At 41.2% G+C, this 122,459-nt stretch overlaps 2 protein-coding genes and 2 pseudogenes across 7 annotated transcripts; 2 read left to right on the plus strand and 2 right to left on the minus strand.

The window, feature by feature from the left end:
• Positions 1–13,740: 13,740 nt before the first annotated feature.
• On the minus strand, positions 13,741–33,106 carry LOC309804849 (uncharacterized protein). 3 transcript variants are annotated; one of them, XR_014294180.1, is made up of 6 exons: positions 33,031–33,094; positions 32,330–32,418; positions 19,052–19,178; positions 18,778–18,838; positions 14,550–16,515; positions 13,741–14,322 (listed from the first exon to the last, which is right to left on the minus strand). XR_014294180.1 is itself a non-coding variant. In XM_082622504.1 (4 exons), exons 1-4 carry the CDS (start codon positions 33,031–33,033, stop codon positions 15,114–15,116), a joined length of 1,593 nt encoding a protein of 530 aa, XP_082478630.1. In that variant the 5' UTR covers positions 33,034–33,106; the 3' UTR covers positions 14,517–15,113. The 3 variants fall into 3 exon arrangements, 1 of the variants encoding a protein (XP_082478630.1); XR_014294179.1 differs by lacking the exon at positions 32,330–32,418 and having other exon boundaries at positions 33,031–33,106; XM_082622504.1 differs by lacking the exons at positions 13,741–14,322; positions 32,330–32,418 and having other exon boundaries at positions 14,517–16,515; positions 33,031–33,106.
• LOC309805308 (ETS domain-containing protein Elk-4-like) lies at positions 33,059–44,812 on the plus strand (annotated as a pseudogene). Its single transcript has 4 exons — positions 33,059–33,131; positions 33,231–33,383; positions 37,614–37,668; positions 43,535–44,812. The product of its transcript is annotated as an ETS domain-containing protein Elk-4-like (transcript).
• A 668-nt stretch (positions 44,813–45,480) lies between these two features.
• On the plus strand, positions 45,481–57,534 carry LOC309804847 (uncharacterized protein). 2 transcript variants are annotated; one of them, XM_082622500.1, is made up of 4 exons: positions 45,481–45,895; positions 53,257–53,383; positions 53,589–53,649; positions 54,334–57,534. In XM_082622500.1, the coding sequence occupies exons 1-4, from the start codon at positions 45,893–45,895 to the stop codon at positions 55,808–55,810; spliced, it is 1,668 nt and encodes a 555-aa protein (XP_082478626.1). In that variant the 5' UTR covers positions 45,481–45,892; the 3' UTR covers positions 55,811–57,534. The 2 variants fall into 2 exon arrangements, with proteins under 2 accessions (XP_082478626.1, XP_082478627.1); XM_082622501.1 differs by lacking the exon at positions 45,481–45,895 and having other exon boundaries at positions 53,291–53,502.
• Positions 57,535–69,450: 11,916 nt separating this feature from the next.
• On the minus strand, positions 69,451–79,331 carry LOC309805309 (ETS domain-containing protein Elk-4-like; annotated as a pseudogene). Its single transcript has 4 exons — positions 79,320–79,331; positions 77,001–77,305; positions 69,934–71,014; positions 69,451–69,748 (listed from the first exon to the last, which is right to left on the minus strand). The product of its transcript is annotated as an ETS domain-containing protein Elk-4-like (transcript).
• Positions 79,332–122,459: the final 43,128 nt, after the last annotated feature.

Consider the following 122,459-nt stretch of genomic DNA (forward strand, 5'->3'; position numbering starts at 1 on the left):
GAAATGCAAAGGTAACGTGGTTTACATTTTGAAATATACTTTGCTCTCTTGTTCATTTAAAATAAATCCTGGGAATTCCCTGGTGGTCCAGTGGTTAGGACTCTGTGCTTTCACTGTCAAGGGCCCGGGTTCAATCCCTGGTCAGGGAACTAAGATCCCTCAAGCCAAGCAGCTCCGCAAGCAAGCAAGCAATAAATAAATAAAGAGAGAGAGAGAGAGAGAGAGAGAGAGAGAGAGAGATAATGATAAATAAAATCCTAAATAAATAAATAAATAAATAAATAAAATAAATCCTGTACCTGTTTTCCTATCAATGGTGGTGTGCTACCAGCACATGTGAGCAAGAACACTGGAGAGCTGCTGCTACTATCCCTAACCAGGCCACTCCTAGTCTGCAACGGCACCCAATGGGCAGCAGGATTAGTTAATCTCCAGGCAATCATGATAGAGGATGCCCTGGGCAACAGTTGACCTCAACTGCACATTTTTACAGACTTTTAGGCCATTATCATGGTACCAAGAACAATGTTAACCAAAATTTTCGAAGTGGAGATTTGATTGAAATTAAAAACTGTTTATTTGGGGTTTGTTAGGACTGCAGCCCGGGAGACACGGTTTCAAGAAGCATTTGAATTGTGTTCTGCTAGACTACAGAATAGGGGTGGTTTATAAAGGCAAAAAGCTGCAAAGCTATGGTCAGTTACATAAATTGTTTGTCAAGAATTCTAATTGGAGCTGACAGAAAGTGAGGGTGCTTGTTATGCAAGGATTGGTTTGGGATGTGAAATGGTTGCATAGTTACCAGGGGAGACCTTGAGACAATAAGGTTGTAGCTGGCAGCGGTTGTTCTGAATATGGCTGGTGGTCCCTGGGTCTGGTTCAGTTCAAAGAAAGTTCAGTGGTAAAGAGATGTCTGAGATTAAATCCTCAATGGCCATCTGACTCCGTTTTAGTATGCCTGAATTGTGATTACTCCATTATAATTTCAATTTGTCATCAACAACAACTCCCTTATCCAAGGGCATCTCTTCAGGATAAAGCACTCTGGGATGATCTTGCCTCATAATCACGCAAACACAAAGGTCACGTATCTCTGCACTTACTAAAAATCAAACTTCAGTGCTTCATTGCAATCCTCAGGCTGGTAAATTAGTTCAAATTTCTGAAACACATACTGACACCTCAGTTGCACTCAGGAACCCAGAGAACAACCTGGGTGAGGGAGGCAGACTTTGCAGTGTCAAGAGGGTGAGGTGCCCTGTGTTCCCACGGGAGGATGTGAGTGACTTATTTGATTGATTTTGTGGACCGACATGGAAATGGTACTATACTACAGACTGATAAGACTGTAATACAGTCATCCCTACGTAACCAGGGGGGATTGGTTCCAGGTGACACGGACTATACCACAATCCACCGTTGCTCAAGTCCCATAGTAGGCCCTCTATATCCCCAGGTTCTGCATCCACAGATTCATCCAATGTCCAATGGAAATTTCAGTCTGAGTTTGGCTGAATGCTCCAATGCTAAACACGGGACTAGAGAGGACCGACTGTATATATGTTGAAAAAATCCGCATGTAAGTGGACCCTCGCAGTTCAAACTCATGTTTTGCGAGGGTCAACTGTACTATTCTGTAAAAGTACAATACTATACCCTATAAAGTAATTATGTATATGCTAATTATATATAATATATTCTATTTACATATAGTATAAGCTAATTACGTATAATGCTATACTACATACTATCTATGCTATGTACAGGTAATATACTACATACACTTTACTTTTTTTAGCTTTAAAAATTTTTTTTTAATTTTTATTTATTTAATTTTGGCTGCATTGGGTCTTCATTGCTGCGCACGGGCTTTCTCTAGTTGTGGAGAGCGGGGGTTACTCTTTGTTGCGGTGCGTGGGCTTCTCATTGCAGTGGCTTCTCTTGCTGCGGAGCACGAGCTCTAGGCACGCGGGCTTCAGTAGTTGTGGCTCGCGGGCTCTAGAGCACAGGTTCAATAGTTGTGGTGCATGGGCTTAGTTGCTCTGCGGCATGTGGGATTTTCCCAGACCAGGGCTTGAACCCGTGTCCCCTGCATTGACAGGTGGATTCTTAACCACTGCGCCACCAGGGAAGCTCCAACATACACTTTATGTATATAGTATATTCTCTCTATATATATGTGCAGACACACTCTATGCAATATTGGTCAATTTGATACTATATACTATGTAATAGAGTACATGAAACCTATTTTTATATACAAGTAAAAAAGCCTCAACAAAACACCAGCAAACTGAATTCAGCAATACACAAAATGACCTATACACCATGACCAAGTGGAATTTAACTCAGGACAACATGTTGGTTTTACATCTGAAAATGATTCAGCATAATGAACCATTAGTAGAATAAACATCAAAGTCTAAAAGATCATATCAATAGATACAAAAAATCTATTGACAAAGTGCAACACCCCTTGACAAGGAAAACTCTCAATAAACTGCAACTAGAAGGGAATTTCCTCAACCTGAAATAAGCTATCAGAAAAAAGCTCAGAGGTAACAATATACTTGATGGAGTCTGAAGGCTTTCTAAGATCAGAAACAAGACAAAGATACCTGCTCTAACCAGTTCTATTTAATATTGTAAAGGAGGTGCTACCAGGGAAATTAGGCAGGAAAATGAAATAAAAGCATTCCAGGATATATACATATAACTCCTCAGGCAGAAACACAAAATCACACAGATATTGTCATGGCACATATAGAAGGACACATGCAGATACAGACACACAAACCTCAGAGTCAATGGCTCAGACACACAGATGCTCCCATAGACACATGGATCCCAAGCCCTCTGCACTCCTCCCCAGTTTTCTTTCTCGGTTTAGGACTAATCACAATCAGATATGTTATCATTTTACTTAGATATCTTCTTTCTTCTCTATTAGAATGTCAGCTTTTAAGCACACAGGGATATTTCTTTGGCTTTGTTCACCACAGCACCTACTAGTAGGGCACTCACGCTTCTATAATCACTTCCAGAAAAGCACCGGTCACAATGTGACCGTTCCTCACTTTGCTTTCCCATCGGAAGCTCAGTGAGGGCGACAAAGGTTTGTGTGTTCTCACTCGGCCTCCATGTCCTCTGGGAGGTCTCCTCCGTACGGTATCCATCAGCCCCCAGGTCTCACCTGCGCACTGAGGTCGCTCCGGTCCGCCTCACAGGCCGTCCCCACCGAGCCCTTGATCGCTGTCCCCTACTTGAACTTCCACTGATGGGAGAGAGGCGGCCTCCAGACCTCGGACCCCAGGTTTCCCAGCCACAGAGGGAGCACTTTCTGGGACCCTGGAAAGCACTGAAAGCTGTTGCAAGAGCAGGTGGGGACATGGCTCCACCCATTTCTGCCTCTTGAGAAATCCGGAGCTTGTCCTCCGATTAAGGAGGAGGCACCACCTCCTGCGCCTGCGCACTTCAGGGATCCCGGGCGTTACGCGCATCTTATTTGGAGACGGTGTCGCGTTGCATTCTAGAGTTTTGGGAAGCAAAGGGGCCCCAGCGGCGGAGGGTCTGGTTGAGATCACCATTTCCCACAGGCCACGGGGCAGGAGATCTGCAGAGATTTTCCTGCACCAGGGAAGAGTTGTCACCAGCCTCGGTAGGGGAACGCCAAACTCTGGAAGCGGATGCCGAGGTGAGGGACCGCCCCCCCCCGCGGTGGTCGGCACATGTGCCACCAAAATCATAGCGTGCATGGTTTTAGAACAAAGGGAGGATTATTTGGTAACAGTGGGGTCTGTCAGAGGGCCTCTATAGCTAGGACAAGGCAGGGTGTCTCTTTTCGACATTATTGGTGGTTTTGAAAGTATTGTGAAACTGTGCTTGTTGGTACACAGCTGATCTTTATGAGACAGTGGGTAATACTGTGTCTGAGGGGCCTGAGCCTTGCACTCATGACATGGGTTCTGGGTTCCATCACTGCTTCACCTCACAGTCACGTGAGGTCACAACAGAAAATTTCCAGAGTGGGATAGTGTTTGATTTAAACATGTTTCCTAACAGGCGGTCACAGAGTACACTAGAGATGGGAAATTTATAAGCTGGAAATGGTCTCAGCACCTTCTCTGGGAACACATGATGTTGATGTGCAAGGATTAGATTAGGACGCACGCAGCTGTATTCCATTTGGTAGGTCTGTGACATGCACCTTTGTGTCAGACCACAGCATTGCCAAGATATGACCCAAAAAACTTGGAGTCAACACAGAAGTGGACTCCAAGAGCCCTATCACTTTCTCACCAGTTATGTGAATGGCAACGAGAGCAGGTGTAGCCCTAGAAGGTGTTTCTTTCCTGAGTCAGACTTGGTACCAAGAAAGTCCTGTTGTGACCTTCCTCCATTCTAGTCCTTCCATTTCTTCTTATGAAGGATCCCAGAAGGTGGAAAGAAGTGTTACATGTGTAAAAATCAAGGTTTGGGAAAGTTTAACATTCTCCTAGCATGTGAAAGCATCTTTGTTGCTTTCTATTACTTTTTAGTATATACACATACTCTTTGGAGTGTAGTTGTGAAATTCTACAAATGTATAGTTATACTACCAACAAGATAGAGTACACTTCATCATCTCAAAGGAACACTAGTGGTGCCTGGATGTAGTGAACCCTCCCTACCCTTAATCACTGATCTGTTTTAGCTTCTTATACCTTTGCCTCTTCCACAATGTCATATATATGGAACACCATGTTGTCTTATGTTCCCTGCTGGAAACTCTGATTCTGCATTTGTAGAAGTATGTAGTTATACAAACTTATAGTGTCCTTCTGAGTTTGCAATTTTTGACATTGCCCAGAAGAGTGGCACACATTATGCCTTCAAAACTGAGAGATTCCACTGTTATCAGCTATGGGAATTGAGGTAAGACCCAGTGCTTAACTTTCTTCATTTGTATGTGGCAGGAATGATGGGGACAGGAGATCAAATGAGATACTAATAATTGTAAAGTCACATGTCAACACTGCTAAGAAAGCATAAATTAGTACTGAAAAAAAAGGGAGGAGCAAGTTTGGACTTATTTTGCTGTTGAATGAAACCAAAACTGTCACCTTTTACCCCATCTTCCCTAACATCTGCTGAAAGTGTAAACGTGGAAATGATCCCTGAAAACAGAAAAAATGAGCTTTGAGGGCTTTGTGCATAAACCTCCCAGCTGCTCCTCTTGTAAGAAGGCATAGGGACTGCCCTGATGGAGCAGTGGTTAAGAATCCGCCTGCCAATGCAGGGGACATGGGTTCGAGCTCTGGTCCAGGAAGATCCTACATGCCGCGGAGCAACTAAGCCCGTGTGTCACAACTACCGAGCCTGCGCTCTAGAGCCTGTGAGCCGCAGCTACTTAAGCCCGTGCGCCTAGAGCCTGTGCTCCGCAACAAGAGAAGCCATTGCAGTGAGAAGCCCATGCACCACAACAAAGAGTAGCCCCTGCTCGCCACAACTAGAGAAAGCCTACGCACAGCAACGAAGACCCAACACAGCCATAAATAAATAAATAAATAAATAAATTTATAGAATAAAGTTTAAAGAAAAAAAAAAAGAAGGCATAGAATATTTCCTGCTCTGAGGAAATATACCTCCTTTGCCACCACATTCAGATATTACTCAAAATGATACCCTCTGCCTGCAGCTCACCTCAATTATTCCTTGGATAATTGCCCTGTAAACATCCATAATTATTTTTGGTGTTTCAACTAGGAAATCATATTGGACTTGCATAGATATCACTCTACTCATAAGAAAGTGCATGATGAGCTACAGTTGTGCAGATGACCTTTACTCAAACCCAAAGGAATACCTTTAAAAGATTTATTCACTTGATGTTAGTCTGTGTTCAATTAATACATTTTATTTAATCAACAAAACTTGAAACACGGTATGATAGTATATCTAAGAGATAAATATCAGAAAGAAATAAAAATATTCCAATATAATACTGCATGTATTAAAAATTGTTTCCCTTTTTTCATTTCCAGATCGTGTGCAGTAATAGTCATGAGGTGTGTTCTTTTATTTCAGGTGAGTTCAAATCGATTTCCAGGGCTTAGACTTGCACTCCTGAAGTGTTCAAGTATGATTATCTTCAAAACAATTTTTTTGCCATGGAAATAATAATTAACAACTTTTTTCTTTTTATGGAATGTTAATATTCAACAGATACTTGTGGGTTTTCTTGTTGAGCTAGCAAAATTCCTATAATTTTCTTTTCTCTTTTCCACATAAACACTGGGTTTGAGTGAATTTGCTGGATTATTCACTTGGTTTGTGTATTTAAAATAGCAGTGGTGGTCCTAGCAACTCCAGTGGAAGTAGAGGCCCTGAGGCCAGTGACTCTAAGCTAAGGCCCCCTTGAGCCTGAGAAGGGAACTGCTTGAAGGCCTAGCTGGTTCTTCCCAGGGAGCCTCTCGCTGCAGGTGTCCTACCTGCTCACACCCACCCTGGAAGGAGCCTTTAGGCTGAGAGGAGCTACAGAGCCCTGGAAACTGGGGATGCACATGCACTTGTGGGGATGGGGGCTAGGGGGCGAGAGAGGAGTGGACAGGGACGTGATGCCCTTTCTGAGGTTTTAGCTGTAGTTCCTGTGGGCCTTCTTGTAGAAAAAGGTTGGAGTTTTGCATCCAACTGCACTCAGAGTGTAACTTGTATACATTAAGAAAGTCACGGGGGCTTCCCTGGTGGCGCAGTGGTTAAGAGTCCACCTGCCAATGCAGGGGACACGGGTTCCAGCCCTGGTCCAGGAAGATCCCACATGCCACAGAGCAACTAAGCCCGTGCAACAAAACTATTGAGCCTGCTTCCTAGAGCCCACGAGCCACAACTACTGAGCCTGTATGCCACAAGTACTGAAGCCCACGCACCTAGAGCCCATGCTCCACAACAAGAGAAGCCACTGCAATGAGAAGCCCGTGCACTGCAAGGAAGAGTAGCCCCCCTCTCACCGCAACTGGAGAAAGCCCACGCACAGCAACGAAGACCCAATGCAGCCAAAAAAAAAAAAAAGAAAGAAAAGAGGAGAGAGGCAAAGGCAGCCACTAGGTTGCAGGCTGAGCCCACATTCCTAATACCAGAAGGCTCACCAGGACCCTTAAAGACTTCTGCTGCTGCACACCCATGGCATCCTTGTGGCACAGCCAAGGGATTAATTCAAACCTGACTTAAGCCTGGGTTCCTTAAACCCTATAATGCAACCAATTGTCATGGGGAAGACTCCTAACCTTGATGGCACTGTTTTGAGGCTCTTGAGAGGAAAAAAAATTATAAATACCAGGGTAGAGGGACACCCCTTCCCCGAAGTATATCCCGTGAAGAAGGACACAAAACAGAGTAGATCAGGAGGAGGGAAATAATAGATACAATACTAAAACAAAGGTCCACAATTTGATGCAATTGGAAATCCAAAATATACTAAAATAATTTACACAACAAAACAGATTAAAGTACACTGCTTAGCTTTTGGGCCTCTACAACATAGGTTCAGAATTAATTTTGCTCTCTGATATAAAGTACTAATTCAGATACCTTCAAGCAGTTAATAAATACTAAGTCTCAAAGTACAGATCTACCTGAGATCCCACTAAATTTAAGCAAGATACCTCTGATAATCTTAGGAGCACTAATGAATATAGAGGACAAATAGGACAATGTTTCTCCTTAACCATCAGAACCATGGTTGTGCCTAAATTCTCCATGGTCACAACCCCCATTGTCCTAAAATATCCCATAACAAGCTGGGAAGCTCTGAACCAATGATTCATAGATTAAAATTAAAGTTTTTGCCACTTAAAAATTGCCTTGGATTTCCCTGCTGCTCCAGTAGTTAAGACTCTGCGCTTCCAGTGCATGGGTTGGATCCCTGGGTGGGGAAGTCCTGCATGCCGCGTGGCACGGCCACCCCCCCCAAAAAGAAGAAAAACTGGACCTCACAGACCTTACTCCCCAAATAAGTTAGTTAATATGGCCCAACATGAATTACACAGGGCCCTGATGGATACAAAACCTCGTTAGTGAAGGGTTAATTATTCTCCATCCTCCTTCTAACAGCCCAGTTTATCCCATTAAACCAGGAAAGAATGACACCTTACAGTGAATTAAGGCAACCTCAAGGCTGTGGTCGTACCTAACAGAACCCTGTTCCTAGTCCCCAACATTATAGAAATTACTGACTCCATCTAATAAGCAATTGATAAATATTCTGATATCACAGATTTGGCTAACTCTGTTGTGTTCAGTGCCTAGTTCAACAGCCTCTCAGCTGCACTTGGCCTTCACCGCTGAAGGGATGTGATACACCTTTACTGGGTTATCCTCACGGATCATTTAACAGCTTTGCCCTCCCACACAATCACTGCAGGCAAGATCTGAACAGCATGCTGGTTTCTCCAAGAACACAGGCAGAACATTATATTAATGACATCTCCTCTAAGGACATTAAGGACATACAAATATTGAAAAGAGAAGCTCACAAAAAGTAGATGGGACAAGGCCATGCATATAATGTGAGTCCCTGATAACTCTGTTCAATTTCTGGAAATTATATGATAAGCTGAGGCCAGCTCCCTCCCTGACACCATGAAGAAATGGCTATTCCCCATAGCACCTACAACATCTACATGGTTCTTTTGATGTTCTGGAGGCAACATATTGCGTGTTTACAAATTTTACTTGAGCCCATTTTTGTTGTTATTTGCAAATTTGCCACCTTGTATGGGTACCCTGCCACAAAAGGCTAAAGACTCTCTTCAATTACAAGTGGCACTCCAGTTAGTGCCCTTAGAGAATCCTTCACTAGAGGCAGTATGTGGATGATTGGCCTCTTTGCTCTCCTTTTCAAGCCTCCTCACAGGAAGACAGCAGCCACCTCCTAAAGCTTTTAGCCTTAAAGGAACATAAGGTCGCCAAAGAAAAATTGGAGTTTGCCTGAACCCAGGTTCAATGTTTAGGGCATCTGATATCAGAACATGGGTGACACATAGATCCAGATAGACTTCATAGTTTCCTACGTTTCATGGTTCCCAAAGTAAGCACCAATGGTGAGGTTTTCTCAGGCTAGTGGGTCACTGCCAAAACTGGATTCCAAATTTCTCTCTTATGGTTAAATCTCTGTATGTTTTACTCAACAGTAACAAGCCTGGCCCAATTTTATGGAAAGAACTGGACAACAAAGTCTTCAAGGCCTTAAAGAAGGGTTTGATGGGGACTTCCCTGGCGGTCCAGTGGTGAAGACTCTGCATTTCCAATGCAGGGGGCAGAGGTTCAATCCCTGGTTGGGAAACTAAGATCCCACATGCCACGTGGCGCAGCTAAAAAGAACAAAAAAGAAAAGAATTGCAAAGAAAAGAAGTGTTTAATGAACCCACCTACCCTTGGCATTCCAATTATCAGATTCCCTTCATCCTTTTGGTATATGAAAAGGAATGGAATGCCCTTGGGGAACTCACCCAAAAACATGTACCACCATCCACCCATAGCATAGGGTTTTATAGCCAGCCAACTGGACCCTGTGGCATGGAGACACACCCCTGCCTCAGCTTAGAGCCATTATGGCCACTGGCCTTTGGTTATGGCCATGCATAAAATCACTGTGGGATCCCTTTAGCCATTTTTGTACCTCATGCATTAGAAGCTCTCCTAAATTTTCATCACACTCAACATTTCTCAGGCAGCCGCCTCACCTCCTATGAAGTCCCTTGTTAACTGCCTCTCACATAACTCTTTTACACTGTAATAACTTTTTTTTTTTTGGCTGTGCTGCACGGCTTGTGGGATCTTAGTTCCCTGACCAGGGATTGAACCCATGCCCCCCAGCAGTGGAAGCGTGGAGTCCTAACCACCGCCAGGGAATTCCCCAAAGGCATTTTAAATTTGACTCTCTGAAGCTAGGGAAAATCACCTTGCTGATATTTCTGCAAGGAATGCTGCCCTTAAAGGGATCTAGAGCAGCCAAATGTCTGTCATAGACCAAAGGGATATTTGCCCAAATAATTTAGAAAAACTGGCTAGAGAGGCCCAACAATTGGCCTCAGAAAAGGAAAAAGAAGATTGGAAATTCAACAACTTTTGGTTTGATAAAAAGAGAAAGCTCTTGTTTGGACCAAATACCAACCCATTCCTATCACAGATTCTAAAATTCCCACTCCTTACCACTATCCATGCATTAAACCATTGGTCAACTGACAAAATGATATCCTTCATCACTCAATATTGGTGGGGAAACATTAACAAGTCCACAAAAAGTGCCTACCTTACTTGTCCCACTTGTCCAAAGCATAGCCCAGTGAAGCCTGTCTGTTTTGCTCCTAAAGATTTAAAACTGCGTAATGGGTATTTCCCTGGTAGCGCAGTGGTTAAGAATTCGCCTGCCAATGCAGGGGACACGGGTTCAAGCCCTGGTCTGGGAAGATCCCAGCCCGTGCGCCACAACTACTGAGCCTGTGCTCTAGAGCCCACGAATCACAAGTACTGAGCCCGAGTGCCACAACTACTGAAGCCCACGTGCCTATGAGCCCGTGCTCTGCAACAAGAGAAGCCACTGCAATGAGAAGCCCGCGCACTGCAATGAAGAGTAGCCCCGGCTCGCCACAACTAGAGAAAGCCCACGTGCAGCAATGAAGACCCAATGCAGCCAAAAATAAATAAATAAATCAATTTATAAAAAAATAAAACTGCCTAATGAACCATTTGAGGCCAGCAAATACATTTCATGCAACTTCCTGTCTAATGGATATAAATACGTTTAAGACATGGTCTGTTATGTTTTCATACTGGACTGAAGCCTTCCCTTACAGACATGCTACTGCCTCTACTGTGGCTAAAATCCTTTTGGAAAAGATTATCCCTACCAGGGGAACTCCTCAAATTTCACAGTGATTGAAGAACTCACTTTACTGGTTAGGTGCTTTGACAAGTCTCTGCTGTTTGACGGGCAACACTATCACTGTGCTTACCACCCTCAATTGTCTGGTTTAGTCAAACACACTAATGGTATTAAGACTCAACTGGCAGAATTTGTTGAGGCCCTATAAATACCTTGACCAAACGCACTGCCGTTAGTTCTTCTAAATCTCAGACCCACCCCTTTTGGAACTCATAAACTCTCACCCTTTGAGACAGTCACAGGACACCCAACGCACTTGACCTACTGCTTCTTTTGACCCACAACTGATAAAAGGGGTGATGCTCCAACATTGCAAAGGCCTAATTGTTTCTATGAAAAGTAATCATGTTTTGGTAGAAGAGTCTTTTCACAGTGTACCCTTGGGAAACAAAGACCTTTAAGTATCACATCTTGCAACCTGGAGATTTCATTTATTCAAAAATACACCTCCAGAAGAACTCTCTTCAACCTCACTGGAAACACCCCTATCAAGTACTGCTGCCCAACCCTTGTGCCATCAAATTCCAAGGAATGGACTCTTGGATTCACGTGACACACCTATGACACACCTAAAGAAAGCATCAACCCTGACTGGAGCTGCACATCATCTGGTGACCTGAAAGTAAAGATTTCCCAGAATTGAAGCAGACAAGATTTGGTAAGACAGCTTTCCCAAGATATCAGGACCAGGTCTGCTGGAAGTCTGTTGCCAAACCCTTGATGATGACCTAACGCTTCAGATGATAGCCAGTGCTTATTATCTTAATAACATATGGACTAGATAAAAAGTGCCTGAAGGTTCTCTCTCTTACCCCTTCTTGTTACTCAAATGTGACCTTAGTAGGTTTATTTGGGCACTTCCCCTTTGACATGAGATACTAAACCCAGGAAACCCTGACATTGAGGGAAAAAAGCTGCTGAAACTATACAGAAAACCTGACTCTTGATCAGCAATGCTTTCAGAGAAAGATCTTCATCAAAAGGGGAAAATGTAAAAAATGAATACACAGAAACCTCAAATAGAGTGGGCAGACCAGAAGGGCGAGCTCTCACATCCTGCAATGACAGTAGAGCCCAACAGGAAAGAAGAAAGATACCTCTTCTTTCCTGGCAAGGACTCAGCCAATGAAAAGTCACTGACACTCTGTTTACTACAGCCCTTCCAACTTCCTTTTCTGGTCTATAAAAGCGTTCACCTTCCCTTGCTGTGTGGGAACTTGCAATGTGACTTGCCATGTTGCAGACCATGAGTTGCAGTTCTCCGCTGATCCTGAATAAACTCACCTTTGCTAGAGAAGTATCTTGTAGTCTATTTGTTTCAGGTTAAGAAGGTAAAAGGTTGATTTGCGATCTCTTGTTAACATAGGCATTAATTGCAAATAGAAACATTTCTATGTACTATTTTAGATGCAAACTATAACCTTTGACTCCTTAGGCATGATATAATGTTCCTCATTATCTCTAATTATATTTTTTTGTTTTAAAGTCTATTTGGGGGGCTTCCCTGGTGGTGCAGTGGTTAAGAATCCGCCTGCCAATGCAGGGGACACGGGTTCAAGCCTTGGTCTGAGAAGATCCCACATGCCGTGGAGCAACTAAGCCTGTGCACCACAACTACTGAGCCTGTGCTCTAGAGCCCGCGAGCCACAACTACTGAACCCGTGTGCCACAACTACTGAAGCCTGCGCACCTAGAGCCCGTGCTCCACAACAAGAGAAGCCACCACAACGAGAAGCCTGTGCACCTCAACCAAGAGTAGCCCCGCTTGTTGCAACTAGGGAAAGCCTGTGCGCAGCAACCAAGACCCAACACAGCCAAAAGTAAATAAATTAAATAAATAAATAAAAAATAAAGTCTATTTTGCTAGATATTTTTATAATCTCTCCAGTTGTGGAATCATACTCCCCTAGACCCCACTGATTCCTCCCATGGTGGCTCCACCTTCTTAACTGAACCCTTTCTCCTTGACATCAGTGTCTAATTTGTACCCATGAGATTTTAATTTGTGGAGATGACTGGCAACACTGCTGGTGGGTGGGCTGAGTCCCGACATGAAAATGTACACACTTTAAATTAAATACAATAAAACATGACTGAAGACATATTAGGGATTACACTCAGCTATGAATAACAGGAAACACACAGAACCTGCCTGATGTGAGGAAGGTGCTGATGCTACACAGAAGGACTGCATCAGAGCAGTCACTGCACAGTGCAGTAGAGGAACAAACTCTCATGTAGTTCTTTTGGACTGTACCACTGTAACTCTCATAGTGGAATGGGGCGCACATAGTCAGGAGCAGTATAAACAGAACAAGGTGTTTACAAATTAGACCTTATACAAATAAGATCTAGAGAACAGGGCGCTCAGTGCTTCAGAGAATATTCTTAACCATGACAGTCTAAATTTCTTACAAGGTGGACACATGAGAGCTTGCAGGAAAATCCAAACTGTATTGGATCTTTAATGTTGAATTTGGGGACAACTGTAGAAGCCTACAGCTCAGATCAAGTGGAAGTCAAGCAGTCTACAGTGGTTTTGAGTATATACTTGACTGATAGGGAAAATAATGTGGAAAACAGGCTGGAAGCAAGTGTCTACAAAGGCCCTATGCTTCTGTCTCCTTCCATACAGGTGACTTCAAAACCTGACTAAATCATACTTCATTTCTGCATTCCAAGTTTCATGTAAGTTAGGCTTTGGTGACTTCTCACATGGGATCATAAGGCAACACATTCTAGAAAATATAGTTCACAGGACTCACATTAATATAACAGGATCAAGAAGGGACATTGCCAAATCTAAATTTTATTGTCCTTTCACACGTCTCTCTTCTTAATGTAAATTCCACAGTCCAAATACCAGCCAAAAGAAATGACAGAGTGTAAAGGACAAAAGATGAAGATAATTCACAAGAGACTGCACTATGATAAACTTTGCATACTTACAAGTATATAGCAATTATATATTCCATGGAAAATAGAATAAGGATCTTTAGGTAATAAAAAGATAGTTTTCTGCTAAATAAGGTGGAATGAATATATATATATATATATATAAAATGAATAAGGCATATCCAGTACTTGCCACAGGAAGCCAGTAGGAAAAAAAAAACCAAACTGGCATTTTTCAATGTCCTTTTCCTTACACGTAACTTACAAAATTGGGTAAAAATTAAACCTACTTGCATACTAGAAATAAACTTCAATTCATGGTTCCAATAGACTTCAAAATAGACACACAAAAATTTACTAAATGACTAAAAGAAAAAACTACCTATTAATTTTTTAGGAACTCTTGCTTAATGAGTACCTACAAAATTATCTCACTTTAATGTGTGCTTTGAAAACTAATTAGAAATCCATACTATAGAGAATCACTTTAAGAATCAGTCAAGGGCCTCCCTGGTGGCGCAGTGGTTGAGAGTCCGCCTGCCGATGCAGGGGATACGGGTTCGTGCCCCGGTCTGGGAGGATCCCATATGCCGCGGAGCAGCTGGGCCCGTGAGCCATGGCCGCTAAGCCTGTGCGTCCGGAGCCTGTGCTCCGCAACGGGAGAGGCCACAACAGTGAGAGGCCCGCGTACAGAAAAAAAAAAAAAAAAAAAAAAAAAGAATCAGTCAATTACAAAGAAAATTTATAACATTTCTTTCATGTTGTGAATTTTCAGACAGCATACCCATAGTACTTACATGGAGATAATTTCTTTCCAGTGCAGTTTTCATATGACTTTGAAAATATTTGTTAAAATGGAAAAGTCTCCCTTATTTTTCAGTTACAAGGTTTCTATCACATGTACATTTTCACATGGTTTTGTAAGGATGTGGGGCAGGTGAAGGTTTTCTTACATAGTTTACATTCAATACAATTCTCTCCAGTGCAAGTTCTTTCGTGGCTTTCCAAGGAAATGGGACTGAGGGCTTTCCCACATTCCTTACATATATACTGTTTCTCTCTAGTGTGCACTCTCATGTGTCCTTGGAAACATGTGATATATGAGGGCTTTCCCACATTCCTTACATTCAGTTTGTCTAGTACGAGTTCTTTCATGTATCTGAATATAACAGAGAGTGCTGAAAGCTTTGCCATACTGTTTGCAAAAATAGGGTTTCTCTCCAGTGTGAGCTCCTTTATGTAACTGGAATGAACTGGGACAAATAAAGGCTTTCACACATTCCTTACATTCATAGTGCTATTCTCCATTATGAGTTTTTTCATGGTTTTGAAAAGAACTGGGACAACTGAAGGCTTTACTACAAGTTTTACATTGATAGGGTTTCTCTCCAGTGTGAGTGTTTTTATGTGCTTGTAAAGAACTAGGACAACCAAAGCCTTTCCCACAATCCTTACATTTGCAAGGTCCATCACCAGTATGCGTTATCATGTGTCTTTGAACATTTGAGGGATAAATAAAGGCCTTTCCACATTCCTTACATTCATAGGGTTTCTCTCCAGTATGAGTTCTTTCGTGTTTTCGAATGGAATTGAGATAAGTGAAGGCTTTACCACATTGCTTACATTCATAGGGCCTCTCCCCAGTATGACCTTTTTCATGTATTTGACGACAACATAGAAAACTGAAGGCCTTACCACATTCCTTACACTTATATGGCTTTTCTCCACTGTGAGTCCTTTCATGACAATGAAAGTAATTGGGACAATCAAAGACTTTCCCACAGTCTTTACATTTATAAGGTCCATCTCCAGTATGCTTCATCATGTGTCTTTGAAATTTGGCAAGAGAACTGAAGGCTTTCCCACATTCCTTACATACATAGGGTTTCTGTCCAGAATGAGTCCTCTCATGTTTTCGACAGGAATTTGGACAACTGAAAGCTTTACCACAATTTTTACATTTATAGGGCTTTTCTCCACTGTGTCTCCTTTCATGACTTCGAAAGGATCTGGAATAACTGAAGGCTTTACCACATTGCTTACATTCATAGGGTTTCTCTCCAGTATGAGTTCTCTCATGCTTTCGAAAGGAACTTGAACAACTAAAGGTTTTACCACATTTTTTACATTCATAGGGCTTTTCTCCCGTATGTGTCCTTTCATGTCTTCGAATGTAACTGGCACAACTGAAGGCTTTACCACACTGCTTGCATTCATATGGTTTCAATCCACTATGAGTTCTCTCATGTTTTATAAAGTAACTAGGACAATTGAAAGCTTTACCACATTGCTTACATTTATAAGGTTTCTCTCCAGTGTGCGTTATTTCATGAATTCGACAGTATCTGAGAGAACTGAGGGCTTTACCACAGTGCTTACATCTATAGGGTTTCTCTCCAGTATGAGTTCGTTCATGTTTTTGAAAGTTGTGGTGATATCTGAAGGCTTTTCCACATCTTTTACACTCATAGGGCTTCTCTCCAGTGTGAATCCTTTCATGCCTTCGAATAGACTGGCGAAGCTTGAAGGACTTCCCACATTTCTTACAATCATAGGGTTTCTCCCCAGTGTGAATCTTCTCATGGGTATGTCTGGATTGACGATGCTTGAAGGCTTTCCCACATTCCTTGCATTTATATGGCTTCTCCTCATATTCCTGATACTCACGTGGTTTGGGTGTAGTGCGAGATGTCATATGCCTATTAAAGGATGAATGACGCATGAAGACTCGTCCACATACACTGAATTCACATAGTTTTATTCCAGTTTTCTTTTTCTGATTATGATTTGAAATTTGGCTAAATGTTTCCCCATACTGACTACCTTCTTTATTTTTACAGAGTCTCTCTACCATATGACTGCTGTAAAAAATAAGAAGCATATTATTAATGAATTGTTTATTAATTATATTTAGTAATAGTTATGACAATGAAAATTTTACCATTTTAAAGGAAAGTGCACATTTTCTGCACATTCTGATTGAAAGTGAATTTACTAAAGCTCTGCAAGATAATCAAAGCAATTATCAAAACAGTAATATTCATAAATGGTGATTCTGAATACTGATTCCAAGTGTACTATTTTTCAAACACTCAACATTTAAGACACATTTGAGAAAAAAGGTTTGATGCAAAAATTCTAAGATTCATTAATTTTAAGGCTGGGCTGATTTGTTTTACTTCTTTGTTTTACAAGGTCATGGCATAAACAATCTTGAGAAAGAAGAAAGAAGCTAGAGGAATCAGGCTCCCTGACTTCAGACTATACTACAAAGCCACAGTAATCAAAACAGTATGGTACTAGCACAAAAGCAGACCATAGATCAATGGAAAAGGATAGAAAGCCCAGAAATAAACTCATGCACTTATGGTCAATTAATCTATGACAAAAAAAGGCAAGAATATACAATAGAGAAAAGACATTCTCTTTAACAAGTGGTGTTGGTAAAACTGGACAGCCACATGTAAAAGAATGAAACTAGAACATTCTCTAACACCATATACAAAAATAAACTCAAAATGGATTAAAGACCTAAATGTAAGACTGGATACTGTAAAACTCCTAGAGGAAAACATAGGCAGAACACTCTTTGACATAAATCGCAGCAATATTTTTTTTGGATCTGTCTCCTAGAGTAATGGAAACAAAAGCAAAAATAAACAAATGGAACCTAATGAAATTTAAAAGCTTTTGCACAGCAAAGGAAACCATAAACAAAATGAAAAGACAGCCTACTGAATAGGAGAGAGTATCTGCAAACGATGCAACTGACAAGGGATTAATTTCCAAAATATACAAATAGCTCATACAGCTCAATATTAAAACACCAAAGGACCCAATCAAAAAATGGGCAGAAGACTGAAATAGACATTTCTCCAAAGAAGACACACAGATGGCCAACAGGCACATGAAAAGATGCTCCACACCACTAATTATCAGAGAAATGCAAATCAAAACTACAAGGTATCACCTCACACTGGCCAGAATGGCCATCATTAAAAAGTCTAAAAACTATAAATGCTGGAGGGGGTGTGGAGAAAAGGGAACCCTCCTACACTGTTGGTAGGAATGTTAATTGGTGCAGCCACTCTGGAGAACAGTATGGAGGAGGTTCCATAAAAAAGTAAAAATAGAATTACCATATGATCCAGCAATCCCACTCCTGGGCATATATCTGGAAAAGACAAAAACTCTAATTCGAAAAGAAACATGCACCCAGTATTCACAGCAGCACTATTTACAACACCCAAGACATGGAAGTAACCTAAATGTCCACCACGGATGAATGGATAAAGAAGATGTGGTATCACTTACATGTGGAATCCAAAAAAATGATACAAATGAACTTATTTATAAAACAGAAATAGACTCACAGACATAGAAAACAAACTTATGGTTACCAAAGGGAAAAGAGTGGGGAGGGATAAATTGGAAATTTGGGATTAACAGATACACACTACTCTATATAAAACAGATAAACAACAAAGACTTGTTGTATAGCACAGGGAACTATATTCAATATCTTGGAATACCCTATAATGGAAAAGAATTGGAAAGAGAATATATATATATATATGTATAACTGAATCACTTTGCTATACACCTGAAACTAACACAACATTGTAAATCAACTGTACTTGAAAAAAAAAAAATGTCATGGGGCTTCCCTGGTGGCGCAGTGGTTGAGAGTCCGCCTGCCAATGCAGGGGACACAGGTTCGTGCCCTGGTCCGGGAAGATCCCACATGCCGCGGAGCGGCTGGGCCCGTGAGCCATGGCCGCTGAGCCTGCGCGTCCGGAGCCTGTGCTCCACAACGGGAGAGGCCACAACAGTGAGAGGCCCGCGTACCGCAAAAACAAACAAAAAAAAAGGAAATGTGAGCTCCTATCAACAAAAAAAAATGTCATGGCATACTAACATTCTGTCACAGGACATTGTTTTCTCATATGAGTATACCTCACCTTAGATTTGTCCCATGATTTTCATACTGATCTTCAGTATCAGGGTCTTCCCATTTTTCTCCTAAAATGCAGACCAACAACAACAAAAAATCATTGTAAGTTATAAAATATCAGAGAAAAGTTGTTACATGACAGGTCCATGATGAACTATGCCCAGGCCTGGTTTATTTACTAATGTAGTCCCTTTCCACATTTCACCTCTTGAAAGTGTTGATGAGCAAGCAACACTGGTTCTCTAATTGACTAAGTAAGAATAGAATGTCATCATCCCTACCTATTGAGGTCAAGTTCTTAAAGGTTTCCTGCATCACATCTCTGTAGAGTTTCTTCTGGGATAGATCCAGCAGAGCCCACTCCTCTGTGGTGAACTTCACACTCACATCCTCAAAGGTCACTGAATCCTAAAACATCCCAAAGACGTATGTGAGAGAATGGACAGAATGAAGAGCACCAGCAATCTATACTCAATTCATAGGAGGTTCACATACGACTCTGTGGTCTCCAAACATTTGTTCTATAACTTTGTCATTAGAACTCTCACTCTATGGTGACACTCCCTCATGAATTCAAGAGCATCATGAACACAAGGAATTTACTGCTATATTTGTATTGTGATCACTTCAAGTCTTTATTCCTCTCTGTCAAGACATAGAGCACCTTGGAGAAATAAGAGAAACTTGCTATACAGATGAAAGAAATAATCCATTTTAAGCACATCAGTTCATTCTGATAAAAACTTTCTCATTCCCTCTTTAGTACCCACCATATCGTGCAGCACTATACAAGCACAGGTTCACATCTGCATGAGGTTTTAACAAATAACAACACGGTGAAGAACTGGAAGATTTTCTTTCTATTCTCATCATCAGACATGAGGCCAAAAGTCCTGTGGAAATCCAACCTGTAACAAGATCCAGCTAGTCATATTGTCCTGAAGTACTCCAGGCTAATAGTAGTCAGATCCAGGTGGGTGAATGAAAATATTCTTGTGGAGGAGTATAAATTAAAATTTATATAATATTTATCACATACTCAGTTTTGCTTTCCTTTCTCTATCTCATTTCATGGGGCTAGGAAGTTATTCAGAGTCAGAGCCGAGGCATGAGGAGGAAAACAGGACAACTCACACCTCCACAAAATCCCTATATTCATGTGCCTCGGGATGGCTTCTGAACAATTTTTAGAACACCATACTGAGATGATAAGATCACAGAAGACCTCTTTTCGGCAGAATCATACAACTATAATCTGGGCCTTGATGACCTTGAGGAACAGGTTAAGACAAAGTTTGCAAGGGCTTCATTAAAATCTTCAATGGTTTCATGGTGAATTTGCACAAATTATAAAAATACATAAAGAGTTCAACAGTGCTTTCTCAAAAAAACAAAAAAAACAAAAAACGCTTTTCTCTTATATCAGCAAGTGATACCTGACCAGCCACTCTAGAGGCTGTCCTCCCACCTTCTCTCATTTCTGAGCTCCCAGGTGGGGCACAGCAGCATGACAGTCCATCCTAGGTATAGGAATTCCCCAGTGGCATAATTTCCTAAATGCTGGTCCCTGAAAGAGACCAATTACCCATTGATGTCCATGTGAAGGGAACAGAAAAAAGGCTCCCATCCATCAATTCTGATGCTAGAAATAGCTTGTTTGGTAGAGCAACATCAACGAAGGAACACCTCTCTTGTTGTGGGTCCAGGGAGTAAGAGGAGCCGCCTAGGGCAGCCCTAATTACTCTTTCTTCACTGGAACAACAGCACTTGCTCATAACAAAGTCCAACCACCTAGTGTGCAAAAGACAGTGAACATTAGCAGGCCCAAGACTGCTTAGCCTTAGAAATGCTTGCTCACAAATTTCATCTTTCACTAGTATCTGGGATCTGTGATTTTGGGAGTAAGCCGACCAACCTTACAGATAAAAGTGCCTCAGTGAGCCTAAAGTGTATATGGTAAACTCCTATTTTCCTTTGGAGAGTGGTAATTTTGTGTCATGTTCAGCAGAAGGTGCCTACCTGATCAGCACCCACCTCCCTAAACAACTATGGGCACTGAGTCTCTAATCTGTTACTTGGAGAACTGAGCCCATCCTACGTGGTAACACCAAGAGACAACACTTGAGAGCTTGCTTCTGGTTTCCTCCACACCAAATTTAATTCAATACTAAACAAGACTAATACAAAATATTTAATGATCCTCATGTAAAAAATTTTTTTAAATTACTGGGTAATGTCAAAGTAGACTGAAATAAGTAAAATGATGGCATTTGTTCTTAGAAAGAATTCAGCATCGCCCAGATGTCATGTCTCCCAAATGATACATTTATTAAATTTCACAAATACCTAAAACAGTTTTTAGGACTCGATAAAAACTACTCCTCCAAACCTAATACAAAGAAGGAAGGTCCAAAAATGGACAAAGTCTTCTATGGAAAAACATGGCAGTCTACCTAACACACCTCTATGGTAATTCAGACGATACAAGTATTAGCAGAAAGAAAAACAAACAGAACAAAGGAAAGGAAAAGTGTCTTCCATAGACCAGCATTTAATATGGAAAGTTGTTCAAGGACAGAACAGGAGAGTAGTGGCAAATATCATGAACATGTGACTACATAAGGGACAAACTATTATCCAGTTGGAAAAATGCAGCGTATTTCCCTCCATTCCATAGACAATAGCCTCCTCATTGTGGATTTAAATGTGAAAGATAAAACTAGGCCACTTTTAGAAGTCACAGGTAAATGTTTTATTGATAGAAGAATAGAAAGAGTATCTCATATAAGCAAAAGAATGATCTATACAGCCAGAGACAAACTTAAATATATTAAAATTAAGGTAGTTAAAAGATACATAAAAAGGAAAATATCTGCAATGCACACAGATATAAAAATAGAAAAGGGCTACTTTGTAGAGTTAAAATGAACAGAGACAATTTTAAAATGGAAAAAGAAGCAAAACATATTTAACAGATATGTAAAGGATAATATATGAAAAAATGTCCATCACCTTGGCTACTGGGTAATAGGACACTAATATGTCCAGTAAATCCCATTTCACAGTGATTAGAACAAAACTTAGTCAATTTAATAATCCCAAGTGTTGGGACTTCCCTGGTGGTGCAGTGGTTAAGAATCTGCCTGCCAGTGAAGGGGAACAGGTTCAATCCCTGGTCTGGGAAGATCCCACATGCCACGGAGCAACTAAGCCTGTGCGCCACAACTACTGAGCCTGCATGCCACAACTACTGAGGCCTGCATGCCCTAGAGCCCTGCTCCACAACAAGAGAAGCCACTGCAATGAGAAGCCTGCGCACTGCAATGAAGAGTAGCCCCCACTTGCCACAACTAGAGAAAGCCCGCGCGCAGCAACAAAGACCCAAAGCAGCCAAAAAAAAAAAAGAAGAAGAAAAAGAAAAAGAAAATCCCAAGTGTTGAAGACCATTGGGGAAAAAAATCATTAAATTATGCACAAATGGAGGAACAGCCAAGTGATATACTCCATTGCTATTTCCTGTGAATATGAACTTGATCACTATTTACAGCCCAGCAATTTTCAACAATGTCCACAGAATTTATTGCATAGTTGCACTTGGAGAGATATACAAGGGGACATACACTAATATCAACAGATCTGAAGGTTTTATCAATAAAACAGTAAAGCAAAGAGTACTGCAAAAAGTGCAGCATGTTACCTATTCTATAACTGTTATGGTCTCCTGCACAGACAGATGAAGCCTCGCCCGAGATTTAGTTCAGATGTCTGCACTGATGATAACATATACACACCTAAAGAGCATGAAAGGGGTTTCTTACTTCTATAATGGAAGTGTTTGGGAAAAGGAAAGGAAGCCTCTGAAGATGGTGAAAAATGCCTTGAGACATCAAGGAAAGAAGGAAAGGAGCCTGGCCTGGGTTTTTTATTGAGCTTAGGGGATGGGCTAGGGTGAGAATTCAAGTACACGAGCAAGGCCTTCTGTGGATTCAGTCACTTGCCAGAACCAAAGGAAGGGACACTGAGGCTTTCCTATCACCATGTACAGATGTGGGCACAAGTAGATGAAAGAAAGAGGAAGTAAGGTTTAAAGTTGTTAGCACTCAAACATCAAAAAAAGGAGTCAGAGACTTCTTATCTATGGTCTGGTATCTAAGGAGCTTGGAAGTCAGCTTCTGGTGCCTTCTAGTCCTCAGAAGAAAAAAGCCAAGAAACTTAAAAACAACAACTCTTCCACCAGAGAACTGAGGTCACAGGGTAAACTGCTGTCTCCAAATTAGAAATAGAAACAAAAAAGTACACCCAGACACCTGAAACTAAAACAATATTGTAAATCAACTGTACTCCAATAAAAATTTTTAAATAAAATTGGAACGATACAGAGAAGGTCAGCAGGATGACATGCAAATTAATGAAGTGTTCCATATTTTTATAAAAATACTGAATCACTATGCTGTACACCTGAAACTAATATAATACTGTAAATCAACTGTAAAAATAAACAAATAAAAAAATATATATATACCCAGAATAGTCTCTTCTTTTTAACAAGGCCTGTCCTGAAAACAATCTATTTCACAAGCATGCAACTAACTGGGATTTTGCTACAGCCTAACTGACCTGTAGGTGTAGGGAAATAGCCAACGTGAGTCTCTTTTAGCATTTTCTGCTCTCAAAGGTGGGGGCACCTCTGAGGATAACAGTGTCTTTTTCCCCTCCTAACAACAAATATGTGGTGTCCCAATGCCACTTCTCCAACTCTCCCTCACCAAATAGATGTCCAACAGTTCAATTCAATTCTAACACTAACTCACACATGTTACACTCTATAGATTTAAGCGCTCAGTACTAGACAACGTCTCTACTTCAGATGCCAGACACAAATGGCGTGCCTTGGTTACCAACATTTCTACTCAGCTGTCTACAACTCATAGATTTCCTTGACACACCATCGGGTTTCGTAATTTACTTAAAACAAAAGACACTGTATCACCCTTATTACTCAAGTCATTCCAAGGACTTCAAAAGGTTTTTGCTATGAACGCGGGACAAAGACCAAACATCTTTCTCATTGTATCACAGAAAGTCAAACCCAGAGATACAGGATCACTAAAAGATTGAGATCAAATCAGTGTTCTAGAGAATGCTTCCCCTCTGCCCACATCTACTTCTACATCAACTGGCCTCTTGTTTAATATAAATGGACTATACAGAAAGACCTAGATGCTTTCCGGTAACATCAAGAAGAAGGTAAGGATGTCCCCTCTCACCATTCCTTTATCAATCTTATACTGGAATTTTTAGCTAATGCAATCAGACAGGAAAAGTAAATAAAAAGGATAAAAAATGAGAAGAAATAAAACTGCCTTGGCTGGCATATGACAAGACTGTCTTTGGAGAAAACCTCAAAGAATTCCAAGAGCAAAAAAAAAAAGACCTTGAACTACTAAGAGAATAGAGGAAGGTTGAAGATTAAAATGTTAACATGCACAAGTCAAGTGCTTTCCTATAGATCCACACATAATAGTGAACTCAACTTCGACGAAGGACCAAAGGCAATTAAATACAAAAAATTTAGTCTTTTCAACAAATAATGCTGGAAAAATTGGATATCCACATACAGAATGAAGAAATGAATCTAGACAGAGATTTAAAACCTTTCATAAAAATTAACCCAAAATGGATCACAGTACTTAGTGTAAAATGTAAAACTACAACACTCCAAAAAGATAACATATGAGAAAATCTAGGTGACCTTGGTTTTGGTGATTAATTTTTAGATACAAAAGCAAATGCAAGATCCAAAAGATAAAAATAACTTTGACTCCATTAAAACGAAAAACTCCTGCTCAGTGAAACACAGTGCTAAGAGAATGAAAACACAAGCCACAGACTGGCAGAAAATCCTTGGAAATCATCTGTATGATAAAGCACTGGTATCCAAAACATCCAAAGGACTCTTAAAACTGAACAAAAAGAAGACAACCTAATTAAAAATGAGCAAAAGATCTGAACACACATTTTATTGACGATATACAGATGGTAAATAAGCACGTGAAAAAATTCTTATTACCAGGAAACTGAAAATAAAAGAATGAGATATCACCCGACACTTCCTACAATGCCTAAAATTACAAAACTTCAGAACACCAAATAATGGCAAAGATGAAGAGCTGGTGGTAATGGAAAGTGAAAATCTGGTGGATTTTTGATGTGGATCTTGAGAAGCCATTAGTGGAAAACTAAACCTCTCAGAAAATAGAAATTAAACAGCTGGTGGTGCTTTTGAGGATAAGCTTGATTGGAAGATCAAAGAATGTGGAAATATTTAAAGGAGCAAAAAGTCTGAAATTATTTAAAATATATTGGAAAAAAACACTCTTCTGTTTTCAACACCAAAGGCTGTCCTTTGATGAGATCAATTTAATAAAAGTGATAAGTATCTAGTCAACATAACTGAGAAAAGAGGGAAGACAGAAATTACTCATATCAGAAATGAAAGAAGGGGGAAATGAACATGAAAAAGGACCTGACACCATCCAATATCCATTTATGATGACAAACTAATAATAGAGGGGAACTCTCTCTTTTTGAGAAAGAACATTTACATGACACCTGTAGCTAACATCATATTTAGTGGTGGGAAACTAGATGCTTTACTGGTAAGACAGGAATGGAACAGAGCAAGGAGATTCCTCTCACCACTCCTATTCAACACTGTACTACAAACACACACACACACACACACACACACAGAAAAAAATAAAAACAAAACACATTGTACTAGAAGCCCTAGTCAATGCAGTAAGAAAAGGAAATAAAAGATATACAGATTGGGAAGCAAGAAATAAAACTGTCTTTGTTCTATATGACATGATTGTCTACGTAAAATAGCTGAAAGAATCTACAACAGAGATTACTCTTGGAATTAATAAGAGCAGAGCAAGGTTGAAGGATACCAAAGGAATAAGGTATCAAGCCATGAAAACACATGGAGGAACCCAAAAGGGACTTCCCTGGTGGTCCAGTGGTTAAGACTCCGTGCTCCCAATGCAGGGGACATGGGTTCGATCCCTGGTCGGGGAAGTATGATTCCCCATGCCGTGCGGCCGAATTAAAAAAAAAAAAAAGTATACTGCTAAGTGAAAGAAGCTAATCTCACAAAGCTACACACTGTATGATTCCAAGTATGTGACAATCTGGAAAAGACAAAACTATGAGCCAAGAAAAAAATCTCTGATTGTGAAGGATTTGAGGGTTCAAGGGAAGAATGAATGAATAGGTTGGGCATATAGGATTTTTAGGGAAATGAAACTATGCTATAGGATACAGAAATGAAATGAAGGATATATGTCATTAAACATTTGCCAGGATTTATAGATCTTTTAACACAAGGAGTCAATGCTACTGTAAACTGTATACTTTAACGTATCAACATTCACTGAACAATTTTAACAAATGTTCCACACACAAGATTTAAAAATAGTGTAAACTGTGTGGATGCAGACTGGTTATGTGGGAACTCTCTCTACTCTCTATTTTTCTTTTTCTGTAAGCCTAAAATTGCTCTAAAAGAAAACTGAAGTGAATTAGAAAAAAAAAAAAGTTGAAGACAGACTCATTGCAATTCACCCCTGATGACTGATGACCAAAACGGGACACCTTTCATACAACTCTTTTGAACTTATTTCAATAAGCCAGTATGGTGCTCCATGAGCCTGAGACCTGTTAACGGAAGTGAAACTTCAACTGAATATCATGTTGGAGAGCAGCACTGTATTTTCTGAGAAGTGCCACGGTTACTACCAGTCATGTCTGGGACTCCAACATGGATAAGAGTGTCCTGGTGAGTCCCTATATTGTGGACCTAGTATATGTACAGATGAGAATAACCCTGAATTCTATTTTGGGTATCTCTAAATCAAGAGATCCCAACATTTCTTTTAATACAAAGGGGCAATTCTTAGACATCGTCCAAAAGGCTGTGAATACATGTAGATGGGGCCAATGTTTGGCCAGTATCAAGATGACTCTCTGATGTTTGGTTAGCCGTGTGGTTTGGTCATTTATCAGGGATATCACAAGAGATGAAGAGCAGCAACTCTCCACTGAGCTCATCATGCACGAATGCATATTGTCATCCTTAACGTCTATGCACACCCCAGAGCTATGCATTCAGTTAATCCCAAGAAACTCCCAAGGGAAGTCTCCATGTGGGGGAGTAGTGACCTCTTCCAAGACCACAGCATCCTTTAATGTACTGAAGAGAGAACAGGCCACCCTCCTGCAGGAGGCATAAACCAGGACAGGTTTTGCTCCATCATTGCACACGGTGGTGCTGCTAGGCATCCCAACCCGATGGGGTGCTAGTTCTAGGGTCAAAAGCACAATGGGCAGCTCAGCAGAGGGTCACAAGCTCAGTGCTTATGAGACCCTTTCTTTTCTTTTTTTTTTTTCTTTTTGGCTGCCTTGGGTCCTCGTTGCTATGCGCAGGCTTTCTCTGGTTGCGGCAAGCGGGGACTACTCTTCGTTGTGGTGCGTGGGCTTCTCATTGCGCTGGCTTCTCTTGTTGGGAGCACGGGCTCTAGGCGCACGGGCTTCAGTAGTTGTGGTGCCCAGGCTCTAGAGCACAGGCTCAGTAATTGTGGCACACAGGCTTAGTTACTCTGCGGCATGTGGGATCTTCCCAGGCCAGGGCTCGAACCCGTATCCCTTGCATTGGCAGGCGGATTCTTAACCACTGCACCACCAGGGAAGCCCTGAGACCCTTTATTTTCAAGAGAGCTCAGTGTGTGACAGTCACTGCAGCTCTAATGGCAAAAGTGTGAGGCACAGGGCAGTTTCTTCCATCAGAAGCCTATGGACAATTTAAGGCCATTGTGGGAACTCCAGGAGGTATGAAAGGTCACTAAAAACTCTACAGTGAAGGAGGCTAAGAGGACTCTAACACGAGTTAGTGTTATGTATGGCTGTTGTACGGCAATTTAAACACAGTCGTGGTAGGGGTGACCTCAAGGTGGGCAAATTTCCAAGGAATAGCAAATATGGGCTCAAGTAAAATTAGTAAACAAGGAAAACGTTGCCTCCCCACACCAAAAGGACCCAGCAGATCTTGTGTGGAAGCAGCCATCTGATTATCAAAGAATTTTCAGGAACTTGACCAAGGCATGAGGGTCTTATCTTATGCGTGGGTCAATGGCCCATCCACTTCGTATGAGCTCCCATTCCAATACTAGTTCTGAATGAGTGTGAAACAAATATCCTCAGAGGAGGACGTCGTTAGTGTGATGTCATACCTGTGTTCCTGGAGCAAAGTGCATGCAGTGCAGATCCTACCTGCAGAGACTGTGAAATGGCAAGGCTGCTGAGGTTCCCTGAGGATAACCAGGTGAAGATGTATCATGTCTCTTCCTCCATGACATATAATTTAAGTAACCCAAGCTTAAATCAGTTAAAGCTAATTCCTTTGCTGTGTCACAGTGAGGTTATGGTGTCGCCCCTAATACTCAGAGGGTCAGGATCTTTGTTGCAGTAGAGGGAGAAGCAGCTGCAGCAGAGGTGCTGCTGATGAGCCCTCTGGTATTTGGAGAGTATATACTCAGTCCACCAACTACTGGCTCCCTTCCCTCTCTTCTCTTTCTTTCTCTTTGAAATAACTGCTCTTTAAGAAGTAACCCCTAGGCTCACCTCATTCACAGGGTATAATCGTATTCATAACACCCTAATGTAACAGGGGCTATTTGCTCTCTTGCCTTGTTACAAAAGTCCTTTTACACACGCACGCGTGTGTGTGTATATATATATATATTTTTTCCCCCCTCTTTGCCGACCCACTCAGCTTCCAGTATCTTAGCTTCCCGACCAGGGACTGAACCTGGGTCACAGCGGTGAAAGCACCGAGTCCTAACCACTGGACCACCAGAGAATTCCCAGGCCTTCTATATTTTATTAACTGACCTGATTAAGCTGTACTAACTTCACAGAATGCACTAAAGTATTTTACTTTGTCCTCCTAACCTTCATCCCCCACAGCATGATAATCATTAACCAAACCCTATTTCCTAAAAATAACAGCGCTTTTGACTAGTTGTTTTCCAGGGCTAGATGGTATCTACAGATAAGGGTGACTTAGGAGCTGGGACCTCCTGCCTCCTGGGAAAATGCCACAAGAAGATGAAAAACCGCCGTCTCACTTCTCCTCCTAGCATAAAAAAAACCTAAATTCTTTTCTGAATTAAGATGGTTCTTTAGGAAGTTAGTCCACCTTCTCGGTTTGCTGACTTTCAGAATAAAGTCGCTACTCTTGCCCCAACACCTCACCTCTCATTTTATTGGTCTGTCATGCAGCTGTAAGCAGGTAAGTTAGGGGAACCTCAGTGAAAGAGAACCCTGGCTTTCTTGACATAAGAGAAGCCATTTCTGGCCTAAGCCATTTTGTGATCTAAGCCTGGCCACAATGCTTGCCCTTGAACAGGTCTCAGTAATCAATGAACTTAAGGAACAAAGGAATGAAAGAACAGATAAAAAGTAGTCAAACAATAGTGCAGTGATACAGCAGAGTCCTAGTTCCTCCTCAAGGGATATAGATATATATACAAAATAATATATCTTTGACTTCTGCAGGAACTAAGGCCCCCACCCAGGTGGAGGATGGAATGATGATGTTGAGCCTCCTGACTTCATAAACCAAAGCTTGAACTCTGTCGACCTTTGCCCCAATTTTATGCTGAATTCTCCTCTGCTAAATCCCCTTCATGAACATGCATGTACCCTTAGCTTAAAACTTCCCCAATTTGTTGTTCAGGGTGACAATGCTTTGGGAAAGATCCCCAGTGTTCTCCTTACTTGCTGCAAGTAATAATAAATCCTTCCTTCTCCCGATCTTTGGCTTGGTTGTGTCTATTGGCTCAACACCCACCAAGAGGTGAACCCAGTTTTTGGGTAACACAGTGAGCAGTATGAGCTTGAACTTGGTAACACTAAGACCCCTCCTAAAGTTGGGGAGACACCAGCCTCAGACACATCTTCACTCCAAACACATAGATGGGTTACACTCAAGACATCCAACCAGAAACACTATAAGGAGGGCCCCATTCCCATACTCCTGCTTCCAAAGGACAAAGAATTATAGAAACTGCCAATTCAGAATCCTCTGTATATAGAACCCAGGGTTGCTGGGATCAACAGTGCCCCACAGGGCAGCACAGCGCACAGGAGGATACCCCAACAAACAGCAGCTCATGGAGCAGGAGCTTCCAGGCTTTCTTATCAGCCTGTCCAGGTAAGAAGCGCTAGGGGAAAAGGGAGGGGTGAGGCTTAAGTTTTCAGTAGTCAAACATCAAATATGTGGATCCCCACCACCCCACCCAAGAACAAACAGAAGAAAAATGTGCATTCACAATGACTTGGTTTTATATAAAGAAACACTAGCAGGATGATGGAAGTAATCAAAACTGGTTCTTTGCACAGAAGTGGAGTGGGATATGTGGGCAGGGAGTTGTCTTAAGTTAGTTTCCTACCTTAGGGATTTTTTTAACCTTCCCATAAATTATTTATTGAAAAGAAGGAGAAAAAATTTTATATGCCATATTTTGCTATGCTTAATAATTATTTTATATTAACTTTTACATTTAAAAATTAATTTAATTTTAACTTTTCTACATAGGAAACCACACCAAGACTTAATCCTTTAAACAGTAAGGTGTACAAGACTGCAGAATGTAAATAATTTACATATCCCTTTCTAATGAAAGGGACTAGGGCCTTACAGTTTGTCCTTCCACTATATTTCACACTGGTGATGTTTTCAGGAATGAATGGCATACTCTAATACACTAGGACTTGCAAAGTAAGAGCTGAAGTAAACTAAGAATTTCAAATATTTACAGAGGCTTTGAGGACTTTCCTCGTATCGGTGAAAATAGAAATTCAATTGTTTTTTTTCCTCACATCCATTAAAACAGGAATTCATTTACCTTAGGAATAGTATAATAGCCTTTTAAATGTCAAATTTCTCTAGGGACAGGCACATACATTGACCTAAAAATGGAAAAAGCACCTGAGAACTTAAATATGCCCATCTCACATCTTGAGGTTCTCTTGCCTAAATGTAATAAAAATCCTATTTGGTTCCACAATTTTCTTGCCTTACATCATACCTCTCGATCAACTTACATTTTAAAATCCCAAGTGCTGGTGCAAACTAGAGTTAAAGGGCTGCAATATTTAGGATAAAAGAATCCAAATACTGAAATAAAAACAGATAAGCAGGCTGCTTCCCTCAAATTCAGAAGAAAACCCCATTTTCAGAAAGTTGAACATATTCCAGACTTGGTGTCTAAACACTCCAGGTTGAGATGGAACCCCTAGAGTGGGTCAGTCCCTGGTGAAGGAGGGTAGGGACAGGTGAGCAGCCACACGAATGATCTCTGGGAGCTCTACACGTCCTCCCCTCTCCTGTAAGCATGGAAGTACTCCCTCCCCCAGGCTTCTCTTGTCACAAGTCAGGAAACTCTCAGCCTGATTCAGTTTAAGGCTCTGACCCAAAGGAACTCCCCAATTCATAAACCTTCTGTCCATGAGACAGAACACCTGATCTTCACAGACTCTCAGTGTGTGCAAATTACACTAATTGCATGTACACCGTGGATGCAAAACTCAAACACTCTGTCTAAAAGTGTCTAGGCCTACGGAACTACAACTACAACCTAAAAAAGGCATCATCCCCACCCCCACGTGCAGGTGCACCGCCAGCTTTCCAAAGCCCTGCATCTTCTCTCACTATAAAGTTTCCTTCTGTGGTGGATGCAAACACGGAGGACACCTGCAAGGGTAAGGCTTCCCAGGAAGAACCAACTAGGTTTCGCAGTACTTCCCTTTCCAACCTCAAGGGGGCCTTAGTGAAGCTCACTGACCACAGGCCTCTACCCTCCCTGGACTTGCTTTGGATCCCTGAGATTTTAAATGACACAAAGCCAGTTTTTGAACAATACAGCAGAATAACTTAAATCCAATGTTCATGTGGGAAGGAAGAAAGAAAATGGTAAGGCACTTTAGTAGTTCAAGCAGAAAACCCCAAATATCTACTCCATCCAGAATAAAAGATGTCAGTTAATTATTATTTCCATGGCAAGAAATTCATTTGTAAATAATTAACTATACTTGAACACTTTTGGTCTAAGCCCTGCAATTTCATTTGAAAATATCCAAAAGTAAACACAGACCTCAGAAACTTACTACACACGTTCAGGGAAAGAAAGAGTGGAACCAAAATTCTTAACAAATGTAATGTAATACAAGAATATTTTATCTTCTCTCAGTCACCTCTTTCTTGCTTGTTTGGAACTATTTTATACTGTCCTTATAGCTCTATTGATTAAATACGTTTTTCCTTTATTGAAAAATGCAGACCAAGTCAGTAAATCTCTTTAAAGTTACAAACCCAGGGAGAGGCAGTGCTGACAGTTTCCACAAAAATAAACTCCACCCAAAGGACTTCCCATAGGATGTATGTGTCCTGTAAGGATTCTGGGGGAGAGGCACAAGGTTTTCATACAATGTACATGATTCCGTGTGGTTATTCGTCTTTCTTCTCATGTAAAACATCCACAGATTAAAAAAATAAATAAATCTTTAAGGGCCATCCATGGCTCTGTGGGAAAAGAATAAACCGTTAAAATATTGGGTCGCTCTGAAATGCACCACAGAGGACAAATAGTTGATAGTGATGCTGTGAATCGGAAAAGTGAAGCTGGCTTTGGGAATGAGAGGAGATTTTATTGCCTGAGCTAGGCTGGGGAAACAGCTGTGAATTTGAAACACTGCTCTAAAAACCACAACACTCGTAAAACTCAGAAGAAAACGAGTCCCGCTGACGTGAAACGAGAGACTGTGGACTCCATAGAGCACAGCTCCTCCCACGCACGATCCCCGGAGACCCAGTCACGACTGTTCCCTGATGACCCCCCCTGTGGTCACCGCACAGTCTCGGGGAGACGACAGACTGAGGGCGCAGAGCTGCCCAGAGAGGCTCTGGGGTCAGGGCCCAAGTCGCCGCGCACAGTGACGGGACAGGACGCCCGGGGTTTCAGCTGCCGGCCCCGCCCCCATGCTGCCAGACCGAGGGGACTGAGGTCCGAGCGGAGACACACGCAGCTCGGGTCCGCATACCCCACAGTTGACCGCGGTCAGACCCGGGTCCTGCCAGGGCCGGTTCCGATCAGACCCTCCACCGCGTCTCCACATCGCTGGGCAGCGCACTTACCATTTCTAGGTTTCCCTGAGTCCCTCCTATGACTCGCACGACCGCAGCAAAGCACAGCGTGAGGGACACTGCGGCAAAGCCACAGAGACGATTAGCGGCGAGTAGGGATGTTTGCGCCAATGCAGTGCGTGTCCCCACCCACTTTCCCCAACGGGGTTCTTGATTGGACAGTTTGAGAGGCCTCGCCCCCCACGCTTGAGTGACAGCAGGGCAGGAAGATGCAGGTCTGCGGAACCAGACTCTGCGGGTGGGCGGCGACCTGATCCGGCAAAGGATGTTTGCATTTAAACGGAACTTCTTTCCGGCTTGCGGCGGCCTGTGTTGTTTTCGCCCAGTTCTTTATGAACGCGGAGGTACAGGGAAATGCTGACTGAATTCCCAAATGAATAAAGTAAGTACAGCACTGGAAGATGGCCCATATCAGGCGACACTGAAACAATAGGGTCTTACGTCTATATGGGTCAGGGTCTTGGCTTAAGTCTGTCAGACCATTCTAAATTGTGACCCTTGTTTAGAAACAAAGACACTTAAGGTGACCCCGCCATCTGTAATAAAGAGTCTGCTCCATTTTAATATTTGTCCTTTGACAGGATTGAACCTTCCATCCATCCCTTTCTCTTCCCCACTCATATAAAATTATGAAACAACTTGCCAATTTCTTACAAAGATTATAGCTGGCATTATAATAGGTATTACATTGAATGTTCAGATCATTTTGTGAAGTAGTGCCAGTTCAGCAATGTTAACTCTTCTGAACCATGAAATTGGGATGTTTTCTATTTATACTCGTCTTAATTTCTTTTCACCATGTTTTGTAGTTTGAAAAGTACTCACTTTATACTTTAGGTTTAGCTTGTTCTTTTTCTAGTTTTTGAGGTGTAAATTTAGGTTGTTAATTTGATATCTTTCTTTCTTAATATAGGTGTTTATAAATTTCCCTTTTACTATACCTTATGCTGTATACAAGTCTCCTTGTATTTATCTCCCCTGCTGTGTTTGGGTATCCCTAGAAACTCAATGGTAAATAGTCTGTGTCTTAAAACTCTGTTTTAATCCACTCTTTCTATACTGAGCCCTGTTGATACGGTAGGAAGGTACTGGTGTGGAAAAATGTTCTCTTATGATTAAACCTGTAATGTTTTGGCAGGACAGAATCCCTGGACAATGAACCTCAGAACAGGTTCTTAGTATTCATTCCTTCCCTTTTGACACAGAGAAAACCTGAAGGGTCAGGGAGCTGTCTGACTGCTCTGCCCCATTTCAGATAAGGTTTTGGCAAGTTAACTTTCTTTGAGAGCCTGAGTTACAGGGAACAGAATGCTTTGTGTGCTTATCAAAATGGTTTTCCTGACTCCTGCATGAAGCATGAGGCAGTGTTTTTCCATCATTCATGAGGAGAACCTGGTTGGGCTCCTGTAGGAAAAATTCATAAATTTGGGGGGTTCCCTAAGACTGGACTCCCTAAATGTTTTAAATCTCAAGCTAGTCCAATCTGTGTCTCCAGCAAATTCAAGTTACCAGTTTAAATGTTTCTAGAGGTTACTGGCTCCAATTGCTTCACCTCCAGGTAACTGACAGTTCTATTTATCTGTCTCTGATTTGGGGAGCATTGATTGCCATGTACTCAAATCTTCATGAATCTACCAACAGGTGTTGCCTTTCAGGTTGTTTAGTTTTTCTTTCTTGTTGTGAAGATAACAATGATCTCTCAGAGCTCTTTACATATACGAGCAGAAACTATCCATTCAGTTATGCTGCTCTGTATTTTTCCTTTATAAGACTGTTTATCATTTCACTTATTCATTCCTCTGCTAGCGACCATGTAGGTGGTTTCAAAGTTTTTCTTCTGTGATCATATTTGGATCTCTGTATTTGAATTTCTTTCCTCATGTTCTAAAATATCTCACCCTGAATACATGTTTGTCATCCTAAAGACATTTTCCATGCGTTATCTTCTGTTTTATCATTGCCCTTTTGGGGGCAGGATTAACACCTTACCCAAAATGGGATCAGATGTCAACACTGATGTTCTCAAGTGCATCAAAAGAAAGATGTTGGACTTCCCTGGTGGCGTAGTGGTTAAGAATCCGCCTGCCAATGCAGGGGACACGGGTTCAAGCCCTGGTCCAGGAAGATCCCACATGCCACGGAGTAACTAAGCCCATGTGCTACAACAACTGAGACTGCGCTCTAGAGCCCACGAGCCACAACTACTGAGCCTGCATGCCACAGCTACTGAAGCCCGCACACCTAGAGCCCATGCTCCGCAACAAGAGAAGCCACTGCAAGGAGAAGCCCGCTCACCTCAAAGAAGAGTAGCCCCCATTTGCTGCAACTAGAGAAAGCCTGTGCGCCGCAATGAAGACCCAATGCAGCCAAAAATAAATAAATAAATTAATTAATTAAAAAAATAGAAAGATGCTTATTACTCAGAGGTACTTTCTAAGGAGAGTTGGGCAAGGGTAAGCTAGTTCAGGTGCCTTGTGTAAAGAATGGCTTGGCTATTTAATGTGTGTAGAAGTGGAGGCTACAGGTTTTCAAGTTTTGACCCTCCCACCTGCTGACACAAAAAGAAAAGGAGGGCCTCCCTGGTGGCGCAGTGGTTGAGAGTCCGCCTGCCGATGCAGGGGATACGGGTTCGTGCCCCGGTCTGGGAGGATCCCATATGCCGCGGAGCGGCTGGGCCCGTGAGCCATGGCCGCTGGGCCTGCGCGTCCGGAGCCTGTGCTCCGCAACGGGGGAGGCCACAACAGTGAGAGGCCCGCATACCGCAAAAAAAAAAAAAAAAAAAAAAAAAAAAAGAAAAGGAGCAGATGTCACCCTTCCTAACTTAGTTATGCACTGTAGGCCAGACAGGTGAGCAGATACCCAAAGCCTTAAGAGTCAAATATCAAAAATGAGGTCAGTTCTTTCACTCCTTAAGTTTACAGACTGAATGCTGCCACATCTCGTTGAAATGAATTTGAATATTAATTGAAAAGCCATGTGACACAAGCACCATAATTAAGATGATGAAGCTTCAAAACAACATTGGAATCCTGTTATCCCCGGGTATTTTGAGGGATCCCGGAAAGTGTGTCAGTATGGTTCTGGAATTCTGTTCAAATATGTCAATAATGTTGTTGTTGTTTATTTTAATTTGCTGTCTCATTTGTGTTACTGGTGGCACCTTGCCAGTGTATTCCACCCACATGCAGCAAGCAGCCCTCCTGGGGAACAGAACTCTCCCTCCCTGGCTCATAAATAGTGCAAAGCCAAGTGGTCATCAGCTACCATGTCCACTAGAGAGTTGTCCTTCATGGAAAACACCTGAGGCATTAGCTGACTACTACATGTATTTTGAAAGTTTTTGACATTTCTTGATTGGCATTAATGATATGTTTGTTGAATGACATCATGTGTGCCCAGGTCAGTGCCAGGGGCTCCAACGACGATGAGTCTGTGATTGTAAACTGTAGGAAAAGAGGACATTTGTGTTGGATGGGCCAGAGGGGTTTGAAGGAGGGTGCCCAAAATGAAATACTGACATGTAGGTTACCCAGTCTATGGATGATGTTAGGAGGAAGAACCGGGAGTGGGATATACATGTGGTGGCCAGGATGTACTATGACAATAAACCAAAGACCTGCAGGAGTGACCAGTCTGACAGAAATGTCTAGTATAGAGAGGCTCTACCCGTAAGATAACAGTAAGCCTGATGATCAGAACAAAGTAACTGGCCCCAAAGACTGTGGATTAAATCTGAATAATGCCCTGAACAGCAGGAAGACCTATGTATAGAAGAAAGCAAGCTTTAAGTAAGTCATCAGGACATCCTATGAGGGTTGTAGATTGGGGTCCTAAGACTGCCACTGAATGCCTTTTTCAAGAGCCTGGTTGTTCAGAATTGAGTGGATATCAGTAATTTTTACAGTATGTTGGTGAGTGATTGCATTTTGGTTTCAAAAGGGTTATGTGTGATAGGATAAGTAATTTTTGTATGTGAGTATCTACCAAGGTCAGCATAGCAAGTAGCCAGTAGAGGGGGTGAAGGGCCCTACAAAGTCTGTTTGCCATCAGCTGTAGGGACCCCTTCCTTGGTCGGGAAGCTATGTCTGTTGAGCTTATTACCAGTGGTGTTTGTTCACATCAGTCACTAAGGCAGCCATGGCAGAGAAGGGGTGTCCCATGAATATTGCCTAACATTGAGGTTAAAGGCCTCTAAGTGGTTATGGATTGCGGGGGCTCACAGGGCTAAGGTTAATACCATCAGATCCCAGGTGAGAGTGTGCCCAGAAGTCAATTTATCACTCTGAACACTGAGCCTCTGCAGACTGAGGTTTAATATATGCGCAGAGTAAGGACTCGCATTGATTTGGACTTGGATATTGTGAGGCAAGTTACTCTCAGAGTTCTTAATGGCAAAGGGGGCAACCTTGGATAAGGAGCTATGGTTGGTACACCTAGATCATTGGCAGTGGCCAAAGGATCTGTAACAATGTGCAGATGAGTTCCATTCTTGGCCAGGTAATTCTCTATTGCTAGCACGATTGCCTGAAGTTTGACTAATCCATCTGATGCTTGGCTAATCCATCTCATCCCAGATGGCCTGTCTGATTTAGTGACGGAACACAGCATCTCTGCAGTGGACCCCATCAGGTGTGGCAGCACACTGTATATAAAGTATGTGGACTCCCTGGTCTCTCTTGGGATCCCAAGTGACTCCTCAAGTGGCCATGTGTCCAGAAAGAAGTGACCTACTCCAGAACAAAAGGCATCAACTCGGGGGCGGGGGGGGGGACACAGTTCCTTCAGCAAGTGGGATGTGACAGAGGGGCCAATTTTTGCTTTATGCTGCAAGTACCAATGCCTTTTTAATGAGGAAGACTCTGGTTAGCAAAACTGAGGGGTCCTACATTCATGACCCAAGGCAAAATGGGAAATTGGCTGTGGAGGCTCAACTCTGGCCATGGGAGGGCCTCCATTTACAGAACAACTCTGTCAGCTGCCAGGAGAGCTGCTCTAATTGTGTGCAGTAACAGCTGAGGAGACTAGTTTCTGGTACAAGAATGCCTTGGATAACTTGTCCACCATGGGTGGTTTAGAGACACCTGGATGCATAAACAGAGGCTGCTAAAGCCTTTATGGTAAACGGGTGTGGGGAGGGAGACGATAATGGAGTAACTGTTACTCAGACAAATTCCAGAGCGTATGATTCCCCATTCAAACTCGGTAAAAATTGAAGTGCTGTGTGAACAAGCAAGCAAACATATTTTACAAATATGAGACAGCCAGGATTACTGTGGCCAATGGAATGTGCCCATAACATAGGTTCTGCCAACTGCTTCTACTGCCCTCTCAACTCACAGTCACTGGTGTTGCCTCAGGAAATTTTCCAGAGTGGGATATGCATGGATTTCTAAAGATGTTTCCATGTAAACAGGCACAGAGTAGGCTTGAGAGCTGGAAATAATCTATGCATGATGATGGAAGGAAATGATGCTGATTTACACAAATGAGGATGTCCTTCCTGACAGAAGGCCAATAGGTCAAGGTGAAACAATGGGTCGAGGCAACCTCTTCACAATGCAGCAGAGAGGGAATTCCCTGGCGGCCCAGTGGTTAGGACTCTGAGCTCTCACTGCCAAGGGCCCGGGTCCATCCCTGGTTGGGGAACTAAGATCTTGCAAGCCTCGCAGCACAACCAAAAAATAAATAAAATAGACTTAAAAAAAAATACCCCAAGCAAACTCCCATGTTCTTGTTTTTGGCTGCACCATTCTGAATGTCATGGTGAATCAGGAAAACATACTCACCAGCACTATTAAGAACATAAGGTGTTTCTATACAAATTAGACATTATAAAGGTATAATCTACACAAGATGGTAATCAGATAGTACTCCCAACCATGAAACATGAATTACTTTCCAAGTGGACACAGGAGGCCTTATAGAAAAATTCAAACTGACAGATTTTGATCTGGAACTTGTGGTGACATCAGGGGAAAACTGCATTTATAAGAAATTGGAAACCAAACATTTGGTGGTGTTGAGGCTACTATTAACTACAAGGGCACAGAATCTGGAAAATATGCTGGAAGATGGTGTCCTCAAACCTCCTATGTGTCTGTCTCTCTCCCAGTGTGGTAGCTCCCAAATCTGAAAATTGTCTTCTTTGCATCTGCTTTTAAATCACGCACAAGTGAGCTGTTGGTGAATTCTAACATAGAACCACAAAGGGGATGGATTCTGGAAAACCTAGGCCCTAACATTACTCACAGGCAAGATATCTCCAACTCTAGATTTTTTGTCCTATCACAAGTCTCTCTTCTTAATTCACATTCTGTTCACCAAATACCAAGCAGAAGGAAAGAAAAAGCAAACAGGAAAAACATAATTTACATAAAATTGTACTCCTTGACAACCTTGCCATACATTAAAATTTATTCCAAATGTTTAACAGAATGGAGAACTGAATAAGGCTCCTGTACCCACCACCCCCAGAAAAAGATCTTTCTCAGTCAAAAAGGTACTATATATAGTAGATTAGGGATATCCAGAAACTGTCACCCAAGACCAGTAGGAAAATCCTAGCAAACACCAAACTGCTATTTTCAGTGGCTCTTTAACAGAGAATGAATAGCACATTATAAAAATTTAAGCCTAACTGCATATTAGAAATACACTTTTATTTACCCATGGATCCAAAAAGCTTCAAAATGGAAACAGAAAATGTCATGATCTGATTAAAGAAAAAAATCACTAGCTTTAAACATTATGTACCATTGTTGAAACACAACTTACAGTATTAACTCACATTAATATTCATTTCTCAAATTAGTAGAAACCCACCATCCAAGGATACACCTGAAGAAAGATCCTTAGTAAAAACATATTTATAAACTTTTAAAACAACTCTTGGGACTTCCCTGGTGGTGCAGTGTATAAGACTCAGCACTCCCAATGCAGGCAGCCTGGGTTCGAGCCCCGGTCAGGGAACTAGATCCCACATGCATGCTTCAACTAAGGAGCTGGCAAGCTGCAACTAAGAAGCCCTGGAGCTGCAACTAAGGAGCCCACGTGCTGCAACTAAGAACCTGGCAAGCCACACTAGGGACCAACTAAGGAGCCCATGAGCTGCAACTAAGGAGCCTGCCTGCCGCAACTAAGACCCGGTGCAACCAAATAGATAAATAAATAAAACAAAACAAAATAAAATAAAAACAACTTTCATACTGAAGGTTTTCTGAAACATTAGGCATGGATTACATTCCATCAAGTTATTTCATGTTACTTACATTTATACTTCTTCATGGGAGTTTTCACATCTAAAGATGTGGGCCAATTGAAGTGTTTCCCAAGCTGTTTACAAACAAGAGGTTTTACCTAGTGAATCTTTTCACACCTTTGCTTTCCCACCTTCTTCACATTTATATGGTTTCTCTCCACTGTGCCATCTCATGTGCTTTCAAATTCTTGACAGAGAAATGAAAGCTTTCCCACATTCCTGACATTGGTAGGGTTTCTGTCCAATGTGAATTCTTTCATGTTTTTGAAGAGAACTGGTAAGACACAATGCTTTCCCATGTTCCTAACATTCATAGCGTTTTTGTCCAGGGTGATTTCTTTTTTTTTTTAATTTTTACTGGAGTATAGTTGATTTACAATGTTGTATTAGTTTCTGCTGTACAGCAAAGTGAATCAGTTATACATACACACACATATATATATATATATATATATATATATATATATATATCCACTCTTTTTTAGATTCTTTTCCCATATAGGTCATTACAGAGTATTGAGTAGAGTCCAGTGTGATTTCTTTCATGATTTTGTAAAACTTTTCGAGAACCAAAACTTAAAACACATTTTTTTTTTTCGTTACACGGGCCTCTTACTGTTGTGGCCTCTCCCGTTGTGGAGCACAGGCTCCGGACGCGCAGGCTCAGCGGCCATGGCTCACGGGCCCAGCCGCTCCGCGGCATGTGGGATCCTCCTGGACTGGGGCAAGAACCCGTGTCCCCTGCATCGGCAGGCGGACTCTCAACCACTGCGCCACCAGGGAAGCCCTATTTGACTTTTTATAATGATCTTATGAGGTCTTTACGTATTTTCAATACAAGTTCCTTTTCAGATATATGAATTGCAAAATTTTCTTCCATTCTGTGGGTTGTTTTCACTCTCTTGCCCTAGAAATTTTACTTTGAATTGTAGTAATATACACATACTGAATATTCATTTTGTACTTCTTTGCTAAATTTATTCCCAATGATTTCATTCTCTTTTCATTTTATTAGAAAGGCATGTATTAGTTTCATTAGAAGATTGTTGGGAGGGGAAGGGATAAACTGGGAGATTGGGATTGACATATACACCCTACTATATATAAAACAGATAACTAATAAGGACCTACTATATACCACAGGGAACTCGACTCAATACTCTGTAATGACCTATATGGGAAAAGAATCAAAAAAAGAGTAGATATATGTGTATGTATAACTGATTCACTTTGCTATACACCTGATACTAACACAACATTGTAAATCAACTATACTCCAATAAAAATTTTTTTAAAAAGAACATTCATTGACAGTGTATAGAAATACAATTAATATTTATATTTTTATCTTGAATATTATCACCTTTCTGAACTCAATAATGAGTTCTCATACATTTTGTCTTGTTTTGTTTTTTTTTAACTAGATTCATTACATTTATCTGAATAGAAGATAGCCAATCTGGAAGTAGAAATAATTTTACATCTTCCTAACCAATCTTTAGGCATTTTATTGTCTTTTCTTGTATAACGGTTTTGGCTAAAATCTCCAGTACATTCTCAAGTAGAAGTGGCAAGACCAGATATCCTTGTTGTGTTCCTTATCTTCAGGTGAAAGCACCCAATCTTTCATCATTAAAAATATTAGCTTTGGGCTTCCCTGGTGGTGCAGTGGTTGAGGGTCCGCCTGCCGATGCAGGGGACACGGGTTCGTGCCCCAGTCTGGGAAGATCCCACATGCTGCGGATCGGCTGGGCCCGTGAGCCATGGCCTCTGAGCCTGCGCGTCCGGAGCCTGTGCTCCGCAACGGGAGAGGCCACAACAGTGAGAGGCCCGCGTACCGCAAAAAAAAAAAAAAAAAAATAGCTTTAGGGACTTGCCTGGTGGCGCACTGGTTAAGAATCTTCCTGCCAATGCAGGGGCCATGGGTTCGAGCCCTGGTCTGGGAAGATCCCACATGCTGCAGAGCAACTAAGCCCATGTGCCACAACTACTGAGCCTGTGCTCTAGAGCCCGCCCACCAGAACTACTGAAGCCCGCGTGCCTAGCAACAAGAGAAGCCACAGCAACAAGAAGCCCGCAACCAAGAGTAGTCCCCGCTGGCTTCAACTAGAGAAAGCCCGCGCACATCAACGAAGACCCAACACAGCCAAAAATAAATAAATTAAATAAACAATTTTTTTTAAAAAGAAAACATGCTCATTAGCACTATTGACAGAATAAGGTGTTTCCTAGGCAATTAAGACTTATGTGAATATAAAGTAGAAGAGAATCAGAGAATATTCCCAAGTAGTAAAGTCTGAATAGTTTCCTGTTGGACACAAAAGGCCTTACAGAAAAATCTAAATCCCAATGGATTGTTCATATGGATCTTATAAAGACATCAGTGGAAAGCTACACCTCTGTGAAAATGGCAGTTAAATAAATCATTGGTGGGTTTGAGAATACTCTTAATTATCTGAAAAATGAATCTGAATCTGAAAAATGAGCTGGAAGATGGTGTCCTTGACTCCAATATATCTGTCTCTATCTGTATGATGGCTCAAAAATCTGACTAATGCCTTCTTCACATCAGCTTTCCAAATCTCATGCAAGAGAGGCTATTGGTGAATTCTACCATGGAACCATAAAGCGGATGAATTCTGGAATACCTAGTTCCTGATTTAACCTTCAGGGAGGATATCTCCAACTCTACGTTTTATGGTCCTATCACATCCCTCTTCTTATATCAAAGTCTGCCTCAGTAAATGAAGATGTCACTATTGATCACTTATATTTCCACCACATAATACACCTTAAACACTGTTTCAGGATCTGCTTTCTTGTGTAAGTAAATAGAGGGTAGCAATATAGAAAGTCCTGCTTTCCTTGATTATCAGTAAAGATTCACCATAAAGATAAAATATGGATATGGTTCATCTTCAGTTTTGTAACCATTACAAATTATACATATATATATGATGTGGGCTTGAGTATTGACATTGTTAACTGAGATTGAGACTTCCAACTGATTTGGCCTACAAATATTTGTGATGCTGTTTTTTTGTGTGTTTAATGTTATGTAAGAGGATTTTCTTAAATAAATTAAAGTCTTATATCTGGCTCCACCGCGGGGGTGTCAGTGGCTGCCTCACTGTCCTTGAGTTCTCAATGTTAGGAGGTGGCCGGTGGAGAGAAGCATCATGTTTGAGGCAGAGACCCTAAGGCAGCCCCGCAAGTGGCCTCGTTCATTGCTCTTAGCAATGCCATCACCCTGTGGCAGTTCCTCCTTCAGCTCCTAAAGGAGCCTCAGAATGGTCACATGATCTGCTGGACCTGTAGTGACGGGGAGTTCAAGCATTTGCAGGCAGAAGAGGTGGCTCGTCTCTGAGGGATTCAAAAGAACAAGCCTAATATGAATTATGACAAACACAGCTGATCCCTCAGATACTATTATATGAAGAATATCATTGAAAACGTGAGGGGTCAGAAGTTTGTGTACAAGTTTGTCTCGCATCCAGAGATTTTGAACACGGTTCCTATGCCAGTGGGCAGGCTTGAGGGAGACTGAAGCTTTACGCATCAGTGAAGTCAGCAGCGAGAGATCCAAAGATGAGGAAAATGGAGGGAAAAAGAAGCCACCGCAGCCTGGTGCCAAGATCCCTAGCTGCAGTGACTACAGACACTTTGGCTTATATTCTTCATTTACCCTCAGTCTTTGAACTCCTCCAATAGGAAGCTTTTCAGATCTCTAAGGTTGAGAATCCAGCTAAGAAATTTGCAGAGAAAAAAATCCCCTCTGTTATCAAAATTTGTAACACCTTCCAAAAAGCCACCAGCAGAAACTCTTGCTGCCGCCAATTCAACTGACCCAAGTATTTCTCCATCTTCCAAGGAAACTATCCAAGCGTTGGAGAGTTTATATTCCCCCAAATTGCCTTCCCTAGAAACACCAACTTCTGCATCCAGTGCAACTGCCACTTTTACCACTACACCTCCTGCTTCATCCATTTGCCCTTTTTAGGAACCTCCTAGAACACCTTCACTACCGCTGAGTTCCAACCCAGACATGGACCCAGACATGGATGCAGACATGGAATTAGTGGCTTCTCAGCCAGTGGAACTTCCAGAGAACTTGTCACTGGAGGCTAAAGACCAGGATTCAGCTTTGCCAGAAAAGGATAAAATAATTCATCAAGGTCCAAGAAACCCAAAGGGTTAGAGCTGGCACCAACCCTCATGATCACAAGTAGTGATCCAAGCCCACCGATAATAAGAGCCCATCTCTCCCTAGAGCTTCTCTTAGGCCAGCACTATTTTCACAGACACCCATCTTACTGTCTTGGAGTCCCTTGCTCTCCAGTATCTACTTTTGGAGTATTCTCAGCCCTGTTGCTCCCCTAAGTCCAGCCAGACTTCAAGGTGTTAAAACACTTTTCAAGTTTCCTTCTGTGCTGAACAGTCATGGGCTGTTCACTGTCTAGCCTGGATGGACCTTCCACCCCTGGCCCATTTTCCCCAGATCTACAGAAAAAATAACCTATGCACTTGTGGAATGAGAGAACCAAGGAATAAAGAAACAGACAGACATCGAACAAGAATACTTTTAAGGTGCGCAATTGGTACTCCCACAATGATAATAGTCTATTGTGATTTCTGCCATTCCCCATTAAAATGCTTATTTAGGAGTCCCTCAGAAAAATAGATTCACTCTCTTCCTAAATTTCAATTATGCTATACAGTATAAGTGTATCAGATCATCATGTTGTCATCTTTAAATGCAGTTTTATTAGTCAGTTATCCCTCTGTAGAGCTAGGGATGGCGGGCAGGAAGAGTTTCCAGGTACACTCCAATGTTAAGTACAACTTACTGTTTTTCTTCTATCAGTGAAAATGGGAATACAATTGCCTTATATATATTATAGCTGTTGACATTTCAACGTTTTATAGGCACACAGGGAACACTAATCTAAAATAAATTTCCTTCTAGTGTAAAATGTACAGCTGAGAAGTTAATGCACACACCTCACAGCCTGTGGTTTGACTGAGATTTGTCCTGGCACCCAGCTAGGGCTGAGTGATTCAGACCTCCTACCAAAGCCAAGTGCTCTGGGATTCTTTAGCTTAAGTACCGAATGAGTGGGGATGGGGAGGGATGGGTGGAAGGCTCAGCGCTGTCAAGGCGCAAAGATGAAACTGGAGCCAGCCTCGTCATTACAAACGGTGAGTTCACATCTAAGTGTCTGCCTTTCTTAACAAGAAGCACAGTTCCATGCCAGGCAATCCCAGGCCAGGGAAAAGTTCTGTTACAAACCTTAAGTGCCAGGCGGGGACAGATTCAATCCCAGCGGCGCTAAGTGATTCTGCTGAGTCAGGCTTCCTCTCGCAGGTTGTCACTCAGGCACGAGAGGGCGGGGTATTGGAAATCTGTCCAAGCGGGAGGGCGCTGAGGCAGGTGGGTGGGGCGATGCTCTGCACCGGCGTGGACGTCCTCTCTTTCTCCTAAAGCCTAAAGCCGCTGGCTGTGTGGGGTCACTACCCCTGGAGATCCGTCCGTGTCACGTATCTGCACGGGTCTTTGGAGTCGTTAGGAAGGACTCAGATTCAGGAAACCTCGAAATGGTGAGTGTGGTGCCCCAGGCTGCGGCCGCCGCGGAGGGACTGGTCGAAACCGGCCGAAGCCGGCCATCTTTTTGACACGGCCTCCTAGCGCTCCACGCCCGAGTCTACGGATACGCGGGGTCTGCGGCGCCGCTCGTACCTCTGTCCCCTCAGGCTCGCAGCGTGAGGATTGGCCCGGCAGCCGGGACCCCTGGCGTCCTCTTCCGTCACTTCGTGCGGGAACTTCCGCCCCGGCGCCTCTCCGCGCGGCTCTGCGCCCGCAGCCCCTCTTCTCTCCCGGATTGTGCGGTGAACTCGGGCGCCGTCTTCAGGTGACAATCGTGACTCGTTCTCCAGGATTCGGTCCTGGGATTACCTGTTCCCTGACAGGTCCCAGCCCCTCCTTGCTGCCCAGGGGGCACCCGTTTTCCTCTGAGTCCTCCGAATGTTTGGGAAGCAAAGTCTCAAGTCAAAGACCCCGGCCCAGCAGAGTAGCTCTTTGTAGGGCTTGTAGTAAATCATTACATTTCCATGTTATTCCCCGTCTTCCCAACGTCAGTTTCCCCTCTCCGATTCACATCGTCTGTCAACTGTTCATCTTCCGTGGTCCATTTCATACAAACCCAATGTTTTAATTGTTTTTACTATTTGCGCAGAGTCGTGGATTGCATTGGGGAGGGGGGCGGTCTGTGTATATTTTACAGGAGCGGAAAGCCAAGAATAACTACTTGCAAGTAGGTGTATGAAATTCTTTCTCCTCCCCATATTTTTTCTGGGAAGAGACATCCTATGGGAAGTCCTTTTGTTGAGGTTTTTAATGAAACTTTTCTGGACGATCTGTGCTGTGACTACTGCCCGTCCCTGGGTTAGTCCCCTTCAAAAGATTTATTCACTTATTTAAGTTTTTCTTTTCAATAATGTAAAATGTATTTAATTAATAGAGCTTGAAAGACCATGGAAAATATTTCCAAAGAGGTAAGAGAGTTGAATTTCAGAGGGAAAAATTTTTTCAGTATTACATTCCAGTTGTTAAGAATTTTTGTTTCCCTTTTTTAATTCCCTGAGTAAGGTGAGTTCTTTTGGACTCTCCTTTACTGTTGGTTGATTTCAAATGAAATGCCAGGATTTAGACTTGGAGACAAAAAGTATTCAAATGTGATTACTTACGTACTAATTAAACTTGCCTTGAAAATAATAAATGACTGAAATATTTTTCCTGAAAGGAAAAGATACTTGGGGTTTTCTGGGTGAATTAATAAAAGTGGCTGAGAATTTTCTTCTCTCATTTCCACATACACACTGCGTTTGAATGATTTTGCTGAATTGTCCAGACAGGGTTTGTGTATTTAAATGATCACTGGTGCTTACCGAATTTAAAGACTTGTTCTACTATCACCACACTAATTTTAAGACATTTCCATCACTCCCAAAATGAACCTCATGTCCATTAGCAGTAACTCTCCCTTCTCATCCCGAGGCCTAGGAAATCACTAATCAATTTTCTGATTTTATATATTTGCCTTGCTGGGTATCTCACATAAAATATCAGTGGTGGTCGAGAGCACCTGTAGTGGGGGGCAGAGCCTGAAGTCAGTATCTTCAAACTAAGGCCCCCCTTTGAGCCTGCACAGGGAAGTGGATCTTCCTGGACATCCTCCCCCTGCCCAATCCTACCTGCTCACACCCACCAATGGTAGTCCTTATACTGTGAGAAGCTGCAGAGCCCTGAAATCTGGGGGTGCAAGTTCACAAGGGTGTAGGGAAGTTGCCCTTTCAGGGTGGTACTTGTGATTTCCTTTAGCCTAGGCATTTTACATGTTATATTTGAGTGGTCCCTCCATGATAATAGGTGCACTCAGAGTGTAATTTGTGCCCATTGAGAAGTCTGTGAGGATGAGGTGTTCTGTCCTGTGGACAAAGGGTTTATGAATATGGGAGTCCATTTGGATCAGAACCTTAACCTGAATCAGGCTTGGAGTTTCCTGACTTGTGATAATGGAAGCCTGGGGTAGGAAGAGCTTCCCTGCTTACAGGACTGGGGAGGGTTTGTGGAGCTCCCAGAGTTTATTCCTATGGCTGCCCAGGTGTCCCTGCCCTCATTGAGGGACTGACCATTTACAGAAGTTTTATCTCAACCGGGCGTATCTAGACTCTCAAGTCTGTAAAGATGTTCAACTTTATGAATATGGGCTTCCGAATTGTACGGACACAGTCTGCTTATATGTTTTGATTCCAATATTTGTGTTTCTTGGATTCCTTTATCCATTCAAGATTACAGCCCTTTGATTCTAGTTTCCATTAACACTGGGCTTTTAAAATCTATGTTGATTAACAAATACCATCTAAGGCAAGAAAATTGTGAAGTCAAGTAGAATTTTTGTTTCATTTAGACAAGAGAACCTCAAGACGTGAAATGGGTGCATTTAAGTTCTCAGGTGCTTTTCCATTTTTAGGTCAGTATTTGTAAGTGCCTGTCCCAGAGAACTTTAACAATTAAAAGTCCTCTAGTATTCCTAAAGCAAATGAATTTCTATTTTAATGGATGTGGGGGAAAAGGAGAAACAAATTCTATTTCAATTGATATGAGGAAAACACCTCAAAGTTTATGTCAATCTTTCAAATTCCTAGTCCATTTAAGACTTAATTGCAAACCTAAAATACAGTGTAATATGCCACTTATTTCTGAAAATATCTCCAACGTTTACTATAATGGAGAGAAAACCTATAATATCCTGTGTGCCTTTAGTTAGAAAGGGAGTTTTCATTTTTTTGTGGTTTACACTTTTATATCCATTACTGTTTAAAGGATCAAATCTTGCAGTGGTTTTCTATATAGAATGGTTAAAATTAAATTCCTAAGGGAAGAAATTAAGAAGACTCCCTGCCCACATTTTGCCCCATTCCTCTGCTCTTAACGCCAGCCACCCTCAGATAACCAGTTTTGATTAAGCCTTCATCATCTTTTTAGTGTTTCTTTATATAAAACAATCCAGTGCAAATGCCTATTTTTCTTAAAGTTTTTTTTCTAGTAATGATTATTTGGGACCCACATATTTGTTGTTTCACTACTGAAAGTTAAGCCTCACCCCCTACCTTTCCCCTAGTGCCTCTTACTTCAACAGGCTGATAAGAAAGTGTGGAGGCTCCTGCTCTGTGAGCTGCTGTTTGCTGGGGAGATTTTCCTGTGCCCTGTGCTGCCCTGTGTTGCACTGCTAACCCCACCAAGCCTGGGCTGTATACAGGGAGGATACTGAGTTGAAAGTTTCTGTCAGTTTTTTGTACTTTGGGAGCAGGAATATGAGAATGGGGCCCTCCTTCCAGTGGTCCTGGGTTGATGTCTGAGCTGGGACCTATCTGTGTTTAGAGTGAAGGTGTGACTGAGGCTGGGTTTGCCCAGACATTAATGTTGAGGGGAGGACTGGGGGAGTAGGAGGATGATTATACCCTGTGAATGAGGTGAGCCCAAAAGACAGTCACTACTTTCAAAAGAGCAGTTATTTCAGCGAAAGTGAAAGAGAAGAGACAGGGAAAGGCAGCCTGTAAGTGGTGAGATTCCAGAAGGCTCACCAAAACTTTTAAGTAACTCTGAGGCTGTTGCCCCTGCATCTGTTGCAACAAAGATCCTTACCCTCTCTGTTACGGTTGACAACACTCACCGTCTCAGCTTGGCACAGCAAAAGGATTTGTTCAAACCCAACTTGAACTCGGGTTTCTTAAGCTCTATAAGGCAATCAGTGTCATGAGGAGGCCTCTAGCCCTGCGAGCAGTGATGGGAGGCTCTCTGAGGAGGGCCTTAAGTTGGCCATAGGCTTCTGATGCAAGGCACTGTCCTAGGTCTCACATTAATATGCCATTAAAGCTGCAATTATCCCCCCATACTGGGATCTCTTTAAAACAGAGGACTCCATTTAGGTGCCTATTATGGCTTTGGTACTGGAAACAGCACCCCAGGAGCTCAGCTCGGCCACTGACACCTACATGTGATATGATGGAGCCAAACCTTGGCCGTTGGGCTTATGCTCCCTTGGAGAGATGACATTTCTTTCTTCAGTCCTTTGAAAGATGCTCTGGTGCTGTTGGAGCCACCCTTTCCAACACCTTGGTTCCCTGGGTAGCTGCTTGGGATTCACTGAATGCACAGCTCTGGGGAGTGAATAGACTAAAGATGACAGTACACCCTGGAACATGATGGAGCTCAGTGGAGAGTTGCTGCCCTTCATCCCTTAGTTGAGACAGCCTTGATGAAGAAACAAAACCAACTGTCGCCACACCTAACCAAACATCAGGCAGTCATCAGGATGAGTTGTAATGAGTCAGTGCTCTTTTTTTAATTTATTTTTATTTATTTATTTATTTATTTATTTTTTGCGGTATGCGGGCCTCTCACTGTTGTGGCCTCTCCCGTTGCGGAGCACAGGCTCCGGACGTGCAGGCTCAGCGGCCATGGCTCACAGGCCTAGCCGCTCCGCGGCATGTGGGATCTTCCCGGACCGGGGCACGAACCCATGTCCCCTGCATCGGCAGGCGGACTGTCAACCACTGCGCCACCAGGGAAGCCCAGTGCTCGTTTTTTTAAATAGACTTCAGCTTTTTTTAGGTGTACTAGGAAGCTGATCAGAAATTACAGAGAGTTCCCAAATAATGCCTCGGCATCCACACAGTAGTCATTATTCTTTAAATCTTGTATGACTGGTCCATTTGTTACAATTGCTGAACCAATACTGATGCATTAAAGTGGGCAGGTGACATTAGCATTGACTTTTTGTGTTGCATAATGTATGGATTTCGCAAATGTATAATAACATTATTAATCATTTCTGCACATATAGAGTAATTTTACTTTCCTAAACTTCCTCTGTGCTCCACAGGTTGATTCATCTCTTCCTCTAATCCCGAAATCCTCCAGAACCAAAGATCATTTTCCTGTCTCATGCTTTTGTCTTTTCCAGAATGTCATATACTTGGAATCATGTAGTATATAGCTTTGTCAGATTGTGTTCTTTCACTTAGCAATACACTTTTGCTTCCTCCATGTGTTTTCATAGCTCTACCTCATTTGTTTTTATCAGTGAACAGTATTTCATCGTCTGGCTATACCGATCATTATGTATTTGACTCTTGAAGGATATCTTGCTTACCTCTAACTTATGCCAGTTATGAATAAAGCCCCTACAGGTATTTGTGTATGGGTTTTGTGTGAACATAAGAGCTCTAAGAGTTGAAGTCATTTGGACAGATAGCAAGGAGTGTGATTGCTGGATCTTACTCAGTATGTAGTGTTTTGAAAGAAAGCTCCTGTCTTCCACTGTAGGGCTACCAAATTCCATTTCCCCCAGCAATGAATGAGGATTTTCTTCACCTTTTCACCAATATTTGTTGTTCTGAATGTTTTGCATTTTAGCCATTAAATAAGTGTGTAGTGATATCTCATTGTTTCATTTGCAATTTCCCATTGACATTTGACGTTGAGCACGTTTTCATATTTCCTGTTTCCCTTCTGTATGTCTTCTTTGGGAAGCTGTTTGTTAGATATTCAGCCAATTTTTCATTGGTGGTTTGTCTTCTTACTTTGACAATAATACTTTAGATATTTTGAATACCAGTCATTTATCATGTATGTGTTTTGTAAGGATTTTCTCCTATTCTGTGATTTTCACTCTCTTTACACTCTTTCTTGAAAGAGGCATTTTTCATTTTAATGAAGTGAAATTATACTTTTTTTTCCTTTTATAAATCTTGTGGTTGTTGTTATATTTGATAATTTGTTACCAAACCCAAGGTGACCTAGATTTCATTCTGTGATATTTTCCAAGAGTTTATTACTTTTGCATTTTACATGTTTCTCTCTAGCTTCTTACAATGTATTCTCTTCATTTTTTCCCTAATTTGAATATGATATACTTTGATCTCCATTTCTGTGTTTTCATGTTTTCTGTTCACTGAGCTTCATGAACCTACAGGTATTGTCTATCATTAATTTTAGAAAACCCTTAGTTGTTACTTACATGTTCTATTTCTTTCTTTCTTTTCCTTTAGTTAATTTCATTATATGTATCTTAAGTCTTGTGTTAAAGAAGGTCATGCCAGGCTTCATAAATATTGTGTTGTATCTTTTAGTTCTTTTTGGTCTTTTTGTTAGACTCTGGTGAAACAGACTCTTGGGTATAGGCGTTAAGAACTGAATACTTGGGTCATATTTTAAAAACATCTTTCTTTTCTTTTTTCCAGTTTTAGGACATTGGTTTGCCCTTTGAAGTCAGTGCTCTTATGGCTCTGGGAGGACTTGTTTATTTCAAGCTTTTTCATTCTCTTCTTGTGAGATTAAGAATCACAGCTTCTAAATTCATAAATCCCAGAACTAGATTTTCACCTGGCAGTAGCCAGTGTGGCTGCATGCCCAACACTTGTAGCTGAAACTGCAGAATGGAGACTTTATGTTGTGTTGGAGAAAACCACTGATGAAACCTATACATATTTTCTAATCATGGGAATATTCACCATCACACTATTATGGACCTCAGTGAACCCCCTTGCAAACGGTAGCTCTTAAACTGTTCCTTAAGGACAGTAAGGCCCAGGGTATACTGTTAGGGTGTGATGAGAAGAGTTTTTCTGGCATGTAATTACACTGTGTGTTCTAAAATTTGGCTGGAAGCAGCCCTGAGGCACATGAGTATAGGGATTTTGTGGTCTAATATAATATTGCTTCTTCCTCGTGAGTGAGCTCTAAGTTTCAAATTTTCTAGCTGCATCAAATTATGTATAGAGAGAAAGGAAAAATAGAGTCTTTGATAATTGTTAGAAGGCAAGTAGAAGGCAATGGTTCCCCAGAAGAATATATTCAGGCATCTGCATCTGATTTCTTTAAAGGCCTGGAGGACTTTGGGAGAATGTGGCCAGCTGGGATTTGTTAAAAGTTCGATTTCTCCAGGCACCTGGACTCTGATGTTAGATGATGAGACTAGGAAAAAGCTTCCAGCTCTTGACAGTGTTTCTATTCATTGAAACCTCATGAGTTTTGATCCTCTGCCTTATGAAGTGCTGTAAATGGAGCATCATAGGAAGAAGATGAAATAATTTTTTTCACAAGAAATTGATGTTCTTAAAATGATATTTGTTTTATTTGTACAGTATTTCTGTCATTTCCCTGCATTCTCTGGGCTCTGCCATTGTGATATAAGTGATAATGTGTAAATAATTTTCATTTCTTCATGATGCTGCTAAATTATTGAGGAAGTGTGGAGAGTAAGTTTCTCATGATCAAGTCATAGAATAACTTTGTAAATAAAAGAATCATACGTAAACTTCCTATAAATGAAGTGTGGATGTCTAGTTCTGTCAGTCTCATGCATCTCGGTGTACACATTTTTTCGGTATTTTAGGACTCAGTGACCATAGAGGATGTGGCTGTGGACTTCACGCTGGAGGAGTGGGCTTTATTGGGTCCTTCACAGAGGAAACTCTACAGAGATGTGATGCAGGAAACCTTAAGGAATCTGGCTGCAGTCGGTAAGAATGAAGAAATTCCCTAACTTTGTCAATTAGAGAAGAAGTATTTCTTACCTGTCAATATTGTTTCAAGATGTGGAACGTGGAAAGGGAAGACATTGGTAAAGAAACTAGAAATGGTCAGAGCTCATCCTGGACCTAGAATCTAATAATTTTTCTATAATTTATAGTACTTTGGGATCATTTTTCTGGGTCTGCATTTCAGGAGCAAAATGGGAATATCATGACATTGAAGATCAGTACAAAAACCAGGGGAGAAAATTAAGGTGAGTCACACTTAAAATACAAAGCATTGTCTCGTGAGAATTGCAGTAATATTATGAAAAATTTAAAAGAAGCAACATAATAAATAACCCCGCCTTCAAATTGAGTTATTCTTTTTATTTTTATTTTTTTAATTTTTGGCTGTGTTGGGTCTTCATTGCTATGTGCAGGCTTTCTCTAGTTGCAGCAAACAAGGGCTGCTCTTGGTTGCACTGCGCAGGCTTCTCACTGTGGTGGCTTCTCCTGTTGCAGAGCACGGGCTCTAGGCTCATGGTCTTCAGTAGTTGTGGTACATGGGCTTAGTTGCTCCATGGCATGTGGGATCTTCCCAGGCCAGCGCTTGAACCTGTGTCCCCTGCATTGGGAGGCAGATTCTTAACCACTGCGCCACCAGGGAAGCCCCAAATTGAGTTATTCTTAGAAAATGTTTCCCAAAAATATTTCCTTAAATGGGATATAAATATTTAGTGTTTGTAAAATAGTTCACTTGCAGTCATTAGTAATAAAACCTATACTTGAATATTACTTTTTAATAGAAAGTGTGAAGTCCCATTGAGAACATTCAGTATATTCAATTTCTAACAGTTCACACATGATAGAAAACCAGTTCCTATAATTCATAATAAATATAGTAAATGTAAAATGATTAATAAAGAAGTCATTAATAACATTCTCATTTATTACAGAACTTTTATGGTAGAGAGATTCTGTAAAAGTAAAGACATTAGTTTATGTGGAGAAAATTTCAGCCTTATTCCAACTCTCAATCTGAACAAGAAAACTCCTGGATTAAAACCATTGAAATGCAGTGCACGTGGAACAGTCTTCATGGATCATCCATCCCTTACTAGACACATGAGATGTCACATTGAACACAAAACACGAGAGTATCAAAAATATGGTGTCAAGCCATATAAATGTAAAGAATGTGGGAAAGCATTCATTTATCCTGGTTCTCTTCGAACGCATGAAAGGAGTCACACTGGAGAGAAACCCTATGAATGTAAACAATGTGGAAAAGCATTTCCATATCAGAAGTCCTTCCGAACACATAAAAGAATTCACAGTGGAGAGAAACCCTATGAATGCAAGCAATGTGGTAAAAGATTCAGTGCTCAAAAACGTTTCCAAATACATGAAAGTAATCACACTGGGAAAAAACCCTATGAATGTAAGGAATGTGGGAAAGCCTTCACGTGGGAAACAAGCTTTCGACAACACATGGTAACACACACTGGAGATGGATTTTATAAATGTAAGAAATGTGAGAAAGCATTCATTTATCCCAGTTGTCTTCGAATGCATGAAAGGAGTCACAACGGAGAGAAACCCTATCAATGTAAACAATGTGGAAAAGCCTTTAAAAGTCCTGAAACTATTCAAATACATGAAAGAATTCACAGAGGAGAGAAACCCTATGAATGTAAGCAGTGTGGTAAAGCCTTTAATTATTTCAGTTCCTTCCAAATACACAAAAGAAATCACACAGGAGAGACACTGTATGTATGTAAAACATGTTCTAAAGTACTGAGTACTGCCAGTTCTCTTCGAAATCATGAAAGAATCCACACTGGAGAAAAGCCCTATAAGTGTAAAGAATGTGGGAAAGCCTTCACATGGCAAAAAACCTTTCGAAAACATATGATAACACACACTAGAGATGGACCTTATAAATGCAAAAAATGTGAGAGAGTATTCATTAATCCCAGTTCTCTTAAAATACATGAAAGGATTCACACTGGAGAGAAACCATACCAATGTAAACAATGTGGCAAAGCCTTTAGTTACTACTGTTCCTTACGAGTACACAGAAGAACTCACACTGGAGAGAAACCCTATGTATGTAAACAATGTGGAAAAGCCTTTAGTTGTCATGAAAGCCTTCAAACACATGAAAGAATTCACACAGGAGAGAAACCGTATCAATGTAAACACTGTGAGAAAGCCTACAGATACCACAGTTCTCTTCGAACTCATGAAAGGAGTCACACTGGAGAGAAACCTTATCAATGTAAACAATGTGGTAAATGTTTTAGTTCTCAAAAAGGTTTCAAGGTTCATGAAAGAACCCATACTGGAGAAAAACCCTATGAATGTAAAATATGTGGGAAAACCTTCCGTTCCACTTATGTTCAAGTGCATGAAAGAATTCACACTGGATAGAAAACCTATCAAGGTGGGGAATGTGGGAAAGCCTTCATTTATCTCTCAATCATTTGAAGACACATGAGACTGCACACTGCATAGAAAACATATAAAGTGTGGAGAATGGGAAAGGCTTCTCTGATCTCAGTAGTTTAAAAGGATGAAAGGATTCCCTAGATAAAACCGCATTTGTAAACAGCCTGGGCAGCAACTTCAGTTGGCCAACATCATGTATGAGAATTCCCATGAAGAAGAAGTATAAATGTAAATAACATGAGATAACTTAATGGAAAGTACTCCATGCCTAATGTTCCAGAAAATCTTCAATGTGAAAGAGTTGTTTTAAAAGTTTAATAAATATGTTGTGTTTAGTAAGGATCTTTCTTCAAGTGTATCCTTGACGGTGGATTTCTCCTAATTTTAGAAATGAATATTAATGTGAGGTAATTGTGTACATTGTCTTTGAACAATAGTACATAAGATTTAAAGGTAGTGATTTTTCCTTTATTCAGGTAATGATTATTTTTCTTTCCATTTTAACCCTGTTGGATCCATGGGTGAACTTAAGTGTATTTCTTTTTTCTTTTTTTTGGGGGGGGGGCTGTGCCATGCATCATGTGGGATCTTAGTCCCCTTACCAGTAATCAAACCTGCACCCCCTGCAGTGGGAGCACAGAGTCTTAACCACTGGATTGCCAGGGAAGTCCCCAAGTACATTTCTAATATGCAGTTCGTCTTAAATTTTTATAATGTTCTATTCATTCTCAGTTAATGAGCCATTGCAAAATGGCAGTTTGGTATTTGTTGGGATATGCCTAGTAGCTTTGTGTGGCAGTTCCTGGATATTCATAATCTATTATATATAGTACCCTTTTCACTGAGAAAGATACTTTTTGGTGGTGGTGAGTATAGGAGCCTTTTTCCATTTTCCATTCTACTAAACACTTGGAAGAAATTTTATGTATGGGAAGGATGGCAAAAAGTATAGTTTCATGTAAATTATGCTTTGTATTTCCTTCTGACTAGTATTTGGTGAATAAACTATGAGACTTGTGATAATACAAAAAATCTAGAGTTGGAGATATCTTGCCTGTGAGTAATATTAAGGTCTAGACTTTCCATAATCCATCCTCTTTTTGGTTCCATATCAGCATTCACCAATAGCTCACCTGTGTGTGATTTAAAAGCAGGTACAAAGAAGATATTCTTCAGACACTGGAATCCCCACACTGGGAGAGAGGCAGATACTAGGAGCTTCAATGACACCATCTTCCAGCTTATTTTCCAGACTCTGTGTCCTTATAGTCAAGAGTATCATTAACACCACCAACAAATGTTTGATTTCCATTTTTATGGATGTATGGTTTCCCCTGCTGTCTTCATACCTTCCACATCAAAGATGCATCAGAGTTTGAATTTTTTCTGTAAGGCCTCTTGTGTCCATGGTCAAAGTAGTCCAGTGTTTTATGGTTGGGAATGTTCTCTGATTCCACTCTTCTCTGGATTATATCTTCATAAGGTCTAATTTGTGTAGCAAACACTTTATGCTGTTAATAGTGCTAGTGAGTATGTGTTCCTGAGTCACCACGGCAATTACAACGGTGCCACCAAAAAGAATGACATGGGAGTTTGTTTCTCTGCTGCATTGTACAGTGGCTTCCTTGACCCATTGTTTACATGTGAGAATAAGCACCTTCTGTCAGGAAGATGGTGGGTTTTTCCTGTTAATTGTAGCTGAATATAACCCCTCAATATGTTTTTTATTTTATTTTATATAATTAAAACTGAATTTTTTTGTAAAACAGTTTTTGTAGTCGTTTCAAATATTTTACCAACTCTTTGATGCTTTTGTTAGCTAACACATGTTGTTTTTCATTTCCTCAAAGAATATATTGAAGTACCCATTTTATAAATATTCAGAAAAACTTGCAGTTTTCTTCATTTAATCATTATACAATATGAGTCTGCTTTATCCTGTGAATAGAAGGTCAACTACTTTATCTTCAGGCCATTTTCTTATTTTTAGTTATAATTTTGTCATGGATCTAATTTCTTACTCATCTGCAAAAGTTTAATCTTGGGTTTTTTTCAGTGCCTTCTTGCCAGTGACCACAAGATCATACCTCTAGTCAAATACTGGGGCAAAATGAATTCAATTAAGAATTATTACAGGCGGGCTTCCCTGGTGGGGAAGTGGTTAAAAATCCGCCTGCCAATTCAGGGGACACGGGTTCGAGCCCTGGTCTGGGAAGATCCCACATCCGTGGAGCAACTAAGCCCGTGCACCAAGACTACTGAGCCTGTGCTCTAGAGCCCACGAGCCACAACTACTGAGCCTGCGCACCTAGAGCCCTGCTCAGCAACAAGAGAAGCCCACACACCGCAACGAAGAGTAACCCTGCTTGCCGCAACTAGAGAAAGCCTGCACGCAGCAAGGAAGACCCAACACAGCCAAAAATAAATTAAAAAAAAAAGAATATGTACATGTACAACTGAATCACTTTGCTGTACAGCAGAAATTAACACTATTGTAAATCAACTATAGAATAAAAATTATAAAAAAGTATGATTACAAATCCTATAAGACTGTGGTGTGTAACAGTAACGGTGTTCAAAGGGACTTCTTATAGGAATTTTACTTGTGTTAGAGGATTTGATTGCTGTTCAAGGTAGCAAGAAGTATTGAATGCTTTTAGGCAGTTAACTTTATCATTGGTGATCATAAATCATTTTCTTGAAAGCAAGAACATTCTCGTGGAGCTAAACTTAATTGCTAAGAAGCTTTATTCAATTATGTTAGAAGAGGGGGCTGTTGGTCATTTTTATGAATTTTTTTATCTTTTTTTTTTTTTTTTTTTTTTCTTTTTGCGGTATGCGGGCCTCTCACTGTTGTGGCCTCTCCCGTTGCGGAGCACAGGCTCCGGACGCGCAGGCCCAGCGGCCATGGCTCACAGGCCCAGCCGCTCCGCGGCATATGGGATCCTCCCAGACCGGGGCACGAACCCGTATCCCCTGCATCGGCAGGCGGACTCTCAACCACTGCGCCACCAGGGAGGCCCGATTTTTTTTATCTTTTATAACTATTAGCGATAGGTTATAAAATACATAGATTCACTTCTTAGTATGCTAGGTAATATTTTTATAATCTCCTTTGTGACATAACCAAGGCCTATAAATTTAGGCAAATTGTGAGACAATTAAAAGCTAGCAAGGGCTTCCCTGGTGGCGCAGTGGTTGAGAGTCCGCCTGCTGATGCAGGGGACACGGGTTTGTGCCCCGGTCCATGAGGATCCCACATGCCGCAGAGCGGCTGGGCCTGTGAGCCATGGCTGCTGAGCCTGCACATCCGGATCCTGTGCTCCGCAATGGGAGAGGCCACAACAGTGAGAGGCCCGCATACCACACACACACAAAAAAAAAACTAGCAAGAGAGAAAGATAGGACTGCTATGCCAGTGAACCCTTCTGAAGGACTACTCTTCTTTAAACATTAATTTTATTGAACTACAGTTGATTGACAATGTTGTATTAACTTCTGCTGTACAGCAAAGTGTTTCAGTTATATATACATATATATATTCTTTTTTATATTTTTTTCAGTTTATTACAGTTTATAATAGGATGTTGAATACAGTACCCTGTGCTATAAAGTAAGACCTTGTTTATCTGTTCTATGTATAATACTTTGCATCTGCTAATTCCAAACTCCCAATTCATCCCTCCACCATTTCCTCTCCCCCTTGGCAACCACAAGTCTATTCTCTATGTCTATGAGTCTGTTTCTGTTCCATAGATAAGTTCATTTGTGTCATATTTTAGATTCCACATGTAAGTGATAGCGTTTGGTATTTGTCTTTCTCTCCCTGACTTAACTTCACTTAGTGTGATAATCTCTAGGTTCATCCATGTTGTGCAAATGGCATTATTTCATTCTTTTTTATGGCTGATTAGTAGTCCATTGTATATATTAACAACATCTTTATCCATTCACCTGTCGATGGACGTTTAAGCTGATCCCATCTCTTGGCTATTGTGAATAGTGCTGCTGTGAGCATAGGGATGGATGTATCTTTAATTTATTTATTTTTGGCTGCACTGGGTCTTCGTTGCTGCGTGCAGGCTTTCTCTGGTTGTGGCGAGTGGGGGCTACTCTTCATGGCGATGCACAGGCTTCTCATCGCAGTGGCTTCTCTTGTTGCAGAGCACAGGCTCTAGGTGTGCAGGCTTCAGTAGTTGTGGCATGTGGGCTCAGTAGTTGTGGCTCACGGGCTTAGTTGCTCCACAGCATGTGGGATCTTCCCAGACCAGGGTTTGAACCCATGTTCCCTGCATTGGCAGGTGGATTCTTAACCACTGTGCCATCAGGGACGTCCCAGATGTATCTTTTAGAATTGTAGTTTTCTCCAGATATTAGCCTAGGAGTGGGATTGCAGGATCATATAATCTGCATGTTCTTTTTTAAAAAAATATTTATTTGGTTGTGCCAGGTTTTAGTTGCGGCAGGCGGGCCCCTTAGTTGCGGCTTGCAGACTCCTTAGTTGTGGCACGCGTGTGGAATATAGTTCCCTGACCAGGGATCGAACCTGGGCCCCCTGCATTGGGAGCATGGACTCTTTATCCACTGTGCCACCAGGGAAGTCCCTTATCTACATATTCTTAATTCAATACACCACCTCTGGCTTCTCAATACAGGGGGAACAGGTTTTATTAAACTAATGCAAGCACTTGAGATTTCCCTGGTGGCACAATGGTTGGGACTCTGCACTCCCAATGCAAGGGGCCTGAGTCCAATCCCTGGTCAGGGAACTAGATCCCACGTGCATGCCACAACTAAGAGTTCGCATGCCACAACTAAGGAGCCCATGAGCTGCAACTAAGGAGCCCACGTGCCGCAACTAAGGAGCCAGCCTGCCACAACTAAGAGCCAGCACAACCAAATAAATAAATATTAAAAAAATAAAGTAATAAAATAATGCAGGGCTTCCCTGGTGGCGCAGTGGTTGAGAGTCCGCCTGGCGATGCAGGGGATGTGGGTTCGTGCTCCGGTCTGGGAGGATCCCACATGCCGCAGAGCGGCTGGGCCTGTGAGCCATGGCTGCTGGGCCTGCGCGTCCGGAGCCTGTCCTCTGCGACGGGAGAGGCCACGGCGGTGAGAGGCCTGCGTACCGCAAAAAATAAAAAAAATAAAATAATGCAGGCACTCACTGAACAAATAAGCACATAACAATAAAAATCTCCAGAAGGAATGGGTCCAGTTCCCAAAGTTGCTACATTATATTTCCTAAACTATCTAGTTTATATCAAAAATATGAGACATGCAAACAAGCAGGAAGTAAGAACCATACAGTGAGAATAAAGAGCAAATGAAAAGTGACCCAACTCTTACAAGGAGACCGCAGTAAAATTTCCAGGTGATGTCTCAGCAGAAAACAGCGAAGCCAGAAGGCAGAGGGAAGCATTCAAAGTGCACTAGGAAAAAAGGCTGTCAACCAACAATCCTATAATCAAAACTACCTTCTGAAAAAAGATGGCAAAATAAGGACTCTCTCTGATCAACAAAAAGTGAAAGAATATATTGATAGCCAATTGCCTCACAGGAATTACTGGAGTTCTTCAGGCTGATAGCAAGGGACTCCAGAAGATAATTCATATCAACATAAAGAAACAAAAACACCTGTACAGGTAATTCTGTAACTAGAAAAGGCAGAATCAATACATATTTTCTCTTTTAGCGGATGCAGGGGACCCGTGTACCACACACAAAAAAATAAAAAGCATTACTCTAGCAATCAATAACAGCAAGAGAGTTGGAAGATGCCCTACTATGTAGAGATTCCACAACACATGTCTAAATAATACATAGAATTAAAGAAGAAGACTTGATAAATTAAATTTATTTTGAGCTAAATTGTGAGATGTAGCAAAAGCAGTGCCTACCGTGAAATTTATGCCATCAACCAAATACACTGGTAAAAAAATAGATGGGTAAACAATAATGCAAGTATCTACCTTAGGAAAAAATAAGAAGAAGAGGATATAACCACAAAGTAAGCAGAATAAAATTATAAAAATCAGAAACAAAATTAATGTAATTGTGGAGAATTGAAGGAGAAAAAAAAATTTAAGCTACTTCTATGAGTTTTTTTTTTTTTTTTTTTTGGCTGCGTTGGGTCTTCGTTGCTGCACATGGGCTTTCTCTAGTTGCAGCAAGTGGAGGCTACTCTTCGTTGTGGTGCACGGGCTTCTCACTGCAGTGGCTCTCTTGTTGCAGAGCACGGGCTCTAGGTGCGCAGGCTTCAGTAGTTGTGGTGCACAGGCTTAGTTGCTCCGCGGCACGTGGGATCTTCCCGGACCAGGGCTTGAACCTGTGTCCCCTGCATTGGCAGGCAGATTCTTAACCACTGAGCCACCAGGGAAGCCCTGAGAAGATTAACATTGATTAACATCTAGTCAAGATTACTAGGAGAAAAGATAGAAATTACTAATATCAGAAAGGAACAGTGGGGGATATGAAAATAAAAAAGGATTTGATAAAATCCAACACCCATTTATGTTCACAAACAACTACAGAGAGAACTTCTACTTCCTGAGAAAGAACACATTCATGAACCCTATAGGTAAATTCAAACATTTGTTCTCTAGGACATAATTATCTCTGTGAAACATCTGAAAGATTCTCCAACAACAGACAACCCTTGGAGTTAAGAAGACATATCCCAAGATTGAAAGATAATTAATTGTTTTCCTATAGACCAACATTGAACTTGGACAAAGAAGGAAAATCAATTCAAATGAAAAGAAAATCTTTTAAATAAATAATGCTGGAAATTATGGATATTTATATACAGACACACACACACACAAGAATGTAGACACAGGACTTACACATTTCACCATAAGAACCTCAAAACATGTCACAGATCTAAGCGTAAAATGCAAAAGTATTAAACTCCTGGAAAATATCATACAAGGATATATAGGTCCTCTTGGGCTGGGTGATGAATTTTCAAATATAACAACAAACACAAGGTCTGTAAAAGAAAAAAAGTATAATTTCACTTCATTAAAATGAAAAACATCTCTTCTGAGAAAGACAGTGTTAAGAGAATGAAAAGACAAGTCACAGAACAGCAGAAAATCCTTGCAAAGCATTTACGTGATAAATGACTGGAATTCAAAATATCTAAAGAACTATTAAAACTCAACAGTAAGAAGAGGGACTTCCAAGAATATCCACTGGTTAAGACTCCACAGTTCCACTGCTGGGAACACTGGTTAGATCCCTGGTCAGGGAACTAAGATCCCACATGCTGTGAGGCCAAAAAACCCCCCCAAAAACAAAAACCAAAAACAGTAAGAAGACAAACAACCCAATTAAAAATGGGGAAAAGATCTAAACAAACAGCTCTCAAAAAAAAATACAAAGGAAATAAGAAATATGAAAACATGCTCAACCTCAAATATCTATGGGAAATTGCAAATAAAACAACAAGATATCACTACACACTTATTTAATGCATAAAATACAAAACATTCAGAACACCAAATATTAGTCAAGATGTGAAGATAATCTTCATTCACTGCTGGGGGGGATGGAATTTGGTACCCCTACAATGAAAGACAGGAGCTTTCTTTCAAAACAAAATACACTCTTACTATGTATAGTAAGATCCAGCAATCACACTCCTCGTTATTTGTCCAAATGAGTTAGACTCTTACGTTCACACAAAACCCATACACAAATACCTGCAGGGGCTTTGTTCATAACAGGCATGAGTTAGAGGTAAGCAAGATATCTTTCAAGAGTCAAATAAATAATCAGTGGTATATCCTTAGGATGAAATACTGTTCACTGATGAAAAGAAATGAGGTATCAAGATATGAAAACACATAGAGGAAGCGTAAAAGTATATTGCTAAGTGAAAGAAGCCAATCTGACAAAGCTATATACTGTATGATTCCAAGTATATGACGTTCTGGAAAAGACAAAAGCTCGAGACAGTAAAATGATCTTTGCTTCTGAAGGATTTAGGGATTAGAGGTAGAGATGAATCAATAGGTGTGGCAGAGAGGAAGTTTAGAGAAGTAAAACTACGCTCTATGTACAGAAAGGAATATGTGTTATTAAACATTTGCCAAATCCACACATCATGTAACACAAAAACTCCATGCTAATGTAATCTTTGCTCCTTAATGCATCAGTATGAGTTCAGCAATTGTAACAAATGGACCAGTCATACAAGATTTAAAAATTGTGAATACTGTGTGGATGCAGAGGGGTTATGTAGGAACTCTCTGTAATTTCTGATCAGTTTCTCAGTAAAGCTCAAAACTGCTCCAAAAGAGATGAAGTTTATTAAAAAAAAAAAAAAAAGAGGACTGACTCCTTACAACTCATCCTGATGACTGCCTGATGTTTGGTTAGATGTAGGGACCACTGTGTTTGGTTCTCCATCAAGGATGTCCCAATTAAGGGATGAAGGGCACCAGTTCTCCACTGAGCTCCATTATGTACCAGGGTGTATTGTCATTCTTAGTCTACGCAATCCCCAGATCTGTGCATTCAGTTAATCCCAAGAAACTATCCAGGCAACCAAGGTGTTGGAGAAGGGTGGCTTCTCCAGCACCACAGCACCTTTCAAAGGACTGAAGAAAGAAATGTCATCTCTCCCACGGAAGGCATAATCCAGCCAAGGTTTGGCTACATCATATCACAAATAGTTGTCAGTAACCGAGCTGAAATGCTGGGGTGCTCTTTCCAGTACCAAAGCTGTAACAGGCATCTCAGTGGCAGCCTCTAGTTTTAAGAGATCCCAGTACCAGGGGGATAATTGCAGCTTTACTGGCATATTAATGTAGGACCTAGGGCAGTGCCTTGCATCAGAAGCCTATGGCCAACTTAAATCCCTCCTCAGAGAGCCTCCAGTCACTGCCCACAGGGTTAGAGGCCCCCTCCACGACCCTGATAGCTTTACACAACTTAAGAAACCCGAGTTTAAGTTGGGTTTGAACTAAGCCCTTTGCTGTGCCAAACGGAGACAGTGAGTGTTGTCCGGCATAACCCAGAGGGTAAGGATCCTTGTTGCAATAGATGAAGGGGCAAGTGCCTCAGAGTTACTTAAAAGTTTCGGTGAGCCTACTTTTTTTTTTTCCATCTTCCCCCCACCCCCTCGTCCCCCGCCCTTGGTGAGCCTTCTGGAAGCTCACCACCTACTGGCTGCCTTTCCCTGTCTCTTCTCTTTCACTTTCTCTGAAGTAACTGCTCTTTTTATAGTAGTGACTATCTTTTGGGCTCATCTTAGTCACAGGGTATATCATCCTCCTAGCCCCCAATCCTCCCACACCCAACAATGTCTGGGCAAACCCAGCTTCAGTCACACCTTTAATCTAAACACAGATAGGTTCCAGCTCAGACATCAACCCAGGACCACTGGAAGGAGGGCCCCATTCTCATATTCCTGCTCCCAAAGTACAAGGAACTAACAGAAACTGCCAACTTGGAGTCCTCCTTATATACAACCCAGGCTTGGTGGGGTCAGCAGTTGCAACACAGGGCAGAACAGAGCACAGGAAAAGCTCCCCAGCAAACAGCAGCTCACAGAGCAGGAGCCTCCAGGCTTTCTAATCAACCTGTCCAGGTAAGAAGCACTAGGTAATGGTGAGGCTTAACTTTCAGTACTCAAACATCAAATAGGTGGATCCCAGATAATCACTATGAGAATAAAATCTGTAAGAAAAACAGGCATTCACACTGGATTGTTTGTATATTAAGAAACGCTAAAAGGATGATGAAGGCTTAATCAAAACTGGTTATGTGAGGGTAGATGGAGTTCAGAGCAGAGGAGTGCAGCAACAGCTGTGGGCAGGGAGTCTTCATAAGTTAATTTCTTCCCTCAGGAATTTAATTTTAAATATTCTACATAGAAAACCACTGCAAGATTTGAGCCTTTAAACAGTTATGGATATAAAACTGCAAAGCAAAAAAATAAAAACTCCCTTCCTAACTAAGAGGACAAGGGACATTATTGCTTTTCCCTCCCTCCTTTATAGTAAACATTGGAAATATTTTCAGAAATAAGGAGCCTATTACACCACATTTGAGGTTTGCAATTTAACCTTTAAATGGACTAGGAATTTGAAAGATCTACATAAACTTAGAGGTGATTTCCTATCAATTAAAATAGAATTAAATTGTATTTTTTCCCCATATCCATTAAAGTAGAAATTCATTTCCTTTAGGAAGAGTAGAGGCCTTTTAATTGTCAAAATTATCTAGGCAACAGGCACTTACAAATGCTGACCTAAAAATGGAAAAGCACCTGAGACTTAAGTACACGCATATCACGTCTTGAGGTCCTCTTGTCTAAATGAAACAAAAATTCTATTTGACTGCACATTTTTCTTGCCTTAGATGGTATCTGTCAATCAACATAAATTTTAAAAGCCCAAGTGTTAATGGAAATTAGAATCAAAGGGCTGTAATCCTCAATGGATAAAGGAATCCAAGAAAAGAAACACAAGTATTAGAATCAAAACAGGTAAGCAGCCTGTGTTCCCTACAGTTTGGAAGAAAAGCCCACATTCAGAAAGATGACTATCTTTCCAGACTTGAGAGTCTAGATAGGCCCCTTTGAGATAAAAGTCCTGTAAAGGGTCAGTCTCTCAATGAGGGCAGGGATACCTGAGCACCCACAAAAATAAACTCTGGGAGCTCCACAAACCCTCCCCAGTCCTGTGGGCAAGGAAGCTCTCCCTACCCCATTATCACAAGTCAGGAAACTCCAAGCCTGATTCAGATTAAGGTTCTGATCCAAATGGACTCCCATATTCATAAACCCTTTGTCCACAGGACAGAACACCTCATCCTCACAGACTTCTCAATGGGCACAAATTACACTCTGAGTGCACCTATTATCATGGAGGGACCACTCAAATATAACATGTAAAATGCCTAGGCTAAAGGAAATCACAAGTACCACCCTGAAAGGGCAACTTCCCTACACCCTGGTGCACTTGCACCCCCAGATTTCAGGGCTCTGCAGCTTCTCACAGTATAAGGACTACCATTGGTGGGTGTGAGCAGGTAGGATTGGGCAGGGGGAGGATGTCCAGGAAGATCCACTTCCCTGTGCAGGCTCAAAGGGGGCCTTAGTTTGAGGACACAAACTTCAGGCTCTGCTCTCCACTACAGGCGCTCTCGACCACCACTGATATTTTATGTGAGATACCCAGCAAGGCAAATATATAGAATCAGAAAATAGATTAGTGATTTCCTAGGCCTCGGGAATGAGAAGGGAGAGTTACTGCTAATGGACATGAAGTTCATTTTGGGAGTGATGGAAATGTCTTAAAATTAGTGTGGTGATAGTAGAATAAGTCTTTAAATACGGTAAGCACCAGTGATCATTTAAATACACAAACCCTGTCTGGACAATTCAGCAAAATCACTCAAACCCAGTGTGTACGTGGAAATGAGAGAAGAAAATTCTCAGCCACTTTTACTAGTTCACCCAGAATACCCCAAGTATCTATTCCTTTCAGAAAAAAAAAGGTCAGTCAATTAATTCCAAGGCAAGTTTAATTAGTACGTAAGTAATCACACTTGAATACTTTTTGTCGCCAAGTCTAAATCCTGGCATTTCATTTGAAATCAACCAAAAGTAAAGGAGAGTCTAAAAGAACTTACCATACTCACTAGGAAATGAAAAAAAGTGAAATAAAAATTCCTTTTATTTATTTATTTATTTATTTAGGCTGCATTGGGTCTTCGTGGCTGCGCGCGGGCTTTCTCTAGTTGCGGCGAGCGGGGGCTACTCTTCGTTGCAGTGCGCAGGCTTCTTATGGTGGTGGCTTCTCTTGCTGCGGAGCCCGGGCTCTAGGTGCACAGGCTTCAGTAGTTGTGGCACGTGGGCTCAGTAGTTGTGCTCGTGGGCTCTAGAGCACAGGCTCAGTAGTTGTGGTGCACGGGCTTCGTTGCCCCACGGCATGTGGGATTTTCCTGGACCAGGGCTTGAACCCATGTCCCCTGCATTGGCAGATGGATTCTTAACCACTGCGCCACCAGGGAAGCCTGTGAAATAAAAATGCTTAACAACTGGAATGTAACACTGGATTTTTTTTTCCCCCTGAAATTTACCCTTCTTGCCTGTTTGAAAATATTTCATACGGGCTTTCAGGCTCTATTAATTAAGTACATTTTACACTATTGAAAAAAGAAGTTTAAATAAGTGAGTAAATCTTTTGAAGGGCACTAACCCAGAGATGGGCAGTGGTCACAGGTTAGCTCGTCCAGAAAAGTTTGAAAAAAAAAAAAAACCCTCCACAAAATGATTTCCCATAGGATGTCTCTTCCAAGAAGAAAAAATTGGGAGGAGAAGGGATTTCATACACGTACTTCCAAGTGGTTATTCTCGGCTTTCCGCTCGTGTAAAACATCCACAGACCGCCCTTCTCCCCAATGCAATCCACGACTCTGCGCAAATAGGATAAACAATTAAAATACTGGGTGTGTTTAAAATACACCACGGGAGACGAATAGTTGATAGATGATGTGAATCGGAGAGGGGAAACTGACTTTGGGAAGGCGGGGAGCGCTCTGGAAATTTCATGAGTTCTCGCCAGCCCTACTAAGAGCTATTCTGCGGGTCAGTTTCATGCCTGGCCACACAGCCTTACACCAAGCCCTTGATCCCTGGAGGACATAAGACCCTCTTCTTCCAGGCAGGACTGGCCTGGGCCATCCTCTTATCACAGGCAATCCGAGGCCAGGGAAAAGTTCTGTCTAGGCGCAATTGGAGAAAAAAAGGACATCCACGCCTGTGCGGAGCATCGCCCCACCCACCTGCCTCAGCGCCCTCCCGCTTGGACAGATTCCCAATACCCCGCCCTCTCGTGCCTGAGTGACAACCTGCGAGAGGAAGCCTGACTCAGCAGAATCACTTAGCGCCGCTGGGATTGAATCTGTCCCCGCCTGGCACTTAAGGTTTGTAACAGAACTTTTCCCTGGCCTGGGATTGCCTGGCATGGAACTGTGCTTCTTGTTAAGAAAGGCAGACACTTAGATGTGAACTCACCGTTTGTAACGACGAGGCTGGCTCCAGTTTCATCTTTGCGCCTTGACAGCGCTGAGCCTTCCACCCATCCCTCCCCATCCCCACTCATTCGGTACTTAAGCTAAAGAATCCCAGAGCACTTGGCTTTGGTAGGAGGTCTGAATCACTCAGTCCTAGCTGGGTGCCAGGACAAATCTCAGTCAAACCACAGGCTGTGAGATGTGTGCATTAACTTTTCAGCTGTACATTTTACACTGGAAGGAAATTTATTTTAGATCAGTGTTCCCTGTGTGCCTAGAAAACCTTGAAATGTCAGTATTCAAGGCAATTGTATTCCCATTTCCACTGATAGAAGAAAAACAATAAGTTGTACTGAAAATTGGAAAATACCTTAAACGTCTTCCTGCCTCCCCTCAGGTTTATTGAAGTATAACTAACTAATAAAACTGCATTTAAAGATGACAACATGATGATCTGATACACTTATACTGTATTGTATAATTGAAAGTTATGAAGAGAGGTTCTTTTTTTTTAAGGGAACCCTAAAAAAAGCATTTTAATGGGGAGTGACAGAAATCACAATAGACTTATCATCATTGTGGAAGTATCAATCGCACACTTTAAATATATTCATGTTCAATGTCTCTCTGTTTATTCCTTGTTTCTCCCATTCCACAAATGCATAGGTTGTTTTCTGTAGATCTGTGGAAAATGGGCCAGGGGTGGAAGGTCCATACAGGCTAGACAGAGTGAAGAGCCCATGACTGTTCAGCACAGAAGGAAACTGGAAAAGTGTGTTAGTACCTTGCAGTCTGGCTGGACTTAGGGGAGCAACAGGGCTGAGAGTACTCCAAAAGTGGATACTGGAGACCAAGGGACTCAGAGTCAAGAGGGGTGTCTGGGGCCTCCCTGGTGGCGCAGTGGTTGAGAGTCCGCCTGCCGATGCAGGGGATACGGGTTCGTGCCCTGGTCTGGGAGGATCCCATATGCCGCGGAGCGGCTGGGCCCGTGAGCCATGGCCGCTGGGCCTGCGCGTCCGGAGCCTGTGCTCCGCAACGGGGGAGGCCACAACAGTGAGAGGCCCGCATACCACAAAAAAAAAAAAAAAAAAAAGAGGGGTGTCTGTGAAAATAATGCTAGCTTAATAATCAGTGGGCTTGGATCACTGCCTGTGATCATGATGGTTGGTGCTAGCTCTAACCCTTTGGGTTTCTTGGACCTTGATGAATTACTTGTCTTTTTCTGGCAAAGCTGAATCCTGGTCTTTAGGCTCCGTGTCTGCGTCCATGTCTGGTCTATGTCTGGGTTGGAACTCAGTGGGCGTGAAGGTGTTCTAGGAGGTTCCTGAAAAGGGCAAATGGACGAAATAGGAGGTGTGGTGGTAAAAGCGGCAGTTGCACTGGATGCAGAAGTTGGTGCTTCTAGCGAAGGCAGTTTGGGGGAAGCCAAAGTCTCCAGCGTTTGGGTAGTTTCTTTGGAAGATGGAGAAATACTTGGGTCAGTTGAACTGGTGGCAGCAAGAAGTTCAACTGGTGGCTTTTTGGAAGATGTTACAAATTTGGTAACAGATGGTGTTGGCTCCTGAGGGGATTTTTTTTCTCTGCCAATTTCTCAGCGGATTCTCAACCTTTAATAGATTTGAAAAGCTACCTGTTGGAGGAGTTCAAAGATCTGAGGGTAAATGAAGAATATAAGCCAGAGTATCTGTAGTCACTGCAGCTAGGGATCTTGGCACGAGGCTGCGGTGGCTTCTTTTTCCCTCCATTCTCCTCATCTTTGGATCTCTCGCTGCTGACTTCACTGATGCGTAAAGCTTCAGTCTCCCTCAAGCCTGCCCACTGGCATAGGAACCGTGTTCAAAATCTCTGGATGCGAGACAAACTTGTACACAAACTTCTGACCCCTCAAGTTTTCAATGATATTCTTCATATAATAGTATCTGAGGGATCGGCTGTGTTTGTCATAATTCATGTTAGCCTTGTTCTTTTGAATCCTTCAGAGCCGAGCCACCTCTTCTGCCTGCAAATGCTTGAAACTCCCCGTCATTAGAAGTCCAGCAGATCATATGATCGTTCTGAGGCTCCTTTAGGAGCTGAAGGAGGAACTGCCACAGGGTGATGGCATTGTTAAGAGCAATGAACGAGGCCACTTGTGAGGCTGCCTTAGGGTCTCTGCCTCAAACATGATGCCTCTCTCCACCGGCCACCTCCTCATGCTGGAAACTCGAGGACAGCACCGTGCCCACTGTGACCCCTGTGGCGGAGCCGGAGAAGGCGGCGGCAGCCAAGCCATTCATTGCAGCAGCTGGGCCTGCCAGTCGCTCCATGCCTGCTAAGAGAGTGGATCTTAAGCATTCCGACCACACAAACAAAAATAAAGATAATTGGGACTTCCCTGGTGGTCCAGTGGTAAAACTCCGCACTCCCAACGCAGGTGCCCGGCTTCCATCCCTGGTCAGGGAAAGAGATACCACATGCCACAACTAAGAGTTTGCATGCTGGAAATAAAAGAGCCCCCATGCTGCAAGGAAGATGGAAGATCCCACGTGCTGCAACTAAGACCCAGCACAGCGAAATTAAAAAAAAAAAAAAAGATAGCTAAGTGAAGTGATGGATATTAATTAACCTGGAAATTATTATACTCCCAGGAGACTGCATTGCAAAACTCTTACATTGCAAAACACTTCATGCATTGATTTATTTGAACAACTTTATTGAAATGTATGGCACATACTGTGGAAGGCACCCATTAAGTATACATTTTCATGCTTTTAGTATATTTGTAGATACATACATTCATCACCACAGTCAATTTTTGAAGATTTTCTCACTTCAAAAAGAAACTCTTCTACTCTTTAGCTGTCACCGCTGATCTTCCCATCTTCCTCCTCCAATTCCCAGCCTTAGAAAACCACTAATCTGCTTTCTTTTTCTCCATCCTGGTCTTTCATATGAAAAGAAATCTATAGTATATGGTCTTTTGATTGACTCAGCATGATTTTTTTCAAGGGAAAATTATAAATCAATATTTCCTTCATTTTACATCAGAATAACATTTTATTGATTGGGTAAAACACATTGTTTACCTATTCATCTGTTAATGGAACTTTAGATGTTTCTACCTTTTGGCTACTATGAATCACATTACTCTAAAATTCATGTATAAGTTTGGCCAAACATGTATTTTCATATTCTTGGGCATATCTAGGAGTGGGATTGATGGGTCATATGATAACTCTAGGTTTAATATTTGAGGAACTCCCAGAACTTTTTCCAGAGTGGCTTCGCTATTTTGTCTTCATTCCAACCTGTATGAGAGTTCAAATTTCTCCATCTATCCTGGATAAAACTTATTACCTCACTTTTTGATTTTAGCCATCCTAGTTTTTGTGACATGGAATCTCATTGTGGTTTTGACTTGCATCTCCTTGATGACTAATAATGGCCAGAATCTTTTCATATGCCCTTGATCATTTGTATATTTGGAAAAATGTGACTTCAGATGCTTGTCACATTTAATATTGAGTTAATTGACTTTTTATAACTAACTTATAAGAAGTCTCTAGATATTTTCAGTATAAGTTCTTTTTTAAATATATGATTTGCAAAATTTTCTTCCATTCTAAGGGTTGTGTTCACTGTCTTCCCTTAAAAGTTTACTTTTAATTTTGATAATATACACATACCATAAAATTTAAATTTTCACCATTTTAAGTGTATAGTTCAGTAGTACGAAATACATTGACATTGGGAAACCAATCTGCAGAACTATTTTCATCTTTCAAAACTAAACTCTATACCCATGTTGACATAAACAAATAGGATGCCAATTATTTCTCCAGCAAAATATGTGTTTATCCAGGATTAGCAAAGAATTGTAATTTGGGGTCAGCAACCTTGGCATGCAAGTTCCCCTGCAGCAAGGAGAGGAGCATTCTTTTAAAGAAGGGGAAAGGAAGTTGGGAGGGCTATAGTAAGCAAAGAGTTTTGCACAGCAAAGAAACCATAAACAAAACAAAAAGACAATCCACAGAATAGGAGAAAATATTTGCAAATGATGTGACCGAAAAGGAATTAATCTCCAAAATCTACAAACAGCTCATGCAGCTCAATATTAAAAAAACAAACAACCTAATCAAAAAATGGGCAGAAGACCTAAATAGACAATTCTCCAAAGAAGACATACAGATGGCCAAGAGACATGTGAAAAAATGCTTAACATCGCTAATTATTAGAGAAATGCAAATCAAAACTACAGTGAGATATCACCTCACACCAGTCAGAATGGCCACCATCAGAAAGTCTACAGACAATAAATGATGGGTGACAGATGAATGGGTAAAAAGAAGTGGTACATATATACAATGGAATATTACTCAGCCATTAAAAAGAATGAAATAATGCCATTTGTAGCAACATGGATGGACCTAGATGTCATAATGAGTGAAGTAAGTCAGAGGAAGACAAATATCGTATGATATCACTTATATGTGGAATCTAAAAAAAAAAAAGATACAAATGAACTAATTTACAAAACAGAAACAGAATCACAAACTTAGAGAACAAACTTATGGTTACCAGAGGGGAGAGGGGGAGGGATACTTAGGGAGTTTGGGATTTACATGTACACACTACTATATTTAAAATGGATAACCAGGGACTTCCCTGGTGGTCCAGTGGCTAAGATTCCACACTCCCAGTGCAAGAAGCCTGGGTTTGATCCCTGGTCAGGGAACTAGATCCCACATGCTGCAACTAAGAGTTCACATGCCACACCTAAAAATTCCGCATGCCAGAACTGAAGATCCCGCATGCCACAACTAAGACCAGGCACAGACAAATAAATAAATATTTGGAAAATAAATAAATAAAATGGATGACCAACAAGGACCTACTGTATAGCACAGGGAACTCTGCTCAATATTATGTAACAACCTAAATGGGAAAATAATTTGAAAAAATAAATAAATAAAATAAATAATTCACAAGGTGCTTTAAGCTCTCCCCTTTGAGAGTATTCCATCATTAGAGGAAAAAACCAAACAAAAACAAAAAAACAATAAATGATGGAGAGGGTGGGGAGAAAAGGGGTTGTTGGTGGGAATGTAAATTGCTGTACCCGTTATGGAAAACAGTATGTATGGAGGTTCCTTAAAAAACTAAAAACATAGCTACAATATGGTCCAGCAATCGCACTCCTGGGCATATATCCAGAGAAAACCATGGTTTGAAAGGACATGTGCACCCCAATGGTCACTGCAGTGCTGTTTACAATAGCCATGACATGGAAGCAACCTAAAAGTCCATCGACAGGTGAATGGATACAGAAGATGTGGTACATATATACAATGGAGAAAACCATTCTACTTTTTGTCTCTAGGAATTTAGCTACTGTAGGTACCTCATACCAATGGAATCATACAGTGTTTGACCTTTTTTGTCAGGCTAATTTCAGCTAGCATAATGTCCTAAGGTTCATCTATGTTGTAGCAAGAGTAAAATTTGCTTTCTTTTTAAAGCTAAATAATACTCTGATGTATGTATGCACCGTATATTTTTTGTTTATTCAACTGTTGATGGACACTTGAGTTGCTTCCACCTATGGCTACTATGAATAATGTGAAATGAACATATATATCTGTTTCAACATATCTGTTTGAGTCACTGCTTTCAATTCTACTTCAATTGACAGAAGTAGGATTGCTACATCAGATAGTGACTCAGTTTGCAATTTTTTGAGAAATTGCCATTTTTTTCATACCATCAATACAATTTTATATTCCAAGCAATATCACACAAGGATTCCAAAGGATATTTCCACTATATAGATAGTTTCCTTTGAAGCACAAAATTATTAATTGTCCAAATTATCTAAAAGAATGAAATTAGAACACTCCCTAGCACCATACATAAAAACAAACTCAAAATGGATGAAAGACCTAAAGGTAAGGCCGGATACTATAAAACTCATAGGCAGAACACTTTTTGACATAAATCCTAGCAAGATCTCTTTTGATCCACCTCCTAGAGTAATGAAAATAAAAACAAAAATAAACAAATGGGATCTAGTTAAACTTAAAAGTTTTGCACAGCAAAGGAAACCATAAACAAACACAAAATATAACCTTCAGAATGGGTGAAAAGATTTGCAAATGAAGCAACTGACAAGGGATTAATCTCCCAAATATACAAACAGCACGTACAGCTCAATATCAAAAAAAACTCAATCAAAAAATGGGAGGAAGGGCTTCCCTAGTGGCGCAGTGGTTGAGAGTCCGCCTGCCGATGCAGGGGACACGGGTTCGTGCCCCGATCCCGGAAGATCCCACATGCCGCGGAGCGGCTGGGCCCGCGAGCCATGGCCGCGGAGCCTGTGTGTCCGGAGCCTGTGCTCTGCAACAGGAGAGGCCACAGCAGTGAGAGGCCCGCGTACAGCAAAAAAAAAAAAAAAAAAAAAAAAAGGGAGGAAGATCTAAATAGACATTTCTCCAAAGAAGACATACAGTTGGCCAAAAAGCACATGAAAAGATGCTCCACATCACTAATTATTAGAGAAATGCAAATTAAAACTACAAGGAGGTATCACCTCACAGGGGTCAGAATGCCCATCATCAAAAAATCTACAAACAGTAAATGCTGGAGAGGGTGTGGATAAAAGGGAACACCCCCTACACTGTTGGTGAGAATGTAAATTGATACAGCCACTATGGAGAACAGTATGGAAGTTCCTTAAAAACTAAAAATAGAACTACCATATGACCCAGCAATTCCACTCCTAGGCATATATCCAGAGAAAACCATAATTCGAAAAGATACATGCACCCCAATGTTCATTGCAGCATTATTTACATTTATAATAGCCGGGACTTGGAAGAAACCTAAATGTCCATCAACAGAGGAATGGATAAAGAAGATATGGTACATAAATACAGTGGAATATTACTCAGCCATACAAAAGAACAAAATAATGCCATTTGCAGCGACATGGATGGACTTGGAGGTTGTGCTGAGTGCTGTGGGTCAGACAGAGAAGGTTGGATGTCATGTGATGTTGCTTATATATGGAGTCTAGAAAGGGGGTGCAAATGAACTTGTTTGCAGGACAGAGGTAGAGGATGTAGAGGTAGAGGCAGGGAACTCTACTCAATACTCTGTCATGGCCCATATAGGAGGGGAATCTAAGAAAAGAGTTGGTGTATGTATATGTGTGGCTGATTCACCTTGCTGTGCACCTGAGGCTACTACAGCATTGTGGATCAGCTATAGTCCAATACAAATTAGCAATTAATTAATTTATTTATAAAATTTCCTACCTGTGTAAAATGTACACCTGAGAAGTTAATGAACACACATCATAGCCTGTGGTTTAACTGAGATTTGTCCTGGCACCCAGCTAGGCTGACTGATTCAAATTTCCTACCAGAGCCAAGTGCTCTGGGATTCTTTGGCTAAGTACCTAATAAGTGGGAATGGGGCAGGGATTGGTGGAATGCCCAGCGCTGTCAAGGACGAAAGATGAAAATGGAGTCAACCCCTTTATTACAGATGGTGAATTCACATTTAAGTGTCTGCGTTTCTTAACAAGAAGCACAGTTCCGTGCCTGGCCACACTACCTTACACCAAGCCCTTGACCCCTGGAGGACATAAGACCCTCTTGTTCCAGGCAGGGCTGGCCTGGGCCATCCTCTTATCTGTACTTGCTGCATCTTGAAACAGAATCAGGAATCCCAGTGCAGGAGGAGCTGCGGAAGACATCTGAGACAATCCCAGGCCAGGAAATGTTGTTTTACCAAGCAAACGTGCCAGGCGGGGACAGGTCCCATCCCACAGGTTGTCATTCGGGCACTAGGGGGCGGGGTATTGAGATCTGTCCAACCAGGCGGCCGCTGAGGCAGATGGGCGGGGCGGTCCCCCGCTCAGGCGTGGACGTCTTACCTTCTCCTACGGCGGCGGGGGTCGCGTGTCTTTCCCTGTTCACTAACCTGTTAATTCTCACGTACCTTCTGTTGCCCTGTGTTCTGCACTAGTCCTTGGAGTCGTTAGGAGGGACTCAGACCCAGGAAACCTCGAAATGGTGAGTGTGCTGAGCCGGGCTGTGGACGCTGCGAAGTGACTGGTCGCAACCGGCCGAAACTGGCCATCTTTTGACCCGGTCACCTCGCGGTCAACTCCGGAGTCTGCGGATACGCGGGGGTCTGGGGCGCTGCTCGGACCTCAGTCTCTTCCGGGTCCCAGTGGCGGGGTTGGCCCGGCAGCTCGGACCCCGGGCGTCCTGTCCGGTCACTTCGCTGCTGGAACTTTGGCCCCGGAGCCTCACCCGGCTGCTCTGCGTCCGCAGCCCCTCTTCTCCCCCCAGATTGTGTGGTGACCTCAGGCACGGTCTTCAGGTGACAATCGGGACTTGTTTTCCAGGGTTCGGTCGTGGGATTAGCTGTGGTCTGAGGGGTCTCAGCCTTTCCTTTCTGCCCCAGGGGGCACCCGTTTTGATAGGGATAGAATAGGACAGTTACACTGGTAGTTGTAGAAGTCCCAGTAGGGGATTGTAAACAGAGAGGGAAATCTAGGGAACTTTGGGAGACCACTGTAACTTACTGATCGCTCAAGAAAGCTATCGGAAATGTCGTGGAACCAAGCAGGCTTCCTTAAGTATAAAGCCATAAATAAAAGCATGAGATATGCCCCAGGTCATTAAGTGAAAGAAAAAATGAGGCCTGCATTCTGCTGGTCGAGTTCAGCAAGATAATGATCCTTAACACCAAGGACAGGAATTTAAGGGAAAGGTGACATTCCAAAGTAGGAGACCCTCATTATATGGAGACCTGAGATGATTCAACATACTTTAGTGTACGTTACCACCCTTCTTCTGATTTGAATAAGCTCTGTGACAGTCCTAGTTTGACCTCATAGGGTCAGACACTCTCCTGTGCCATACGAAGGAGGAGCTAGTGACCTAAGCCTGACGTCTACTCGAAGAATGAGGAAGAAGGCAGTCTTTTTCCCCTTCCCCACTTTCCTTTGACTATAAAAATATAGCCCACTTAATCCTCAGGGCAGAGCCCCCCCTGCCTGCTTGCATCTCTTGCAAGCGTCCTATATTAATCTACATCTTGCCTATCTCTTTGCCTCTTGCTGAATTCCTTCTGCGCTGTGACACAAAGAACCCGAGCCTCAGTAAGTCCAACACCAGGTGAGTGATTCTAATTAAAAGACCATAGGTTCAAGTCCCAATCTGGGTTTAGGCAGGGTTCGAGTCCCGGCACGTGGGTTCAAGTCCCATCTGACTTACACGGTTTCATTTTTTCTCTTGAGTTTTCCAGATGTTTGGGAAGCAGAATTTCAAAGACCTTAGCCCCCCAGAGGAGCTCTTTGTAGGGCTGGCAATAAATCATTAAATTTCCATATCGCTCCCCTCAATCCCAAAGTCAATTTTGCCTCTCCGATTCAAATTACCTATCATCTATTCGTCTCCGCAGTGCATTTCAAACAAATATTTTAATTGTTTATCCTATTTCTGTATTGACGTGGATGGTATTTTTTGGGAGGGGTGGGGGGTGGCCTGTGGATATTTTACATGAGCAGAAGCCGACAATGACCACTTGGAAGTAGGTTGTATGAAGTCCTTTCTTCTGATTTTTTACTGGGAACAGATATCCTATAGGAAGTCCTTTCGTGGAGGTTTTTTTTGAACTTTTATGGACGATCTACCCTGCCCATCCCTAGGTTAGTTCCCTTCAAAAGATTTACTCACTTATTTAAGTTTCTTTCTTCAATAGTGTAAAATAGAGCTTCAAAGGCCATATAAAATATTTCCAAAGAGGTAAGAGGTGAATTTCCGGGGAAAAAAAATTCCAGTATTACATTCCATTTGTTAAGAATTTTTTGCTTTTTTTCAATCCCTGAGGGAGTGTGGTTAAGCTTTTGTGGCCTCTCCTTTACTTTTGGTGGATTTCAAATGAAGTTCCAAGATTTAGACTTGTAGAGGAGAAGTATTCAAGCATGATTAATTATGTAGTAAATGAAATTGGCTTGGAAGTGATTGACATTTTTTTCTGAAAAGGAATAAATATTTGGGGTTTCCTGGTTAACTAGTAGAAGTGGCTTATAATTTTCTTCTCTCATTTCCACATAAACACTGGATTTGAGTGATTTTGCTGAATTGTTCAAACAGGGTTTTTGTATTTAAAGTATCAGTGGTGGTGGAGAGCACCTGTAGTTGGGAGCAGAGCCTGAGGTCAGTGTCTTCAGGCTAAGGACCCCTTTGAGCCTGGGAGGGGAAGTACTTGAAGACCCTCCTATACTTGGAATCATACAATATATAGCTTTGCCAAATTGGCTTCTTTCCAGTAGCAATATACTTTTGAGCTTTGCTTCATGTGTTTTCATAGCTTGATACTTTATTCCTTTTTATTAGTGAACACTGTTTCATCATATGGATATACCACTGATTATTTTACTCTTGCAAGATATCTTGCTTACCTGTTGACTCATGCCAGTTATGAATAAAGCCCCTACAGGTATTTGTGTATGAGTTTTGTGTGAATATTAGAGTTGATCTCATTTGGACAAATAACAAGGAGTGTGATTGCTGGGTCTTAATATACACACTAAGAGTATATTTTGTTTTGAAAGAAAGCTCTTGTCTTCCTTTGTAGGGGTACCAAGTTCCATTCCCCCCAGCAATGAATGAGGATTACCTTCACATCCATTTGGTGTTTTGCATTTTAGTCATTAAATAGGTGTGTAGTGATAGCTCGTTTTATTTGCAATTTCCCACTGACATTTGACATTGAGCATGTTTTCATATTTCCTGTTTCCCTTCTATCTATCTTTTTTGGGGAGCTGTTTGTTCAGATCTTTTGCCCATTTTCAATTGGATTATTTATCTTCTTACTGATGAGTTTTAGTATTTCCTGGATATTTTGTATACCAGTTATCACATAAGTGTTTTGCAAATATTAATATTTTTTCATATCCTGTGACTTGGCTTCTCATTCCCTTAACACTGTCTTTCTGAGAGGAGACATTTTTTATTTTAATGAAATGAAATTATCCTTTTTTTCTTTTACAGACCTTGTGTTTGTTGTTATATTTGAAAATTCATCAGCAAACCCAAAGTGACCTAGATTTCCTTGTATGATATTTTCGAGGAGTTTATTACTTTTGCATTTTACATTTAGATCTGTGATGTGTTTTGAGGGTTTTTTTGTAAAACGTGTAAGTCCTATGTTTACATTTACTTTGTTTGTGTGTGTGTTTGTTTGTGAATATCCATTATTTACAGCACTATTTGTTTAAAAGATTTTCTTTTCATTTGAATTGCCTTTCCTTCTTTGTCCAAGTTCAGTGTGGGTCTACAGGAAAACGATTATCTTTCAATCTTGAGATATGTCTTCTTTTTTTTAAAATAAATTTATTTATTTTATTTATTGATTTGGCTGCTTTGGGTTTTCTTTGTTGCGCATGGGCTTCTCCCTAGTTGTGGCGAGCGGGGGCTACTCTTCATTGTGGTGCGTAGTCTTCTCATTGCGGTGACTTCTCTTGTTGTGGAGCACAGGCTCTAGACATGCAGGTTTCAGTAGTTGTGGCACGCTGGCTCAGTAGTTGTGGCACACGGGCTTAGCTGCTCCACAACATGTGGGATCTTCCCAGACCTGGGCTCAAACCTGTGTCCCCTGCATTGGCAGGTAGCTTCTTAACCACTGCGCCACCAGGGAAGCCCAGGATATGGCCTCTTAATTCCAAGAGTTATCTGTTGTTGGAGAATCTTCAAGATGTTTCACAGAGATAATTATGTCCTAGAGACCAAATATTTGAATTTACCTACAGGATACATGAATATGTTCTTTTTCAGGAAGTAGAAGTTCCCTCTATTACTTGTTTGTGATTAAAAATGGATGCTGTATTTTACCAAATCCTTTGAAATTTTCATTTCCCCCTTTGTTCTTTTCTGATATTTCCTTTTACCCTCTGTCTTCCCTTATAGGCATATTGATTAGATGTTTATCAGTGTTATTAATCTTGTCGAAGAACTAGCTTAAAAGTTTTTTTCTACTTCAATTACCCACAATTACATTAATTTCCTTTCTGATTTTTATAATTTTATTTTGCTTATTTTGTGATTATATGGTCTTCTCTTTATTGTTTCTTAAGGTAGATGCTTGTGTTGTTGTTTACAGACCTTTGTTTTTTCCCAGCTGATGATGGCATAAATTTCTCTGTAGGCACTGCTTTTGCTGCATGCCACAATTTAGCTCAAAACAAATCTTAATTTCTTTTCAGACTTCTTCTTTGATCCCATGTATTATTTAGAAATATGTTGTTGAATCTCTTTGTGTTAGGGGTTTTTCCAAATCTCTTGCTTGTATTGATTGCTAGATGAATGCCTTTTAATTCTAGGAGCATAGTTTGTATGATTTTTCTTCCTTCAGATTTGTTAAGGTATGCTTTACGTCCCAGAAAGTGTTCTGTCTGGTTGAATGTTTCATATGAATTTTAGAAGAATGTGTATTCTGCTCTTGTGGCATGAATTGTCCTTTAGATTACAATTACATTTAGTTATTTCATAGTACTCTTCAAAGCAAGTCTGTCTTTCCTGATTTTCTGCCTGCTGGTATATACAGCTTATGATAAGGGGGTGTTGATGTATGACTATAATAATGGATTTATGTATTCCTTCCTGCATTCTTCATGTCTTGCCTTATGTATTTTGCCGCTTTGTTGCTATGTATGTATACATGAAGGATTGTTATGCCTTCTTGCAGAATGGACCTTTTTGTCATTATGTAAAGTCCTTTCTACCCCTGAGTTTTCCTTGGTCTGAAATCTGCATTCTCTAAAGTTCATATACGAGTACCAGCATTCTTTTGGTTAGTTTTGGCATGGTGTATTTATCTCCATTGCTTTATTTGTCATCTACCAGTGCCTTCATATTCAAAATGAGTTTTTGGTAGACCACGTATAATTGTAATTTTAAAAATCACATATTACAATATCAGAAAGGGAAAGTAAAAAACACAGTATGCACCGAAAAAAATAAAATACTTTGGAGTAAACCTGACCAAGGAGGTGAAAGAGATATGCTGAGCACCATAAAACATTGATAAAGGAAATTGAACTGAATCAAAAAATGGAAAGCTGGGCTTCCCTGGTGGCGCAATGGTTAAGAATCCGCCTGCCGATGCAGGGGACATGGGTTCAAACCCTGGTCCGGGAAGATCCCACATGCCATGGAGCAACTTAGCCCATGTGCCACAACTTCTGAGCCTGCACTCTAGAGCCTGTGCACCTAGAGCCCGTGCTCTGCAACAAGAGAAGCAACTGCACTGAGAAGCCTGCACACTGCGACAAAGAGCAGCCCCCACTCAACACAACTAAAGAAAGCCTGCGTGCAGCAATGAAGACCCAACACAGCCAAACATAAATAAATAAATAAATAAGTTTATTTAAAAAAAAATGGAAAGCTAACCCATACTCTTGGATTGGAGGAATTATTTTTGTTAAAATGGCCATAGTACCCAAAGCAATCTACAGATTTAATGTGATCCCTTTCAAATTACTCATGACATTTTTCACAGAACTAGAACAAATAATCCTAAAAGGTATATGGAACTGTAAAAGACCCAGAATTGCCAAAGCAATTCTGAGGAAAAAGAAAAAAGCTAAAGGCATAACCCTCCCAGATTTCAGACAATACTACAAAGTTAGAGTTGTCAAAACAGTGTGATACTGCCACAAAAGCAGAAATATAGAATCAATGGAACAGAATAGAGAGGCCAGAAATAGACCCACACACCAATGGTCAATTAATCTTTGACAAAGGAGACAAGAATATACAATGGGGAAAAGCCAGTCTCTTCAGCAAGTGGTGTTGGGAAAGTGGGACTGCCTCATGTAAACCAATGAAGTTAGAACACACCCTCACACCATATACAAAAATATACTTGAAATGGCTTAAAGACTTAAATGTAAGACATAACATCATAAAATTCATAGAAGAGAACATAGACACAACATTCTCTGATATAAATTATACCAATGTTTTCTCAGGTCGGTCTCCCAAGGCAATAGAAATAAAAGTAAAAATAAATAAACGGGTCCCAATCAACGTATAAGCTTTTGCACAGCAAAGGAAACCGTAAACAAAATGAAAACACAACCTATGTACTAGGAGAAAATATCTGTCAATGGTGCGACCAACAGGGGCTTAATTTCTAAAATATACAAACAGTGCATACTATCCAATAACAAAAAACAGACAACCCAATAAGAAATGGGCAGAAGACCTAAATAGACATATCTCCAAAGAAGACATACGTATGGCCAATAGGCACATGAAAAGATGTTCAACATTGCTAATTGTTAGAGAAATGCAAATCAAAACTGCAGTGAGGTACCCACCTCACATTGGTCAGACTGGCCATCATTAAAAGTCTGCAAATAGGGCCTCCCTGGTGGCGCAGTGGTTGAGAGTCCGCCTGCCGATGCAGGGGATACGGGTTCGTGCCCCAGTCCGGGAGGATCCCATATGCCGCAGAGCGGCTGGGCCCGTGAGCCATGGCCGCTGAGCCTGCGCGTCCGGAGCCTGTGCTCCGCAACGGGAGAGGCCACAACAGTGAGAGGCCCGCGTACCGCAAAAAAAAAAAAAAAAAAAAAAAAAAAAGTCTGCAAATAACACATGTTGGAGAGGGTGTGGAGAAAATGGAACCCTTTTATACTGTTGGAAGGAATGTAGATTGGTGCATCTACTTTGGAAAACAGTATGGAGGTTCCCCAAAACACTAGAGTTGCCATATCATCCAGCAGTCCCAGTCCTGGGTATATATCTAGAGAAAACTCTAATTCGAAATGATACAGGCACCCAAATGTTCATAACAGCACTATTTACAACAACCAAGATGTGGAAACAACCTACATGTCCACTGGCAGATGAATGGATAAAGAAGATGTAGTATATATATTCAGTGGAATACTACTCAGCCATTAAAGGTGAAATAATGCCATTTGCAGCAACATGGATAGACATACAGATTATCATACTACATGAAGTAAGTCAGATGGAGAAAGAGAAATACCATATGATATCACTTATATGTGGTATCTAAAATATGTCACAAGTGAACTTATTTTCAAAACAAAAACAGACTTACAGACATCAAAATGAAAGTTATGGTTACCAAAGGGGAAAGGGGGTGGGGGGAGATAAATTAGGAGTTTGGGATTAGCAGAAACAAGCTATTATATATAAAATAGATAAACAACGAGGTCCTATTGTATAGCACAGGGTACTGTAAGATCCTGTAGAAAACCTAAATGGAAAAGAATATGAAAAAGAATATATATATATATCTGAACCACTTTTCTGTACACCAGAACCTAACACAACTTTATAAATCATCTATACTTCAATAAAAATGAATAAGTAAATCTGATATTATTGTAATTTTCTTTCATTTGTATTGAGACCATTGTTGATTGAGATGGTGACTAATACGGTTGGATTAATATCTAACACTTTTTACTCCTTCTATTTGTTGCCCTTATTTTTTCATTTGTCTGAACTCTTTTTTCTACCTTCTCTGGATTTAATTGAGCATTTTGTCTGATTCTTCCTTTTTTCCATTCTTAACCTATACCTTTGTAAAGAACTTTTTTAGTGGTTGCCCTTGAGTTTTCAGTATACATTTAGAACTAACCCACATCAGTCTGCAACTTAACACAGTACCTCTTCAGTGGTTGTTCGGGTACCTCATACCACACTATTCCCATTTCTCCTCCTCTGTCCCTATTGATATGGCTGTCATTTATTTCACTTATCCACAGTTTATCATTATCAATGTCATTCTTGCTAATATGATTTTAGACAAAGTGTCATCTATTATAAAACAAATATAAAAGATGTTTACCTTTATTTATTCCTCTTTTAATTCCCCTACGTAATTTACATTCTTTCTGATGAATTTTAATGTCTTTCAAAGTTGGCATACTAAGGACAAGTTCCATCCATTTTTGTCTCAAAATGGCCTTATTTTTTCCTATTTTTTAAGGAAAATTGTGCTTCCTAACAGAATTCTAGGACACTGTTTTTTTTTTAATTTCAAAACTTTAAATATTTCAATCCACTTAGTTCTTTCATATATACGTATATATATAATTATTATTTTTTTTTCTGAAAAGAAGTCTAGTTTGATTCTAATCTTTATTTCTCTATACCTAAAGTATACCTCTGGCTTCTTACAATATATTCTCTTTGCCTTTGTTTTTCTCTCTACTTTAAATATAATATACTTTGGTCTCCATTTTAGGTGTTTTCATTTTTATTGTTCACTGGGCCTCATAGATCTATGGGTGTTGTCTGTCATTAATATTAGGAACATCTCAGTGGTCGTTACTTATTTCTGTCTCTCTTTTCCTTCAGTTATTTTCATTATATGTATCTTAAATCTTCTGTTAAAGAAGGTCATGCCAGAGTTCATGGATACTGTGTTCTATCTTTTTTGACCCTTTTTGTCTTTGTGTTAGACTACAGTGAAACAGTATTTTTGGGTACCGGCCTTAAGAACAGAATATTTGGGGCATATTTAAAAAACGTCTTTCTTTTCTCTTTCCCAGTTTTAGGACATCAGTTTACCCTTTGAAGTCAGTGCTCTCATGGCTCTGGGAGGACTTGTTTATTTCAAGCTTTTTCATTCTCTTCTTGTGAGATGGAGAATCACAACTTCTAATTTCATAAATCCCAGACTAGATTTTCACTTAGCAGTAGGAATAGTGGCTGCTTGGAAAACTCCTGTTCCTGAAATAGCAGGATGGAGACTTTATGTTCTTTTGGAGGAAGCCAGTGATGAAACCCTTACATATTTTATAATCATGGGAAAATTCACCATCAAAGTGTTATGGACTTTGGTGAACTCCCTTGTAAACTGTAGCTCTTAACGTGTTCCTTGAGGGCAGTAAGACCCAGAGTATACTGTTATGGTGTGAAGAGAAAGAGTTTTTTGGGCATGTAATTGACTGTGTGTTCTAAAATTTGGCTGGAAGCGCCTTGAGGCACCTGAGTATAGGGATTTTGTGGTCTAACATATTAATGCTTCTTCCCCATGTCTGAGCTCTAAGTTGAAGTAACTTTCTACCTGCATCAAATTATATGTAGAGAGGAAGGAAAAACAGAGTCTGTGCTAATCATTATACAACTTAAAGGCAGTGCATCTGCAGAAGAATATTTATATTCAGGCAACTGTGTGTGATTGTGATTTCTTCTAAAGGCCTGGAGGACTTTGGGACAGTGTGGCCAGCTGGGCTTTGTTAAAAGTTTGATTTCTACAGGTCACCTGGCCTCCGATGTTAGGTGATAGGATTAGAAAAAAGCTTCCAGTTCTTCACTGTGTGTCTATTTATTAAAACCTCATGCAATCTTGATCCTCTGCCTCATGGAGTACTGTAACTTGTGGATCATAAGAAGAAGATGAAAGAATTTTTTCAGCAGAAATCGTTGTTCTTAAAATGATGTTTCTTTCATTTGTAAAGTATTTCTCATTCTCTGGGCTCTGCCATTATTGTGATATAAGCGATACTGTGACCACAGAAGTTATGTGTAAATAATTTCCATTTGTTCATGATGCTGTTAAATTATTGAGGAAGTGTGGAGAATAAGTTTCTCATGATCAAGTCGTATAATAACTATTTGTAAACAACAGAATTGTATGTAACCTTCCTATAAATCGAGTGTGGGTGTCTAGTTCTATCAGTCTCATGCATCTCAGTGTGCCCCTATTTTGGATGTTTTAGGACTCATTGGCCTTTGAGGATGTGGCTGTGAACTTCACCCTGGAGGAGTGGGGTTTACTGGATTCCTCACAGAGGAAACTCTACAGAGATGTGATGCGGGAAAACTTCCAGAACCTGGCCTCAGTAGGTAAGAATGAAAAATTCCCTCCCTTTGTCAATTAGAGAACAAGTGTTTCTTACCTGTTGATATTGTTCCAAGATGTGGAATGTGGAAAGGGAAAACTTTGGTAAAGAAACTAGGGGGTGTGGGGATCCAAGGGAAATCCCCAGCAGTGCAGTGGTTAGGACTCGGCACTTTCACCGCTGCTGTGGCCTCAGTTCAGTCCCTAGTTGGGAAACTAAGATGCTGCAGGCCATACTGCACAGCACCCGCCCCCCCAAAAAAAAGAGAAGAAGAAAGAAAGGAAACTAGACATAGTCAGAGCTCATCATGGGCCTAAAATCCAATAATTTTTCTATCATTTCTAATACTTTGGGATCATTTTTCTGTTTCTGTATTTCAGAAACGAAACAGGAAGATCATGACATTGAAGATCAGTACAAAAACCAGGGGAGAAAATTAAGGTGAGTCACACCCGCAATTCAAAGCATTGTCTTGTGAGAATCATGGTATATTCTGAAATTTTTAAAGAAGCCAACAAAAACAAATAGCCCGGTCTTCAAACTTAGTTATTCTCAGAAAATGTCTCTGAAAAAGTATTTTCTTAAATGTGATATAAATGTTCTGTGTTTCCAGTATAGTTCATGTGCAGTCAATAAACCCTATATTTGAATATCACTTTTTAATAGAAGAGGTGAAGTCCTGTTGCAGAGCATTCTGTTTATTCAACTTCTAATAATTCACACAAGATAGAAAACCTCACTGTTCCTATAAATCTTAATAAATACAAAAAATAAATGATTTCTTAATAAAGAAATCATTAATAATCTTATTCTCATTGTTTACAGAAGTCCTATGGTAGAGAGACTCTCTGAAAGTAAAGGCAGTAGTTTCTGTGGAGAAAACTTCACCCTTATTCCAACTCTCAATCTGAAGAAGAAAACTCCTGGTTTAAAACCATGGGAATGCAGTGCATGTGCAAAGGTCTTCCTGCATCATTCATCCTTTAATAGACACATGAAATGTCACATTGAAAACAAACCAAGAGAGTATCAAAAGTACCATGAGAAAGTATATAAATGTAAAGAATGTGGGAAAGCATTCATTTCTCCTAGTTCTCTTAGAACACATGAAAGGAGTCACACTGGAGAGAAGCCCTATGAATGTGAACAATGTGGAAAAGTCTTTCGATATCAAAAATCCTTCCGACTACACAAAAGAACTCACACAGGAGAGAAACCCTATGAATGTAAGGAATGTGGGAAAGCCTTCATGTGGGAAACAACTTTTCGAAAACACATGGTAACTCACACTGGGAATTTACCTTATAAATGTCAGAAATGTGAGAAAGCATTCATTTATCCCAGTTGTCTTCGAATGCATGAAAGCAGTCACAACGGAGAGAAACCCTATCAATGTAAACAATGTGGGAAAGCCTTTAAAAGTCCTGAAACTATTCAAATACATGAAAGAATTCACAGGGGAGAGAAACTCTATGAATGTAAGCATTGTGGTAAAGCCTTCAATCATTTCAGTTCCTTACAGCTACACAAAAGACATCACACAGGAGAGACACCGTATGTGTGTAAAACATGTTCTAAAGTATTGAATACTTCCCGGTCTCTTCGAAATCATGAAAGAATCCACACTGGAGAAAAACCCTATGAATGTAAGGAATGTGGGAAAGCCTTCACATGGAAAATAACCCTTCAGAAACACATGATAACACACACTGGAGATGGACCTTATAAATGTAAAGAATGTGAGAGAGTATTCATTAATCCCAGTTCTCTTAAAACACATGAAAGGAGTCACACTGGAGAGAAACCATATCAATGTGAACAATGTGGTAAAAGTTATAGATATCTAGCTGTTTTGAAAATACATCGAAGGACCCATACTTGAGAAAAACCCTATGAATGTAAAAATGAAGGGAAAACCTTCACTTCCGCATATGTTCAAGTGCATGAAAGAATTCACACTGGACAGAAACCCTATCAATGACAGGAATGTGAGAAATCCTTCATTTGCCTCTCAGTCATTCAAAGACCTGAGACTGCACACTGGACAGAAATCATATAAAATGTGACGAATGTGGGAATAGCTTTTCTGATCTTTGTAGTTTATGAAACCATAAAAGGATTTACTAGATAAAATCTTGTTTGTAAACAGCCTGGGAAACACTTCAATTGGTCAATATCATTACATGTAAAAACCCCCATGGAAAAGAAGTATAAATGTAAGTAACATGAGATAACTTGATGGAAAGTAATCTATGCCTAATGTTCCAGAAAACCTTCAATATGAAAAGTTTTTAAATTATTTATTTATTTATTATTATTTTTTTGCCAGGCTGTGCAGCATGTGGGGGATCTTAGTTCCCCAACCAGGGATCAAACCTGTGCCCCGTGCAGTGCAAGTGCAGAGTCTTAACCACTGGACTGCCAGTGAAGTCCAGAAAGAGTTGTTTTAAAAGTTTATAGGACTTTCCTGGTGGTGCAGTGGTTAAGAATCTGCCTGCCAATACAGGGTACATGGGTTCGAGCCCTAGTCCTGGAAGATCCCACATGGCACAGAGCAACTAAGCCTTTGTGCCACAACTACTGAGCCTGCTCTCTAGAGCCCATGAGCCACAACTACTGAGCCCATGTGCCACAACTACTGAAGCCTACGCACCTAGAGCCCGTTCTCCGCAACAAAGGAAGCCACCACAATGAGAAGCCCATGCACTGCAATTAAAAGTAGCCCCCACTCACCACAACTAGAGAAAGCCCGTGTACAAGAGCGAAGACCCAATGCAGCCAAAAAAAAGAAAAAAGAATTTATAAATATGTTGTGTTTACTCAGGATCTTCCTTCAAGTGTATCCTTCAGTGGTGGATTTCTACTAATTTCACAAATGAATATTAATGTGAATTCATTCTGTAATTCGTCTTTCAACAATAGTACATAACATTTAAAGGTAGTGATTTTTCCTTTAATTGGATAGTTATTTTGTTCTATTTACTTCTGAAGCCTGTTGGATTCATGGATGAATTTAAGTGTATTTCTAGTATGCAATGAGACTTAAATTTTTTTTTTTTTTTTTTTGCGGTACGCGGGCCTCTCACTGTTGTGGCCTCTCCCGTTGCAGAGCACAGGCTCCGGATGCGCAGGCTCAGCAGCCATGGCTCACGGGCCCAGCTGCTCCACGGCATGTGGGATCTTCCCGGACCGGGGCACGAACCCATATCCCCTGCATCGGCAGGCGGACTCTCAACCACTGCACCACAAGGGAAGCCCGAGACTTAAATTTTTATAATGTTCTATTCATTCTCTGTTAATGGACCATTGAAAAATGGCAGTTTGGTATTTGTTGGGATTTCCTAGTAGTTTTGCGTGGCAGTTCCTAGGTATATAATCTATTTTATATATTGTATCCTTTTTACTGAGAAAGATCCTTTTTGGTGGTGGTGCGTATAGGAGCCTTTTCCCATTTTCCATTCTATTAAACACTTGGAATAAATTTTATGTATGACTAGTGTGTCAAAGAGTATACTGTTAATGTAAATTATGATTTTTCCTATTTCCTTTTTGTGTTTCCTTCTGACTGGTATTTGTTGAATAGACTGTGAGACTTGTGATAATACAGAGAATCTGGAGTCGGAGATATCTTGCCTGTGAGTCATATTAGGACCTAGACTTTCCAGAATCTATCCCTTTTGTGGTTCCATGTTAGCATTCACCAACAGCTCACCTGTGTGCGATTTTAAAGCAGATGCAGAGAAGACATTCTTCAGATAGTGGAGTCCCCACACTGGGAGAGAGGCAGATACGTAGGAGCTTCAAGGACACCATCTCCCAGCTTATTTTCCAGATTCTCTGTCCTTGTAGCCAAGAGTGTTCTCAACACCACCAAAAAATGTTTGATTTCCATTTTTATAGACATGTAGGCTCCCCTGATATCTTCACAGCTTCCACATCAAAGATCCATCAGAGTTTGAATTTTTTCTGTAAGGCCTCTTGTGTCCACTTTGAAAGTTATTTCAGTATTTTATGGTTGGGAATAGTCTCTGATTCCACTCCTCTCTGGATTATATCTTTATAGTGTCTAATATGTGTAGGAAACACTTTATGTTGTTAATAATACTAGTAAGTATGTGTTCCTGACTCACCACGACATTCACAATGATGCCGCCAAAAAGAATGACATGGGAGTTTTTTCTCTGCTGCATTGCACAGGGGCATTGGTGACCCATTGTTTCCATGTGAGAATAAGCACCTTCCTTCTGCCAGGATGGCTATGCATGTTTCCTATTACTTTTAGCTCAATATAATCCCTCAATATCTTTATTTTATTGTATGTGATTAAAATTATTCTATTCAGAATGATTATAGACAAACAACAAGGTCCCAGTGTATAGCACAGGGAACTGTATTCAGTATCCTTTATTTAAACTATAATGGAAAAAATACTAAAAGGAATATCTATGTGTGTAACTGAATCACTTTGCTGTACAGCAGAAGTTAACACAAAATTGTAAAGCAACTATACTTCAATTAAAAAAAAATGATTACAAACCCTATACGACTGTGGTGTATAATAGTAACAGTGTGCTTGAGAGGACTTCTTATAGCCTTTTCACTTGTGTTAGAGGATTTGATTGCTATTCAAGATAGCAAGACATTTTCCTTTATTGAATGCTTTCAGGCAGTTTATTTTATCATTGGTGTTCATAATCATTTTCCTGAAGGGAAAAACAGTGTTGTGGAGCTAAACTTAATTAGAAAGAAGCTTCATTCAATTATATTAGTAAGAAGAGGGGACTACTGGTCATTTTTATGGTTTTGCATTTTATCTTTGTTAGAGATAGGGTTATAAAATACATAAATTCACTTATTAGTATACTAGGTAATATTTTAAAAATCTTTTTTATGACTTAACTGAGGTCTATAAATTTAGGTAAATTGTGAGGCAATACAAAGCTGGCAAGGGAGAAAGATAGGACTACTTTGCCAGTGAACCCTTTCTGAAAGACTATACTGTTTTTTTTTATGTTTATCTTATTGAAGTATAGTTGATTTACAATGTTGTGTTAATTTCTGCTGTACAGCAGGGTGGTTTAGTTACACATATTCACATTCTTTTTCATATTGTTTTCCATTATTGTTTATCACAGATATTGAATATAGTTCCTTTTGCTATACAGTAGGACCTTGTCGTTTATCTATTCTATGTATAATAGTTGGCCTCCCCTAATCCCAGTCTCCCATCCATCCCTCCCCCCCAACCCTCTCCCCCTTGGCAACCACAAGTCTGTTCTCTATGTCTGAAAGTCTGTTTCTGTTTCCTAAATACATTCAGTTGTGTCTTTTTTTTTTTTTTTTTTTTTTTTTGCGGTACGCTGGCCTCTCACTGTTGTGGCCTCTCCCGTTGCGGAGCACAGGCTCCGGACGCACAGGCCCAGCAGCCACGGCTCATGGGCCTAGCCGCTCCACGGCAAGTGGGATCTTCCCAGACTGGGGCATGAACCCGTGTCCCTTGCATCGGCAGACGGACTCTCAAGCACTGCGCCACCAGGGAAGCCCGTTGTGTCATTTTTTTTACGCGTTCTCCATTCCTTTAATGTGCATAGAGTAACCAGTGTATGTAAATAGGCATAGTGCCTTGTCCCCTATTCCTGTTTTTTTTTAATTTTTAAAAAATTTTATTGAAGAATAGTTGATTTACAATGTTTTGTTAATTTCTGCCGTATAGCAAAGTGACGCAGTTATATATATGTATATATTCTTTTCCATATTGTTTTCCATTTTGGTTTATCACAGGATATTGAATATAGTTCCCTGTGCTATACAGTAGGACCTTTTTCTTATCCATCCTATATATATATATAATCTTTTGTAGATATGTTGACTTGTGTGATATTTTAGATTCCACATATAAGTGATATCATATAGTATTTGTCTTTCTGTTTCTGACTTACTTCACTTAGTATGGTAATCTCTAGGTCCATCCGTGTTGCTGCAAATGGCATTATTTCCTTCTTTTTTCTGGCTGAGTAGTATTCCCTTGTTTACATGTACCACATCTTCTTTGTCCATTCATCTGTCGATGGACATTTAGGTTGTTTCCATGTCTTGGCTATTGTAAATAGCACTGCTCTGAATATAGGGATGCATGTATCTTTTGAATTATAGTTTTGTCTGGATATATGCCCAGGAGTGGAATTGCTGGATCATATGGCAACTTTATTTTTAGTTTTTTGAGGAACCTCCATACTGTGTTCCAAAGTAGATGCACCAATTTACATTCCTACCAACAATGTAGGAAGGTTCCATTTTCTCCACACGTTCTCCAGCATTTGTTATTTGTAGACTTTTTTTTTTTTTTTTTTTTTCAGTACGTGGGCCTCTCACTGCTGCGGCCTCTCCCACCGCGGAGCACAGGCTCCGGACGCGCAGGCCCAGCGGCCATGGCTCATGGGCCCAGCCGCTCCACGGCATGTGGGATCCTCCCAGACCGGGGCACGAACCCAGGTCCCCTGCATCGGCAGGCGGACTCCCAACCACCGCGCCACCAGGGAAGCCCTATTTGTAGACTTTTTAATGATGGACAGTCTGACCGCTGTGAGGTGGTACCTTATTGCAGTTTTGATTTGCATTTCCCTGATAATTAGCAATTTTTTTTTCTGTTTCTTCCTGATTAAATCTTGGGTGTTCGTACATTTCTAAGAATTTGTTCATTTCTTCCAGGTTGTCCATTTTATGGGCATGTAATTGTTCATACTAGTATCTTATGTTATTTTGTATTTCTATGGTATTGGTTGTAACTTTTCCTTTTTCCATTCTGATTTTATTGATTTAGGCCCTCTTTTTTTCTTGATGAGTCTGGCTAAAGGTTTATCAAAGAACCAGCTCTTAGTTTCATTGGTCTTTTCTGGTTTTTTTAGCTTCTATTTCACTTATTTCTGCTCTGATTTTTTTTTTTTTTTTTTTTTTTTTTTTTTTGGCTGCGTTGGGTCTTCGTTGCTGTGAGCGGGCCTTCTATAGTTGTGGCAAGCAGGGGCTACTCTTCATTGCTGTGCGCAGGCTTCTCATTATGGTGGCTTCCCTTGCCATGGAGCACGGGCTCTAGGCATGCAGGCTTCAGTAGTTGTGGCACGTGGGCTCAGTAGTTGTCACTCGTGGGCTCTAGAGCGCAGGCTCAGTAGTTGTGGCTCACAGGCTTAGTTGCTCTGCCACATGTGGGATCTTCCCGGACCAGGGCTCGAACCCGCGTCCCCTGCATTGGCAGGCAGATTCTTAACCACTGCGCCACCAGGGAAGCCCCTGTAGTTCTTAATAGAACAAAAACTGATCTTCCCTGAACCAGAAGTATTCTGCCACTAGACTGCGTTTGGACTTCAACTACAATTCTTCCCTTAGGTTTCCAACGTGCCCATTTAGATTGAATTTTTTTTTTTCTTTTGGCTGCGCCACATGGCTTGTGGGACCTTAGTTCCCTGACCAGTGTTTGAATCTGGGCCCTCAACAGTGAAAGTGCAGAGTCCTAATCACTGGACTTCCAGGGAATTCCCTCGATTGCATATTTTTAATTTAGCCAATCCTCCATAAGAACATGAGCCGCTTTCTTAAAGAGGAAAAAAAAGGAAAATTAATATATGTGTATAAACACATACACTTAACATGCATCATGATGGTTCTGTTTCTGTGAAGGATCATGACTAACATTGTATTTTAATTTTTATCTATTAGAAATCAAATTGTGCCTTATAATTGAGGAGTCGTTTTTTCTGTGTAATCTCCTAAACAGTAAATTTTGTGAAGTGTTCAGTATCGTTTTGGAAATCATAAAAAATAAAATTTCTCAATTTTGATCACATATAAAATGACAAATGATTTTAGAGCTATCACTTTCATTCTCTATTGACTGGAATGGGCTTCATACTAAATGTATTAGGATGTCCTTACAGTGTGAGGAGGTTTTCTGACTCACTCCCCAATAAAACTGGTGAAAATTATTTTAATAACAAACATTTCAAGCTGCCGGAAATAGTCTTAAAGGCAAACAGCAGATGAAGAACATTTGTTCAAGGAAATCTAGGAAGAGTCAATAACCACGTAGTATCTTTGTAAGGTGGCATATTGTAACTAGATTTATCACAGTGATCATTTTGAAATGTATAGAAATATTGAATCACTGTGTTGTGTAAGAGGAACTAACATAGTGTTGTAGGTCAATTATATTTCAAAAGCAAACAAACTCATAGGAATAGAGAGCAGATTTGTGGTTACCAGAGGTGGGGGAGGGGAATTCAATAAATGCAGTCAAAACTTCCAGTTCAAAGATAAATAAGTACTAGGAATATAATGTACAACATGGTAAATATAATTCGCACTGCTGTATGTGGTATATGAAAGTAGCTGAGAGAGTAAATTCTAAGAGTTCTCACCACAAGGAAAAACTTTATTTTCTATTTCTTATTTTTGTATCTATAGGAGATGATGGATGCTCATTAAACTTAGTGTGATAGTCATTGCATTGATGTATGTGGGTCAAATTATTATGTGGTACACCTTAAATGTATACAGTGATGTATGCAGTTATATCTCAATAAAACTTGAAGAAGAGGAAAACTCAAAGATTTGTATGAAATATGAGTCTGTGTTATTTGAACCAAGAGCACTCCCTGTCAATGAAAAATTAATCAGTCAATCTAAGAAAGAATTGGAAAATTTTATTTGAGCCAAATTTGAGGATTGTAACCCGGGAAGAGCATCTCAGAAAGCTCCGAGAACTATTTCACCTGTTAGAAGTCACGGCACAGGCCGGAGGGCTGTGAGGATGCACGGTGCCCAGACCAAGTATCTGAAAGACCTGGCTGAAGAGGAAGCCAAGGAGGCTGGGGTGGCCCTGGAAAGCACCCAGACCACACTCCAAGCAGGTCTGGCTGCAGATGCCTGGGCGGCCCCAATCTCCACCCAGATCTACAAGAAGCACCTGGACCCCAGGCCTGGGCCATGCCCACCAGAGCTGGGCCTGGCCCTGGCCCATCTGGCTTGCTGCTGCCTGCACCACCGGGCCAAGAAGAGACCGCCCCCCCCACGAGCCACGTGTACCAGAGGCTGGAAAAGCTGCAGGCGGCAGTGGCAGGGCCGTCTGTGGAGCCAGAGGCTGCCAGCCGCCGCCCCCCTTCCCCGCAGAACTCCTACGTGTCCACCACCAGCAGTGCCCTGAGCGGTGCCAGCCCATGGCAGCCGCTGGCAGCGCCCTCGGGAGCCCTGGCCCAGGCTACAGAGCGGCTGCAGAAAGGTGCCAGCCAGCCCATGGACAGAGACAAGAGCATGTCCGGCCTATCTGCTGCCCTGCATTGCTGACCCCAAGCTGCCCCCTGGGCCCAGCCCAGCCAGGCAGCCCTGGCCCAGGGGCCGCCGTGTGTGCACAAGCACCCCTCAGGCAGGCTGGCTGTACTTAAGGGTGTGCCACCCGAGAGTCGAGCTGGGGGAGCGGCCCGGGGCTCCAGCCCACAGCTATGGAAGGACCACTCCTGGGCAGCTCGATGTCGTCACAGCCCCCACAGATCGTCATCATGCCGGCACAACAGAAGATGCTGCAGAAGCTGGCCTTGCACGAGGATGGGGTCCTAGACAGCCTGCAGCTGCTGTTGTCCAGCTCCCTCCCAGAGTTGGGCCTGGGACACCAGTACAGGCTAGGGGCCCCAAGAGAGTGATGAGTTTCAGAGCTGAACTGTCCACCTGGTCAGATCCCTAAACCCGGAGGTCAAAATTCTCATGGTTGGAAGTTCTCACAGCTTGCGAACCCTCTGCAGACTGTGGGCAGGGGGGTGGGGGCTCCGTCCTCACGGAGGAGGGCAGGTGGTGGCCCTGCTGCTCTTGGGGTGTGGGCACAGGCAGGGCTCAGAGCTCCCTGGGCTGGCTGCTGCTGGCTGTCAGTAGGGCAGGACTTCTCAGCAGCCTGCCTTCAGGCCAGCATTCGCGGGAGAGGAAAGCCGATGTTGTTGGAGGGGCTGGCGGTGGGGAGGAGGGCAGGTCTGAAGGCTGCTGGCTACACAGGCCAAGGAGGAGAGGTGAGTGGTCCAGTGGGAGTAGCGGGGTGCCAGCTCCCCTGAGAGTTGGGCAGGGTTTCTGCAGCCCAGGCCTACAGCAGCGGTCCTTAGCCCTTCTTTTCGGACTTTGCTGAAGCCCTGGGGAAAAGCAGCCACTCTGATGACAGAGCTGATGAGGCCAGGGGCCCTCCCAGCTGCTTGTAATTGGGAAAAGGAAAAGTGAGGTGTGGCTGTCCCGTGTTTCGGTCCACTAACTAGAAGTGGGAGTTCTGAGAGGCCCCAGGGAGTGCAGTAGCGCCTCCCATCAGGCCAGTGTCCACAGGCTTCCCCAGGGAGCCAGAAGCTAGCCTAACAGGCCACCCCTTGGTGCTGCACACGGGCACCAAGCCAGGTTGGGCTCCAGAGGCCACAGGCTCAGCCTCAGGCCCCGGGCACTGCTTGTGACAGAGGGGTCTCACTACCCCAGGTTTGGCTAGGCCCAAGCCTTGTTACCCCAACAGTGAGAAGCCCCAAGAAGGCAGGAAGTAGGGAGCAAGGCAGAGAGGAAGGAAAATGAAAATGGGACTCACATTTTTAGAAGCAAGTCACGGTTCATGTAACTGAATGTCTTTGAAAGTAGCCCAGAGCTGTAGCACAGGCTTCAAATGATTTTTTGTCTGCAATCATGAGTCACACTACATGCCCCACGAAGGTAGGCATTGGTGAAGTCCAAGTTGTGCTGGAGTAGTAAAAGCTTACACTTCGAAAAAAAAAAAAAAGAAATCAAGGCACAGTTATATAAGTTTTTTGAGGTAGAGGGCTGTACATCAAATGACATATTATTGACAGTTTACATAATCCAGATTTAAGCAGGATCGTCGTGGGTCATGTGACCCATTACAAGATCAAGAAGAAATGTTATCTTTTAAGGAGTTGTCTTGTTGATGCTAGAAAAATGTTACTCTTTATGGTTGAGCAGACATTCCTGCTGATGGGGGAGGTTTAGTTGATGCATAATGAAGATACACAATGCACAGTGGGAGGAGAGAGGAAGCCAAAGGGCAGAGAAGAATTTATGTTTAAATTTTTCTTGACTTGCCGTAAAATATGCATTTTATTTCACTCCCTCTTTAGCTCCTCTCAGCTTAGGTTCCTGAAGATTCCACTTTAGACTACTGTGACCTAGAAAACATGGCACACTGTTACCCCAGCTCCCACTCAAGAGGACTGTTTTCCTAGAAAGAACAGATTTCAACTTTTCAAACCGGCCCCCACTGCCTGTTGCTGGGGGTTAATACTTGCTGGATGACTCTTCTTACAAACCTGGGACACGATTCTTTTATTCCCTACACATGGAACAGAGGTGATGCCTTTGTGTGCACTGACAATACAGGGTGTTGATTGCCCTTTTCCCAGCAGGTGAGGTGGCTGTATCATAAGTCATTCCTGAGGTGCCTGAAGATACAATCAAGAGGACCACTGGCTGCTGTCTCCCCTCCATTGAGCACTCAGCTCTTAGGATGGGATTGTCATTCAGAGAGGCTTCCTATTACCCCCAAACAGCTCCAGGATTGGCACAGAGGTTTTTTCCTGAGTACAGGGTGGTGGGGTGTAGGTGGGTGGGTGGGAAGCGAGCTCTGACTACCTTTCCAAAGAATTAAAGTGCCTGGCAAAAGATTATGAAAAGTGGAAGTCAAAGGACCCTAGCAAAAAAGTGGAAAATGAGGTGAAAATCAGTTAGGAGTAGATTCTGTATTTAATGAAAGTAGCCTAACCTGTACACTGCCTAGTTTTCTGGGTAGAATTGGGAACTTAGAGTGCTGAGAGGAGGATTCCAAGGGTTAAACAAATATCACATACTGATTTTGGGAAATATTTCTACAAAGGAACCAGAATTGCACTGAATAAATTAGAGAGTAAATTATGCCCTTTCCCCCTCTCCTCCCCCTCTCTGCCCTGTGTCGGTGAAAACAGTCAAGCCATCAGCCACAGATTGATTTAATTTCACCACTGGGTGAGGTCCGTGAAAGAGCAAGAGAGCCTCACCAATGGTCCTGTCATCCCAGGATACAGCGGGTTTACCCAAAGCTGCGCCCAACCTGAGGACCTGTGTTAGAGGTTTCACTCTGTCTGGGGTGTGGTGAGAAAAACCACTTTTCGAAAAACTGCTTTTGTCTTTCCTAGTCACTGCCTAGGCATTTTACAGTATGATAATCCTGCTCACACCCAGAATCTGGACATTTAGATAAAGACTTGAGTTTAGGATTCCACTCTTAGTTCCTGCTAAGGTTTTTTCAGGACATTTATTAAAATAACCACTTAGAAGGACTTCCCTGGCGGTCCAGTGGCTGAGACTCTGCGCTTCCAATGCAGGGGGCGCAGGTTCCATCCCTGGTTGTGAAAGTAAGATCCCACATGCTGCCAGGTGTGGCCAAAAACAAACAAACAATAAAACCACTTAGAGTTATGCTTGTGAAAAGTTAGTGACCTCTGCACTGTGGATGAAGACTGTTATCTGCCATATCAGTAAACAAAGGATGTTGGGGCCATCTAGCCAGCAAGCGCTGCTGCCTTCCCCAAGGGTGCTCCCTGAGGGGATTCAGGATGGAGAAGAGCAGGATACTGGTCCTAGATAGTAAGGACCATCAAGGATAGTAAGTTAAGGTGCATATCAAAGGAACGATTTCAATGAGCCCAGACTATTGCATCTTCCTGTACATGGAAAACTGCTAAATTCGTTAACCTGAGATATCTGGTTTTCTTTAATTAACCAGACTACCTGATTTTCATGTTCCAACTACCTAGTTTTTATTGTAAAAATTCCTATGTATTCTGTCTCCTCCCTAACCTCTTTAGAGCAGTCCCTCAGAGTTATCTGAGAGGCTGTCTCCAGGGCTTGAGTCCTCAGAAGTTCTGCCAAATAAAACATATTTCTCGGGTTTCCCTGGTGGCGCAGTAGTTAAGAATCCTCCTGCCAATGCAGGGGACACAGGTTCGAGCCCTGGTCTGGGAAGATCCCACATGCCGCGGAGCAACTAAGCCCGTTCGCCACAACTACCGAGCCTGTGCTCTAGAGCCCACAAGCCACAACTACTGAAGCCTGTGCGCCTACAGCCCATGCTCCACAACAAGAGAAGCCACCACAATGAGAAGCCCACGCACTGCAACGAAGAGTAACCCCCACTCGCCACAACTAGAGAAAGCCTGTGCGCAGCAACGAAGACCCAACGCAGCGAAAAATAAAATTAATTAATTAATTTAAAAATACATATTTGTCAACTTTTAGGTTGTGCACTGTTTTTTTTACTTGACAGCGCCATCTGTCTTATAACTGATAGGTGCCTACTCTCTCTCCTGCTTGCTCCTGAACTGGGACTGAGGACTGTCCTTTTCCCAGGGTCATTGTAACCCCCGCCCCAGCCCCCAACTTCTGGGATGTATAAGTAATAGATCTTCTGGCTGTACTTGCTTTCTCTGGGTTTATTGAAACTGTACCTTTAATCAAAACAACCCCATGGGTTTCACTTACCCAAAGTGGGAACTCATTTGCTGAGAGAGATACCTGCCCACCCCATGTGGATGTTTATGAGAATTTATAAAAGGGAACCTCACTAAAATGGAGTTGGGAGCCTATGATGGGGACCTGTAGCCCAGTACCTCTCCACATCAGTTGTAGGAGGAATTGCCATTTACACACCTCAACAGTAGAATCTTCATCAGGAAAGAATCATCCTTTATAGGTCACAAAGAGAAGAATGTACATTGCATTTCCTACAAAAAATTGAGTTGCCCAGCAGCTCAGCCAATGAGAAACTGTCATCACCCTGAACTCTCACTTTCCTCCGGTGGACTTTCCATCAAAGCAACTTCTCCCGATTTCCCTGGTGGTCCAGTGGTTAAGACTCTGTGCTTCCAATGCAGGGGGTGCAGGTTTGATCCCTGGTCAGGGAACTGGGATCCCGCATGCTGTGCAGCACAGCCGAAAAAAAAAAAGAAAAAAAAGCTCTTCTCAACTTCCTCCTTTACCTCAATAAAACAACATTCCTCTCCTTTCTTTGTGGGTCTTGACTATGGCTTTTGTTATAGCTTGCTTGTCCAGAGTCGCAATCCTTTGCTGTTTCTGCGTAAACTCATTTTTACTGGTAAAATAACTTATTTTTAAGGTCAAGTACAGGATGTGCCTGTTATTCAGCAGGGCATAATCTGCATATTCTTAATTCAATACACTAGCTCTGACTTCTCAGTACAGTGGGAATGGGCTTCATTAAACTAATCCAGGCAGTCACTGAACAAATAAATAAGCACATAACCATAATAATCCCCAGAGGAATGGGTCCAGAACCCAGAGTTGCTGCAATATATTATCTAAAATGTCTAGTTTACAACAAAATATGAGACATGCAAAGAAACAGGAAGGTAGGAACCAGATGGTGGGAGTAAAGAGCAATTGAAAAATGACCCAACTCTTCCAAGGAGACCCCAGTAAAACCAGGTGATATCTCAGCAAAAAACAGGGAGGCCAGGGCTTTCCTCGTGGCGCAGTGGTTGAGAGTCTGCCTGCCGATGCAGGGGACACAGGTTCGTGCCCCGGGCCGGGAAGATCCCACATGCCGCAGAGCGGCTGGACCTGTGAGCCATGGCCACTGAGCCTGCGCGTCCAGAGGCTGTGCTCCGCAACGGGAGAGGCCACAGCAGTGAGAGGCCCGTGTACCGCAAAAAAAACAACACAAAAAAACAAGGAGGCCAGAAGGCAGAGGGAAACATTCAAAGCGCACTAGGAAAAAAACCTGTAAACCAACAATCCTATATTCACCAAAACTGCCTTCTGAAAAAAATGAAGGCTGTCCTTCATTTTTCAGATCAACAAAAGCTAAAAGAATATATTGACAGTCAGTTGCCCCACAGGAATTACTGGAGGAGCTCTTCAGGCTGTAAGCAGGGGACTCCAGAAGGTAATTCATATCAACATAAAGAAACAAAAACACTCATACAGGTAATTCTGTAAGTAGAAAAGGCAGAATCAATACACATTTCCTCTTTTCTTCTTTTAATTGATGTCAAAGGAACTGTATGAATCCTATGTATGTAATGTGTTACTAGACTGTGTGTAGTAACACACAGTCTAGTAACTGTAACAGTAACAGTCTAATGTGTAACATAGAGCAAATATCTGTGTAGTGCATTTGCCATTAAAGAGCACAAAGGTGGGAGTAAAGCTGTACTGGGCTAAGGAGATGACTACAGATGGTAGATAAGTGTAAGAAAATACTTTGGGGGTTATTTCATAAGTTGAAGTAATCTGCATAACAATAATAACACAAAAATGGCAAAAGGGAATGGAGCTTTATATGAGTAACGTTTCCATGTATCACTGGAATTAAGCTAGTATAAATCTGAGTCTCATTTTAGTAATTTAATACATCTATGTTAAAAGGGCAACCTCTGAAATTTTTTAAAATATATAATGGAGAAGTCATTTGAAAATGAAAGTGTTACACTTGAAAATATTCACTTAATGCAAAAGAAAATTGTAAAGGAAGACTAAGAACTAAAAACAACATGAGAATTGTAGAAAACAAAAAGTAAAATGGCAGGTATAATTGCAACTATGTCAAAAATACTAAATGTGAATGGATTACATGATCCAAACAGGAGGAAGAGATTAAAGAGACCATCACCCCAGATAAAACAAACAAACTATGATCTAAATTTATATTCTGTGTAGAGGTGATCTCAGAGAGACAACAGCAAGTGGTCTTGAAGCTGGGTTTTAGTTCCCTGCCCAGGAATTGAACCTGGGTAGCTTGGATGAAAAACCAGGAATCCTAGCTGCTAGACCACCAGGCTAGAAGCAAAGTTCCCCTGGCTCTTGCCCCATTTGAAAAATGGATTTCTCAAAGAGGCAAAAACTGTAAAAACAGGTACAGAGTTTATTATCAGAGACACAGCATAACATGTGGGAGAGCACACAGAGAAACAGTTTGTTTAAGACAGAAGCAAGGCAGAACTACACACCCGGATAGAAGGGGTGTGAGGTCCTCCCTAATGAGGAGGAGCACAGTAAAGAGGTGGTTAAATCATTTATACAAGGCAGTTCTTCTGGATCTTATTTACGTTTGGCCAGTTATCTCATTTGTTTTCCACACTTGACCTGTCCTAGAGCTCTCCCCAATATGCGTGTGCAACTTTTTGTCAAAATGGATTCCAACACAGAGGACTTCAGGAGTATGTCCACACTTTTTATGGGGTGGTGCCCCCTCCCTTTTTGACTTCCAAGGAGCCTGCCTGCACATGTGCAGATAGGGAGGTTTCCTTGACCTAAGGATTGATAGATGTGGTCCTCTTATCTCGTTACTCCAGCAGAGCTCAGCTCCTGCCATTAACTTTGTCCTTGGTGTGTCTAAGGAAAACAAAGCTCCAATCTACTCTGTTTGACACACTCCCAGCTGCTCAGCCCAGGGACCCATCTACCTTCTACCTGAGAGGAAGCACACATTAGATGCAAAGATACCAACAGATTGAAAGTAAAAGCGTATGATAGGTACATCTGTGAACAGCACCAACATGAAAACTGGAGAGATTATATAAATACCAGGCAAAATAGACTAGAAAACAAAACATGTTAGTAGAGAATTAGCAGATGCAAACTATTATATATAGAATGGATAAACAATAAGGTCCTACTGTATAGCACAGGGAACTAGAGTCAATATTGTGTGATAAATCATAAAGGAAAAGAATATAAAAAAGAATGTATATGTATAACTGAATCACTTTGCTGTACAGCAGAAACTAACACAACAGTGTAAATCAGCTATATTTCAATAATAAGTTTAAAAAATACATATTAGTAAAAAGAAAAAAATAACGGAAAAAGAAAAAAACCCAGAAAATCAGAATAGAACTATAAAAAGTCAAGTGAGGGCTTCCCTGGTGGCGCAGTGGTTGGGAGTCCGCCTGCCAATGCAGGGGACACGGGTTCGTGCCCCGGTCCGGGAGGATCCCACATGCTGCGGAGCAGCTAAGCCCGTGCACCACAACTACTGAGCCTGTGCTCTAGAGCCTGCACGCCACAACTACTGAGCCCACATACCACAACTACTGAAGCCCGGGTGCCTAGAGCCCGTGCTCCGCAACAAAAGAAGCCACGGCAATGAGAAGCCTGTGCACAGCAACGAAGAGTAGCCCCTGCTCACGGCAAATAGAGAAAGACCTTGCGCAGCAATGAAGACCCAATGCGGCCAAAAATTAAAAAATAAAATAAAATAGAAGGAAATGTCCTAACCTCATATTGAGCATCTATGGAAAACCCACAGCTAATATTATATTTAATGGCGAAAGAGTGAATGCTTACCCCCAGCCATAACTAACAAAAGATGTCTACTCTTGTCACTTCTGTTTGACAGTTTATTGGAGATTTTAGCCAAGAACCCATTAGGCAAGAAAAGGATTAAAATGCGTGCATATTGGTTAGGAAGATGTAAAACTGTCTCTACTTCCAGTCAGGTATCTTATATATAATAAACTCTAGGGTCTGCTAAAAAAAACTATAGGAACTAGTAATTGAATTTAACAAGGTTGTATGATACAAGATCAAAATAAAAACAACTGTATTTTTATACACTTGCAATGAACATTCTGATAATGAAATTCAGACAAGAAATGTATTTACAATAGAATCAAAGGCAATAAAACAGAATAAATATAACAAAAGAAGTATAAAATACTCTGAAAACTACAAACACGTTTGAAAGAAATTAATTAATGTATAAAACAAATGGGAAAACATCCCAGTTTCATGGATCGGAAGACTTAACATTGTTGAAATGGCACTTCTCTGCAAAATGATCTAAGATTCAATAATCATAATCTGGACAGTAATTTGATTGGCAATCTGTTTCATAAATTTATAGGGAATTGTAAGGAAACCAGAATAGCCACACCATTGAAAAAGAAAAAAAAATTGTAGGATTAACATTTCTTGATTTCAAAACTTTGTACTAAACAAAGGTAATCAAGATATTGTGGTAGTAACAGAAGGATAGACAATTTTGTTAGTCAATGATACCTCAAGAAAGCTGTGGGGGAAGAGTTTCCAGATGAATCCCAAGTTTACAGGATGATTTATTGTTTTTCTTGTAACAGAGATAATAGGAATCAATTGCCTTAGGGATATCATGGTCGTTTACATTTCAAAGTTCACTAGGGTTTGAAGCAAAAACTGATGTAAAATAAATCTCCCTTCAGTGTAAATGTAGACATGAGAACCTAATGAACACATCTCACACCCTATGGTTAGACTGAGCAGAGTCCTTGCACCCAGCTAGGACTGCGGGCTTCAAATTTCTCACCAGGGCCAAGTGTTCTGGGATTCTTTACCTTAAGTACCAAAAGAATGGGGGTGGGAAAGGGATGAGGGAAATCTCAGTGCTCGCTAAGATCAAAGACTAAAATGGACCAGCCTCTGTTACAGACGGTGAGGTCACACTTAAGTGTGTTTCTTATGAAAAGAACTGTGTCAGGAATGAGTGAGGTGTGACCAAAGGCCCCCCATCTTTGCTTCCCGCGTTGGAATTTTGCTGAGCTCTCTAAATAAAATGGCTGAATAGTTGCTGAGTTGCCAAATAATGATGATGATGATGATAACTGGACTTATTCTGGACTAAAGAAAACATACCTTTCCTTAGAAACGGATGAGATGTGTTCCGTAACCCAATGGTATGTATAGACGAATTTTACCCTCCAATCCAAATTCTTGGTAAAGAAGTTTTGTAAGCCTGAATGTACAACCCCCTTTTTCCTAGAAAAACTTTTACCCATTTTCCTCGGGTGGGACACCATTCTGGGTCTCTCCAGAATCTGTGACCCCTGAATTGCAATTCTAAGATCCCTCAATAGACTGCCATTTTGCCTCTTTATAATTGGTGGTTCTTATGGTTGACATTCTAAACAAGGGTCATAGTTCCATGAGTGGTTCGCCACAGCCTTACGCCAAGCTCTTGACCTGCAGAGGACAGATGGCCCATTTGTTACAAGCAGACCTGGCCTGGGCCATCCTCTTGCTCTGTATTTCTCTAACCTGAGACTGAATCGGGAATTCCTGGCGCACATCTGAGCCCACACTTTCACAAAAAGCTGGGTGAAAACACCATAGGCAGCCTCAGGCCAGGAAAACTTTCTGTTTAAATGCAAATGGAGCTGGCTGGTGAGGTTACCACCTAGAGGCGAAGATGTTTGGGCGGAGCCCAGCCCTCCTGCTCTGCAGACACTCAGGCACGAAGTGGCGGGACTTGCGAACTGTCCAATCAGGGGCGCTGCTGGTGGAGGTGGGCGGGGCGACGCACAGCACCCGCAACAAAGTCGCCAGGGGCTCCGACGTCCCAGGGAGGATATCAGGCGTTCCCCGCCCTTAATGGTCCCAGTCGTTTCTGCACTGCTCGTGGGAGGCGTAGGAAGGACTCGGGGAGACCCAGAAAAGCTGGATATGGTGAGTGTGCCTCCCCGGCGTGTGGAGACGGAGCGGAGAAATTGGTAGGAACCGGCGGGAATAGGCCGAGGCGGGACCCGGGCCTCCCCGCGTTCAACTCCGGAGTCTGCGGACCCGTGTCCACTTGGACAACCACTGGGACCTCATTCCCTCCGGCTCGCAGCGTGGGGACGGGGCCTGCAGTTGGGACCCCGGGCGTCCTGTCCCGTCACTGCGCGCCACGACTTCGGCCCCGGCCCCTAGCGTCTCTGGGCAGCTCTGCGCCCGCAGTACCGCGTTTCCCCCAGGGTGTGCGGTGACCACGAGGAGGGTCATCAGGGAGCAATATTGACTCGGTCCCCGGGGTACCTGTGTATGAGGAAATGTGTGGGGTCCCCAGTCCCTCCTTTCTCCCCAGGGCGGGACCCGTTTTCTCCTGAGTTTTCCAAATGGTTGGGGAGCAGGGTCTCAAATCCACGACCCTGTCCCTCTAGCCTAGCTCTTCCTAGAGTGGCAATAAATGCCTCAATTTCCAGATTCCTTCCCGAATTCTAGAACTCCAGCTTCTCCTCTTCGATTCACAGCATCATTATCAACTATTTGTCTTCTGTGGTGCATTTCAAGCAGACCCAATTTTTTTTGTTTTAATTTTTTCCCCCACAGAGTCATGGATGACTCCTTTTTATAGATTTATATTCGTTGTGGATATTTGACATGAGAGGACAGCCATGAATAACTACGTGGAACTACTGTTTGAATCCTCACGCCTCTCCCTCAGGATCTTTTCTGGGCACAGACATCCTATCCGAAATCATGCCAGTGGTGGTCCTCTTCGGAAGCTTTCCTGGTTGATCTGTCAGCCTTGCTCCTCTCTGGCTTTGTCATAGGACATTTTTCTTCCTCCTTTTAACATTCTTCTGTCTGTGTCTTTAGGTTTAAAGTGGATTTCTTGGGGACAACATACGATTAAGTGTGATTTTAAAAATCTGTCATTACAGTATTTGTCTTTCAGTCGTATTGGGACCATGATTAAAGTGGTGGCTAATACAGTTGGATTAATTAACACCTACCACACCTTTTATTGTTACCCTTGTACTTTGTTTCTTTTTGTCTTCCCACTTTTTCTGCCGTCTCTGGCTTTAATTGAGCATTTTACCTGATTGTTTTTCATAATCCTCTGTTAGTATATCAATTACACATATTTTTTCACTTTTTTAGTGCTTGCCCTTGAGTTTTCAGTATACATTTACAACTAAGCCCCATCATTTGTCAAGTGCCACTATACCACTTCATTGGGCATGCAGGTACCTCATACGAAGTTATTCCCACTTCCCCCATCTCTGGTCCCTTGTCACATAGCTCTCATTTATTTCACTTATCCATAAGTTTATAATTGCCAAATACATTCTTGTTCATATTTGAAACAAAGTGGTTATCTGCCATATTAATTATAAGAATTACAGTAGATATTTTACCTTCATATATTGTTTTTCTAATCCTACATCTTCATCATTTACATTCTTTCTACATTCTTTCTGATGAGTTTCTGAACGTTTCTTTCAAAGTAGGTCTATTAAAACAAAGTCTCAATTTTTTTCTGAGAAAGTTTTTATTCCTTTATTCTTGGAAGATAATTTCGCTTGACACAAAATTCTAGGAGAGTTGTTTTTTGTTTCAGAACGTTAAATATTTCACTCCACTCTTTTATTTTCTTGCGTGGTTTCTGAAAAGAAGTCTGATTTAATTCTAATCTTTGTTTCTGTATAACTAAGGTATTTTCCCCTCTGGCTTCCTTCCATATATATTCACGTTGTGTTTGGTTTTTGTCTAGTTTGAATAAGAGCTACTTGGTTGTGCATTTTTATTGTTTATGTGTTTAGTGTCCTCTAAGCTTCCTGGATCTACAGTGTGTCGTGTATCATTAATTTTAGGAAAATCTCAATGATTGTTACTACACTAATTTCTTCTGTTCTTTTCTGTCTTTTCCTTTTGTAATCCCATGATGGTTATAAATCTTCTTTTTAAGGCAGTTTATGTTAGGGTTCATGGATATTGTTCTTTTTTTGTGTGTTTCCATTAAACTCTGCTGAAATAGAATTTTTTGACAGGCCATGGTAAGAACAGAATATTTGGGGAATATTAATAATGTTGTATAAATTTTCTCTTTGCCAGTTTTAAAGATCGTGGGTTGCCCTGTGACCTAAATGCTGTGAAGAATCTAAGAAGAGAAGTTTATTTCAAGTTATTTTGCTTTTTTCTTGAGAGGTTGGGAATGATAGCTTCTAAGTTATTAAATGCCAGAGCCTGAAGTAGAAGTTTCTGACTCCAATTTTTTGACAGTTGACTGTGGACAGCTTTAGAGCCTCATCCCTCCTTCTTCCCCTTGTGACCCACATATATCCAAGGCAGCGAGAAAGGCTTTGCTCCTACCTTTGGCGCAGGAAAAGATTGAATCCACACATGCTCTGCCCTTGTGTGTGAACTCTCACTATATCCCACCACAAAACCAAAATAAAAAAGTCCACACACGTTTCCTTGCTCTCTCAAGCTATTTCACGCCTGCTTGAGAGGCCTGCCTTATACTCACCAGAGACCTCAATTATGGAGGAATATACTCTTTTTTTTATAGCCTGCTGGCAGTATGTGCTGTCTTCAGCTAAGGGATTCTTATTCTTAGGGGTTGAACTGCATGTTCCTTTTCTCCCTAGAGGAGCTTGACAATGGCAGAGGAAGGAAGGACACCTCTACAGTGGCTGGTCACAGAGGACTTCCTTCTGATTAGAGGATGGTGATTTTATGTTCTTTGGGAGGAAAACACTGTGGACAGGTTTATTTATTTTATAATCATGGGACTATTCACCATGAAAACATCATGGACTTCAGTGAGCTCCCTTACAATCTGCAGCTCTTAAATTTTTTTTTCAATTTATAAATTCCTTATACTATATTCAAATCCTTGTTGTTTATCTATTTAATATGTAGTAAACTGCATGTGTTAATCCCATACTCCCCATTTATCCCTTTTCCCCCCTTCCCTTTTGGTAACCATAGGTTTCTTTTCTATGTCTATGAGCCTGTCTGTTTTGTAAATAAGTTCATTTGTACTCTTTTTTAGATTCCACATATAAGAGATATCATATATTTGTCTTTCAATGTCTGATTTACTTAGTCTAATAATCTCTAGGTCCGTCCATGTTGCTGCAAATGGCATTATTTCCTTCTTTTTTATGGCCGAGTAATAATACATTGCATATATAAACCACATCTTTGGAATCTGTTCATTTGTTCATGGACACATAGGTTGTTTCCATGTCTTGGCTATTGTAAATTGTGCCACTGTGAACATTGGGATGCATGTATCTTTTCGAGTTAGAGCTTTCCTCTTTTCCTGATATAAGCCCAGGAGCGGGATTGCTGGATCATATGGTAACTCTTTTTAGTTTTTTAAGGAACCTGCATACTGCACCAGTTTACATTCCTACCAACAGTGTAGGAGGGTTCCCTTTTCTCCACATCTTCTCCACCATTTATTATTTGTAGACTGATGATGCCCATTCTGACTGGTGTGAGGTGTTACCTCAGTGTAGTTTTGATTTGCATTTCACTAATAATTTGTGATGTTGAGCATCTTTTCATGTGACTATTGGTCATCTGTATGTCTTCTTTGGAGGAATATCTATTTAGGTCCCTTTTTTTAAATTAATTAATTAATTAATTAATTAATGGCTGCGTTGGGTCTTCATTGCTGTGCGTGGGGTTTTTTCTAGTTGTGGTGAGCGGGGGCTACTCTTCATTGCGGTGCGCGGGCTTCTTACTGCAGTGGCTTCTCTTTGTTGCAGACCATTTGCTCTACGTGCACGGGCTTCAGTAGTTGTGGTACATGGACTCAGTAATTGTAGCTTGCTGGCTCTAGAGCGCAGGCTCAGTAGTTGTGGCCCATGGGCTTAATTGCTCCATGGCATGTGGGATCTTCCTGGATCAGGGCTCGAACCTGTGTCCCCTGCATTGTCAGGCGGATTCTTAACCACTGCGCCACCAGGGAAGCCCTGTTTGTATATTTTAGAAATTAAGCCCTTGTCACTCACATCCTTTGCAAATATTTTCTCCCAGTCCATAGGTTGTCTTCTTGTTTTGTGTGTGGTTTCCTTTGCTGTGCAAAAGCTCATAAGTTTGATTATGTCCCATTTGTTTATTTTTGCTTTTATTTCTATTGCCTTGGTAGGTTGACCTGAGAAAACACTGCTACAATTTATGCAAAAGAATGTTTTGCCTATATTTTCTTCTAGGAGTTTTATGGTATTAGGTATTATATTTAAGTCTTTAAACCATTTTGAGTTTATTTTTGTGTATGGTATGTGGGAATGTTCTAACTTCATTGATTTACATGCGGCTGTCCTGTTTTCCCAACACCACTTGCTGAGGAGAATATCTTTTCTCCATTGTTTATTCTTGCCTCCTTTGTCAAAGATTAATTGATCATAGGTGTGCGGGTTTATTTCTGGGCTCTCTATTCTGTTGCATTGATCTCTATGTCTGTTTTTGTTCAGTACCACGCTGTTTTAATTACTGTAGCTTTGTAGTATTGTCTGAAGGCTGGGAGGGTTATTCCTCCAACTTTGTTCTTTTTCCTCAGAATTGCTTTGACAATTCTGGGTCTTTTACGGTTCCATATAAATTTTAGGATTATTTGTTCTAGTTCCTTGAAAAATGTCATGAGTAATTTGATGGGGATTGCATTAAATCTGTAGATTGCTTTGGGTAGTGTGGCCATTTTAACAATATAATTCTTTCAATCCTAGAACATAGGATATCTTTCCATTTCCTTGAATTATCTTTGGTTTCCTTTATCAATATTTTATAGTTCTCAGCATATAAGTCTTTCACCTCCTTGGTTAGGCATATTCCTAGGTATTTCATTTTTTTGATGTGATTTTATTTTATTTATTTATCTTTTAATTAATTAATTAGTTTATTTTTGGCTGTGTTGGGTCTTCGTTGCTGTGCACGGGCTTTCTCTAGTTGCGGTGAGCGGGGGCTACTCTTCGTTGCAGTGCATGGGCTTCTCATTGCAGTGGCTTCTCTTGTTGAGGAGCACAGGCTCTAGGCGAGCGGGCTTCAGTAGTTGTGGCATGAGGGCTCAGTAGTTGTGGCTTGCAGGCTCTAGAGTGCAGGCTTAGTAGTTGTGGCGCACGGGCTTAGTTGCTCTGTGGCATGTGAGGTCTTCCCGGGCCAGGGATTGAACCTGTGTCCCCTGTGTTGGCAGGTGGATTCTTTTTTTTTTTTTTTTTTTTTTTTTTGAACATCTATTTATTTTTTTTTTTTTGCCTTATAACAAATTTAATCAGTTATACATATACATATGTTTCCATATCCCCTCCCTTTTGCGTCTCCCTCCCACCCTCCCTATCCCACCCCTCCAGGCGGTCACAAAGCACCGAGCTGATCTCCCTGTGCTATGCGGCTGCTTCCCACTAGCTATCTATCTTACGTTTGGTAGTGTATATATGTCCATGCCGCTCTTTCACTTTGTCACAGCTTACCCTTCCCCCTCCCCATATCCTCAAGTCCATTCTCTAGTAGGTCTGTGTCTTTATTCCTGGCAGGTGGATTCTTAACCACTGCACCACTAAGGAAGTCCTGATGTAATTTTTTAAAATAAATTTATGTATTTATTATTTATTTACTTTTGGCTGCGTTGGGTCTTCATTGCTGCGCAGGCTTTCTCTAATTGTGGCGAGTGGGGGCTACTCTTCGTTGCAGCGCGTGGGCTTCTCATTGCGGTGGCTTCTCTTGTTGTGGAGCCCAGGCTCTAGGCACGTGGGCTTCAGTAGTCGTGGCATGCGGGCTCAGTAGTTGTGGCACACAGGCTTAGTTGCTCTGCAGCATGTGGGATCGTCCCGGACCAGAGTTTGAACATGTGTGCCCTGCATTGGCAGACGGATTCTTAACCACTGTGCCACCAGGGAAGTCCCTGATGTGATTTTAAATGGGATTTTTTTTTACTTTCTCTTTTTTATATTTATTTTTTGGTGTAAAGAAATGCAACAGATTTCTGTATATTTATCTCATATTCTGCTGCCTTGCTGAATTCATTTGTCAGTTCTAGTAGTTTTTGTGTGGAGTCTTTAGGGTTTTTATATAGAGTATCATGTCATCTTCATATAATGACAATTTTACCTTTTCCCTTCGATTTGGATTTCATTTCTTTTTCTTCTGTGATTGCTGTGGCCAGGACTTCCAATACTCTGTTGAGTAGAAGTGGTGGAAGTGAGCATCCTTATCTCGTTCCAGAATTTACTGGGAATGCTTTCAACTTTTCACCATTGAGTGTTATGTTGGCTGTGGGTTTGCCAAAAATGGCTTTTATTATGTTGAGATATGTTCTTTTTATAACCACTTTGGTGAGAGTTTTTATCATGAATGCATGTTAAATTTTATCAGATACTTTATCCTCACCTGTTGAGATGATCATGTGGTTTTTGTCTTTTCTTTTGTTGATGTCATGTATCACATTGATTGATTTATGTGTGTTGAACCATCCTTGTGAGCCTGGGATGAATCCAACTTGATCATGTTGTGTGATCCTTTTTATGTAGAGTTGGATTTGATTTGATCACATTTTGTTGAGGGTATTTGCATCTGTCTTCTTCAAAGATATTAGCCAGTAATTTTCTTTTTTGTGTAGTGTCTTTGGTTTTGGCATCAGGGTGATGGTTGCTTCATAGAATGACTTTGGGAGTGTACCCGCCTCTTCAGTCTTTTGGAATAGTTTGATAAGGATCAGTATAAGTTCTTCTTTGTATGTTTGGTAGAATTCCCCAGGGAAGCTCTCTGGTCCTGGACTTTTGTTTGCAGGGAGTTTTTTGTTTTTGTTTTTATATTGCAGCTTCAAGTTTTTTTTAATTAAATTAATTTATTTATTTTTAGCCGCACCACATGGCTTGTGGGATCTTAGTTCCCCGACCAGAGGTTGAACCCAGGCCACAGCAGTGAAAGTGTTGAGTCCTAACCACTGGACCACCAGGGGATTCGCACAGCTTCCATTTAACTTCTAGTGCTTGGTCTGTTCAAATTATCTCTCTCTTCTTGACTCAGTTTGGGTAGGCTGTATATTTCTAGCAACTTGTACCTTTCTTCTAGGTTGTCCATTTTGTGGGCATATACTTGTTTATAGTATTCTCTTATGATTATTTTGTATTGCTGTGGTATTGGTTGTTGTTTTTCCCCTTTCATTTCTCATTTTGTTTCTTTGGGTCCTCTCTCTTTTCTTTTTGGTGAGCTTGGCTAGAGATTTGTTGATTTTTTAAAATCTTTTCAAAAAACCAGGTCTCAGTTTTATTGATCTTTTCTAATGTGTTTTTTTTTTTTTTTTTTTTTTTTTTTTTTTTTTGCGGTACGCGGGCCTCTCACCGTTGTGGCCTCTCCCGTTGCGGAGCACAGGCTCCGGACGCGCAGGCTCAGCGGCCATGGCTCACGGGCCCAGCCGCTCCGCGGCATGTGGGATCTTCCCAGACTGGGGCACGAACCCGTGTCCCCTGCATTGGCAGGCAGACTCTCAACCACTGCACCACCAGGGAAGCTCTAATGTTTTTTTTTTTAATCTCTATTTACTTCAGCTCTGATCTTTATTATTTTCCTCTTTCTGTGACTTTAGGTTTTGTTTGTTCTTTTTCTAATCCTTTTAATGGTAGGTTAGCTTATTTATTTGGGATTTGTTTTTGTTTAAAGAAGCCCTGTATCGCTATGAAATTCCCTCATAGAACTGCTTTTGCTGCATCTATTATGTATGGTTGTGTTTTCAGTTTCATTTTTCTTGAGGTATTTTTTAATTTCCTCTTGGATTTCATTGTTGACCCATTGGTTTTTTTAGAGACATGTTGTTTTTAGTCTCCATGGAATCATTTTTTTCTTGTTTTTCTTTCTGTGGTTGATTTCTGGTTTCATGCTGTTGTGGTCAGAAAACATGCTTGAAATAATTTCTGTCCTCTTAAATTTTTTGAGCCTTGTTTTTTGTTCTACTTTGTGGTTTATCCTAGAGAATGTTCCATGTGCGCTTGAGAAGAATGTGTATTCTGGTTTCGTTGGATGAAGTGTCCTATAAATAGCTATTAAGTCTAACTATTCTATTGTGTCATTCAGAATCTCTGTTGCCTTACTGATTTTCTGTCTGGAAGATCTGTCCATTGATGCCACTGGGGTGTTAAACTCTCCTACTATTACTGTATTCCCATCAATTTCTCCTTTTATGTCTGCTCATTTTTGTTTTATGTATTTAGATGCTCCTACATTGGGTGCATGTATGTTAATGAGTGCAATATCCTCTTCTTGTATTGATCCTTTTATCATTATCTAGTGTCCTTCTTTGTCTTTCTTTATTGCCTTTGTTTTAAAGTCTATTTTGTCTGATAGGAGTATTACTACCCCTGCTTTCTTGTAATTTCCATTTGTATGAAATATCTTTTTCCATTCCCTTACTTTCAATGTTTATGTTTCTTTTGCCATAAATCGGGTCTCTTGTATGCAGCATATTGAAAGTTGTTGTTTTATTATCCAATTTACCACTCTGTCTTTGATCGGAGCATTTATTCCATTGACACATAAAGTAGTTATTGATAAGTATGTATTTATTGACATTTAAAACCTTGTTTTCCGGTTGATTTTATATTTCTTATTTGTTCCTTTCTTCTTCTTTTTGTTTTTCCCTTTGTAGTTTGATGGTTTTCTTTGTATTATGCTTGAGTTTCTTTCATTTTGGGTATTGTGAATCTATTGTATGTTTTTGGTTTGTGGTTAGCCTGGTTTTCAAGTTTGTTAACCCGTAAATGTATGTACTTGCTTTAGACTGGTAGTCATATAAGCTCAAACACATTGTAAAAGATCTCCATTCTTACTCCCCTCCCACACACCCATTTTGTGATTTTGATGTCTTATTTTACATCTTCATGTTTATTACCCTTTTGCTGTTCCTTATAGTTATAATTGCTTTCACAGTATTCTTTTGATTCTTTTTTAATCTATGTACTGGTTTATTTAAGTGATTTTCAGTCCTCTTATATATTTACCTTTACTATTTTGATTTTCCCATTCATATAGATTCTTGCTTTTCCCTTTAGATAGGACCTTTCTATATTCCTTGTAAGATAGGCTTAGTACTGCTGTATTCTTTTAGTTTTTGCTTTTCTAAGAAATTCTGTATCTCCCCTTCTATTTTAAGTGATAATCTTGCTGGGTGGAGTATCCTAGGTTGCAGGTTTTTCCCTTTCAGGACTTTCAGTGTATCTTGCCACTCCTTCTGCCCTGCAAAGCTTCTGTAGAGAAATCAGCGGATAGCCTTATGTGGATTCCCTTGTGATTGACTCTTTGGTTTTCTCTTGTTGCCTTTAGAATCCTCTCTTTATCTTTACTTCTTCCCATTTTAATTATGATATATCTTAGAGCAGGTCTGTTTGGGTTCATCTTGTTTGAGACCCTCTGTGCTTCCTGTACCTGGATATCTGTTTCTTTCTTTAGGTTTGGGACGTTTTCAGCCATTTTTATTCAATAGTTTTTCAATCCCCTTTTCTCTTTCTTCTCCTTCTTGGATTCTATTATATGTAAATTGGCATGCTTTATATTGTTCCATACATCTCATATTTTGCTTTCATATTTTTCATTTGTTCTTCTGTCTGCTCTTCTGATTGGGTGCTTTCCATTATTCTTTCTTCCAGGTCACTTGTTCATTGTTCTGCATTATTAAGTTTGCTATTTATTGTGTTTAACTCAGTATTCATATTGGCAATGGAGTTGTCTAATGTTGATTGACTCATCTTTATAGTTTCTAGTTCCTTGTTTCAGTGATCCACATTTTTATTGGTAGCCTTTCTTAATACCTTCAGCATTTTTATTACCTCCTTTTTGAACTTGGGGTCTGGTAGACTGGAGAGGTCTGTTTCATTGTTTGTTCTTTAAGGGGATTTCTCTTGTTCTTTTAATTGGGAGTAGTTCCTCTGCTTTTTCATTTTTCTTATATTTCTCTGACTCTGTCAGTTTAGGAGAAACAGTTATCTACTGTGGTCTTACAGGGCTGATGTTTTGTGGGAGTGTCCCTGTGTAGACTGTTTGAGTCCAGTATTCATGGTGCAAGGGCTGTTTTTAGTATGTATGCTTGCCATGTGTCTCATCAGGTTCTGCTGGCCCTTGTTGGTGTGTTTGGCTTTGTGGTGACCAGAGACTGCACTGGATGTTTGGTGGGGCCTCCTCTTTGCTCTGTGGTTGTCACAGGTCTTTTGGGGGCAGGGTCTGCTATCTAGTCGTTGGAATAGAAGCTCCTAGATCCGGTTCTAAACTGTGGTGTGAGGTAGGTGACACTGGAGGCCTCCCACTGGGAAAGGAGCCGCTTCTTCTTCATCCTCAGGAGATGTCTGTGGGATGTGTGATTCTGTGATGCTAATTGCCACCTGGTGTGCATACCCACAAAGATCACTGCTGCTGGCACTGTCCTTGATTGCCGCCTTCACTTGAGGGCTCTGGTAATCAGGTTAGAGGTTCTTTAGGCAGGTATGCGTGCCCACAGGGCCACCAGTGTTTAAACCCACAGAGTCATGTCCGCTGAGCCAGCAGATAATCGGCTCAGGTGGCTCTCAGGCAAGCACAAGCAGTCCTGGTCCCAAAATCTGCTGGAACGAGAACCCGCTAGAGCTGCATCCCAGCACCCGCAGTAGGACTGCCTGCAATTGGCTCAGATTTCAGCCCTGCCTCTGCTTGTGCAGGCCCACAAAGTTCAAAGAACCCACTGCAGCTAGATCCCTGCTATGAGCATGCTGACAATGAGGCTGCTATGGCAGACCTGTTCCCCTCCTGCCCATGTTGACAATGGGGCTCCTATGGTAGACCCACTCTCCATGCTGCTCATGCCCCCAGTTGTTACCCAGGCCACAGTCCAGGCCCTGTGGGCTGTCTCTGTGCAGGCAGACTGAGTCCTCTCCCCGGGTCTGTCCATTGAAGCCACATTTCTGCACCTAGTCATTGCACACACCAGCAGGCACATGTCTTGGGCTGAGAAGTGTGGGCACGTTACCAGGACCTTCAGTTCTGATCTCTCTCTACCCTGCCAGGCTGCAGGCCAGCTGCCACACTCTCCTTTCCAGCCTTTGAAGCTCCCTATCTATCCTGGTGGACCTCTCAGCTGGTGAAGGAGGTTCCCTGGCTTAGGGGAACCTTTCCTCTTTTACAGCTCCCTCCCAGGGGCACAGGTCCTGTCTCAGTTCCTCTTCTCTCTTCTCCCTTCATCCTACCCAGCTATGTGGGGATCTTTCTTGCAGCTTTGGTTATATGAGATCTTCTGCAAGCTTTAAATAGGTATTCTAAAAAAATTGTCCCACATGTAGATGTACTGGCGGGAGGAGGTGAGTTCCATGTCCCTCCACTCAGCCATCTTGTTCTCCTCTCCTTAAATTGTTTTTTAATGTCAGCAGGGATGAGGATCAACTGTCATGGTGTGCCACATGGGCTCTTCTGACATTATTATCTCAGTGTGTATGCCTGTGTGTTCCCAGAATTGGCAGGAAGCTGCCCTGAGGCACAGGTGTGTAGGGATTTTGTGGTCTAAGTTGTCATGCCTTTTTTGTCATGTCTGAATTCTGTTCCAAATAACTTTCTAGTCCATTAAATTGGACAGAGAGACAAAGGAGGTACTGAGTCTGTAATACATATGACACAGGGCAAAAGCAGTGCTTCTCCCCAAGAATATTTTCATTCAGCCAGTTGCATCTTGTCACTTTTAATGTCCTGGAGGACTGTAGGATCTGTCACTAGCTGGACCTTCTTAAATGTTACATTGCCAGAGGCCTCCTGGACTCTCATGCCTGGTAATGGGAAGAGAAGAAAAAGCTTGTAGTTATTCACAGTGGTTTACGCATTGAAACCTCACACAGATTTGACCCCTTGTCTCTTGGAGTGCTGGAATTGGTGGGTAATAAGGAAGGAAATGAAAGAATTTTTCTCATAAGGAATTGATGGTCTTAAAATGATAATATTGGTTTCATTTGTATAGCATTTCTGTCATTTCCCAGTATTCTCTGGGCCCTGCCATTAGAGAGAAATAAAATGTAATGTGATCACAGTAAAAATGTGTAAATAATTTTCATGTCTTTATGGTACTGATAAATTAATGACAAAGAAAGTGTGGACAGAGGGTGAGTAAATGTTTGGAAAGGACAGAATCATACATAACCTTCCCATAAATGGAATATAGGTGTCCAGTGCTGTCACTCATCCTACTGTACACATACTTGGGATGTTTTAGGACTCAGTGACCTGTGAGGATGTGGCTGTGAACTTCACCCTGGAGGAGTGGGCTCTACTGAATCCTACACAGAAGAAACTCTACAGAGATGTGATGCAGGAAACCTTTAGGAACCTGGCCTCAGTAGGTAAGGATGGGGACTTTCTGTCAGTTAGTCAGGTAGAGATCAAATGCTTCTTGCTCATTGATGTTCTAAGTTGTGTAATGTGAGAAGGAAGGATGTTGGTATATAAACCAGGCATGATCACAGCTAACAATGTACATAGAGTCAAATAATATTTCTTTAATTTCCAATCTTTGGAATCATTTTACTGGGTCTGCATTTTAGGAACAAAATGGGATGATGATGACATTGAAGAGCAGTACAAAAACCAGGAGGGAAAACCAAGGTAAGTCACACTGACAATAGAAAGCATTGACTCACCTGAGAATCCTGGTATATTATGAAATTTTAAAAACGTGCAAACAAAACAAATAGCCCTTTCTTCTAATTTAGTAAGAGAGGAGTATAATGAATTTTAATAAGAATGAACACAGACCGCAAAGGACTGTGAAGTATAATAGCAACAGGATGCTGAAATGGACTTCTTATAGGATTTTGACTCTTGTTAAAGGATATGATTTCTATTTAAGTAAGCAAGATGTTTTTCTGTATTGAATGCTGTGAGGAGGTAAACCTTTCTCTCATTGGTGATCATAATTGTTGTTTTCTAGAAGGTAAAAACGAGAATTAGAGTGGAAGTTTTTTCATAAGACATTCCAGTCAGTCATATTAGTAAGAAAAGGAAAGTACTGGTCATTTTTATGATTTGGAACTTTTATCTTTTACCATTTTTAGAGACAGCATTACAAAATATCCATATAAATGTCTTGGTCCTTCATGGCCACTGAGTGCCTTGATGAAGGAGGTATGTGACATTTTCTTTTCAACAGGAAAAGACTTGGCCTTACAAAGAATACAGGCCAGCTCCTGGTCCTTTGGAGCAGCTTTTGCCTTTCCTACTTGTCATCTAAACACTGATGTATTTCCTGAGGTACCATGCAGTACTTCAGTTATAACATATAAAATTTACTGTTCAGTATACTATGTAATATTTTAAATATCTCCTTTATGACTCAACTGAAGCCTATAAATTTAGGTAATTTGTGTCATTTCATGTAATATCATAATTGAGTATAAAAGGAGATATGGGAAATTTTTAATGTTCTTTCCTTTAAGCAGGACGCCTCTCGTTTTGATGATCCACAAAGCCCATAGCACATTTTGCTGTTCACAGCTTTCATTTCCATATGCTTAGACTTCCAGCACATTTTCTGGAAACCTGAAAATAAAAGTAACAACTTCAATTTTTATTAAAGAGCAGAATAAATTAAATATTTTCCATGGTGTTTAGTGTCAAGTAAAAACCAGGGGAGAAATATACAAGGACAGTTGTATGCAGCATAAGGAGTAGTAAAAGGGAAGGTTGTAGTGATACACACCTATGATATACACCATGATTACAACACTCAGAATAACAGGAATAGAAAGAAATTTCTTAACCTCATAATGAACATCTGTGGAAAACCCAAAGCTAATATTTTTAATGATGAAAGATTGGATGCTTTCATCTGAAGATATGGAACAAAATAAGGATATCTGGTCTTGCCACTTCTATTTGAGAGTGTACTAGAGATTTTAGCCAAAACTATTATACAAGAAAAGGCAATAAAATGCTTAAAGATTGGTTAGGAAGATGAAAAACTATTTCCATTTCCAGATGAGATATCTTCTATTCAGAAAAAACTAAAGAATTTTTTAAAAAAGTATTAGAACTCATTACTGAGTTCAGCAGAGTGATAATATACAAGATCAAAATATAATAATTATTTTTAGTGTATTTCTATACACTTGCAGTGATATAATGAAACTAAGACATGCATTTCTAATAAGATGAAAAGGAATAAAATAATAAGAATAAATTTAGCAAGAGGAATACAAAATGAATACTCAGAAAACTACAAAGCATGGTCAACATAAATAAATGAATGTAAGATAAATGTGAAAACGTCCTAATTTCTTGGATCAGAATATTTAACACTGTTGAAATGGCACTGTATGGTTTCATTGGTATGAGGTACCTAGAGTTGTTGAACTCCTAGAGACAAAAAGTAGAATAGTTTTTGCCAGGGGCTGGGCAATGGGAGAATGAGGACTTGTTGTCTTACGGATGTAAAAAATTAATAAACAGAAACCTAAATTAAATAGGAGACCAGAAGGGAAGATATCACACCCTATGAGGATAGCTGAGCCCAACAGAAAGAAGGAGGACTTTCTCCTCTTGCCTCAAGATCTTGGCCAGTGAGAAACTGTCATAACTCAGCCAATGAAAGCCACTGTACTTTGAACCCTCAGTTGCTCAGATCATTCTTTGTTTACTATAGCCCTCCCAACATCCTTTTCCCTTCTTTAAAAGAGTCCTCTCCTTGCTCCAGGGATCTTGCATGCCAAGGTTGCAGATTCCAAATTACAGTTTTTTGCTCGTCCTGAATAAACCCATACTTTGCTGGAGAAATAACTGGCAGTCTATTTTTTTATCTCAACATGTTTGGGGAAGATGAAAATTGTCTGGAGATTGGTTTCACAATGGCAATGTATTACATAGTACTGAACTATACACTTAAAAGTGGTGAACATGTACATTTTATGGTATGTGTATATTACTACAATTATAAGTAAAATTTTTAGGGCAAGAGAGTGAAAACACAACCCACAGAATGGAAGAAAATTTTGCCAATCTTATATCTGAAAAGGAACTTGTAATGAAAATATCTAGACATAACATAATTTATAAAAATCAAATTAAATATGACAAAGGATCTGAATACACATTTTTCCAAGTAAAATACACAAATGTTCAAGGGCATATGAAAAGATTCTGGATATCATTAGTCATCAAGGACATGCAAGTCAAAACCACGGTGAGATTCCACTTGACAACAATTAGGATGGCTAAAATTAAAAAGTGAGGCAATAAGTTTTATCGAGGATACATGGAGAAATTTGAACTCTCATATGGAGTGGAATGAAGATAAAATGGCGAAGCTGCTCTGGATAAAGGTCTGGGAGATCCTCAAATATTAAACCTAGAATTATCATATGACCCATCAATCCCACCTAGGTACATGCTCAAGAAAATGAAAACACATGTTTGATCAAAACTTATATATGAATTTTATAGTAATGTGATTCATAGTAAGCAAAAAGGAGAAACATCCAAATGTCCATTAACAAGTGAATAGGTAAACAGCATGTTTTATCCAATCAGTAGAATATTATTCTGACACAAAATGAAGGAAATATTCATGCATAGTTGTCTCTTGAAGAAATTATGCTGAGTGAATGAAGTCCTTCAAAAGGCCATATATAATTCTTTTAATATGAAAGAGCAGAATATGGAAATAGAAAGTAGAGTAGTGGTTTTTTAGGCTGGGGGATTGGAGGAGGAGGATAAGAAGATTAGCAGTGATAGCCAAAGGGTGGAGGAGTTTCTTTTTGAAGTAATAAAAATCCTCAAAAATTGTGGTGATAATTGTGTGTATCTGCAAATATACTGAAACCATTAAAATGTACACTTAATAAATGCCTTCTAAAGTATGTGCATTATATCTCCATAAAGCTGTTCAACTGAATCAATGCCTGAAGTATTTTGCAATGTAAAAGAGTTTTGCAGTTCAATCTCTTGGGAATATGACTTTACAGGTTAAACACATCCATCACCTCACTTAGTCACCTTTATTTTTGTTTGCATGGTGAGTATGCTTAAGATCCACTCTCTCAGCAAATATCAATTATACAATACAGTGTAAGTATCAGAATCATCATGTTTTAATCTTTAGATGCAAATTTATTATATTTCAATAAAGATGGGGGGCAGGAAGAGTTTCTAAGTGCATTCCAATTTTAAGTACAATTTATAGTT

Source organism: Mesoplodon mirus, assembly GCF_964341445.2.
Source record: "Mesoplodon mirus genome assembly, chromosome: 5".
Classification (NCBI taxonomy): Eukaryota; Metazoa; Chordata; class Mammalia; order Artiodactyla; family Ziphiidae; genus Mesoplodon; species Mesoplodon mirus.

Coding starts and splice junctions, on each gene's coding strand:
- LOC309804849 (XM_082622504.1), bottom strand. Junction 18,839..19,051: donor TAAGAACTTGACCTCAATAG/GTAGGGATGATG, acceptor TCTGCATTTTAG/GAGAAAAATGGGAAGACCCT. Junction 16,516..18,777: donor AATCATGGGACAAATCTAAG/GTGAGGTATACT, acceptor ATCCTTTAATAG/GCATATGACATCTCGCACTA.
- LOC309804847 (XM_082622500.1), top strand. Junction 53,384..53,588: donor AAGGAATCTGGCTGCAGTCG/GTAAGAATGAAG, acceptor TCTGCATTTCAG/GAGCAAAATGGGAATATCAT. Junction 53,650..54,333: donor AACCAGGGGAGAAAATTAAG/GTGAGTCACACT, acceptor CATTTATTACAG/AACTTTTATGGTAGAGAGAT.